Raw genomic sequence first — 114,766 nt, 5'->3', positions numbered from 1 at the left:
GTGGCTAGTCTAATTTTACACGCTGCTTAATTTGGTCTTGCAGCAACGCTGGATTTACAGCTTGGTGGTTGATGTCCAGAATGGGACAGATAGCACTTGTTGCATTATGCTGGCCTGGATCAACTACCAATACTTCACGCTAGAAACACTCGCTGACTTACCAAGCTGATGCGTACACCTACAGGGCATCCCTGCCCCGTACAGGAGCAAGTGGATTGATACTACGGAACAAAAACGTGTGTAACTTCAGAGAGAAACATGAAGCAGAGAGATGCACTAGTATGGAGTAGCTGAAGGTCTGTTTTCAAATAAGCATACACAAGTGGTGTCTATTATCTACAAATATTTATTTTAACACTTGGATGTAACTACAGGAAGCCCTTGGCACTGATAGAAAATATTGATTCACTGTTAGGTTACAAAAATTTATACATAGCAAAATTTAATGCTCTTTACATAAAAATATTAGACTACTTAAACAAAACTTCAAAAACTCCCAGTAATAGCTACACTGAATTAGAAAAGAATTAGGCTTTAAGACACTGCCTCCATTATTACCCTTATGCAAACACTGGGCTAGAACATCACCTGCATTGCTGTAGAAATGTCTCCTTCATGCAACAGGTAAGAACATACACTAGGCTATTTTGTCATATTTGCTCTACATTGATCAACTTTGCCCCTTTTTTGAAACTGTCAAATTAGACTCCAATATTTAACAAAAAAATTATATTTGAAATTAATACCCCCCAAAATGCCTTTTCTCTTAATACTGACTTGAAGAAATTTGTGCTTCCTTTGATTTATATTCAGCAAACAGTCAAAACTATCAAATCACACATCAGCTTAACATGGGTATGACTTAAATATTTAATTTTTTTAAATGACTGATGCATTTTACTTTTTCCCCCCAACATTTATATATATATATATATATATCATATAGAACAAACACCAAATATACCATCACTAATACTCAAGATATCACTGAATGCTTCTGAAAAAAAACATTAATTAGAAGGCAGACTTCTATGGGAAATGACTTTTAAAATGGCACCAGTTTATTGTTTTTTTTTTTCTGAACACCACGTTTTCTTCATGTGCTAATTAATTTGTAAAAAGGAAAACACATAAGCACTGACTATAAATTTGCTAAGCACCAAGATAGAGAAAGGTGGACATCCTGTATTCTGTTTTATGGCTGTAATTTTTATTGTTTGTGTAAAACTCTGCAAACTTTCTCATCCGCTCATTTGGAATAGTCAGATCAGTGTCATTTTAATAAGGTAACACTTTTCACTTACTTAAAATGTAGGATAATGGTCTCCTGCCACTATATAAATGCTAAGACATTTATAGAAAATAAATATTAAGGCAAAGCTGACATTTATTTTCAAAGAAGGGGATCATTATCCAGATCCAGGGATCTACATTCCATTAAATAGTTAATAAAAAGATTAAAACTCAGGACGTCTGCTCAGCACTCAGGTAAGCACAGGAGTGTGACTGCTTCGTCATAAAAAAGTGTGGCACAAAAGCAGAGTGCTGTTCCTGTGGCCCATGTAAATAGTGTTCAAAGACGGCCCCGTTGCAACTTCAAACTGCTGCAACTGTGCTGTCACGTAAGCACGAGCTGTCAGAAATCCTAGCTGGCCACAGTTTCATTTGGTATATAAACGGAGATACTAAATCACGTGCAGAGATCTACTGCCTGCTGGTTTGGAGCACCTGCCACAGTTTTGTGCAGGACGTCATGCTGTTGAACATGTGAAATATTAAATACCAAAAGTCTCAAAGAGGAATAATTTGGTCACTTATTGTGAAGTGTTGCCTTTTAAAATGCCTGGAATAAACCCTCCATTCTCTCTATGAAAGGATGGAAGATTACCCTTGGGAAGATTTCCCTGTGAAAGCGTTCCAGGAGCTGGAACGTGAAGCTTTTGCACTTCTCTCTAATTTTGTTTGGTAGACACACATCTGTACTGCAGAGCAGTTATTTGTTGATTTGTCAGAGCTACAGAATTCTTCTGCTGAATTACTGTGGCATACATTTATGTGTAAGAATTGAGTTGCTCTTTTGACCGAGACTGGATATCCTGAAGCTCCTGCTCTTCTTTTGCTTTGATATCTTGGTAGGCCTGCATTTTGCTTGCATCCTTTAAGTAGGCCCAGTTAGAAGACAGTATCATGAGGAAGTGGATCTGGAAGAGAAGGGTGAGCATGATGGCTAGTGAGCATGTCAAGAGGCAAAGCAAGCTGCTAGTTAGATTAATAGACGCTCTTTAAAATAACGACCAAAAAAAAAAGTTATTCTACGTTAATAAGCATTCTGTTATTAAAACAAGCACAGAGGCTATTTTCAAAGATCTCTAGAATTTGGCATGCTAATACTTCAGTCGGTTATTCACAATTTAGAGAAAGTTAGTATAACAGTAATAAAATGAGCTACAGAGTTGTACAGATCAATTAAAATGCAGAATGGGGGGAAAGCAGGAAAAAAGTTTTGTACATGGCGATATACATAATTGTAAACTACGAGGTGCTCAGAAGAACCGCTTTCTACGGTTGTGGTGTTTATGCATATCCAAGCCCAGGTCCTGGTAAGTCTTTTCCCCCAACAAGCAGATGAGAATTCCACCCCACCCCCCACCCCCAAAAAACCTGAAACTGTAAACAGTTTTATTTACGTGAACAAGGCTACATTAACATATTGAAAAATTAAACAGCAAAACATGAGTCCAAAACTAAGCAAAAGCATGCAATCTCTGGGTTAAGAAGTATATTTTTATAACTACATTTTAAACTTCCATTGTCCAACATCAGGTGAAGAGTTTTATATCATGTAGCAACTTGCTCATTTTTATTATTATTATTATTATTATTATGTGGATTTTTTCTAGTTTGTGCATTCATCTCTTCCCAACTTCTTTTCACCATACTTCTTGCAAAAAAAAAAATCTACATCTGAAAACACTGATTCACTTCTCTTTGTTTTTAATCCCAACAGTGTAAAAAGGTCTCTAGGATCTATGCATGGTTTTGCTTCCCGTGCAGTCATACTTACAGTTTTGAGATCTGGCTACTGAGAAATCAGTTACTAAAGTGCAAGCCATACAAGAACAGAAGCTGTTTATACGCTGTTTCTTACTAGTTCAGGGTCCAAAAGAAAGAATGTGATTGTTTTACGCAGAGCTAATACAAGGATCTATTTCCTTCCAGAGAGAGCGTGATTTGGCAATTGCGTAAAAATGAAGTAAAAGAAAATAATCAACTTTATCACATCAGTGCACTGGATATACAAGCCAACTAATTCATAATACCTGGGCTTCTGATTTCTGCCGAAAGAGACTGGCACTACTTCACTATTGCTTTTTTTTTGTATCATATATATTTTGTACTCGGGGGGGTGGGGGGGTGGTTGTATTTGGTGTTCAGGATGAAGAATAGATAAGTAATTCTGACCCTGAACCGTTCCAGTATTTGTTTTAGAGATGACTGTTAGAAAGCAAATGGAGACTTCAAATGGAAACACCCCATCTTCAGAAGGATCCTTTACAAATACCCCTACAGTAACTGAATCCTCTCGACATGAAAAAATAGCCAGATCTCATCCACATCATAGTTCATATACACGAAGTCATTTTATTAATCTGATAAGCTAAATGATGCTTACTGAAGCTATTTACAATTACTGTAACAAAATTCAGAAAGCTAGACTTTTAGCCTAGGGTGTCAGTGGTATTTCAAGCTACGCAATGCAGCTCTTTACTGGGCTTATACAATTTAGAATTTAGTGCAGCAATCTTCCCGACTCTTAAACTTCAAAACAGCATAGTTATATGTAGTAGCCATCATGTAGATCAGCTGGTGGAAGAGAACAAAATACAGGACAGTAAGATACAACAAGGTGACAGCTCAAGCCCATTTGGGCAACTGTCGATACTTTTACAACAGACGTTATTCTGAGCTTCTTCCAGGGTGAAGATGCAAGATAAATAACTGGCCATTTATCTGGAGAGGTAATCTACATACAGACTTAAGGCTATTTCGTCAACAAATAGCGACTGTTACACCTGGATTTGGCTGACATGAAGTTAGAAGCTGGCAGCTAGAGGAAGCGTTAAGACATACGAAGCAAGTCATCTTGTTAACATCCCTTTTTCCAACTGCTACCTGTAATTGGCATTGCAGAGTTGGACTAGTCAAACGGCCTGGGTCCAGACAAAAAAACCCAAGAGGTTACAAGCCATTGATCAAATAAACTACAAAAATGAAAAGAAATAGTGGACATAAAAACAGAAATAGTGGGTAGAAGTAGGATTTTCAAAGGACATGCAAAGAATTTTTTTTCTAAAGATGGAGGAGGTGGGTTAAGATGACTTCTTAAAGCAAAAGTTCGGGACCTGCTGACTTGCAATGACCAAACCATAGCAGCAAATAATGGTGATTACAGCTTGCCCTCCTTAATGTCTACTATCACTATTTTTAAGATACACAAAATTTAATCTTAAAGCATCTTAAGCCTGAAAGGAACATGTTGCACAATAAAACAACAAAAAATGCTACCCACCAATGCTATGACAGTGGCACCAGCTCCAGCACAAGCCACAATGAACAGGTGGTAAGACATGTAGAACTAAAGAAAAAACAAGTTAAAAACATTGAGGCAATTGAGGATAGTATAAAATGCATTTCAACTGTTCTAGAGAATAAGGATAGTAAAACCAACTTTGTAGCAAGGTATTCAAAGCTTCAGAAAATAAAAACGTTCTGAAGTAACTTCCATTTTCTGCGTGACCTAACACAATTTCAGTGTTGGGTTTAAATCAATCTCTTTATACTACTAGTATTGATTTTCTTTAAAAACTTTCATCAAGTTATTTATTACATGGTGCCCAAGTGACTTGTAGGCAAAAGCTGCACACAGGTTACGTGTCTGTACCTCATTCGTGTTGCAGATGTTCTCTAAAATCGGACCACAGGCTTTGCCAGGTACAGCATTCCAAGGGATAATACCTGAAATACCACAGCAAAAGAAACCACTAATTTTAGCAATCAACACATGCTTTCTGTTCCCCTCTCATCTTTTCTGCCCACTTGCCAGTTGTGTTCCCGTTCTGGCATCCACACGTTGACCAGTACAGCTTTGAGTTGGTGGGAGGAATTAAAACAACTCGCTCGAGTTGTGCTTTCTCCTTATACCGAGGCTTGCTGCCAAGGCGTGTTCTCAGATGCGGTTTTCCCATATGGCAGCCAAATGGTTGGTTGGGTTTTTGCACTTCAGGTCCAGTCACATACTGCCTACTCCCCCACTCAGCACTGAAAGGGATAATCTGCATCTCGGAGGTACTTGGCACCTTTCAGGATAGCACTTACGAGATTAAGTTCTACTTGAACAAGTAACTACTGTAGAAGAGTGTGAATATGGAGCTAGAGGGAAGAATTACAGAAGGACTTATTCTGTTCTAGTTCCAATAGGTACAAAAGCATTAAGTGAACACTGCTACAAGAAAACTTGGTCTGCCGTACCTCATGTACTCCCTATTACTTACACGATTGAAAAATCTGAAAAGTCGACAGGACCTAGAAAGTTTAAAATAACCTCAACTTTCAGGCCCGTAACAGATGTAAAGCTTAAGCAAAACCCATTTGAAACGAGAAAACCAGTTTGTCTCCTCCATACTACTCGCATTTCAAACTCAGCTGGTTGGATTTAGCAACTCTGTAAAGGGCAGGTCATTGAAACTATCTCGGGATGGTATGGTTTGCAAAAAGATTTCTTAGGATTTACTTTAAAGCCAGCTTCTTCTCTGCAACTGCAATACACACTTGAAGCCTTTTAGCTACAGCTTCCACCCAAAAATGTGAGGACAGTTCAGTGACGCAAATTGCCTGTTAAGGAGCTGCTCTCTCCCATCACTCATTGAAACCCAAATGATTTTACTGATCAGAGGAACGGCACAGCCCTACACATACAGCTGCAAAACAACCAGGAGAAGCAGAAAGGTGGAGGACCGCATCTTCTCCCTGCACTCCTAAACTCTGCTGCTGAAGAAAACATCTTCCCAGCCTCTTGCTGTCAGTTGCTAAAATAGGATGCAAACATTTAACTGATTTGGGACTTTCTGCTTTTAAAATTAGTATATCTTATCTTCTACTGGATTTATGGCCCAGATAAGGAAAGCAAAACCAAGCTTTCTTACTTTTGCAATTCTGAATTTGTTTTTTCAGCTTTGAATGACTTAGTCCAAAGAAAGAAACATTACTAGAAAATGCTAGCTAAAATGAAGCCAGAAGTAATGGTGACAAAAGCTCTTCTGCACAAGGGAAGCTGAAAAGATAAACTTCAGGAAAATTCACCTGAAGGAATGAAAAGCCTGACCCTATTTTAAGGCATTTTCCCACTCCTCTGCTACCTGCACCCCCCTTGGATTTCTGTGTGTCATCAGAAAGCAGTATTAATTCATTAATAGTTAAGGCAGACTCTTGAATGCAGGTTTTTGGTCTTTTAACTGAAAGTAATTGTTAGAGCAAAGTTTGGGTGTCAACTTCATATTTAAATGTAAAAACAGCTTCTTGAAAGGAAAGCATATATGCATATGGGTTCAAAAACCAGAATCTGGTTATCCATTTCTCAGTCCTGTTTCTAAGCAGTTTATTTTGAGGCTGATCTATTTTTAAATCTAATATTATAGTACTGGAAACCAATACAAAATCATTTTAGATAAATGACTTGCCAGTTCAGTTAAATTGATTGCATCCGGAAAGAGATCAGTGTAATCTGAATTAATTAGAAAAGTAATAGCACATTCAGAGACACAAGATACTTTTGCATTTGGTTCATTTGATAAGGCTGAGACAAAACTACTGAAGACAGACCAAGGAGAAAGGATAAAGCATTTAATCAGGATTAAAATGAGTACCGTATTGCCTGATATCCACGCAGATCTGGTCCCCTGGAACTGTCACATTTGTCTGAAGAGATTTGATGACTTCGCAAGTTGACCATATGTTATAGAACATAAAGACAGGCACAGCAGAGAAGCCAAAGACCCCAAGCCAGGCCACTCCAAGCACATAGGTGAGGAAAACAAACTGGACAGAGAAAACACACGCACTTGAGGTTTATTCTTTGAGAAGAATACTTCAATTTTCCTTAAAAATACTTCAAAATAATCTTTAAGCATACTTTCAAGAAATCAAGTAATAGAACATTTGATTTCCAAGCACAAATAAAATCAGTATTCTCATTAGCTTATAAATACTTCGGTAGTTTAAGTGCTACTGAGAAAATAATTCAGACTTTTCCTTTTTCATCAGCCTGCTTGAGTAAACAGCTTGACCTCCTGAAAGAACAGTCCATTAATTTCTCAAGATTCTCACTAAGCAGGGATGCTGGTTGTAAGCTAAAAGCAATAAAATTCCAACAAAAATCAATTTAAGGACTTTTTTTAATTAACTGTAACATACTAGCATTTCTATGCAACTTGCAAATCAAAACAATAGAGTGAATCAATGTTCACAGAGCTCTCCCATACTCCCTGATTTATTGAAATCAATTTTGAATGTAACATTTCAGAATACCTGTTTTTGAAAACATACCACAACCATTACAGCACATCAGAAAGATTTGATTGATCTAATACACATTGCCAAGAAGAAAATTAGTTACTTTACTTTAGAGAATTGTGGATTTTCCATTGAAATTTGCTGGTTTGGGTTTGCTCTTTTAAAAAAAAAAAAAAAAAAAGTGTTGTCTTTGATGAGATTATAAGGTATGGCACTCATTGCTTTGGAAATCTCCAGCTTCCCCCTCCCACTGGACCTCCTTCCCTTTTCTCTCCTTCTAAGTTTTATGGTGAAACAGTAGCTCTGGCATCAGTCCTAGCTCCCTCCTCCTAGGGAGACCAGGATTTGGATCCTACTTGGAAAGCAGGGGAATGCTGTTACATCTTGTGTGTTCCCTTTTCTCCGTTATTTAACCGTCGGTGGCCTGGAAAGGCTTTACTTCCAGTAAAGCACTGATGCCGTACTATCTCACTTGACACTTGTGTGCCACAGAAGAACAGCAAGGGTGGGAAAGGCTCTGGGAGGGCAGGTTGTCTCAGCCTGACCCAAAACTGATGGACTGAACTAACGCTGCAGTGGTGGAAGTTTGCACCCTCGTAGGTTTTCGTCCAGACGTGCTGAGCAACACCGCAAACGTTACAGCAAAGGCTGAGCAATTGGTTAGGTTTTACGGTCAACAAAGGTTGTACGTGCGAGGAGGTGGGAGTGCTTGCAAAACTAAGGCCCATGAAAAACCCAGCTAGCCTTTAATTTATACACAACTGAACTGAAATACCCTATTTCGTATTAGATAGTGCCATACACCAGACCTGTATGTTTTATGCGAGAATTGAGAATTCTCTCTTTGGATTTTGGTAAGGACCAAGTGGACCAGTGTAAAGGATTTCTACAGATAGACTATACATAAAATGTGGGTTTGCATATGTGTATGTGGAAGTGTGCACGAGAGGAAGTACACAAAGCCTTTAACTCCTAAAATAGCCAGGAAAAAAACACACTCGCTCTCATTTAATGCGGTAACTGTGGGAAATGGCTATTCTGCATCACCACAGCCCACAGAAATAATTTAGGAAAGTTGGGAGTCTGTCTTCTCTAATAACCTTATGCAAGATGGAAGGGACTGCCTTTCAGGACCTTGCTTGGTAATGTAATGGAGGAAGAAGTAGAGGAGCTCTTAATCAAAGAGGCAAAAAAAACCTTAAAAAAAAAAAAAAAATCACCGTATATCCAAAAGCTTGCTGTCCAAAACCCAGCTGCATCCACCAGTCTGCTAAGGTATATCGCCTCACAAACCTTGTTCCAACCCTGATGTTTTAAGCAGCTCTACCACTACACAGCAGCATACAGGCATTTACGCCATGACTGTCACCAGTGAATACTGATGCATCTTACCAGAGCTCCAAGCCATTACTCAGCTGCTAAATTCTCTCCTTCATTGTGTGGACAAATATGGGCAAACATGAAAACACATTTTGCTGTCTTATTTCCATGTGTCACACTGGTATTTGTATAAGCAACCGACAATCATGTGCCTGCAACTACTCAACTGCACAAGCAATTGTCTGCACTGAAGAAACGCATGTATGTGTATGTTTCTACTGTATTTTGGATCTTTGGAAAACACTGCTTTGGATCTAATTTTGCTCCTCACTGAAGATCATACTTGCTAGAAAAAGAGCAAGCGAATAGCTGCTTAACTGGAAAATGATCGGATGTCTTATTTTTATTAGCTCTTCAAAAATTCAGTAAGTATCCAACAACACAGTGGAAAATTGTTAATCCTCTTGAAAATAAACATGCATCTCTGGTATTTAACCAGCTAAAAGTACATATTTTTTGAGTACAGGATATAGATTGTATATTAAAATGCAACAATCACATCAAAAGCCTCTTCTCTTTTCACCCACACTTTCCCGTGGGCGATCTGTCATACTGCTTAGCTTCCTCCATAACTATGAGCTTTGAATTCAGATTTTCAGAAATAGCTTTGAAATCCTGTCTCAGAAACATAGTTATGTTTCTGTTCTTGCAGAGTGCGCCCTAGGGGGCAACGTGGGTGAGAATCTGAAGTTTTATTTTTAGTTAAACTTTGTTTAAAATTTTGTTCTAATACAGAAGTACACTGAAGGGAAGATGGCTTGTGACTTTAAGGCTTTAAGTGTTTCAGCTTTGCAAAAAAGACTCACTATTATATCTGTATGCCTTTTGCCATCTGCAAACCCAAGACAGCAATACTTGATTCAAGTGCAAAGATGTTGTGAAGCTTCATTCATTACTGTTTGTCTGAAGGTTCCAGACATCCTTAAGCAGAATTGACTATGGAAGTCAGAGGCATTACAGTTTGTTATTTAAACAGCTCTGCAAAGCACAGCCATTTCACAGTCTGCCTTTAAGCATCACTAGTGTGCTCCATGTTTAAAAACACAAATTTCATTTTGTCTTGCATTGAGTGTTTTAAAATTAGCAGTCTCCATCAACTTAGTTCAGACCAGTGGGTTCAGCTTTATAATAAGGGAGGCCACGGTAGCACCCCAACAGTCCATCGGCAGAATTTGGATTTGACCAAGCATCCGCGAAGATCAAAGACGGACCAGCAACAGGGATTGACTCTGACCACCCATAAGGAGTTAAACAAAGGCGGCAGCAAAATATTGTTGTTCAAAAACACAGGAGTCTAACCAAGCCCAAGAGGTTTTAGCAAGCAAAGACTACTATTCCCATTTCTGATGCTACTTACCATTCCACTGATGCAGCGGCCACAGGCTGTCGTTTTGAACTCTCCATGCAGCTCCTTCACAGCACTTGTTGTATAAAAACCTTCTGCCAAAAGGATTATTCCATATAAGAAGAAAAATGATGCAATCCCATAAATTACATACTGCATTAGCTGTATTCTAAAATGGAAAAGAAAAAAAGATGTAATTAGATTTCAGCCCTATAAAAACAAAGCCAGTCCTCCCAAATCATAATAGGTATGAGATAACTCCTTTTCTAGAAATACAGTTCAAGGCTCCTTAATGCATTTTAAGCAAGCAGGCTTCAGGAGAGCACCAGTACGACTATCCCGCTTCTACAGTTAAGCAATACTGATGTGCATTAGTCTTGCATCTGCTCGAGCATCCCCTGTTTGTGCTGCCGTTCTTACTCTGACTGGTATTAGTCACCAGCTTGAAGCCACAATTTCATGTCTCCACTATGGAGATTTTTTAGGTTTTTTTCCTGTTATGAATCCTGACACCTAACTCAGGGAATGTCTGACAGGAGCAACACAGGGCTTTGAAATGGCAAAGGCTGGAGCTAAACTACTGGCTGAACTACCAGGCTCTGTGGTGATTCCTTTGGCTTTGGGAAAGGAAGCAGCCCCTGAAATTCACCGTTTCCACCTGTAAAATCCAGTTAATGTACATTTACAAAAGTCTGTAAATTCAGTGATACTTGTCTGATACAAAACTCAGGAAACGTGCAGTGATTTCTCCTGAGGAGGAAGGGTTTGCTCTGCAGCCTAGGATGGTACTTCCAAGTGAGCTGGTAGTTTCAGTGCCTTAAGTCATGGCAGTGTTGAGCTCCCCAAAGTGTAATTAAATTTTTAAAAAATAAAAGAAATATTTAGGAAATGCTTTCATTTGAGGTACTATGGAACCATCCACAGGAAGATGATCTCAGCGCACATGGTATAAGCACTCCCCTCGGATATTATTTGAGAAAGTTCTCGATTCCTTAAAAATCTACCATCTGCAATGACACTTATATGGTATTTTTACTCTGGCTAAAATACGTAAATGGAAAGAATAATTTCTCAATACTATCAATCAGATTCAGTATCTGAAGCTAATTGTTTCGGAAGACCAGAATGCCAGATCTTCCATACAATACTTCTTCTGGTCTCCAAAAGTCATACTTCGTTATTAGCACAACTTCTCCAGAAATTATGCCTTCTTAAAAATAGTTTGATTGTTGAGATTATATTTTGGATGAAGCTATTCACAGAACAGAGAGGTTAATTTTATACATCCATACTGCCAGTTTTCTAAGGATAAATATATTTTTCCTCAGATGTTTTTTTCAATTCTTACCAGTCTCCACTAAGTAGCTGCTAGCAGAGATCGCTAAGGAGAATCTGCATGTTCTAGCTTAATTTAAAGAAAACTGATGACTACCATCGATACAGTTAAATGTTATCCAGACAGTAGCATGTCCCTTGTATCAAAATACAATATTGCTCATTTAAAATTTGATGTGGGAAGTGTTATGTTTGTTTTCCAAACTGATTAAAAATAACAGGATCAATCTGTTGCACCTGTGCTGTGAAGCACAAAAAAATTAAGTCAGGATTTGAGAGAGTATAGAATAATTCATTTCACCATCATTAATAGCCTAGGAGAGACTCAATGCATGTTACCAGAAAACAGTAATACGAAACCCGGTTAAAAAAAATCTGTTCCAAACGGTGCCTTACTAGCATATTTTTCATTTAATGTCTCTGTGGCCTTAAATTATTTTGCCCCTTTCTAGCACCTCTTCTCCCTTGCCTTTCTTGTTTGGCCTCCACAGAGTCTGAGATCTCAGCTGCTTTGGTAGGAATTATGCGTTTCCCCAGCTGCTGATGCTGACTTGACAAGAAACGTTGTCAACAATTCTCCAAAATTTAAAACTTGCTGCTTGTTACAGCTGCTTTGGCAATTTCTTCTGTTTTCCTCAAACGAAGACTGACAGAAGAACAGGGTGTTTTTGTTACTCAGCTGCTGAAGAATAGCCGCTCACAGTTTCTCGCTAAATCCTGTGGCTAACTGCAGGGTCCTCGTGGCTCGTGCGCGGGAGCTGGGGACGCCGTGCCGAGCCGCAGCCGGGGTGCGACGGTGGGCGGCCCTGGGGTGGGGGACCCTGGTGGGGGGCAGACCCACAGCCATGCGGCAGGTCTGGGCACAGAGGATCCTGAAACGGGGCAGAAGCCCTGAAACGGGGCAGCAGGACCGACATCCGCGATCCCTGGGGATGGGAAGGGGTCAGCTGCGCACGTGAACTGGCAGGTCTGTGTCTGCAAGCCCATAAAGGGAGGCAGTGAGGAAAGAAAAGAAAAAACGGGAGGGTTTCGGCTGCCCTTCCTCACGCCACCCCCGGGATGGAGACGTCTCCAGGGGCCGGCCCTGCGCTGCGACGAGCAACGGGCGAGAGGCCGAACCCAGACCCGGTCGGCATCCCGACGCGGGTGTGCCGTCGTTGTGCATCACAGCTCCCGCAAAATTCCTCGCTGCTGCCGGACACAAGCCTTTTCAAAGGCTGGCAGTTCAGCTGGAGGGGCTGCGTGATGCCCAGCGTGCTCAGAGCAGCAGCACAGAGCCTGGGACCCGCGCGTCCCGCAGCGCCAAGGGGAACGCGAGGCTCACGCCGGTGCGGCTGGGCGCCGAGCCCGGGACCTGATGCAGGCCTTCAGGCCTTCCTCTGTTTTCATGGAGAAGCCTCCGGAACACAAAAGCCCCAAGTATTTCACCGGTGGTTATTTCCAAAGGCTACGGTTGCAGGGACAAACATTTAGGCTCTTTTCCAGTCTTTTCTCTCTCTTTTTTCCCGTTTGTACTACACCGGTCCACCTTCTTCTGAGGCAGGGATGGAAAGAACAACACTTCCCTGTTATTCCTGTCATCCTTCAAACTCTGTGTCACCAACAAACACTAAATCTACCCTCTTTCAGATTAAAACAGTTGCCCCTTGTTCTGTCACTACAGGCCCCGGTAAAAAGTCTCTCTCGACCTTTCTTTTAAGCCCCCTTTAGGTACTGGAAGGCTGCAGTAAGGTCTCCCCGGAGCCTTCTCTTCTCCAGGCTGAACAACCCCAACTCTCTCAGCCTGTCTTCACAGGAGAGGTGTTCCAGCCCTCTGATCACTTTTGTGTCCCTCCTCTGGACCCCCTCTAACAGGTCCATGTCTTTCCTGTGCTGAGGACCCCAGAGCTGGATGCAGAACTGCAGGTGGGCTCTCACCAGAACAGAGTAAACGGGCAGAACCACCTCCCTCGACCTGCTGGCCACGCTTCTTGTGATGCAGCCCAGGATACAGTTGGCTTTCTGGGCTGTGAGCGCACATTGCCAGCTCATGTCCAGTTTTTCATCCACCAGTACCCCCAAGTCCTTCTCTGCAGGGCTGCTCTCAATCCCTTCAGCCCCCAGCCTGTATTGATACCGGGGATTGCCCCGACCCAGGCGCAGGACCTGGCACTTGGCCTTATTGAACCTCATGAGGTTTGCAGGGGCCCACTCCTCAAAGCTGTAAGGTCCCTCTGGGTCGCGTCCCTTCCCTCAAGTGAACTGACTGCATCACTCAGCTTGGTGTCATCTGCGAACCTGCTGAGGGTTCATTCAGTCCCGCTGTCAATGGCACTGATGAAGATATTAAATAGTATCACAACATAAACAGGTTAAGCAGGATACACACTCTGGCTCTTTGTGCGTGAACACCAAAAAAACCACTGAGTGCTGTTGGACAAACAAGCAACCTAATACTCAGGATGGAGACTGAGGTTTTAATCCACCTCTACTCATTTAGCATGAGGGTGTTACGAGGATTAATGGAAATCGGAGGCATACTTACACTTCACTCAGCAAAGCATGGTCACTGGCAGTCGTGGAGAAGTGCTGCTCGAGGATAGTCACGGTTCCCGTGAGCGCCACGTGGCCACAGCCACAAAACAACGCTACCCCCGAGAAGCAGAGAATGGTTGCCACGAGCGAAGCATATGGCACTCCTCCTAGGCACTTAATGCAACATTCAAAGCAACCTAAGCAGAAGAGAGAAAGCAAAAGAAACATTATGAGCAAAAAGCAAATTATGAGGAAAAGAATATCTGTCCTCCACTTGGTAAAAGCCACAGGGACTAAAATGCCCAGGCATTGACATGCTAAGCAAAAATCTATAAGTAGTGCAAGACAGCATCACCCTCTAAAGCAGTGACCTACAGATCTGTTGGTATGGACTCAAAGCCCAGAAAGTGGGCTGAGTGCTCCTATCTTTACAGGATCAAGAGGAGATCAATGAGACAGCCTATGAAATGGAAAAAGAAAAAAAAATCACTCGTCTAAAGTGATTCATTGCGATTCAGCTGCTCATACAGAGCTAACCATGTTTCAGCATTACTAACAGCAGGAGCACCAGCTACGCTGGCACCATTCGGGAAGCCAGAGAAGCAAATACTCAAGACAATGAAGCCTTTTGGAAAAGTAAGAGATACTTTGTACTTTCATTGGAAGAGGGACACATTCAGGTCTGCAAAACTTAACTACCCTATGCTCTCCCATGGCTCCTGAGTATCTTTTTGTATAAATCCATATGAGGTTATAGGGATACAGATATTTTAACAACAGAAAACCTGAACGGGGGCCAAAGAGCAGCAATTTTGATCAAGAGCAGTGAGATGAAGCTGTACTACACAGACAATACGTTTCCAGTTTTATAGGATACACTGGATTTACAGTGATCCCTGAATACAGTCTGCAGTAGCATAATCAGTTTTAATGAAATGTATTGTTTAAGCAGTCTGAGTTAACAAAACACCCCCCCCAAACTGCTGTTCTACAAACACTGTAATAAAGGAGGTTGCAGCTGAATTGCCAGGTTCCTCCCAACCGCGTGGCCTGAAAACCCATCTGCTTGCAGAGCTGGGAAATGTAAATCGGCAACAAACACAGCTTTTAACTGCGCTATAATGGTAATAGCAATCCATACCAATTCATTACTTCAGGGTGATGGCATTAAGCTGTCTCCATTAATGTGCATTTCATACAACTGCGCAAAACACAAGCCATTAAGACAACGCTTAATGGAGCAACCAGCGTTGGATGTCGCAGGAACAGCCCGCTGCTTCTACAGGAAGGTGCTAAAGGGACAAAGCGTTTGAAGGCAGGGAGACAGCTGGCAAGTACGTACATCACATCGCATCTTCGCACCCCCAACATTCCTCTCAAAGATCAGCAAGTCTCCATCCGCCACACAAGGCAAGTTTATTTTTATCCCCCTCCCTTTCCCGCTGATGAATGAGTTGCAGAGCAGGCACTTCCATGAAGCACTGGGGAATAATACGCATCTGATAATTGAAACCCTTCCCATTTCATAAGTGGGAAACTCTTGTTTTAGAGAGTCACTAGCAAGTGTCCTAGTCAGGTTTAAGCAGCTATCACCACTGAAATGACTTATGAAACACCACTTTGCTAACTGCAGACAAGATTTAATTGTACAGAAACAAGCCTGGGAAGCTTTTACAGTCAAGCCCACAGCTGGAGTCTACTCGGTAGGAACTACCTTCATGACAAGAACACTGCCGAAGGAACAAACACCGCAGCTTAGCAGTGACAGGCCAAACAAAATCCAAATTCACGCTATCAGAGGAAATCATCTCTGGTTTTCGTCTTAACACAGAGGTCAGGAGTCAAGTTCAGACACCAGACCTTGCAGAGCGATCCTCTGCTTCGGGGAATCTGCCTGAACGCAGCTCACAAGCCGCACACCGGGCGCGATGGCAGTTGTACATGTGAGGCTGGCTCGCCTCTGCAGCATCTGCTCCCGGGTCAGGCCCAAACCTCCGCGAGTTAATCCAAGAAACGCTTGCACCTGGTGCAGGATTTGCAGTGAAGGATTATCCAAGAGTAACCACGCTCTGATCCAGCAGGCAACGCTCAACACACATGCGGTCACAGCCACATAAAACAAACAGCCTTTCGGGCTGCACTCCTAAAGGGGAAGGTGACTTAACGCTAGATCATTGCTTGGTGTGGAGCAGGTTGATCACCTAATCGTGCTGATCCACAGATTGCTTCGCAGAAGGATCCCATCAAAGCTAGGAAATAAAAACAGCTGGAAGCAAAGCCTATGGACTGACGAGGTCCAAAAGAAAAGCTGCTGGTTTCAGAAAATGGGAGCAGCCTGCTTGACAAAACTAAAAATTGGCGTATACCCGGGACTGACGATTAACACCCCCGAACCAGGCACTTGTCCTCCCAGTACCCCACACTGCACAGCCGGCTTTCCAGGCCACTGGCGGAACATTCGCCCTGGAGTTTGTCAGATCTCTTACCCGAACACATGACAATATCTGCCACTAATCCACAGACACTAGAACACAAGCCAACCCCCTCTCACCTCCCAGCGACTGGCAGCTGCACGTAGCATCTTTTACGTCTTCCTCTACAGCCCAAGAAAAAGGCATCACAATATTTGGGTGGCCTTCACTTTATCAGTGCAGACCACGGCCAAGATACGCCCTAAGAGGTGTCTAAAGCAACCGCGCTATTTTGAACGAGACAGAGAAATCTGCCCGAATGTGGAACTGCAGAAACTACTCACCTTCACGGCAAGACTAAAGCAGGGAGCAGAGAGACTTCAATGCGCAGGGAAATAGCGCGCTGCCAACTTGCAAGTGCAGGAAGCATCCCAAACCAGCACGTTTCCGAGAGACAGCACCCTTCCATACATAGTCATTCTGCACCCAAATTGACAGCAGAGCTGCACAGCCTCCTGCCAGAGGGTAACTAACTGCGGGACACAACCTCATCACAGTGCTGGGGCTGCCAGACCCCCCACAGATCCCACTGTGAACACTCTTTATGAGCAGCTTAAATCCATGCCTAGCCTGAGCAATATAGCCGGTTTTATAATTTTGTTTTAAAGCAAGCCTAAAACACTACTGCCAAGAGCAGCTTTCAAAACCAGCTAAAATTTGAAGCTCATCAAGCACTAAGATACGCTTACCAATCTTCCCAAACAAGAACTGAAACAAATCAGAGGATTTCTGAAAAAAATGAAAGCTTTCCAGGAAACCTGCTTTATGGTCTCTCTCTGTAACCCCAAGTCAGCAAGTATCTTCATACAGTACAACTGAAACACCATGATGATGTTTGCCTAGTTCATGTTCACAAAATAACGTGCTAACGCAGTGATGACAACTGCAGGCTGAAGGCCTGCGAACTCAGGCTGACAAAAATAAGTAGTATTAAAATAAGTTTAGTTCCAATTTTCTGCTAGTTTTACTTTCCATATGGCCGACACACTGAACTTCTCAGCTGTATATCCCACTTCCAACACAACAGTGTAAAATGATTTAAATATGAAACTGTACAGCACAAACACACATCACTGCATCTCCCCTTTCAATGGCCATTTTGTGCAAGGCATCACTAGAACCTTTTGTGCAACTCAGCAGAATAAAAACATTTTTTGTCCTCAGGCTGGCGAGCAGCAGTTGCCATGGAGGCAGGTTAATAACAGCCCAATGATTTGCCCAGAGCTGCCTCTGATCTTGGCTACAGATTTAACACACTCTCAGAAGGAGGCCAGCTAAAACAAGGACTGAGATTATTCTCTAGGGAATGAATGCTATTAAAAACACACACACACACAAATATTCTTGCTAAAGGACAAAAATAAAGAGAAGAGAAAAAACAGGAACCGGCTATTCTTTTAATCTCCTGGAAACTATCAGTCACAGGAAATTGGTAAAGGATGAACCTACATATGTACATAAATTGGCAATTGGTTGCTTAATGTATGAAGAACAATTATACAATTTACCCAGCAGTGTACAAGCTATTGCATATATGCAGGAGCTTAGCCATTCAATTTCCCATGTCAAATGGCAATTGTGTGGCTAAATCTTCTTTGGGACTTTAAGTATGGCTTTAAGATTTAAACTTAGAAAAGCAAGGTAATGCAGAATTAATGGAAAGCAGTCTTTAACAAAAAAAAAACCAAACCCAACAAAAAAAAAGGCAATTCTCAGACTCTAACTCATCCTACTAAGGTCAAGATGGAGTGGAATGACAAAATCTGTGCTTTGGAAATGACAAAAGACAATGCAATGGGATCAGGTAGCTGTCTTGAATGCTCCTAGGGCTTGCTCTAAGAAGTTTACACATCAGCTCTTGAAGCCCAGACTTGAAAAGCTGACACAAACACATCCCTCAAAATGAAGCACTGAAAACATGATGTAAGGAAAGAGTGTCCACACCTCCTGGACAGAAAACCAGCCTGTCCTCTAATGTCCCAAACTCCTCCTAGGTTGAATTTGTGCCTCCATGTATCTCGGGTACGAACCATTGATCTCATAGTCAAGGTCAGTATGGAACAAAAAACAAAGGAACAAAGAAAACCTGAAAGGAGGTTTGAAAAGCTCTCCATTTCAGGGAGATAAACCTCCAGGCTCCCATGGCTGTTTTCTGAGTTAGTTCCCACTCTCTTTTCCTTAGAAGTTTCGTTTCTTCCCCTCCCATAAATCTGTCTTGCTGTTCTGAAAGATGAAGCAATGGGCACCATTTTTTTCTCATCACTTACTTCCTGTAATTGTGTAATGCATTTTTAGAAATCCTGGCATGTTGGACACCTGTCTAGTTAATATGTGGTAGAAATTACACTGCATGTTCAACCACAGAACCACTATCTCCATTGGCTTCAGCACCACAGCTCAGGGAGCATGTGTGGAGGAATTGTTTTAACAAAAAGAAGGTTGCAAGAGACCCAAGGAAAGAAAAAGCACTAGGTAACATCTTAAATGCAGCCATTGTATGTAAATCAGGCTCATTATTACACATACTTGGGAGCCTGGTGTTGGCAGCACTATTCCCAATTCACAAATAAATGTACGAGGAGAACTCAATACTTTACATTCAGCCCGCTTCCGCAGTACTGAAGATTACCCAATACCAAGTGTGCATAATACCATCAGAGTCCTAAACCACCATGGATTTTTGTCAGAAAAAGAACTTTATGTCAATGGAAGCAAATGCCAATTTTACTTTCTGCCACCTAATGTATTTTTAAAAATCTCCATTCTGAATAGCTTATGCATGCTAGGATGTACATTTTCATATGTTACAGCATGACTGACAGCTAGGGGGAAGCAGTGAGGAATGCAGGAATACATTAATACCTCAGAAGCAAAAATGGAATTTACCTCCTTCTTCCTTCTGTGAGAATAAGCCAGTGAGAATAAGTCTTATTCTTACAGTAAGATAACTTTACTTCTCACATCTATCACCCACACCAGCAGCCAAGGGTCAGTGGCAACAGTACAATAAGATAAAACATTTAATCTTACAAGGGTAAGTCTGAAGCATGTGACGAATTTCTCTCCATACTTTAATAGAAGCACTAAAATAAAAAGGCTGTGTGTTAAATCACTTGGAAGTCTTCGTTGAAGCTCTATCCTTACCTATTCCTGTTCATCTTAAATTTTGCTAATTTACAAAACATGACACAAAGCTAAAACCTCTGTCATGAATTACAATAAATGCTCACACTTTTGGATTAAGTGCATTAAACAGACTAAGTAAGTGATGAGCTCAAATAGAGAAAATCCTTTATTTTCCTCCCACAAACCTCTTAAAGCTCTTCCACAGAAAACTTCCTTTCAGGTTCAACCTTCCTTCATTTTGCCTTTTTGTCCTCTCCAAATCAGTAGTTGTGAAATTAACTTATACTGAAAATGAACTTGTCATGAGAGCAAGAAAACTTCATGTGAGGGTACTTTAGTCTAGCCAGATCAGTAACCTCCTCCCCTGCATTCGCATCCCCCTCTCCCAGAGTTGTAGATCAATAAATAAGCCTTCTTAGCCAGCGTAGTATCTGTGATGGAGAAGACGTGACCTTTGGAGACCACAGCCATCAGGGCTGCCAGAAAGGATGAGACCTGAAATCCAGCAAGATCACTGCGCTCATCCTTCACAGCGGCTAGCATGAGAGGCTTCAAGTGAAATGCAGTGAGATCTGGGGTACTCTGATTCATTCAGTAAATCTCACCCAACCTCTACTATTTAAGAGCTACTCAAAGAACAAGTAGCTCCTTTCTGAAGGTTATCAGCATTCATTACAACTTCTCCAGATACTCGATACATATATAAGATACTTGGTTTCAGCACTGCCATACAGCCAATTCCCCGCTTCTGAGAAGGTATTTATTGTCCATTATCAGTTTTAAGCCTGCCATCTTTAAACTTCATTAGATGCTTCCATATTCTTGTGTAGCATAGAACTACAAGTCCTTGCTCATGCTTCCTGTGCTGGAACAGGCGCAGAGAGAGCAGGAGAACTGGTACGCGCTAAGAACAAGCATCTCACAGCCTAGGAGCACCATTAGCAGACCCCTTTTTAAATCCACAAAGCACCAAGTATCTCTGTGGTACTGTATGAGTAACGATAATAAGCTGCTCCTAATACTCCAGCAAAAAACCAGTAAGCATAAGTTTAAAATCAAGCACATTTTCTTCTAGCACGATTAACAAAAAAAAAAAAAAACCCTTGCAGAGGTTACCAACGTTCATCAACAGAAACAGTAAATTTTTTCCTTTCACTAAAGAAAACATAACGTTCAAATTGGAGAAAAGGCTATTTTACCAAGGCAAGGTTTCTCTTTTCCGGATGCTGTTAAGTGACAGAGAGAAGACTCTAAGAACAGACAGCAGTAAACACAACCCCCTTTTTTCTTCAAATCTCAGGCCCAAACTGGCACTCCTTGTAGAAGAAAAAATTAGCATTCCCACTGCAGGAATCATACCTGTTTCATGCGAGGACAGATGATCCCAATGGTCTTTTACAGGCCTTATCTAACTTACCTTCTTCAAATTTACTGAAATACACACACTACCCATCTATATCATTCCCAGCCTCTGCAAGGCTCATTAAGCTCACGGGTGTTCTGAAGGCGTCTTTTTCAGACAGTGCAATCTATGAAATACGAATCACTACATCCATGCTTATTGCAAGCGCCCACCTCAGGGGGTTGCTGTGTGAGAGCAAGGAGTCAGACCTGCATGGGAAGAACACCGCTGCCCCATCAGACAGTGGGATGACAGAATCGCTCTTGTCCAGCTTTTATTGCTTTTGGACAATGGTCAGGGAAAAGTTTGTTTATTTTAATTCATGTCTTCTCTGTTTTACTTTTGGCCCACGAAACAGGGGAAACTGCAGCAGAAGAAAAATACCCAATTTATACTTTGGAAAAGACCTTACTTTGAACAGGTTTATATGGGAATCCTTCATGATGCATATTTTTTAACTGTAAGCTGCTTCTACAGAAAAAAAATTAAGTAGGTGATTTAAAAAGAGACTTCTCGCATAAGGAATAGCTAAGCAGTATTGATATAAGCTTTGGCATTATTCCTCCTGGAGACTTGTTCTTGTGTTTTACTATCCAAAATAACCCTTGGGACTTTTGCACAGCCCAAGCATGTGGAAGGGCTCATTGACACGCAGAGCTCAAAAGTGCAAACACGCTGCACCAGCAAGGGCAGCCTCTGGTCCAAACCGCAGCTTTAACTCTCAGCTGACGTATCAACAACTCACTGCTCAACGTGCCTGAAGACATTCCTCCTTTTTGCTCTCACCCTGACCTCCCTCCCCTTGCTTCACCTATTTTTGCCGCCTTGGAGAAACACTCAGTAGGGTCAACATGCAAGAGTTGCTGCTCCAGTAGGTGCCAGCTCAGGTGATTATTTCAGACAAACTCAAGCCAAAGAGGTAAAACAGAAGAACTGATGGGCAGACTGCCAAAGATATTAAAATACCTGAAGGTCCAGACAGGCTCCCTGGGGGAGGTCCAAAAGCACCTAAGCACTTCAGTCCCGTGGGCTACTGCAGCAGTTCTGTGAAACCTTCTGTAAGGACACCTGGGCTTCCTAGATTCAACCATCCTCCAGACCCACCTGTATTTGGCTGATACCATTTTTAAAGCTGATTTTATTTTAATCAAGGGCAAATATCTTACCTGGAAGACTGGAGTTGAGACTCTTAGCTCCACCCTTCTGGCGGCTGTAACTCACCTCACTCTCCATCAGCCTTCAGCACTCATCGGGAGAGCAAGACTTTTGCCACACTGGATTTCAGCCACCGCTACCGATTGCTTCCCCAGTTGACTCCTCCCTAGCTACAAAGAAGCAAACAGAAACACAACCTCTCTCCCTAGAGCTGAGGGCCAAAAACAGTGAGCGTGGGGATTTCAGCCTGGCAGATCTAAGATTCAGAAGGTAAATTCTCCATTTCAAAGATAACTGAAGCTGCCAAGATCTTCCCAGACATTTACCCAACTATGAAACTAGAGGAGCGGTAAGAAACGTGAAACACAACTGCACAAGTCCTTTGCCCTGCAGCAGCTTTCATGCAGGTTATTTCCCCAGTTGAGTCCCCACCACACCATTTTCAAAACTTAAGCTTGCTTCAGTAAGGGAGCAGGCTGTTTCAGTGAGATACTCCGCATTCGCAGGCCCTCATGCACTCACAAAACAGCTGAAACACCTCCCAGCATCTGGGGGAAGCACGTTAAGGAAAAAAAAAAAAAAAAAAAAAAAAGACTCCCATAAAGCAAACAACGCCCACCCAGCCTGGAAGAGTGCCTACAGCTAAGCTCATGTTAAACAACCATTGCTAAGTTTCTCTTACTAAAGAAAAAGATGGTACTTTTGCTTCCTGGGAAAAAAATTGTTTTAGGCGTTTTGAAAGGCTCATTAATCTTGCAGGTGTTCTGGGGATGTCTTGGCTCCAGCACCACAGTGAATATCCCACGCTGACTCTTCCCTTGTTGCTCAAGTGCCAGATTAAAGCTTAAAATGGGGAACGGAGATCATGTCGTACACGGAGACCCTGGGAGAAGAGGTGGATGCCACAAGGACTGCCACAGAGGTGCTCTCCTAGTGATGTCCATTCGGACACTGACAGAGGAGGCAAAGTAGAAATACCCGTACTGCAAAGGCACCCAAGAAATGACGTGGCTTGTCAAAGAAACAGAGAGTTTATGTCAGCTCAGTAGCCAATGCCACCCAGCAGCGGGGAGCTGCATGCCAGTACTGAAGGGAGACGCGTTACAGCTGAGACTCGTGCTGTGACTGAAGTGACATTTTCCCTCCAATCTAAAGGAAAGGAGCAAAGACCAGTATTTTCACTGTGGCTAATCCATCACTGGCAGATTGATCTTACCCAAGACCTGTTCAGAGCAGTTTCACTGCTGCCTAAAACCCTTTTAATTTCTTGAAGTGCAGCCGTTTAAAGCACCTTCCCTTGAATTGGCATAGTTGGGCTTTGTTGGTGGGGTTTTTTTTACCCCCATCAGCAAGAACCCATTCATCTTCAGCTCCTCCACGACAGGCACCACATTCACCTGCATGTTATTTCAGGAAGATTCCCAAGGCAGCCTGAACAGGGTTCAGTTGCCTAAACAAGGGTTTCTAGCACCATTTTAGGTGCCAGACTCCCAGCTGCTGCGACAGAAGGCTGTGTGTCTCCTCTGCTCATCTGTGCCAGCACATACGGATGTGTCTCATCACTGGGGACAGCTGAAGGGGCACAAGACCCTGAAACTGGGCACCTGGCCTGCTCCCCCCATGTCCTGCACAGCCCAGGAAGGCAGCATTCGTAATCTGCTGTTCTTTCCTGAAGCATTTCTCTGGTGTATAAAATATCCCATGTGCACTGATCTGAAGTTTGGGAACGTCTTCTAGAAGCACCGAGTCTGTCACCCAGGTCATTTATCATAAAATATGGCCAAAATGAATACTGATATTGAAGACAGAAATCACGATTTGCAACTTAAGTATTTGCAAAAAAAAAACCAAAAAAAAAAATCCCAAACAACCCAAAACCAAAAAACCACCCCATTCTGAAATACATAAACATTTGAATCCTAAAGAACAAACGTGTGCAAATATAATGGAAAAGGGAAGGATTAAGCAGCAAGCTTTGGTCAATATTTCCCTGCAGTTGCTGTTAAAGTCTCTGATGCGGAGGCAGGCATCTCCAGCAAACAAGCTGTCAAGCAGGCTTCAGTCAATCAGCTCCATAAAGAGAAGAGGATTGCTGGATAGAGCTAGCTGCAAATGGTATCTCTGAGCATTTATATCCTTTGCTGTGCTAACCCTCAGTCAGACTGGAATTTTCCAATGCAATCAATCGGGTGCTTGATTTCAGGTGCCTCTCTGAGATGCTTCAAAACAAAATCCCCCCAAACTCTTAAAATGAAGCTTCAGGAAAATAAAATAGGATCTTTTGAGGACTCGAGCCAGATATCAAAAGGACAGGCATGTGGAATCACCAAAGAATCTTTAAAGCCTCAGCTGAAATCCTCCTTTAGGCTCTGACATATGCACTTACTGCTTCTAGCAAGAGAAAAATCCAACAAAACCACGGAACATTATCTAGGAAGCATATTGTAGGAGACCAGTGAATCAGATGTGCTGTCACTGCTTTAGTGTCAATTACTGCATTTGTGGCTGATCAGTTTGATAGATTCCACCTGCATACAAACCCCATACTATGCCATCTCATCTGTAAACAGTTTTGAAGCAATCGGGCAGCACAGTTAAAAGGGAGGTGTTCCTCACCATACATTATTGTCTTTCAAGCAGTAGCAATGAAATTTAAATTTATATTCATATGCAAGAACTAGACTCCTTACATCCTTAACAAACAAAACAAGAAAAATAGAAGAACATTTATCTTAAATTGTTAGGACTAGTGCAAAGCATTAGGTTTATGCTACTACCATTTCTGAACTCTCCATTTCCCTTTCACCCAGCCCTTTATTTACCTTGAATCCCCAAAGGACTAATATTGCCTCTCAATGCTGGCACATGATGGTACCGGTGTGGCCTTGAACTCCTGTACATCCAGTGGTACCTGCCAATTTCCATTTCTGGTCTGGTGATCACTGCCAATTTTAGGTGGTAAAAAGTCAGTGTCACCAGCAAGTTTTAGTTCAGTACTTTCAGTCATTTAACTTTAAAAATAAGAGCCCAGAAAAACACGCTCTAGTTTCAGAAACAATATAACCTTATAAACCAAGGGAGGGGGTGGAAAGGACTATGGACAGGGAAATGCTCACACAGGTGTTAAGAATGGTTGAATAGCTAAAACTCCACCTAGGATCTGAATTAAACACGTAAGGAAGGACTCCCTATTCCTCCCCGCCCACCCACTCTCACGTCTCTCTTTATCCATGGCAAAGAGCTCTACTCCAGAAGTAAAGGAAGACAAAGTCATGGAAAACCACATTACCTGTTTTTTTTAAAAGACCCTTAATCTGTCAAAGAAAATGGTTATTGTCATGTGTAGAGGTAGGGCAAACAGGAGTTTGCTCCATTACTTTCTTACATAAAAAAACAACAAAAAAATTCATGGGCTTTAATGCACATAGGCTCTGCTCACGTATGATGAAACAGACTTGTCCCAGGTGTACAATGAAGGTGAGCAGTTATCCTTCTCCTAATCTTTTCAGAGGACAGACGAAGCTCAGCAATGAGACCCCACATGCTGTAACACACTTGATCCACTCGCACACTCATTGCACACTCATCGGCACAGGCTTCCGAGCTCCCTGAAAGAGGCCAATGGCAAAACGTCAAACTACTTTTGAACCTACATGCTCTCCCTCGGCACTGCTATGGCTTTGTTAGGCTGTCAGAGCAAGACAGACAGACAAAAAAAGTAATCGTCATCTCCAGCCAAAATAAATCCAACTCAGCAGCATTTCGCCAGGCAGAGGAAGTGAAGGTTACAATGCTGAAAACCCATCTGCTGTAGACTTGGTCAGAGACGAATTTTGGGGGGCAGGGGGAGTAGGAATGCCATAAATTTCTGGCTGGTGAGGGGCTAGGAAGGTCCTGGACCTCATCCCTCTCTCATGGTTTTGCTGCTGGTGCAATGAGGAGTCTGACACAGCTACATTTACGTACGTCAAGAAGAGAAAACACCTTGGCCTCAAATCTAAATGTTGGATGTAGAGATTTGAAACAATAATTTGTTCGTCTCCTACACCAGCAAATGAATTCCAACACTAAAACAGTCTTTTGGGTTCGGGATGCAAACTTAGTATCAATGGCTCCCTAAAGCATGCCTGTGGCTTGGTATTTCTCCCGTCTCTGCTACTCACGCACAAACCAGCAAGCAGGTATCAGGTAGTATATTTTTCCTAAAAGACATTATTCTGTTTTGTATGCTTTACCCTTCCTTTTAGGAAAGGCAAATTCCACTTCTTATGAGCATAACCAAATTCAAAATGTGTTGAAAATGTTGTTCCAAAATGACTGTACATGCTCAGGATGGTATCATCTCCTTCTGCTTACACAGGAACAGCCCGGTTTATGAGGTCAAAAGGAACGCCATAATAATTGAACTGGATACAAAATGGAAAACAACAGAATTCCTTGCTAGTTCTGCATACTGTCTCCCCCCTCCATCCCAACTCTCTGCTCCCTGCTTTTTTGAAGCTACTTACTGGACATCGGTAACAGATTCAGATTTAAAAATAAATAAATTAAAAAACAACCAGCTGCAAAGACTTCCAGAAAGAAAAAGAGTCTTCATTTGCACTGCAGCATCTAGACCAAACCCTTGACACCAAAAGGATTTTATCCTACCAGGCCTGAACCCACAATTTGAGATTTCTCCTGCAGTGGCTATGAAACCAGAGCAGCAGCACCGGCAGCTGGCTTTCTCCCTTAGCTGGGGGGGGGCACCGGTGAAGTCACCGCGCTCTGCTGTGGGACCAACATCAAACCCTGAAACGTGGAGACAGCATGTAAACTTTGCAGCATCATTTCTGTAAGTGAAAATATTCTATGAAGTTGGGGTTTTTTAATTAGCAATTTCTGGTTTTGCAGTAACAGGGCTCCCCTCTTTAGGAGCCGGTTCAAACTCCATAAGGGATCTCAGTTTTTCCACTGCTCTGCAAAGAGCCACTTAGCAATGGCTGTTTGGGAGCCCTTACTGCACGCCTGGCATGACCTCTGAAGTTGAAGAGCATCTTCTGGCGATTTCGCTGGGACCCACCCAGGCCCACTCATGCAAAATCATCACCAGGACAAAAACCCCACAGGCTTCAGTGGCATAACAACTACCGCACACAGTACATATGAATTAGAGTTTAACTCTGTACCCTGAATAGTTAGGAAAAACAGCTTCAAATTACTTATTTATCTTTTGCTTTTTGAGGAACTAGCTACACTAATTGCATTCCCAGGTCTAGGTCACAACCCAGCTCACGCATCTCGAGGCTGAAGCAGGTTGTGCTCGACCCTGCACAGACGCACCAGCTACAGAACCGACGTTTTCATGTCACGCCACGCGGGCACACCGATGGCGACCGTGGGGTTCAATAGTTATTGGGAAGAATCATCTTGCACACCTGTAATAAAATCCCCAGTGCCCAACACCCTCGTGCTTGCTGCCTTTAGCGTATGGTTTTAGAGGAAACAGTTAGGACATTCATCTGTCGCAGCTGACGAAGCGGGAGCAAAGAGAGGGTTGTCCTTTGGTCATTTATGATCTGGCGATGAATACTGCATTAGGAGCAATGCTGGCCAGAAAATGGGGAAGGGTCAGAGAAACCAAAGGGGACTTCCCCAGCCCTCCTCGCTCCCCTCTTTAGCCCCTTTGATCCCACTGCAGAGTCCACTGTGTACATGCAGTGCCATCTGGGCTGCCCCCCCCCGTTACCGTATCCAGCGGCACATATGTCTAGGTTTTCTGCTTTCATGAGGTCATTCAGACCAGTATGAGTACGTTCGCCGAGTGTTTTTCAACCCCCTCCTATTTAGAAACCAAATCCTATTCATTAAAACCTAAATCACTAAGCCTGCCAAATTATTATCCCCAGAATATCGCATGTCCCAGATTCTCCCTGGGCTGGACCTCTCTTTCTACAGTCGTATTCTTCAGGGACTTATACTTAAAGCAGTTGCTGTTTTCAGGGGATCTAAAACACCAATGAACTGCTTGAAACAGGAAAAAATATGCAGCATACTAAAATCTTTAAACGGCTTGACAGCTCTGATATCACTGTATGAGCCTAACCTTAAGGGGGTACATTTTGGTTAATAACTGTAACACATACATAAAAAAAGTCATTTTTTTCAATTTGCTGTAACAAAAAATACATCTGTGATGCATCAAAATGTCGTAAGCTCACTGTGTAAAAAGAACTTCACTAAAAGTGAAATAAACTGCTCATTAATTCACTCCTTTCTTACACTGCACTTTAGCAGCTTCACTTACACTACCGCACACAGTTGTACAGTTGTCTTGAGAAGTATTTTCTTTCTATTTTTGACTAGCATATATTTGTCTATTTAGAGTTTAAAAGCGGAAAGATTGCTTCATATACGATGAAAATAATAAAGCTCACAACCATTCCTGAGCACGAGGTTTTCTTTCATCGAGAGCTCATTAGTAGGGAAGAGCCAATTAAAAGGAACCTTTGGTACAGCTGGTCAGGCTGGCTTTCATTATTCGTCAGCACAGCATATGCAATTTGAACATCATATGCATTCATACAAGGAACCTATATCCTAGTGTAATGGCGTTCTTCCATCCTCCCATGTGTAACTGGTGAATTCACCATGGTCATCCACAGTTGGGTTTTATTTTGTCTTTTGAATTTGCAACTTGGTAGTATTTCTCATAGTTAAATTAAAAGGGAAACTTCTTGTCTCTGTTAATGTATATCAGGATCTATATCCTTCACTGCTGATGCAAAATGGCATTTCATTTTTCTTATTTATTCCACCTCAGTAAATCTGCCTGCCCAGTCCTCACATTTTGATTTAATTTAATGGCTGCAAGATAAACCCTGTCATTTGTAATAATTTGTAAACCTTCATCTTTAAAATGCATCCAATCTGTCCTGCAGCCCTGTAAAGTATCTGTTAAACATTTTGCTTCAGCTTGCTCATGGTGTTCTCCTCTGATAAGGGCTGCTGATACGCAGTATAAAGCTGACTTATTTCTTATCTGCATCAACATGGGTGTTGTTCCATTTCCAATTAAAAAAACTGGGGCAGCAGCCACTCATCTGGGTGCAGAGAAACAAATGTCTGATAAACACTGAATCCATCAGCTGGGTAATATCACTGCCTGAATCAGGCAGGGGATTCATGAAAATAATTACTAAAATATAAAACTGGAATTCATATACAATTTAGCAAACTTTAAAAATCTAAGTAAGTTCAATGATTTTCATTTATCAATCAGTAATTAGTTATCAAGCACATTAGCTTGCGTAAATTGTCTCAGCTACACTGCAATCCAAAATAGCTGGCCATCCACATTTGCCACAGGGATGGGAAACATAAACCAGTACCTATGTGACACCACTGTTCAGATCTGACTGTATGAAGTGCTCGAACTGAAAATAGATCTCGCTGCTCATTCCAAGTGCTTGAGCAGTACTGCTCTCCAGCATTCTCCCGAGTACAGGGAGCCCTGTATATAGGCAGCATGTAGTCCCAACCCAACTTCCTCCAAGTATTTATTCTATACAATTACAGTACATCCTTGAGGAGGTCCTTGCATTCAAAAACACAACCCAGAAACCTGTAGTTTAAAATTCTGGTAAAGGGAAAAACCCTCTTAGCTTAAAAGTATGATTTGCTATTATTTAAATGCAGATACTTTCCCCAGAACTCAGCAGTGCAAAGCATACTGTGTGTGAACCTGAATACCCAAAGTGAAATGCTCAGGATCTTCTCTTGCTCAGTCTTAGCAATAGTGACATCCCCCAAACTCCTTCAGATGTCGTTTTATCTCCTTAGAGTTTGCAATTCATTTCTGGGAGGAAGAGTTAAAAGACTTTGTGATAACACTTCGATTGCTTCAAGCTGTGGCAGTTGCCTTGCAATCACTGGGTCTAGGGCATCTCATCAAGGATGCCCGTTACACTAAGTCCAGGCGGGATCTTAGAGGAAGAAGCAAATGCTGCAAGCCTGGCAAGCATGTAAAGCACAGCAAGCAAGAGATCCGGTCCAGACAGTAAATGGACACATTTTTAAAGGGGTCAGCTTCTGTTTTGTACCCCAAAATGAAGCAGCAGCATTTTCCTGGAAGTTCTTCACGCAGAGAAAAAGCTCATTTTCCTCCATGAGAACTGCTGGTGAAAGAGCCCTTTTGAAAAATCCTGCCATTTCAGAGGTACCTGATGCCTGCTGAGCCCATCTAAAAACCCGACTAGGCTCAACAGTCTTAGCACTTTGGAAAATCTGTCCCCCTCAAACCGAACCACCGCTTCATGGCAGTAACTTTGCAGGGGGATTTGGGCTATTTATTTTGCTATTGAAACTAGGAGTAGGGCTGCTTCAGCTTTCTGCATTTTAATTTGCTGTGAAACATATTGGGAATTTAAGTGAATAGAAATAAAGAGCATAATGTGAGAGACCATGTGTTGCTTTCAGAAATTAGGAAACTGGCAAGAACAAAGGCTTGAAGTGTTACATACACATACCTATGTAACAGATCCACAGTATAAAATTATCACAGAAAAACTAGGAAAGGGTGGTAAAATTAAGATAGAAGTTCCCCTGCTTGCATCCTATGAAAGCAACAGATCAACCACCTTGACTTAGTAACAGATTCACTGTTCTACATGTTGTGCTTTCATCCTTGCCAAAATAAAAGGGAAACCATAAACTCATCATGAACACATTCAGCAACACATTTCGTTTTGCACAGCTGCTAATGCATACAGATAACTTTCTTTGGTGTTTATGGTACATGAGTTCTATCAGTTTAAAAGAAACTCATCAGTCAGAAGAAAAAACTGCTGTAATTTTTGAAGAATGATCTATGAGTTCAAGGTGGGTTTATAGTCAAGGTATTTAGGACATTTTGTACATTAATTACTCAAAATCTGCAGTGAGGTGGGTTATTGTCCACATACACTAATGGCTTTCAGAGTTTAATCTCTCATCAGTGGACCTCCTTCTGTGAAATCCCTAGGGGATTATGTAGTACTATGTCTAATCACTTGACAAATTTCATTTACTTGAAACTGAAGCTAGGTTTGAATTATAAAAAGTGTGTAGGAGGAATCAGATTCAAAGTAGGAAAACAAAATCTGGTACTGGACAGTACTGGGGTTTATCATTACATTCATATCTGAACTGTTTAACAATAAATGAAACCGAATTGGTTTATGTATTAGTAAAGCAAAATGTATTAGTTGTGTATCAGCTGCTTATGCCTGTGAGATACTCAGATTGGTTATATATGACACACAACAGGTTCAAAAGTATAATATGACTCATGTAAAAGGGCAGTGGAAATTGTAATGGTTTTGTTACTGCTGTATCATTTAGCAAAAAGATCTTGCTATGATTAGTGCAGTAGTCTGCTACACTGAAGAGGGACATTTATTTGGCACAAATTATATGATGCAGAAAAAACCCATCCTTTGCTAGTTCAGTTTACCCTCTGAAGTTCAGCACTCCAGACCAAATAAATCACCTGTAAGGCTGGGTGGATGAAGCACCTCTCCTTCTGCGCTGCTGTCTCCCTACCGCAGAACCACTACCATGGAATTGTTCTCTCCAAAAAGCAGCAATTCTCGGTGATTAACACATCCTGAAATCTAATGTTGTGAAACTCATTGCATTATTCCCCACTATCATAGCGCAGGCAGACGTCTACAAAAGCAAAATTTGCCAGACAACACCACAGAAAAGGAAAAGGAATTTAAAAATAAGAGTAGCATTTGGCATCAAGCTAAATACACGAAGGTTGTGTGGTATTATAATCTATTACATGTTATTATAACCTAGGTCTCCCACACTGCATTGCAAAGCCTTGCTACATGGCTAGTCTCGATGAAAACAACAGATTACGGCTCTGAAAATGACATGCAAACACACAGGCACACGCTACCTCTGTAAACCAAATTATCCAAAATCCGTCAAAGACGCAGCAATTACAAGACTTCTTTCGCAAACATAATTTTGGGCAGGGTTAGGACAGATTCAGAGCAAATACAGACGCAGGCAGAAAGATTGTTGCTCTATTAATTTGTTGTCAAGCCATGCAGGAAAGGACGGCTGAAAGCCCGAAGATGCAGTAAGGATTGTTTAAGAGCTATTCGAAAAAGTGACAAAACTGGCCTAAACCTCTTTAAGCCCCCTGAATGAAAAGATTTAAACAGGCTATTGTTAGACCCCTGGGTACCTTTTTTCTCTTGGCTTTGTTCTGCATTTTCCTCCGCTGCAGTTTCCATGGCTGGCTTCATACCATCCACCAAAAATGCCGCCCCCCCCTCCCCCCCCAGCAAGCACTTTTTCTCTTCGCCTCCTTTCTCACTCCCTTCCGTCTCCTATTTACGGCGGCGGTGATTGAGTGGCTCTGTTCTCCCCTACAGTAGATTACAGTCCTTTCCAAAATGCCAGAAAAGTCTTGTCAGCTTCAATTTCGCTCCGCTGACTGGTCCACGAGGAGCCGTGCCAGCGAGCGCTCAGCCATACGTCACCGCGGTCCCCAGCTATAAAATAGCCATCCTGCGCCCGACCGTGCCCCGGCTCGCCGCGTCGCGGGGACCAGCATCACCAGCTCGCACCCCCTTCCCCTCGCCCTCCGCTCTCCCCCTCTTTCCCCCAGTCTCCCGAGGCTCCCGATGAATGTTAATCAATTCTCTTGGCGGTGAATGGATTGGCGACGTTGGGAGGGGAGATGCGGGCGAGAAAGAAAGGAGCCCCCCCGGCCGCCGTGGGGCGAGCCCCCCGGCCGCCGTCTCTAAGGGGAGTGCACGCCGGCACACAATCGCAAGGCTGCCTTTCCCATGGGATCTTGTTATTATGCTTCGCATTTTGATTTATTCCACATGCCCTCTGCTCTTTCAAGGGGCGGGGGGCGATGGGTCTGTTCTCTCTGTTTGCTTTCTTTGCCGAGTAAGTTCCGCTCACCCACGGCAAAAGACTGCGTGAGAGAAGCATAAAAGCAAAAGTGGGCATACGTATACGTACGTGGAAAATTTAAATTCTTTCTCTGACTGGCAATTGCAACGGAAAAAAATGCACAAAAAAATCCAAGCAAGCAGAAAGGAAGCAAGCTCAAGGGACCTAAAATGCACATGCAATACTTTAAAGGATAAGATGTTTAAGAAAACACAACTTGGGTTTTAAAAGGATGTCTGCCGTTGGAGACCTAAAGCCACGCTTAGAAGCAAGTGCAGAGCTGCTGTTAAGCACATGTTTGATCGCTCCCCTAAATCCAGGCGGACTGCAGCACGACCTAACGAGCTGTACTAACGTGGCTCCGGGAGCAACAAAACCAGGACATGTCTATGTTCCACTGCGTGAGGTGACTTTAAGTGTCCCCAGGCCGCTCTGAGCAGCCCCACGCTCACCACATAGGGGTATTATACACCTTCCAAACCCCAAGATAACTGACATATTTAAGGCTGTACTGTTCTGCAGCTAATTAACCTTGCTTATCACTTTCCTTGTCTGAATGGCCTCGCAGTACGCCACACTGCACAGGGCAGACATGCCCAAAGGCACCCCTTTTTGTGCGCAGGGTGATGGAGCAACCATGGAGTAACGGCCTTTGTGGTCTGGCAGGCTTCGCTGGTCCAGCCGCCGCAGCCGATTCTGCAGGCTGCAAAGACTCCTAGCAGATTCAGCAAACGCTGGGGATGTTAAAACCTACACGCTGCATGTTCCATATAACAGATTCAACCGGGAGAGTGGGAAGAGGGAAGCAGTCCAAAGATTTGTAGCTGCAGTTCAGTCTCTTCTGGTTAAAGTTACTACACCCACAATTTTACTGTGCATTTTTATTTCTATAGATGCCTAGTGAAAAGCACAAAAAACCTCAGACCCAACCTTTAGAGAAAGTTCCCTTCTCTTGCAAGAAATCAGAGCACAAATCCTCTTCTCTCACCATGGTCACCACCATTGTTACTTTGCTTTAGCATTACTGCTCAGACACGTGCTTCAGCCCAGCTGCCAAGAGGTCTTGGACTTATCCTAAGATTTCATATCATAGCATCAAAACTTGATGTCAAGCATTTCCCTAAAAAGCTTTCTTGGAGTCCAGGAAAAGTCCGCAGTTGAAGCTCCCACCTCAGCAGACCTTTTTATAAGCAGGATGAAGTTAATTTGTAGAGGAGATGAAGTATCCTCAGGAACCAACATGAGGCAATGGGGTTGGGTTCCTGAAGGTAATCAAATCAGCAGGTCCAGCAGATATCTCAACCCAGGTGCAAGGCGTATTTCTCCAATCTCCCTCTCCAATGCCCACACAGCACTCCATACACATACTGGAATCCTGCCCAGCAAGACCATGTACTGCAAACGCACTCCCTTGAGGAAGCAGCTGAAAGGTGAAACCACAGGTGCTGTTTGCTGTATTCTTTTAACCATTACTAAAAGTTGTTCAAATCCCACAGTCAAGAAAGGACAGACAACTTCTTTATATTTGGGATAATGATCTACAAAGAGTGTTTTTTTCCCCATTTAGCATCAGTAAGATTGAAAATCCATAGCAAATACACCCTGCTTGCTGAAAGTCACACTAATTTTAGTCATTGGTCAAAACAGTTGATTGTCTCTGACATTAAAATTCCCTTCTTGGAACTTCTCATTGTTCAGTCGGTACTACCGCTTGCTGCTGTCACAGTCTACATCTCCATTTCTTCATGACCTTTGTTTACTTTGGAAGGTTTAAAAGGTTGAAACCTCTCTTCTGACTACCCCGAGTTACAGAAGGCCGGTTCAAAAACTAATTCAGGTGGTATAATATTAATGCACTTATCAGTATAAATACACAGAAAATACAAACGTCATCTGGAATTTCCTTTTTTTAAACAGCAAATTTATTAGACAAAACCTATGGTTACAGACTGTCCCCGGAGCAAATGCACTAACGAAGCCCTCCTGTCTGCATCAGGGAGGCCTGCTCCTTCAAACAGCTGCATGCTTTCCTGCTGGCAAGCAGATTTTGTTAGGCAGGCTCAGGACTTCAGAGCAGATGTTTCACGAACACAAAACTAACAGGCTCGGAGACTATTCCCCTACTTTCTCCCAGGATAACCCCTTCCCCAAACAAGCAACAAAAAAGTCAGGGCACAATATCAGAATCAACTCCACAAGAGCTTGAAGTGAAGACTTCAGAAGCCATCAATCCCAACTATTCAAAAGCATTAATTCTACCCTACTAAATCATCCTCTAAAAGCTTCGAGTGATGCATGAGTGTAAAGTTCTCCCCCCCGCCCCCTTCTTACTGCATTCCAGATTGATGTAATATATGATGGGGTTTAAGCACTTATCATCTTAAGTAATTTCTTAATCTTCAAACCTCTGTCCCATCATTGATAAACACAGCAGATAAACTATATGCTTTTCCTCCAGTGCTAACATGGGTGCTGATCTTGTGCTTTGAGCATTAATCTCAGCCAGCAAATTGTCTCATCCAATGCTCTCTCCCTTAATCAGATACATCCTTTTCATAATACATGATGAGACTGGGAGACATCAAGCCTATGCCTATGACAGCACGGCAAAAGACAAAGCCACAAAGGCAGAAATTACAAAAGATTCTTTGAAGACTGATACTCAGCAAACCCTGCTGTACAGACCAGGCTGATTTAGATAACCAGCAACCAGGGAAGGTGGCTAGTTACATTTCAGGAGTTCAGCCCAGCATTTTATCTGTAGACCAAAATGAAAACGAAAATGAGGAGGGGGGCTGAGCAGTAAGGGCTTCTGCTGCTAAAGCACAGCTCTGAGTCTACAGCCAAACCTCAAGATGAATAGCAGTGGAGCAAAGTATGTGAAGACACTGCAGACTAAGACACGTTTGCTGCAAAATAGTTTTAAAAAAAGAGGTTTTAATCTATTTTATCTAGGTTTTCATAAAACATTTAATCATTTTGCTCAGTCAAGTAAAATAGCACAATCGCACAAGTTAAAAAAGGTATTAAAAACCCAACTCTGTTAGTGTGCCAATTCCTTTTGAACATCTATCTTTAATGTCACTGAATCTAGTTTACATTCCTGAAGGCTGAGGAGCTCTATCATAACCTACAGCAAATTCTTCACAAGCTTTCAGGAGATGAATACACACTTGCCACTTCTACAAAGGCTTCACAGAGCTGTAATACAGAGTGTTCTCACATACTTCCAGAGCAATTTGAGATTAGCCTATGAGATCCAAGACTCAGAAGTTAAAATACAGAGACTGTCCCTCAAACAAAACTGACATGTATTCCAAACAACTAATTTTAAAGACAACTTGTAGGATACTTTTTTTTTTTTAAGGATATATGCAAAAATATTCAAGAGAAAGAACAAACAAACATGCAGTCACTTGGTGTGTGTCTCAACATAATTGCTTGTGTTCAGACCAGCTTTAGACCAGTTACCTAAGACTTGAGTATAAACCCCAATCTGAATGCTTATGCAAAAGCAGGCAAATTTTCCATGTGGATAAAATCAAAGCATGACAACAAGCTTTTAGTTGTGCAGCAGTCATGTACCTGGCAAGTACTTTAAAAAAAAATGTGGGGCCTGTTCTTTCAGACATACTAAATTACTAAGAAAATTAAATCCAAATTAATGAACAAATAACAGTGGAAAAACCCTGCACTTTTACCACAGTACAAAATACCGTATAAAATACTAAAAACCATGAGTCTGCACTGCACTTCGGGATCTCAGTGTTGGATTTCTGTAGAAATGGCAAAACTAAAGGCTTAAGCGTGGACAGTGGTTATCTTTGCAACGAAAGAAAATCACCGAGTTAACTGATGCAGGTAAATCCAAGAGTGTGAGCAGACCTCAAGAGTGTGAAGGTGCCAGTCCTGTGACCCCCTTAGTAAAGCCACAAGAAGATGGCAATAACTGCTGCCAATCTAAATGCCTGGCAGCAAGCAGGCAGGCAAAGTAGATGTCGTTCAGTTGTTGGGTTTCATACATTTCTCTGGCCAGCCTGCGAGCTTCCAGCTGGACCACTGCTTTAGTCCACTGCAGTAACAGTCACCGGTGAGAATCAAAGGCAATAAACAGGCTAAATCCAGAACATACGTGGATGGCTAACCTTTATCTGGAACATAAAGGGGAAAAAAAAAAAAAAAAATCCCTTAAAGACTGAATAGATGGTTCTGTACGGCTTTTCCAGTAGCTAAGTCTCATCAAGTCCTAGTCTCAAAGACGACTCAAATGGCAGAGATGTGAAAGCTACCAAAGAAAAGAGCCTGAAGAGCTATAATCAAAGTCAAAACGAAAGCAAAAGTTGGTGGTGTTCTTAAGCAGCTGGGAGGTCCATTTCTGCTTATGAAAGGCAGTGAACAGCACAGAAGTAATTAAAAAAAAATGCTGTTATTTCTTCATCCTAACTAATGGCTTTAGTAAGGTTTTCTTGGGTGTAAGAAACTTGTATTTAAAAAACAGGCCGGGGGAAATAATTCAGAACCCTGACAGACAGAACACGGCAACCTCAAGCATGCCAAGGACTTTTGAGGAAAAGCAATAAAAGTGAAAACAAAATAGGCTACATTTGAAACTGAGCTGGAAGCAACATCACCTCCTGCACCCTTCTCCTGCGAGGTTGTCTGGAGTAGCACCACACTCTTGGCAAGCCAGAAAGAAATATGCTGACAATATGGAGCCCATTTATACTACAGCTGAAAGCACAGAAATATAGGAAACAAAAGAAAAGACATCCTAGCATCTCCCCCAGAAGTAGCTTTCATTCAGCAAGCGACATTTTAGAGCACCAGCCCCGATGGTCGTCTTCGGCTTCTACTCCAGCTCAACAATTTTATGGCAATATGTATAGTTTCCTACAAGTGTAATGCATGGTAAGTTTCAAATACTTTAAATTTAAAACTAGGCAGTGCAGCAGAAAGACGACATGCTCAGCTCTTTTGTCTTCATTCCCTTAATTCTGCGCCTTGAAGACAAGCCAACCTACTTAGCTTTTGCTATGAACCCTCTTCTCCAATATTGTTGCCAAAGCCTACTGCCATCTCAGAAGACTAACAAAAGTTCCTAAATACTCGGACGTACTGAAATAGTATCCTAGATATTTATGTCGAACTTCCTAGCACTTAAGTAGAAGTGCCTCTGGTACGTGTAGAAGAGCTATTCCTGCCAGAGTTTCAGAAGGCAGCAAAGGTATCATTATAATACACTCCTGCTAATACAGCTGCTTAGTCTCAAAACACATGAGAGTTTGAGACAGGATTGGTATTGGGAGGCTACCTGTTGAATTTTTTTTCTCTATCTATCTATAAATAAATCTAAACTTCACTGAGTTCAGCCTTGACACAAACTTATTCTTCTGCTCCACAAAGTCAGATTTAATCAGACAATCCTGTGTTAACTTCACATCCAGTTCTGATTTTCAAAATTGCCCTCCCACTCTTCGCATAGACTTCAGCATCCCACCTACAATCTCTCATCTATTCAGTGCTCGTTTTGTTCTTCAGTCTTGGCCTCAGTCCAGTCTTTTCACAAAGCATGGAAAAAAGCAGGGAAATATAAAGAAGTACAAAACCCTACAGCTCCCCAAAAAGAAACCAGGGGCACTCGTTATAAAAAAGTACCCCACAGTGGAGTGGCATGGGGAGAGACAGGGATGAAGACTCATCCTGAATTTCATAAGGGATTCCATGCATAAATCGTAAGTAGAGATATGTGTGTGTATACATACATACATAAAGAAAACATATGCATATGATTATATACATATTTTTATGGAGCAGAAAACTTTATCGGCATCATCAGAACCACAACGAGGAATGCAAACTAATGTAGAGAGTCACACAACAGGTATTAAGTTTGATAGCGAATGCACAACTAAGCACCATCGCAGTGCTACAGCTTCCTCCAGCTCAAGATTTCAGGGCCAAGAACCAAGTTACCCAGTGTCAGACTGGAGTTTGTGGCAGAGCTAATCCACGCAGCGAGAGCACCATTTCTTAGGCACCATTATCCGCTCACCTCAGTATCGTGGGTTGAAAGGCTGGCCCCACCAACGCTAGGCTCAGCCTTATGTTGCTCCAAGACCCACTCATAGATTACTGGGCAGTTGTGTGTCAATGTTTTGAAAAGCCCATGTAATTCAGCAGTCAAAATGTTGACATAAAAGAAACCATCAAAATAATGATTGGTACAAGGTACTGAAATTAATTGTTTAAAGTTTCAGCACCCTGTAAGTCACCATTTTTGTAGCTGTTTCCCCGATACTGAAAATTCCCATTCCAGTGTAATTAAACTGTACTTTGGGAAAGATCCTGGACAGGTTCTGTCATGCAGCCCTGGACCGCCTGTTGAATTGCAAATATAGTTTCTGTTCACACACAAGACACTAGTCATGAAATCCTCAGTTAAGACACTAACGAAAGGGTCCCCAATTAATCATTGTATTCTTTGCAAGAGCAGATATCCTCATTAGGAAAGCGGCAGGACATTAACAAGTTCCACTTTGAGGGTATCCAATTAACTCATCGGCTAAATATGTGCCAGGCAACTTCGACCGGCCCAGCTTTTCCAATCCCCCCTTTCTAGCTGCATCAATTGGGATCCCAGTCATGTATAAAGTAGCGGTTCTTTCTGCGCTTTACAATGCCTTTGAGAACACCGCCGGTGGACAACAAACAACGGCCGCTGAAGTGTTTAACAGGTCTTTCACTTGCGCCCATAAAAAGTTAAGTGTGCACTTGGAGAGTTCAGCGCAATTAAAAAAAAAAAACCACCACCCTCTACCTTATAAACAGGGAATGACTTAACCTGCCAACAACAAGCACGGTTGGAGCTCCGTCTGGATCATGTCACGCCTCGATTTTTGCCGAACCTCAGCAGTGGGTGATCCTGCATACAAAGCGAGCTCCAAGACAAAAGCGCTATAGGGTGAGTTAAGGACAAAGTAGCTGCTTTCAGCCTAGATTCCCAGATAGGCTGTCAAGTAAAATCCCTTGCCAGGACAGGATTATTCCCTAGAGTATACATTTCCAACACTTTGTCTCGCCTAATTTTTTAAGTGTCTCGAGCTTGGAGCCTTTCAGTCGTTTCGCGGGAAGAGCCATTCTGCCGCCCGGCAGGTTTTGAGGCTCGGCACAAAGGAGGGTTTGCACAATGGCCAGGCCCCCGCCGCAGTCAATGCAGAAGGAGCAGCTTCTCCAGGAGCAGGATCCCAGCCTCCCAAATGGCCTCCAGTCCCGCTGCCGGAAAACCACCCAGAATCCAGACTCTCTTTTGAGCAATCCCTCCCTGACGCTGCCTAGTTACATCCCCATTTCTCTGCTTCTTTCCAAACATGACGTTCACTTGTTTTAAATGGCTGAAAGGCATCATTTCTGCACTTTGTCATGAGTCAGACTAAAATTAATTTTGCATCTACTGCTTCTTCATCTGTTCCTTGTACCATTCCCATCCCATTTTATTTCTGCTCTCTGGGTTTCAGCACATTTGTAACCATCTCCCTTGCACTCAGTGCTTCCCAAGTGTAAACACTAAGCATTATCATTATGTGTTTGCTCTGGAGACCCTCACATTCATTATTCAAAATGGCACTGGGCATTTCTGCTCTCAGTGGTACTACAGACACATCTTGTATATGTATCACCACTACCAATTCCTGAAGTACCATCATCTGCTCCACCCTTCTGCACCATTTGGAGAGAAAAAGAAAGGAGCTAAGGAACCAGGAAAAGGGAGGAGGAATGGATATATTGGAAAAAAAAAGCCCCAACAACAAAACAATGGAGAAAAGCACAAGGCAAAAACAACATCCAAGCCTCTGGCTAAGGTTCTTTCTTTGGTCCACACAGGAGCTGTGTCTCTGTATCAAAAAAGCTGTACTACGTCAAGTGTGTGCTCACCGTCCTGGAGGTGACCGAAAGCATGTTGCTCAACATGTGATAGAGCTCCTCTCATTGCAGATCAGAGACTTGCCCACAGGTTGCAGAAAAAGATCGCAGCTTCTCACGCCCAGCCAAAATCAGCCAGCCTGATTTGCCTGTTCACAAGTTTATTAGTACAGGGAAGAAACTGAAGACCAACCACAGCTTTAAAAGTATTTCCAAGCACTTAATTCCAGCTATGGGCCTCAGAAATATTTAAACTAATTGTGTGTTTGAGCGTAGCACATACTTCTATCGCAGACAGAACATCACCAGATTGCAAATGCAATCAAAAGCCCATTTTCCTAGTTTAATTTGCCATTACTACACTGCAGGTTTATAGAGCCAAACAAACAACTACAACTAAATTCTCATTGCCATTTCAAACAGTTTCCAAGCAAATATCATAGCAACATTATCAGAACCTCAAGTTCATTTAATTCCAAATACTCTACAATAAAACAGTACTAGCACCTGTTAAGAAGAAAACAGAAAATGTAGTCCTCCTGGGTAAACCAAGCACCTCCCCAGCTCCAGACCAACAGGGTCAGACTCCTGAGACAAAATCTGCCATTTAAAGATCTTTTCGGGACTTTAAGAAAGAGAAGAAAAAACCAAAACCCTAGGTTTTTATGTATGTCATGCAGCATTTAAAGAATAGCACTTACAGATTGTTCATGCATACCACTTACGAATGTATTTATTTCAACCTAAAACACAATCATATAAATGAGTGGTAACAGACTAAGTAGCATTTCACAGATTCCCTCCTGTTTCATAACTGTGAAGAAAAAGACCAGCCCGATTGCGGCAGCACCCTTTTCCTGGGCTGAAGACGCCTCTTTACCGAGGGAGCTCAGCATCACGCAGCCAGCGAGCACCGCTGCCCTGCAAGCACCAGCAACTCAGAAAGGAAGCGACGGAGGCCTTGTCAGAAAAAAAATTAGTTATTTCAGCTTGAACTGCACTTAAAGTCAACAGAAAGCAGCTGTCCGCGTTACCCAGAAGGAAAAACCGGGTTATAGGGCTGCAGGACGGGTGACGGCAGCCCCTCCGCTCCCGTCCTGGCCGACGCGAGGGGAGCCCCCGAAGACCCCTGCCCTGGCGGCAGTGGCAGGGGGTCCCGGTGGGGCCGGCACCCATGGGAACCTGCGTGGCCCCGGGGCCACGGGGCTTCACGGGTGACCGGGCTCGTCAGCTCTATTCAGCCCCGCTCCCTGCGCACAATAAGCAGCAGCCGCGCTCCCATAATACGGGCCTCCCCCTTCTCCCCGCTTTTATCATCCTTCATATCTCAACGATGACAGGACTGAAAGGGCTTCTGATGGGAAATGTGCTTCGAATTAGCATATTTCCCCCTGCGTACAATGGAGGCATTAAGCTGCTGTGTTTTGAAAGTCCAAACAAAAGCAGCCCAGGCTGTTTTTAGCAGTGCTGTTTGAAGTTTTATTCCCCCTCTCTCTCTCTCCCGAGTTGCAAGCATATTTAACAAATTTTCACTCTTTCTGAAAAGATGGAACCGTGACCAATAAAATCTTTTTAGTAAATTATATATTATTCGATATGTTTCAGACTTTAAAAGAAAAAAAAAAGCCATTCTTTCAACGTGGCAAAGAGCAACATGGTGTCTGTGCAGTGTTTCCACTGAACCGCAGGCTCCGGGTCCATCCCCCAGTGAGCTCGTCTGGCTGCCCCCAGCACTCGCATGGACCATGTCATCGAGGATTTTGGAACCCAAATAAATTCACAGTAACCCAATATAAAGGCACCTGTACCCACAGCTCAATTTTCCCCCGTACCAGGGGCACACTGCTGAAAATACGTTTTCAATGAGCAACTAAACCGCTGTGCTGCAAGGAAAAACAAACCAACCCCCCCCACACTGCTGGGATTATCCTTTCGTTTAACTTGAGGGTTATGAACAGGAGAGATGAACCTCCAAAGTACAACCTTTATGAGATGGCTTCAAATTAGAAAGTGAATAGCTATTTACCAGGGAAAGGAGGACGGGAGGAAGGAGATGGAAATGACACTAGTTCAACACAGGAGGAAAGGAGAAAAAAAAAGACTCCTGTATCAAAACATCTCTGGGCAACAACTGCTAGGAGAACAAAACTACCTCAGCTCAGTGTGTTGGTCTGTAATTGCTCATTAGCACAGCTGGACCATTAGGAAGCCAGTTTGTGACTTTCTTGGTAAAGAGGCATGCCTGCCTTCCTCCTATGTTAAACAGAATTTTCTCTGAGAGGAAGACATAAGATTACACAGTCAAAATGTTTCTCAGAGGAAAGGTTTGGTGGTTTTTTGGTGGTTTTTTTTTCCTTCTTCTTCTTCTTCCCCCTCCCAAGATTTCCAGGGTATTTATGTAATCTTCTATATGAGGCACAGCTAAGAACAAAAATCACACTCCTTAACAACATGAGATTACAGCAGAAAAGCAGAATGCCAATGAGATCCCAGGCAGGCAGCTTGCCAGTGAGGTGGATATAAAAACTGTTCAGAAAAAAAGCCCAGGATGCAGACTGCAGAAGGAGTCTTGTAGGAGAAATGTCTGCTTTGTTCAGACTCTTCTGTTTCAGGAAATTTTCCTGAGGATCAGGTTCCATCTCCACTCCTTGATTTCTTTAGCAGCAATGCTCAAGATACTCAACAGTCTCTGCTGTGCACGAGCTCTTTGCTCTCAACCATCCGCTTTTACTCTGCCACGTGCCAAGCAGCCCACACAGCACCGTGCTCCCTCCCATAGAGTGCCAACCCACTGGTTTTTGCAGATCTACATGACCCAGCAGGAGAGGCATTTCACTTACTGACTTCCACCAGAACCAAAGAGCTCCCGGCGCTGATGCGGTATGGTGTCCATACGGCAACTGCACAGCAGTGACTGAGGTCTAACCACAGACATATTCCTCCCTCTGGCAGATGTTCTCACACCCTTCTCACCAAAACATCCTCTGCACCATCAAACGCCTACAGCACAAGGGTCTGTCTGCTAATGACTCGCACTCTCCCCTGATGCACCAGCTCAGCCAGTAACAAGTCAACTTTCCCCCCAGAAAAGCTTTTTCACAGTCTCCAATAGCCACATATTTGCTTTACTTGGGGCCACACATGACTGGATGGCGACTTTCTGACCAAAAGGGGCTAAAGAAATCTGGTTGGAGAGTAGTATGCACTATTCGGCAGTATTTCTCTACCACTACCTGTAAATTGCCTTTAAAGGCCGGACATGCATTTTACGATGCTCTGAGGCACTTCACAACTTGGTACCAAAACAGTGGACAAGACCTCCACATGTTACCACAGAAAGGTCTCACGTCAAAGCAAAAGGAGGAAGGACTTATGATGCTTTTCAGAGGCCTTCATTCAGTCATTAACAGATGGATGAGAGCAATAAAGCAGTCTAGGCAGGAGACAGAGGAATTAAAGACCAAAATGGAGATCGGTTTTCTTACTCATACTAGGATGAGCAGAACTTCACTTTGTAAGGACATCTTCTGAGATGAGTCCTTTGGAAGTGTTGTTCAATGAACCGCCATGACAGCTTGGCACAGAAAATGAAATAAAACAGATTTCATCTTCATTTACAAACAGATGTACTTGCACCAATGCAGTTCTTATAGGTCACAAATCATAGAATCATAGAATCGTTTAGGTTGGAAAAGACCTTTAAGATCAAGTCCAACCGTCAACCACGCCCACTAATCCATGTCCCGGAGTGCCTTGTCTATGCGCTTTTTGAATACCTCCAGGGATGGTGACTCAACCACTTCCCTGGGCAGCCTGTTCCAATGCCTGACAACCCTTTCAGTAAAGAAATTTTTCCTAATATCCAACCTAAACCTCCCCTGCCGCAACTTGAGGCCGTTTCCTCTTGTCCTATTGCTCGTTACTTGGGAGAAGAGACCGACCCCCACCTCGCTACACCCTCCTTTCAGGCAGTTGTAGAGAGCGATAAGGTCTCCCCTCAGCCTCCTTTTCTCCAGGGTAAACAACCCCAGTTCCCTCAGCCGCTCCTCATAAGACTTGTGCTCCAGACCCCTCACCAGCTTCGTTGCCCTTCTCTGGACACGCTCCAGCCCCTCCATGTCTTTCCTGTAGTGAGGGGCCCAAAACTGAACACAGGACTCGAGGTGAGGCCTCACCAGTGCCCAGTACAGGGGGACGATCACCTCCCTGCTCCTGCTGGCCACACGATTTCCGATACAGGCCAGGATGCCGTTGGCCTTCTTGGCCACCTGGGCACACTGCTGGCTCATCTTCAGCCGGCTGTCGACCAGCACCCCCAGGTCCTGTTCCACCGGGCAGCTTTCCAGACACTCTTCCCCAAGCCTGTGGCGCTCCATGGGGTTTGCTGTGACCCAAGTGCAGGACCCGGCACTTGGCCTTGTTGAACCTTGTACAATTGGCCTCGTCCCATCGATCCAGCCTGTCCAGATCTCTTTGTAGAGCCTTCCTACCCTCCAGCAGATCAACACTCCCTCCCATCTGCAAACTTACCGAGGGTGCACTTGATCCCCTTGTCCAGATCATGGATAAAGATATTAAACAGAACGGGCCCCAGTACTGAGCCCTGGGGAACACCACTTGTGACCCGCCACCAACTGGATTTCACCCCATTCACCACAACCCTCTGGGCTCATCCATCCAGCCAGTTTTTTACCCAGCGAAGAGTACACCCGTCCAAGCCATGAGACGCCAGCTTCTCAAGGACTATGCCATGAGAGACAGCGTCAAAGGCCTTGCTGAAGTCGAGGTAGACAACATCCACAGCCTTCCCCTCATCCACTAGGTGGGTCACCTGGTTGTGCATTGGGTTTGTGTGGCAAGGTTTTGGTAGCGGGGAGAGCTACAGGGGTGGCTTCTCTGAGAAGCACTGAAGAAGGAGGGGGAGGAGATGCTCCAGGCGCTGGAGCAGATTCCCCTGCAGCCCGTGGGGAAGACCACGGTGAGGCAGGCTGTCCCCCTGCAGCCCAGGGAGGTCCACGGTGGAGCAGATCTCCACCTGCAGCCCATGGAGGACCCCACGCCGGAGCAGGTGGGTGCCCAAAGGAGGCTGTGACCCCGTGGGAAGCCCGTGCTGGAGCAGGCTCCTGGCAGGACCTGTGGCCCCGTGGAGAGAGGAGCCCACGCTGGAGCAGGTTTGCTGGCAGGACTCGTGACCCCACGGGGGACCCACGCTGGAGCAGTCTGTGCCTGAAGGACTGCAGCCCGTGGGAAGGACCCAGGTTGGAGAAGTTGGTGGAGGACTGTCTCCCACGGTAGACACCCCACGGCGGAGCCAGGGCCGAGTGCAGAATCCTCCTCCCCCTGAGGAGGAAGGAGCAGCAGAGACCAGGTATGGCGGACTGACCCCATCCCCTGTTCCCCGTTGAGGCGGGAAGGAGGGAGGGCTGGGGGAAGGTGTTCTAAGGTTTGGTTTTATTTCTCAGTATCCTACTCTGATTTGATTGGTAATAAATGAAACTAATTTCCCCAAGTCGAGTCTATTTTGCCCATGATAGTAATTGCTGAGTGATCTCTCCCTGTCCTTATCTCAACCCATCAGCTTTTCATTGTATTTTCTCTCCCCTGTCCAGTTGAGGAGGAGAGTGATAAAGAGGCTTTGGTGGGCACCTGGCCTCCAGCCAGGGTCAACCCACCACAGGTGGTATGAGAAATGCCAACTAAAAAGGTCCAGTAAACTCAGCAATGAGATTTTAGGCTTCTTGGGGATGGGATCTATCAACAGAAACTTCAAGTAAAATAGTATGATAACTTTGAATTTAGATCAAGAAAAGAGAAGGCTGAGAAAAAAAGCCCTCCACTGATTAGGAGATATTAAGTCTCACCTGTGGAATATCTCTTGATGGTTAGGGTGTGGAGAAGAAAGGAAGTGAAAGAAGTCAGAGCAGGGTAAAGCAGTGCCTTTCATTTTGCTTATGCCTCAAAGGGACCTTGCCACAGTACTTTACCAATCAAGGAAATATTCTGAAATTCCAGTTATTCTTCAGATTCACTGGATTCAGACCAATGATGAATACACAGCACATGCTGCCATCCACTGTGGCATTCTGGCACAGGGCAGCACCCTACCAACAATGGCACCACTCTTCCTTTCAAAAAGCCCCAGAAAGAGCACTCTGTATTCTCATGCAATGAGATGGGCTTTTACAACTTGGATCACTACAGGGTATTGAACACTGACAGTATTCCTAACAAAGGTTCACTTGCTTTTTCTTAGATCTCAACAGGTATGTATGATATCTAAGCTAAAATAAGCCATCCTCATTACATTCATTTTGGCATCATGAGTCACTATCTTGCTGAAACAGAACTATCTTCTCACGTCCACATTGAGTAAGTGCTATTAACTTTTCCAGTATCCCACCTACTGCTATTTTCTTCTGTGCAAGTGCACAACATAGTTCTATCTCAGAATATGCTTCATGCTACAGCTTTCAGTGAGAAGAGAAAGCCACAGAATATGTTAAGGACATACTATGCCTGCTCCTGCAGGCAGAAATAGCTTCTGGCCTTCTATATTAATCTCATGAAAAAACAAACCCCAAAACTACCGGCACTCAAACAGAGATTGATTTGCTATGAAGCGGGACAAGTCCCTCAGGTCTCCTTTCCTGTCCTTTTAACTCAGTCTAACAAAATTGACTTCCTGGATCATTACTATTTTTACTACTTTCTAAACACTGCCCTGACTTGGGGAATCTGGCTGAAGGTATCAAATTAAGGCAGAGGTGATTTTCGGTCTTTGCAGGGTATGGTAGAAATTCACTAGTCTAGTATTTCTGCTCTAAATGTGAGAGCCCCAGCACTCGTTCAGACACACAAACACAAAAGTTAAAGAAAAAAAGCATCCTAGGCTCTCAAGGCTGCCCTGGGACAGAGGAACAGGGCCCCATAAAATAGAAAACTCCTTTCAAGCCAAAGCTGGAGAGCTGGGAACACCAAATACTGGAGGTGGGCCACTGGCCACATCATGACCAAGATCAGGAGAGCGATGCAAGTAGGCACAGAGCAGGGAGATGAGAAGGAAGTGCTTCCTCACATTTCATCCTACGCACCCTACTCCATCCTAGTTGGAGTGCGGTGCCTGGACAGAGCCCATCATTCACAGCACTGAAGATCCTTCATGGGATGGATCCTTCATGGGTCCATAGGTATCCTTCAGGTCCCAGGCATGCTGCACAAGCTGATCCCAGACTGGGGTGGAATATCTTGGGTCCTGCTACAGAGGGGCTTCCTCATGGAGATGTACCTCTGAAGCGTAACAACTTGAGAAACACTCAAGTGCCTGCATGCTTAAAAACATACAAACAAACATACAATCCCTTCTCTCCATGAAAGCCACACTCCTCTCTCCTTTCTACCTATGCTATACCTGCAATATAGCATCACCACAGGTGTTGACAAAATTTCATCTCTCTCCTAAATATTTCAAAGAGAAAGGGTTTAGAGCTTCATACAACCCCCCCAATTAATGCAAGATGTAGCAGCCAAGTATGTGAGATGCCCTATAGAAGTCAAATGTAATTTTCCCACAGTTTTGAATCATCTGATGTAGTGTTAGACATGCTGGTCCATCCTGATAACTATTGTTTGAGATTTTTCCTCAGGACACAAAATACCTACTAACAATACATAGAGGGTCCCACTTTCCACCCCTACAAGTTGAAGCACTGTTATGAATATGCTGTGCAAATAAGCCCTGTGCAATCTCATGGAAAAAAGAAATCGCACACCTAAAGCTGAGCGGATATTCACAACTGCAACAGAGAGGGAAGACATAAAAGCAGCTATTTCCATCTTAAAATATTTGTAATTTCTACTACACAACTTGTCATTTTCTTTTCAAAAAGCCTTTGCAATGGTGTAAACCCTAAATTTAGAGACACGTGAAAAGAATTTCTATTCCTCTACAGTAAGCATTATAGAAGGAGTTTCTGCCTCCACCTCTCCTTTGGACCACATTTCAGCCTGAATTTAACCTTTCTTTGCTATACAGAATAGTTGATGTGCATGTAAGTGAATGAGATTAGAGGGGAAAGAGTGGTTTTGCTTGGAAACATGCCATTACAACACAGTGTTGGAGAACGAAGTACATAAACCAAATAGATGGTCCTTTTGTGTTTGCAGAGATACTTCACAAATGTAGGACAGGTGTATTATCCTTTTTAATGCATAAACTAGGCCAGAAAAATTGCTTTCACAAACACTAAAATCACTTTATTGATCTTTCACAGTATGTGCCTAGATTTCCAGATGGACTCTAAACTACAGGGGTCAATTAAATACAACAGATATCTTTAAACATACCAAATTATCCGAACGGAAAATGTTAACAAACAAAATAGGTTACCATTCATGCGTGCTACATCCTTCAGATGCAGGAAAGCTACTTTCAAGTTATCCCCAAGGAACGGTTCAGTAATACTTCTCTGAATTTTTAGCTAAGCTATTTCCTTCTTTCACGTACCATTTTTGAAACTTTACAGAAGTTTCCTAAACTCTTCATGCTAATTAGATTCTAATCCAATTCACTAGATGTGGGCAGTCATCAGTACTCTTTGCATTAAGGACTTGTGATTCCAAAAAAAAAAAAACCAAACCAAAACCTCCCCAAAAAAACAAAAACGAAGTTGCTTCAGTTCCTCCTTGGCAAGGGAGCGCTCTGCAGCATTTTGCTCTGACAAAAGTATCAGCCAGGGACTGAAGTGAGCATCACAGGTTACATTTCTACCTTATACCGAGTTTCTCCTCTCAACAGCTTTCGTATCATTTACCACTTACTTATGCTTTTGCCTAAATGCAACATCAAAAGCATGAACTGTTTTCAGCTGCAACAGCAGTATTTTGCCTCTTACCAATTTATTTGACAATGTTCCTTTTTAGAGAGGATTTTACAGAGTCAGAGGCAAATGGAAATGAAGTTTTAAAACTGAGATGGTTAAGACTTATACTGTACTTAGGAAATATCGATGCAGCAGGGACAATAACTAGCAACTATGACATTACATTTAAACACTGGTACCCAATACTTACTCATTAGTGTCCTTCTGGAATTCTGCTCCTTTTAAGAAGTTTCGTTCTTTTGCCTTCAGAATAGCTATGATTTGCTAATACATGATATGCCTTAAACCCCCTCTGACAAGCTCTACTGACACAGTCATATTTTTCCCACATCATTTGAATGCATGCATTGTCAGCCTCCTCTGCCTCCACCTCTCCTTTCCCACATTATGTGCAGCACCCATTTGTTTCAGATTATAAAAAGCACTAGTGGATTCTGAAGCCACTAAAAAGAAGTAGCCAGCATATGGGATCTGTGGGAAATCTGATCTGGTAAGTGAAATAAGACTCAACTTTAGAATTAACTGATAAATAGGAGAGAAGTTTCAAATATTATTACTATTGGATGGGTTGCATTTTCCTTTTAAAGTTATACAGAAGAACTGTGGCCACTGCCCTTGCAGAAAACTGGAAAAAAAAAAAAAGGTCGGGTTGTTTTTTTTTTTTAGGAATGAGGCAGATGGCCCTGGCTTCAAATATAGAAGGCCTTCCTACACAGAACAGAGGTGCTGGCACATGATACATGGGTAGGATTTTTCTGGGTACTTTCCCGGGAATATGTGCACCCAAGAGGTGAAATAGCAGGATAAGAGAGAAAAGAGGGGAAAAAAACCAAAGCTGAGAAGGAAGGGGGAAGAAGGAAGCACCAAAGCAGCAGGCTCAGAAGGCACGGTGACATCATGTTTGTGACAGAGGAAAATGCAAAAAGCATAGCTTTCTGAGCAGATGGGGAGTGCAAGCGTACCTTTACATGGGGATTCAGATTACCATGTTGATCGTTATTCCTGAACGACTAAAGGGGACTTGAGATGGTGAGCAAAGAAATTACTTCAGTTCAGAAGCAGGAGGTGGCAGGGCTCTGTCAGGCTCCATCCACCTCCCACATGAGTGGGAAAGCAGTGCTTCCAGTCCCGCAAGCAGGCAGGGTCGTGTCCAACCCACGGTGGGTTTCCCCATCACTGGACCACTTCGGGAACCCAAACTGGAGACTCTCCCATCCAAGCAGCAACTACGAGCAGTCGTCATCTCGCTCACGATCTTCCTCCCGTCGCCTGCCATGGCCACGGACTCGCTTTCTTTGTCTCCCTCCCAAATAACTCCTCCTGCTTTCAGCCTGTCCTTAATCCTCCAGGAAACCTCACTCTCCCGAGAAGAAGAGTGCTTCTGTACGTAATCTCCAGACAGCAGCTGTGACCCCGGCACCCAGAAAGGGGATCATTGTGCAGAACCGTGGTATCAGGGATGAACTTCCCCTCTCCCCCCGCCCGCCACCATTTATTTAAGGGCCGCTGGAAGCGCAGTTAGTTTATGCGCACACACTGCCAGCTGCGATTTTCGCCAGCAGCTGTGGGGTGCTTGTCCCTTTGCCCTCGTTGCAGGCTACCCTCAGAATCCGCACAACCATCTACTTTATTATTTTTAATTTCGCGTTTTAAGGGATAGAACTTCCCACCTGCCAACAGAAGGAGGACTTGTTTTTTGTATTCGGTCCTCAAGGCTACAACAGTATTACTGAAAAGTCACTTTGTCCATTTTTAATATCCAGAAATACTGAACAGCTGTGGTTTCTCGTAGTCCTTTTGTGTAAGAGTGGCTCAGAGACAATACTAAATTCAAGGCTGCCAAGGCTCAGACCTGAAGTGCCTGAAAAAAATGCCTTTTTTTTTTTTCTTTTTTTCTCTTTTCACACTTTATACTAGTTCTCAAGACATACTATCCTACCAGCACCAGTCAGTAAAGCAACAGGTGTTATTTTCAGGCAGAAGAATTTGAACAACGTAATTCTTCATGGCAGGTTTATCAACCTTTTAGCACACTCAGCTTTTATTATTCTGACACGAGATAAACTTATGTAACAGCACAGAACGTACTAATTTACGGGCTAACATGAATGTCGAGTTCGGGACGCTGCACTTTTGTTTCAGACTGTGGATATTTCCCATACTGCTAAGAGAGGCATATGCTGCGCAAACACTTTTAAAAGCATCCAAGTGGAATTCAATATATTGAAAGAAGCTAAAGTACTCTGGAGTGATTAACAAATGTGTTTCAGCAGAATGGCACAGAAGGATGATTAAGGACTAAATGCACAGAGATAACTGAGACAACTAAAATCTCTCCAATTTCTTCTGCAATTGATCAGAAAAGCCCGCTTGCCCATTGATGGTGTACAGGTGGATGTAAAAGTGGTTCCAGATCACTGCAAGTAACTACAAACCTTCCCATGTTCTAATGCAAATCATCACTTCTAGAGGATTTAAGTGCTCCTGTTTGGAGACAGTGAGGATTTATGTGGCCATGAAGCTGAACAATACCCCTTCTCTGCCTCCTTCCTTGGCTAATGTTTCTCCCTCACGTGCAGAAGAGCGCTGGAAGCCATCCACCCAAGAGCTAGTCTCTGGCAGAATAAGAGTCAGAGCAAAAATGGTATTAGAAAGACAAAATTGTCTGAAATGGCAAAGATGCCGGGGGAAAAAAATTGCCAAGACTTCTTAGTTTTCCAAAATTAGCCTGTTGGACCTATCCTTCATCCCAGAGGACGAATACAAAACACCTCAAGGACAAAGAAGTACCTTTTTTCCTCCAGCTCAAGAAAGGTTTTCCAGACTCTGCCTATGCAATCCAAGGCATCATCTCCACACTGAAACAATGCAACTCCGGTGAAAGGTAAATGGTCACGATTCATCTTACCGAACTATTACCGAACTACCGAAAACTATTTTCTTTGCTCTGGTCCTTCCCAAAGTCTCCTATTCACTCCTTGAACTACTGTTGATATCAAAGTCCTCAAGCAGAAAAGAAAAACAACCAAAAAGCACTCACAGTACTTTCTCGAAGGCTGAGACAGATTTCCAGAAGGGATTTTATACTGAGCTACTATTTGCCCATCATTAAAACACACCTTCCCTTCCCTCCTTGGAGGGAATTATACTTAAAAAAAGGTACATACATGTACACATTCCTGCTAGCTTTGGCACACATCTTCATGATTTGTGGACCTGGTGATGAAAGACGCTTTGCTAGCATGGGCTGGAGAAAAGCTCCCAGCTGTAACTCCGTGTCTGGTTTAACCCCAGCCAGCAACTAAGCACCACACGGCCACTCACTCACCCCCAACCAGTGGGATGGGGGAGAGAATCATGAAAAAAGTGAAACTCACGGGTTGAGATAAAGACAGTTTAATAGCACAGAAAGGAAGAAAAAAAAAAATAATACAATAGCAACAATAATAAAGTAAGGATTGGAATATACAAAACAAGTGATGCACAATGTAATTGCTCACCACTCACTGACCAATGCCCAGTTAGTCCCCGGGGCAGCAATCTGCACCCACCCAGGCCAACTCCCCCCAGTTTATATACTGGGCATGACATCCCATGGTGTGGAATATCCCTTTGGCCAGTTTGGGTCAGCTGTCCTGGCTGTGTCCCCTCCCAACTCCTTGTGCCCCTCCAGCCTTCTTGCTGGCTGGGCATGAGAAGCTGAAAGATCCTTCACTTAGTCTAAACACTACTTAGGAACAACTGAAAACGCCAGTGGTTATCAACACTATTCTCATACTAAATCCAAAATATAACACTATACCAGCTGTTAGAAATAAAATTAACTCTAACCCAGCTGAAACCAGGACACTGCACATAGGTGAGCCCTTCCCACTCACGTCTGCTCCCTTCTCTCTTGAAAGAGAAGCACTTGCTTATACACTTTCTGCATGCTAACGCTGCATACATAGGCTGCTCTGAGTAGCCAAGCATTTATGCAACGATCCAGCCCTTGTACAGATGAGGTGCCTCCAACCAGTCAACAGGCTGAGGACCCCATCCCACAGTGACAAAACGCTGCAGGCAGCCATGAATATTCATATATTGCTATATTTGTTCATGTATCATCAGTGAGCATCAGTGCTACTTCAGGTGGTTGGCACCAGCACCGCCTTCCTCATCAAGTGCTTTGCAGTGAGTAAGCAGCTCTGAGGCAGATATGTAATCACTGCAGATGCTGTTTGCCTGTCTTCACCGTGTCTACATGAGTGAACATACGGCCTGCTAGCACAAGGCCAGCTTATACAGTCATTAATTAGATATCATTTCAGCCTGTTCAACATGTCAGATACAAAAATCTGTCCTCTGGCAGGAATAGCCCCTGTACTGTAGAAACTTTATCTCTTTGTGAATCGCCTCATCTGATGAGGAAGAGTTAATTCCTTTGCCTGTGAGCAGATAAATTTCTGTTTATTACAAATGCAGGTACAGCAGTGTAAACACACCTGAACTTGCCAGTGGGTTTCTTCTCACTTTTTCTACTTCTCACCACAAGCAGAAGACGGGTGGTCCCCCCTGTCCCTCCAGCATGCGATACCCAAGATATTCTCCAAAAGCACCATCACAGCCCAGCAAGGCATTATGATGCCAGCAATTCAGTCCTGCTGCCAGGCTTGGAGAGCTAGTCACCAAACTCAAGGACAGCTCGTGGAAGTAATCATCCCATAGGTAGACATACCTCATGCCTCTATATCGCAAAGTGGACTTAGTGAACTGTTGGAGTTTGCTTGTTTTTGAATAATCAGAAAGAGGATTAATTAAGGCTGAAGACTCAGAGAAGTTGGTATGTAAAATACATTTTCAGTAAAAGAAGGTAAAATTTTGCTCAGATTGTTTCTCACTGTTTCATTTTCTCACACAGCAACACTAAACAGCAGAAGGCACATACACAGCCCCAGACTGAGCTGCTACTCAGAAGTAAGCAGAGCTCATGAGAACCTCACTGGGGTTTCCTCATCAACCCACGTGTGAAAGAGGACTTTAAGTCATGCTCTCTTCCTTCATCCCTCACAGCACCATGCAGAAGTTTGCAATAGAGCACCGTTTGCAGGAAAGCACAGCAAATTCATGGAGTTTGTGAGAATTTCCTAAGATCAGATGAGGTGCAAACTGCCAGTTTATAAGGTGAAAGACCTGGCCTACAGGCACAGCCTGGAGTTAGTGGGGGAGAGGACCTTCCATGTGAAATGTGGGGAGTTTTCAGCAAAGCAAAGCAGGTATTTTACAGAAAGGAGTGAGGATTTAACAGCAACAACAAAAAAGGCATTTGAGGAATAGCATCCAATTCAACTACTCTTCTTTGATGGTACTGAACTATTCCTGAATTACTATAAAATAATTTTTTAACTTCTCTTAGTAGCTCTTGATTAGAGACCAGTTACAGAATAAAGAGACACCAACAATAGTGGCCCTTCAAAATAGTGATGGGTAGAGGTGCTTTTCTGTAGAAACAGATGGGCAACAAAATCTTCCCTTTAGAAGCTATCTGGTTCACTGGTTTCCCCTTGAACCCTGTAATGTTTGCATATGCTTATTTTTAGCTGAACAAATAAACTGCCTTGAAAGTGCATTGAACCTCTCTTTCATGTGAACCTTGCCAGCTTTACTGAATTGTTTTGCTAGAGATACAAGTCTCTCAGACCTGAGTAGTCACAAATTACATACATCTACTGATTATAATGAGAGGAAACTAATTCTAACGTCTTTGTTGTGTTTCATTGCAATGGATTATTTTTTAAGACTGACTTCCAACAGATTCTCAGTGTTAGTAGAAGAGTTATATTTTAAATACCTATGGTATATGAATAATGCTGTGCTAATGTAGTAAATTCATCCTTTCTCAATTCCTGCTTTCCAACTGATTAGGATTTACTTAGTAGTCACTATTTTAATATAATTCTTCACCATCAACTTTTGAAGTTGGGAATCACTGCCAGCTGATCACTGTTGGCAAGCATAGGCATCTTCCTCATGCCTCTCTCCAGATGAGGCATCTTCAAGCAGGAACAAGGCAGGACTTAGTGGTCTATGTACATACAATATAGGATTCCTTATTATTAGTTATTTTTACATCCATAGACTATATCAAGATCTCTACAAACTGAGGAGTTCAAGGTTTGTTTGACATCTTTGCCATCTCTATCCCTTTCTGAAAAGAAAGTTGCAAAGAGTGATGACAACAAGCTGGCAATGAAGAATCGCTGAACATAGTTGATATTCACGTAGAAGGCTCTAGAGAAAGATTTGGCACCTGGAGATCTCAGTCTGCCAGCTAATAGGCTGGAGACAAATCACTGAACTGGCCCGATAGCTGGTGATAAAGTCTATAGTAGGTCAGGGTGTCGCAAGACAGGTAGGGGGACAAGACTGACTGCAACATCAGAAGATAACTTTCTCATTGGCACTTAATTGGAGGTAATACGTACCACATAGAGACTTGCCAAGCTAGACAGAATCTGGTACTCCTAAAACCTACAGGACATACGCTTAAATGGTACTGCAGAGTAGTGAAGAAAATGAAGAGAAAAGATTCAGAGGGTGAGAGATTTCAGTTTCCCTCTCAACATTTGCATGGTCTACATTTTGCAGCTCAAAGCATGTGCACCTGCCATGAGAGGAGCAGAGTCCTTAGGAGGTCGGGTTTGGGAAAAGGGGACACCTGAATCAGCATGAGGTCAGCACCCATTCGGGTGTAAAGGATGATGACATTCAGCTCTGACAGTGGTGAAAGGGCACTAGCCCCAAACTGGCACAGCCTAAGCAAAGAGAAGAAAGGCTTGCTGGACAACAGGAATATAAAAGCAGACAAATTTTCCATCTATAACCTTGGTGAGTCCAGCAGAAGCTATTCTCAAGCAGTGATGCGTACAGCTTCAAACAAGTCAGAACTGTCAACAGAAAATATTACATGATTTAGTAAGCTGCTTCTGAAAGTTTCCCGAAAAGTGGAACTTAACTGCACTTAAACGCCTCCAAGATCTAGTCTTGCCCATTTTTCTCCACAGGGCACTGATCTGGATTTCTGTTCTGTATTTTCTTTCGTTTCCTCTGATGCCCAAACAAATGCTCTGCTAAAACAGATTATAATGTGCATCATCCATTCCTGTGGTGAAAAGGCTACGAAGCAAGCCCACATCTCCTTCCACTGCCAAAACCACTTAGACATTTTGGCAATGTTGGACACATTCTTTATGTTAACTGGCAGCTACCGTCTGACAGCTGTTCAGCAGCCTATCTGAAAAAAAACTGATGGCCTCACTCCAGTTCCTGACAGACTTATTCCAGATACAAAGCTTCCAGATTATTATAGCCCACAAGACTTCATCCAGCAAGTCCTCCATCATCTAACTGTCTTCTACCTTTGCTACAAAGCTCTACCATTTCTTCTGGAGAAAGACAGCTAATCTGATGTCTTTAAAGACTTGGCCAGATGGGGAACCTACCAAATTTATGGCTTAGTTCTTTCATAAATGAATCATCAGCACAATAAAGAGTATTACTTATTAGTAGCATGCATTTTGTGTTCCAACTTCCAGACATCGAATCTTGTTATGCCATTGCCTTATGAATCAAATCTCTGTCCACTCATAGAAGTATTCTCCCACATAGAGACTGAGCTGGCAACATCTTAACCTTCTCTTGGATCAAAGCAAAAGCTCACTCCCTCACAGCTTTTCTAGACTTACTCTTCTCCTTGCAACTCTTGTGAATCAAACTCTGTCACACAGTACTGAATCTTCACCACTCCTGTAACCAGGGATCACCTGCGTTCCTTTATTGAGCACTCTACACTGAGACCTCATGTTCTGTTATCCATCACAAACCGTACGTGCCTCTCCAACTGCAGTCCTTACCCCTCTTGGATTGTGACCTACATTTGGTTTCTAGATACAATCTCTTTTTCAACTGTATCAATACCCCCTGTTCATCAATAGTCTGTCTTCATCACCTATGGCTAGTTGAATTAATTAAAAAAAAGATTTACCTCTAAACCTAAATGATCACCCCTAAACCTAACACTAAACCTAACCCTAACCAAGATTTTCTTATGCATTTTTCTTTCTTTATTGGTTAAGAAGAATGTAACAGTCACCCTTAAATAGACTTGTTGCAGGTCAGGTACTCCAGGGACAGCTAACATTAAATTAATTACTTTTCCACTTCTAGGAGTGATGGGAGGGAGGAAAAAAAATCAAGGTATTGCTTTCTGAGTCACAGCTACAAAGATTTTCATCTCAGCTCAGAAGTGTGACAGTTTTAAATGACTTCTGCAACTTTGCGCAGTATAGAAGATACATCTCAACACTACTTGGCTGAGTCCTTCCCAGACAAAAAATGACTCTTCAGAAGCATCTCAAAACAAGAGACTTTGTTTTTCAGTGAATATCACCTAGTGCTTCCTAAGGCCCGTACTCTTCCTCAAGTCACCTACCACTTTAAAAAAATAAGTGTAAGGACACCAATATGCACAATGTAACAGGAAACCAAATTCTCTTACCTATCTCCTTCCAGCCTGGACCACACACCCACCTCATTTAGAGGTTCTTTTGACGCTGATGGGCCAGAATTTCTATGGACCCTCAACAGGATAGTACTGACACATCTGTGTTAAAAACTAAGATATCTGAATTAATTAGTTACTTCAGAACAGCAAGAAAGGAAACATCTAGAATAGAAAGCACAACATTTTCTGGAAGCCATATTTATTTTCTGCTGAAACATTTAAAGTTAGTTAATGCCAAGGAATTTTCTCTTTCTGACCTGTTGGGTTGGAAAGCATCTACAATACCATGTCTTTTCGCTCATCTTGAATCCCTCTGGCAACACGCAATCAATATCCTCTCCAATAACCATAAAGTAAATCAAAAGGCTTACAGAGGATTAGAACTGGATATCCCTGCTACTTTATGTGTTTAGTTTAAGCCATGTGAAAATTTAACATTGAAACATGTTTTGAAACAAGTGCTTACTTGGAAAAAGTCCTGGAGTTTTGCTGGGAGGAGACAGGTGTTTGAAATCACTGCTATTTGTTTTTCTCAGCATTCAGGGACTAGTGCTCTGAGACTGGATTCTTCTAAACTGGTCCTGGCAAAGGGTCTATACTAGGGAAAGTAAAGCTATACAGTACTTTAAACTTACTATTTTCATTCACCAACACGTTTTTACGCACATAATGAAAATCAATCCTGGGCATGCCTCTTCACAGCTACTTACAGCATGACAATCCTCAGACAGTTGCCAAGAAGTAACGTACACACACCCTCCACCATTCCATGGCTGCAGGATGATATCCTGAACGTGCAGCAGCTTGCTGCACTGGACTCCTGGCCTCCGGCTGCTCACTGACTAGTTGCTGCTGTAGGCTGCTGACCTCTACCAAGACCACCCCCCCTCCATTTCTTGGCAGTTGTCACCAATCATACAGAAAAAACAATCATATAATAGAAGAACAAACTCATGCAATACCATAGATATTGCACATACAGTGAAGATTAATTTCACAGAATCATAGAATAATTCAGGTTGGGAGGGATTCATGGTGGTTTCTAGTTCAACATCCTGGCCAAAGCAGGGTCAGTTAAAGCAGATCGCTCATGGCTTTGTCTAGTTCCATACTGAGTATCTCCAAGGATGGAGTGTCCACAGCCTCCCTGGGCAACCTCTTCCAGTGCTGAACCACCCTTACAGGGAAAAAAAGATTTCCTTGGATCTCATTGGAAATTCCTGTGTTCCAGCTTGAGGACACGGTTTCTCATCCTAATACCACGCACCTTCAAGATAAGCCTGGCTTCTCCAAACCTTTCCATTAGGGCATGAAAGACTACCCACCATAAAAAAAAAAAACCAAAACCCCCCAAAAAACCCCTTGCTTTCTTTCCCGCACGTAAAACATTTTAGCCAAATACAAAACTGATACAGTCTTCAAAGCATTTTGCAATCACACTATTTTTATGGAGGAGCTGAAAATATTTGTAAAAAAAATACACTTTGAGAGGATGCTTCAGAAAGAGCCCCGTTTAAGACCTTATTCTGCGCATTCACCAATTTCAAAAGAAAACTGACTACTCAGTATTAAAGAAAAAGCAGAGAAGAGGGAGAAAAATTTCCTTTGTTAGTGCCAAAATCTTCAACTCTTTCAAAAAAAAAAAGGAAATCACATCCTGTAGTTCTAAAAGCTGCTGCAAGAACCAACATGGTATTTTTTTCTTCCAGGAAGAAGAAAGTTAGTTTCCCATCAGGCGATCAGGGCTGAAACAATTCATCTGCATTGTGATTAAATGAAACTTTTAAAATGTACTCAAAAGCTACATTCATTCCTGTAAGGAAGAATGACCTCCCTCATAATGAACTCTGAGGCTGGCAGCCAGCTTACAGAGGTTTTATAATGACCAATTTTGGCTTCAGAGTAGCTGGTAGCTTCATTTTGCATGTAGCATAGCAGATTTGGGGGCCTGCTGAGACACTGAAGAACTGGACTCAAAAGTTTACAATTGGGGCTTGAAAATGCTATTTTTATGTTAAAGTAATATAATATAAACCTCAAATTTAGCTTTTATTTTAATTTCACATCTTCAGATAGGCACTAGAACTTGATTACTTAAGGCAATCTCAAACACTATATTTTAAACTAAGTGTGACATGAGAAGAAAGCTCCTTACATACTAACGAACATGAGTTGGATCAAGGGATGGACAACATTCCTGAATGCAGTTTGCCTCCTAAACTCCTGATCCACGTAAGAGCCAAAAGACTTTCTACCTGCACCACAGCAAAAGGTTACCTGCGAAGGAAAGCTGAGGAAAAACTAAGGCGACGGACAAGACCAAAGGGTTGCACAGATCTCCTGCAAAACGGACGCGCTATGCAAGGAGCACAGCGGGGTCCCTCTGCACCCCACCGCTGGGCACCTCTACTCCCAGCACTGCCTTGCTGCTGGTAACACAACAAATTGAACAAGGAAAGATGTATAGATGCTGTACGCGGCTAACAGCTGCAGTTGGTCCATCCTGGCCTAGACAAAGCAGCGGGACAACTTTTAGGTACCTGGCTGGATTTCAGTACTTTGGGCTAGGCAGTGAGGCTCTGCAGAAGACGGCTGTTGCATGCAGGCTGGCAGCCAGGCTGGGACCCAGAAGCATGGTCACACTGCATGACAAGAAAAGAAACTCTGCTCTAAGCTTTTTCGGATCTCAGGCGAGGACTTCTGCACACTCCAGACCCAGGTGCAGAAAACTCTGGCCAAGGAAAACTTCTTGAGAGCCTCCCTTCCAAAACCTGCTGGCCATGTGGAACAAAGGCAGTGGCTGGGGTGACAGCAGTGGGAGCCATTATGTACAAAGCAAGAACACACGCATCCGTGTGAGAGTACGGTCCATGTCTGGAGCTCTTCTGCATCCCTCCGTGCCTTTGGTACAACATAGCTCAGGACTAGGAGGAGGGACTGAGCTTGCCCAGAGCTCCAGGTTTAAACAGAAGAAAACTCCCTTGGTTTCCCTGCACAAAGATGGGGTCCCACAAGTTTTCTGAATTTAATCGGGAAGGGATTTTCACATTTGTAAACTCAGCATTAGGTAGCTGAAGCCTATTGTGGTGTGGCGTTGGGCCTGAAGTTAGTGTACCTTACAATAATACTGCTACAGAACCAGTCTTTGTTTCAGATTCAATGTATCAGACACATTATCGCTGCATAAAATCTAAATAGAACATACAGAGCTCAGACACGTGCCTGCAAATACAATTAAATGCTAAGAGTCCAATAACCATCCTACAGATGGATGCACAATTGGCAAAGTTGGGAAAGCAATTTGCTAGTGAAAGACCTCCCTGAACCTAACCTCTGTTCCTTTGGGGTCAACATCAAACCTACAGTCCTATTCCAGAGACCCTTTTAAAAGGATATGCCTGTTTAATCTTAATTATCAAGAGGGCATTCCATTCATTCAAAAAGGATCAAAACCAAAAAAGCTTTGTTTGCATTCTAATACTCAATGCCTATGTTTGTGGGACTCCTGGCTAGAATAATATAACCAAGCTAAGAATATAACAGGAGTAAACTGGGAGGGGGATCGACTGGAAGAATTCATATTGACCCACACAGTTTTCATACATTTTTCTCCAGCACACGTTATTGTCAGAGGCACAATGGTAGCATAGGAAGACAGGCCCAAATTAGCTTCTCTCTAGCTAGCATAGTTATTAACCAAAAGTATCCTGGTTTCAGCTGGGACAGAGTTAATTTTCTTCCTAGGAGCTGATACAGTGTTACGTTTTGGATTTAGTATGAGAGTAATGCTGATAACACACTGGTGTTTTCAGTTGTTCCTAAGTAGTGTTTAGACTAAGTCAAGGATCTTTCAGCTTCTCATGCGCAGCCAGCAAGAAGGCTGGAGGGGCACAAGGAGTTGGGAGGGGACAGAGCCAGGGCAGCTGACCCAAACTGGCCAAAGGGATATTCCATACCATGGGATGTCATGCCCAGTATACAAACTGGGGGGAGTTGGCTGCAGGGTGCAGATTGCTGTTTGGGAACTAACTGGGCATCGGTCAGTGAGCAATTGCATTGTGCCTCACTTGTTTTGTATATTCCAATTCTTTTATTGTTATTGTCATTTTATTATTGTTATTATTATCATTATTATTTTCTTCCTTTCTGTCCTATTAAACTGTTCTTACCTTGACCCATGTGTTTTACCTTTTTTTATCCCTGATTCTCTCCCCCATCCCACTGGGTGGGGGGGAAGTGAGTGAGCAGCTGCATGGTGCTTAGTTGCTGGCTGGGGTTAAACCACGACAACAAGCCAAGTCATAAGGAAAGAGATGCAAGGACAAGCTGTATGAATTCAAGTACACGGGCATTTCATCTGAAACAAAGGGCAAAACACCACGATTTCACTGCAGCCCCCATGAAACCAAATCTACTTTGACAAGTCTGACTGGACGCCCCTCAGTCTTGCCTGCACTTTCTCTACAGCCATATCCAGCAACAGGGATGGCCACAGCCCTGCAGGCACGCGGTCCTTTCCTCCACTGCCCTGTATGTGTTACTAGTAATAGAGATAAGCAACATATAGGCCATTTTCTTTCCTCTGTAATTTAAATCTACTTTTGGGCTGCAGCAGCCAGTATATGTTACACACTTAAGCACCTAAGACTTAGGCACAATGAACTCAAGGGAAGAATGGTATCCTGCACTAGCGCAAAGTACAGTATGCAATTATGATGACTACAAATATTTTATGCAGAAGGTTTACTGGCAAACCTCCACAGGGCCTGTAATCCCTAGCACAATTTCCTGTTCTCTTATTAAAGGAAGGTAACCTTTAGGCAATTGTTTTTTATAAGACGACAGTAATTGCTCACGATAAGGAGCTTAATTAGCGAAAGATAAAGTATTTAATTGAAGAAAATGACAGCAAACTACATTCTGTATAATTCTCAATTTTTCTAATACTTGATAAAATGAAAAAAAGTCTTAAATTTAGCACAAGAAAATATTTTAGAAACATAGGATGGGGATTGGAAAACACTTCCCAGCCAGCTGCAGATAGCTGGACAACAGTGTACACATATTCGACTTTCCCATGGGTCGTTTGTGGGTTTCTTCTTGGAAATGGAAGTAACTGTGATATACACAGACTTCTAATGAAATGTTGTAATGGAATCCTTTGTTACCATGTGACTGAGACACTGCATGACCGCATGCTTCATTATACTCAGAAACGAAGCCTGAGGAATTTTAATCAAACACAAACGCAACACAACACGCAGTGTGGCCAAAAGTAACCTAAGACATCTTGTCTTAGACAAATGCCATCCTAAAAAGTTAGCAGTTTCTAGCCTTGAAAAAAAGAACCCCCAAACCCTACAACACACAATAAACAGAGAGGCATAGAAATATGAGGATTATGAAGCATGAAGGCAAGGATAGCCAACAACCGCTCCGTGCCCGTAGGTGCTCAGCGTTGCCACAGCAACAAGAGATGGGCTGGAGGAGGCAGGAAGCAGCGAGGAGATGTCTAGGACCACATTGCTCACACCCTCCCATCCCGCCGCTCGTACACACCACCAAGCGTTAGCAGTTCCGAGACATCTCAGCTGCAGAGGAAAGACCACCAGGAAATATGCAGACAGACCAAAAAATCATCCACCAAATATTAAGTGGACTTTGCACTGGCTTGACCTCTGTAAATACCAGCTCCTGGATCGATTTCTAGACACTTCCACCCACCAAAAGCAAAACATAGAAACAGGGCACTGAACAGCACACCTCAGCCAGCAGTTACACGTGGATCCCAGCTCTGTGTCAGGCTGAGCTTTTCCTACCAAACCACACCAGTTTGCATATAGGTGCCGGCAGGAGCACACTCGCACAGAGCACCGTGAAGGGTGAGAAGTTGCACCGGAGCGACATCCTAAGCTCTCCCTCAACGAGGAAGACCAAGACGGATGCTTTGAACATAAACATCTACTGGGCAGCCAGTGAAGTGACAGAACACAAACAAGTCACAGCTCACCATGTCCTACCCTGCCCCTTAATTACATGTAGACAGCACACGCTAATGAAACACTTCGGGCTCAATGCCTTTTCAGGTAGAAGCAACTGCTGCTCCAGGGCAATGAAACAGAGTAAAGCCAATCCATGTCTGGAAGCAGAAGCCCTAGGATTAAACAGAAACAAGCAAAGGAACCACGTTGTGCATTTGGCTGTAGGGAAAATGTTAAAAACTCCCTTCAAAGCAAGAAAGGAAAGTCAGGAACAGCAAAAGGTTAACTTGTCCCAGAAGAGGAGATGACATGCACAAGAGATCCTCACAGCTGATGACTACCTGCAGGGCTGGCAAAGGGAGCGAAACCAGCCTGACATGGGAAAGCACCAAACTTCAGGGAAGTGAAGTCAAAATTATGCAGCTGAGATCTGTTTTTCATTATTTAGATCTTGAATTGGAAAGGTGTGAAAGCACAAGAACAGACCTTAGACACTTTGGACACTTAGGTCAGGCATGTGCATAGGCCTCATCAGCAAGGTAATTTATGCAGCAATTTATACAATACTCAGTCACCAATAGAAATACCACCACGTTCACTATGTATCACTTAACTGGTGGTCTGGAAAATTAATCTTAGGCACACCTAGAGGTAACAGAAGATGCAGACAAACGTCCCTTCTTGGTCCGGCTACAAAGACGTGCTTGCCCTGAAGCGCTCACCACCCCGTGTCTAAGCAGGAGGGGTGCTGCTCCCCCAGGTCTGCCACTGCAAACCCCGCGGGAGCCAGGGGCTCTCAGACGAGACGCTGAGCAGACTGCGACGAACATCCGCGTGCTGGTACGTGGCTTGTGTGCAGGGTCCACGTCTGCCTCTGCCCAAAGGGAATAAACATTTCATGGAAGCATTTTCTCCAGATGTAAAAGTAGTTTCAAAAGCTAAAGAGAAGCCGGCAACATATCGCTTTGCTGGGCCTGGCCTCAGAGCCTCATGCGAGACACTCATGGCAAACCCGGGCTCACGCCAGCAGTTCGAACACAGAGCTTTCTCCTCCTTTCCACAGCAATCAGCTTGAGAGGTTTACATTCGCGATCCTAAGCATGCAGGGATACAAAAAAAAGGAATGAGGAAACTAACCTTTAGGACAGTTATGAAAGGTGGCAGAAAGAATTGGCATCTCATCCGTCCTCCTGCACAGAGTCACCAGGTCTCCGAGAAAGCAAACTGATCATCTAAGGCAACATGCAAGCCTTGAGACAACATGCATTTCGAGCACAGGTACAGGAACAACACTTTCAAAGGACCAAATCCAAGCCCTGTTGAAGCCCAGGTGAGTCCTGTAAGGCTACTAACAGCTAAGTGTGCACACCTGTGAACATCTCCAAGCTCTAGCAAGACTTCGATCTACAACAAATAGAAGAAATCCTGCTCGCCTCTGTGTGAAGTTTATCAGTAAGGGCAGGCAGTCATATAAAGGACAATATTGCGTATGTGTCCAGCTAGTTTTCATTCAGCTGCTTTCTTCTAACTAAATACATTTTGTGTTCATTGGCAACTATCCAGGACACAGGTCATAGATAAGCACTGTTACTAGAAACCACAAGAACGAGACACTTTTGAAATACAGGATAAACATTTCAAGGCCCTGTTATAGCACATGTGCATGCACATGTACACAGATATGAAGAAATTATTTGTTTAGGGACTAATCAGAGGTAGTAAATAACATCTACACAGCACTCAGCTGGACCAAGTGCTTTCCAATTCCCCTCTTTTCCTCCCCTCCAGTCAAGAATCTGTTCAGAGCAATTCACTGAGAGGGATCCCAGTTGAAAAAGCTCTCTCCTCTTTGTAGTGCATCCTTAAGTGCTACCCTTGAATCACGCTCGCTGAAATGCTTTGCCAGCTCAGAGGCATACCAGCCAAGCACAGGACAGCAACATCCTCAGTCTGCATGTGGCACTCTGTACATCAGCTGGGTAACATATGGCCCAAACGTGAAAAGCCAGTAGTGCAGAAACTACCTGCACCATCTCCTACGCACCTGAAGAATTTGCAAGTTGGGCTCCTGTGAATGCACCGAAAGCTACAGGAGGTCACAGAGACAGTTTCACAAGACCCCACTTGCCTAATTGGAAACAGAAGCATATTTTTCTTATCAACTGACATCTCATGAGACTCACTGCTTTCTGAAATACAAAGCATGTGTGCAGGGAAATACGAGGTCTGTCATATGACCTTTATGTCTTTCATAATCATTTTGGGAAAAAAAATGCGTCAGCACTTGGCACATCAGGTGTCCTTTTTCTGACTAAAATGTGATGTCTGTTTTGCTTGCTTCTAACAACTGAAAATCATCTTTACAAGCAACTGGTGGCATAATCAATTGCACAAAGTGTCCTTGTTGCCTGTATCTTAAGTCTCTACAGAGATAAAGCAATGGCAGGTAAGTCTACGGAAGTATTAAATCCATTACTATCCCCAACCCAAACCAGTTGATTTCATTTATACTTGCACTGAGCTTGGCTCTCCTCCTCAAAAAAATTAAACCAGCCTTTTAAATTATTAATTCTCACAATTTATACCGTGCTATTTGTCACAAGCACTACCAGATACCTTTTGAAACACTACCCTGCAAAGTGCAAGTGGTTGAATGAAGTATTTCACTTGCATACAGCCCTGTCTTAGATTAAAACTTAATGGCCATACTCCTCCACTGTTCATATACTGTGTGCTGAGGCAATGCCTATCATAAAATGGCCCACGCATAAGACAAAGGGCAAATAAAATAGCCATAAATATAAATGATGTTCTAACTGCACAATTTAAGATGGGTTGTTTATGAGCCTTCACTGAAGAAACAGGCCATTGTTTTAAACACTGAAAAAACCAGATCTGCTTAAGAAACATATTTCCCTTATTTTAAGGTGTATTGGGTTTGTGTGACAAGCTGCTGGAAGCTCCCCCGGCTCGGAGCCGGACCCGCCTCTGGCCCAGGCCGAGCCCGTCAGTGACAGTGGAAACACCTGTGGGAGAGCAGATTTAAGAGGGGAAACCTGCAGGGAGTGGGGGGACTGGGGTGGGAGAGGAACCCCTCTGTGGGTACTGAGGTCAGGGAGGAAGGCAGGAGGGGATGCCCCCGCAGCCCGCGGTGAGGCGGCAGGCTGTCCCCCCAGCCATGGAGGGGAGCGGAGGCCGCCCAAGATGGCCGGGACTCTGTGGGGAAGCCCGCGCTGGAGCAGGCTGTGCCTGAAGGACTGCAGCCCGCGGGAAGGACCCACGCTGGAGCAGTTGGTGGAGGACCGTCTCCCGCGGGAGACACCCCACGGCGGAGCAGGAGCGAGTGCGGAGGAGTCCTCCTCCCCCTGAGGAGGAAGGAGCGGCAGAGACCAGGTATGGCGGACTGACCCCATCCCCTGTTCCCCGTTGAGGCGGGAAGGAGGGAGGGCTGGGGGGAGGGTGTTCTAAGGTTTGGTCTTACTTCCTAATATACTTGTTTTGATTTGATTGGTAGCAAATGAAATTGATTTTGTTTCTTCCCCCAGTTGAGCCTGTCTTTTGCCTGTGCCCATAAGTGGGGAGCGATCCCTCTGGGAGGAGTGAGCAAGTGGCTTCGTGGTGCTTTGTTACCAGCTGGGCCTAAACCATGACATAAGGTCAGCTTTTAAACATCTGCATCTGATAAACATTTTATTTCCACAATATGGCATACAAAACACTAACAACAGATCTAGTTGCTATTTTAGTTCAGGGCTTTAAAATATGGCCCTATTTTGATACAATAATACATACTCATGTTTGTTAGGAAGATCATTAGCAATGCTAAGGGAGCATTTCTATAGCTCTAAAGCAAGCGTTGAAGCTCTTCAAAGCAGGTAGAACATGTAATATACTGGGCTGTTCATCTTTACATCAGCAAGTAATATTTTTCAGTAGGCTACCATACAACTTAACCACCATCCATCCTCAGTTTAATCCTGTAGAGGACAAAAAACTTTTGAACTTCTTGATACTGGTATCAAACTTTTCACTTTGGCCACCATGATCTATTGCCCTCATCACTGTAATTTTACATCTGAGTGATGTAAAGATGAACAGCCAGTACATACATCTGTGGGAACCAAAACACCGTGGCATGCCTGTACTGGGCACCTGCTTGTTGAAACCGTAAGGAAGACATGCCACTGTTCAGCTGTTTGTTCATCAAGTTAAGAGAGGAGGAGGTGAGCTATCTTCACTTTCCTTACATTAACTTAGCACTTTCATAATGCAGCAAGTCAATACAGGACACAGAACATTACCATGTGCAAATGTGGCTCACACTGTTGAGTAATACCGCTATTTTAAACGCTCTGCTGCTAAGCAACACTGACAGTACAGTTAGAACATTTTGGAAATACCGAATGCTTCAGTTCTTACCCCCACACACATGTACAAAAGCTGCTCCTGCATTGTACATATATCCAGAAGCTATTCAAAGACAGGGCTTCGTTTTTTATCGGGCTAGCTCTCCATAGCATTGCCAGGACACTGGTCATATTTGCGCAGAAGCAGACCCTTAAGAGATGTACAGACGTGGCCCTTTGATTTGTATTTAAGCGTCCCAAAGGCACCATTCCCAAAAAGGCTTGGTAGTCAGCTGCTCGTGTTGGACATTCACAGCTAGCAAAGAAACAAAAAAATGTTCAGTCCCCTTAATTCGAGAACAACACAGGCTGGGATCACCTCCAAATATCGTGCTTACCTGAACTGTCCAAAAAAGGGCAGTTTATGTCCCTTCTTTTAAGAGCCAGAAGGGTATCTGTGACCAGCACTACAACCCAAAGTGTAATCACTGACTGCTAACATGAAAAATTTCCAATGCTTGCAGAGCAACAGGGACAGAAGAGAGCATGGGGAAAGTACAACATTTAATGTTTTAGGAGGCAGCCAAGATGTGGGAAGACTTTGGTGAAACTGCACTTACTACACTGAAGAACACTTACTTTAAACCTCTCTATTTACCTACACTTCAGTAGGAGAAGGGGTGGAACTGAGCTTGGGGGGCTCTAGCCCTGGGGCTGCCAGCAGTTAGTCCCTTTAAACTGGTCTCACTGGCATGGAGGACTTTTGCACTCCTCTCTTTACCAAGCAACCGGCGTGAAATGGCCTGGCGCCCATTAACTCGGTTTCCTCTTGGATGGACTGATTCACAAGGCTTGTCCGTGTTCGCTCAGGCAGAAGTGTACCTCTGAGATACGCCCGATTAAGAAATGTTGCCCAATTTTGACAGAACATACTTCAAACTTTTCATATGCTTACTCCTCTCATTGTTATTCTAATTTATTCAAGAGTACTTTGTTTTGCCACAGACATTACCGAGGTTACAAATATTCATGTCTCTCAAACTATTAATTTTATGGCATCTTCCACTTCATTGTGTATTTACCCATCTATTAACTTACATGGATGATTTCATTGCTAATCATTTCTACTAACACCCTTTTAGACGTTTGTGACTTCAATACTGAAGATGTAGGTGGCTGCAAAGACTTGTTTGTCTTCCTCCTCCCTCCTGCGATCTAAAATTAAAATGATGTGACCAGGACAGCGTGCCTCACACATCCTATACTACTTTGACAGATAGCACAGGTCTAGACCCAATTTCCACGCAAAAAGTGAATCACTGAAGAATGGCAAGGCAAAGCTTCTCGTAAGTAGGCACGCTACAGCCTCCTGGGGAGAAAGCAACATTAGATAGACATAGAACCCAAATTTAGGTATCATAAAGGTACCATTAAGTAAGATGCTTTGAATAAAAATTGTGTTTATCTGCCGATTGACTGATTTTTACTGGAACAGACCCTAATTTGGTCAGATGAGAACTATAGTATTATATCATTATGCTGTAGTTGAAAAAGGTCTTCCTACCTACAGAAAATGCATTTAAGATAGCGTCTCTTTGAACCCTTCTCTGCTTATTCCAAAATAAGGTCCAGCAGTCCACTTTCCATAATTAACAGAACCTGGTAATCCTAATCCCATCACATATGTCTCCCTGATCTGCAACACTACTATCTCGATGATCAACTGCTATAGAAGACAACATCATTCAAGCACAGCGGCCTTCAGCCTGCAGTATTTAAAAACCCTCTTCAGCTATCAAAAGGCAACTCTTTTCTCTCTTTTCATCACGACACACTGCAAAACATGAGACTACAGCATGACTAATGAATCCCTGAATTCCCATCTGCCAACACAAGCCAGCCAGTGTTTCACCCGCTCGCCCCCAACTACTTAGCACTCCGAAGCGCCTGTTGAGCACTGCACCTGATCCACCTCAAAATGGGATGGCTGAGAACCACAGCACACGCCATGCAAGCACAGCACTGGACACCTCTCGCTTGCTTATGCTGTTAGACAAAAGGGTATTTTTGATAGCTTTCTCTTCTTTTCTTCCACCATCAAGTTTCATTGGCTGTAAATCACACAAAGACCACAAAGAGAGTTCATTTTCATTTCCACATCCAGTATCAAGGTTTACCTTCACAACTGCTGGAGTACGAGACAGGCACAAATCAATATCTAGTATGTAATTTAATGATTTGCTTGCAAATTTTCTGTTCTCATTAGAAGCCTCTTTTTTATGTTAAAACCCTCAATGTCAAAGAAATTAAAATGCTTCTTTCTGGAGCATTTCCTGCCGAGTTTAAACATCGGGATGAAAAATTGAGCAATTAATTTAGATATGCTTAAAACAGTGTACCTTCAAGGTCCAAACTATTGAAAGGGGGAGACAGAGTGGAAGCAAGGGAGCTCATTCTCCTCTGCCTACTTCAGTTGTCACTCAGTGAACTGGTTTGCGAGCCCAGTAAGTCAAAATGATCCTAATCTCCTCTGTTCTCTCTTCCTTTTCCTCAGTCTACCGACAGTGGGTCCCACTAAATCTGAAATCAAACACCGCTACAACTTTGCTGACAGGTAAAACCTAGACCACAGATACTCAGTAACAGCAGAATAAGAATCAACTAAAGGTAGCATGGAGAGGAATCCACAGCCATTTTGATGCAAGTTTGCTCCACGTGGTGAAATGCAGAAATGCAACCGACCTGCTGAGGGTACCTTGCCCACCCTGCAGCCCTGTTGTCTGAGGGTATTCCTGTTCTGCTGAAAAACAACCATATGCTGTAAGCCGTCACAATCAGCAAAAGTATTACTGCATTAGCACCTACAAGGCTCAATTAGGGAGAAGGCTCCTGCTGTGCTAGGCATGTCAGAAACGAAGCAAGCAGACTGCTGTAATCCTAGACTGAATTCTCTATGTAGACAAGTTGCAGGAGCTGAACAAAAGAAACAGATGGTAGGGAATATCCCTCGACTAAAAGGATAAAGCAATAGCGAAATCAGGGCACATTTTATCAAAATCTGAGACTTCAATCAGATGTTTGAGATCATGGCCAGCCTGATACCAGGCGCACTCGAAAGGAATGTTTAGCTAAGCATCACTTTTCTAGGCAGGGAGCTCTTTCCACATGCACCCAGCAGCACTATGAAGAACCAGAAAGTGCATGCAAAAAAATGCACGATGAAAGACAACAAAGTTGTTTGAGTAAGGATTCATATCCAGACCAAGCTGGTGTCAGAATACCTTGTTTGTTCACACGCATAAAAAAGGAAAAATTATTTAATCAATTTTTGAGCTTTTGGGAACATACTTAGTAAGAATCCAGCAGCAGATTAGCTCAGAGCAGGCAAAAGTCGGCATTGTACCACCATATATCATGACAAAATCCCACTAGTGTATGCATAGGATACTGCAATTACAAAAGGGGTTGTTTTTTCCCCTCATCGCTTCTTGTTCACAAGGATGCAAAGGTCAAATGTGGCTTAAATAAGTAGCGACTGCTCAATGTTGTCAGAGAAAAAGTCAATGGGAACACACTAGTCATACTGTCATGAAGATGCAAAGGATGGGGGAAAGACAATGGCAGTCATTCATTTTTTAAAATGATGTGTTGCAGCAAGACTTTTGGGCAGCACTTCCCTTAACAGAAAGCAGCAAATATGATAGAATACCCATCCCCCCCTTCTTTCACTTGATTTTCCAAATAGAACAAACAACACATGTTAAGTAGCATCACCCATCCTTTACTCCTCCAAACACTCTTCCAAGAGCACCTGGTTATAGAGAACGATGCCTGGCCTCTCAATTTCTGATGCATCATAACTAAAGCTGTCACAGAAAAAGAAAGTATTCTTCCTATGAAACTGGGAACAATTTGTTTCCATGACAGCAAGGACACTGATAAGCAGCTCTGGCAAATAGCTTGAGAATTATTAGGACTACAACGTGGATCAGATGATTTACATACAACATAAATAGTGCAGGAGATGACAAGAGCAAGCAATAGCCTTTGAAGTATAAGAATGATAGAGCCAATCATCAGATCTAGACTTTTGTCTTTCCCTTTCATCCCTGTGCAGTCAGAAGAAAACTGTCAGCGCAGATGGATAAACAGCGCTGGAGGAGATACAATGGCATCTCTGAATCATAACGCTGTAATCCCAAAGTGGGCTTGCAACAGCCGACATCTGTGTGAAAACTGCAGTAATGTTATTAATTTTCAAAGTGAGCTGTAAACTTTGTTTAATCTACTCTCTGCAACACTGTCAACTGTTACCTGAAACAGTCTAACAGACACTGTACTACTGGTTTGTGGAAGTTGCACATCTAAAAGAACATCCACTCAAAACTCATTTTCATCAGTGAATTGAGTGTTATCCATCCTCAGCTTTGAGGAGACTGACACATAAATTTGAGGTGTTCACGAACCCATGAGGAGAAGCCAAGTCAGGCTCCCAATCATCTGTCCTGAGCACAGGATTTCACTCCCCCCCTCCACCTGTTTGTCCATAAATGCCCTAAGTTATTAGAGGATCCCACCTTAATATTGTTGTGTCTCGGCTCTTTAAAACCTTGAACTAGAATTTTGGTTCCAAAACTAACTGAACTAGACACATTGATAGCCAACCAGCTGCAACAGTTTCTGAAACAGGACATTTGCTAAAAAAACCAAATTCCATCACTTTTAAAATACAAAAAGTTGCACATCAGCTAAACGTTTCTACACTGTGATAGAAGATCAAACTCCCTGTAAAGTTTTTCTACGTGGATTCACTTCATTTTATTAATACTGAAGACTGCTAGTAGGTGCATTTTGAGAGCAATATTGCTAATGCCGTTATGACACTGCAACCTTGAAGGCACCTTGAAGACTGAGTAGCATAGCAGCTATGCCAAAGCTAATCCACTTAAGAAAATCAAGATGAAAATTCTCACTTGACATTTCTGAGAACAAGGTGACAAAGTTTTAACAAACCTAGCATTGAAGGTACTCTGTATAAGACAACTCAGAAAGTTTTCATGGAGATTATATCGAGTCTGCAGTATAGATTATATCCTTATAGCTTGATGCAAATACCTAACTGAAAAAATTAGGTGGAGCAATTGGGTGGAGAAAATTTTCTTCTTCTATGTGGAGCAAAAAAACATTCTGCTGTCCCCTTCAGGTTCCTCAGCCCCACATCACACAAGAAGAAACCTCCTCTCAACTAAGGAGAAGTGTGCCAGAGACAAGCTTTGAAAGAAGCTAGACCTGACATCTTCCTGTTCGGGGAATTATCTTTTGCAGCCATCAACTAGTCTTGAAATAATAGCATGGGAAGATAAGCACTATGAGAGTGCATCCATCCCCCAGGAAATAAACACATCCATATGTATACACAGAGAAAAAACATCTATAACATGATATTTGTGGGAACAGGAATTTCACATTGCTTAAAAATATAAGTAATGATGCCCAGCTGTGTCAGTGCAATAATGATCTAGCCCAGAATTCTGACTCAGAGAATGACAAAAGCAGATGCCATTTAGAAAGATCATGTGAGTCTGGCCATTTTTTGCAGCTCTTTCCCCTCATGCTCCCTGAGGATTTGGAATTGCTATATTAAAGAAGCTAGTGGGTACTTGGAACTTACCACTGAAATTTTCCCTGAAATCCTGAATCCTTTCCTACCTGTAAATTACAGCCTTCCAAAATTAACCCTCACTGTTTGATCAACAGCAGTGCACAGATTTCAGTTGACACAAAAAAGCCTCAAAACAAGACACAGGCAGGTATCTGCAACTCAGCATCTATAAGGATTTTTCCTTTTATTAGCTGTGTATTTCAAAGGGAGAAAAGTCCTTCTTTAAGTTAGTTCAATTCCTATTTTTTCATTTGGGAGCACTTAAAGTTGAATTCTCTTAAAAATTACTGAAGCCAAGCCAATGCGCACTGGGGATCCTGGCAGATGAACGTAGGTGCTGCCTTTTTCCTTTCTAAATGGCATGAAGGCCCTTTCTAGGAAAGAGTATTTTTACATTTCAATGCTCTATTTTAACCCACCATTTTTGTAATTGTTCCTCCTGCGTTCACACTCTTAGACCACATTTCATTGCTTCCACAGTATTACAGCACTACGAGGGACCAAGAGGCCACCACCACATCATGCAAAGTCAAGCTCAGTCACCTGAGTTTACCGTAGCTCTGAAGCAGCTGCTACCACCGCACTTCGCCTCAGTCAAGAGCCAATAACAAACCCCAGGCCTTATTCTCATGAACACATTTGCATGAAGACTGTTGATTTCTATGCAAAAAAGTCACATACTAAAGTTAAATTCCCACCCTTGCAGTCCATGGAGAAGGTTGCCCACACAGCAAAGCAAGCTCTTTAAAAGCTAATCCCTGTGCCAGTTTGGTTTACTGTCTAGCCAGGAAATGCTTCTGCCTTCCCCTGCTCAAAGGGCATGAGTGTTATTCAAGTTCAGCGAGAGCAACCATTATTCCGTCTGAAAGCAACAAAACATCACCCTTTGAGTACACTAACTGCAGGAAAGCTTTGGGGTGAGAAGAAAAGCCCAGGGGAAAAACAAGTACGCAAAGGGTGTAGTTACCCTTCAATCCACAAAGAAAGATCTTGCTTGGGACTGGATCCCAGTTAAAGGGCTGCATAAGTATTCTGACACCTCTTTTAAGCTCGATATGGAAGCATTGTGGTGTTACTACGATAAGCAAGCGACATGTGACATCGGCTTCACAGAAACCTCTTCTGGCAGCAAGTGTTAGCTGAGTTTTGATGTACCCGGCAAGCCCAAGGAGGCCGGGTCTTAAACATTTCAAATCTCAAACACTGAAACACAAGCTTATAAAGCACTGCCTGAATTAGCCTGACGTAGCGTACTTGCTCCAGATCAAGGATACCCCCACACCCACTGGCAATGCCCTCCTCCACAGCATGCCTGAAGAGGCTCAGGCTAAAAGCTAAGCAGAGAAGCAGCCAGAAAGAGTTGAAGGATCTCTTGAACTTGTCAGGGCAAGCTCCCTGGCTGCTGTTAGGCCAACGATGCCCTTCTGGTTGAAACGGGCTGGATTAAATTGAAGCGCATCAGTCAAGAGGCCAGTCCCTTCAGGCTCCCTCGACAGCCAGCACTGCCAGGGCATGCCTGACTCCGGCTGCTGTCTCCAAAGGGCTCTTCTGTGAGCTCCCTCCTGCCACCAGCATGGTTAGGTAGAGAAAGTCTCCTCAGCTACAAGGCTAAAGTTAGCTGGTAACATAGAAACGTGTTCTCACTACCCACATCTCCAGATGTCAGATTAATTTAAGCATATTTAACCATATTCAAAAATCTATGCATTGCCAGGAAAACAAGTGCACTAATTTGTGCCTGTGAGAACTTCAGCTAGCAAATCCAGAAGCAACACAGAAGTGATAAACAGGTTAGGTAGTGGAAATAATCGTGCATTTAGTCTTGGCTGTAATTTGTCAATATAGGGCTTTTAGCAAGCAAAAAGCATTTGCACAGAGACCTAGAAAATGAAGCACTGCCAAAAAGATCAGCTGCTAGAAGCAACACTGCCATCTCATGATTTTATTTCAAGTCTCATGATATTCAGTGCTTTTATCAGGGCTTCAGCTTCTCAACTGTTAAACCTCGGATGTAAGCTGTTTAAAAACCAAACCAAAACAAAACCAAATTTTCCAGCCTCCATGTTTTCTGAGAAAAAGCCTAAGAACATAACCTTTAACAATTCACCAACAGTCAAAATCGATGAACCCAAAGCACACAATTTAAAAACAAACCGGGTGATTTTGGGTCATGACTTTCCAACAGCCTGACCCTCTGCATCAGGCCGCCGTCCTCACGAGCTAGGTAAGCGTAGCTGGAAACCCACCAGATGAGTTCACAGACCGATATGAGAAGGTCTGACCCACCTGATGGACGAACCACCCACACATCCCCTCTCCCCCAGTGACAATTTACTGGCAAAAGGGTTTTACAAACAGGCCATGGTTTGGTGTTCACAAGCACGTGAAGAGTCATTTAAACCTGAACCAAGAAGGCCTTTTGCTGTTCAGAGCAATGCCTCGCTCTTCAGCTGAAAAGGATGGAGGCACAACCTAGACACCGACTCCTCTCCATGACATCTCTCACCCCAGCTCCAGCTTCTCCGCACCATGCAAACACTCTCCATGCTCTCCCTGGCATGCAAACCCGCTGACCTGCTTTCTCTGGAGCCCCTGCTACCTACATCAATTCAAAGCATCCTCTCAGTGATAAACACGAGGCTTCTCACTAACAGCTCAAGGCCTCTCTTGATTTTAACCATTTTATTTCATCCGTGACAGCTGGACGGCTTCTACATAGCTTTAACTACTTGTGGGACTGAATTATTCTGGAAGGGCAGGAAGAGGTTAAGCCAGACTGCAGACACCCCCGAACTGAAGCAAGCAAGCCTCATCAAGGAGAACATGGGGCACAGCACCCCAGGTACGCCCGGCTGCCCGACCCCAACCAGCTGCAGCTGCAACCCAGAGCCAACGCCAGCAGGAGCTGCGGTGTGCTTTGAGGCGCAGGATGAGTTTCTTCCAGGCCACATCTGCTCATGGAGGCAACTAAACCGTAATGCTCAGCAGCTTTGAGAGCTATACTCTTGGTGGTAGGTCTTGATTTGAAGGGCTCCCCACAACAGCAGATGCCCTAGAAGGGCTTTTTTTCATTCTTCCCCTCCCCCCCACAACTTCACTTACAAAGCAGAGATTTTCTGGACTATTAGGATTCCGAAGGAGCAAACTTGAATGGCAGAGCTCGTGATTCCTTTCCTTTGCAGAGGAGCACCAGTAGAGGCCACCCAAACCCAACTGAGCAGGTTTTCAGTTGCACAGGCAGGTGCGTGGGTTCACCCACACTGAAGGGAAAAGGGACTGGAGATGGGATCAGGGCTTCAGCTGTGTCTCGACCAGTGTTTGAACAAGGCATCAAAGCAAGTCTCATCACTGGCAGCCATCAGAAGCTCTTCGTGTATTATCCACAGTTTTGTTTTTATTCCCCTCTTCAGTTTGAAGCTCATTATTACACTCAGAAGAGCGCAAGTGAAAAAATGGTAAATAATACAACAGTATTTCCTGAGCATCATGCAAAGTGCTGTGGCATTCAGCAAGGAAAATCCCAATGAATCTTCACTAAGAGAGGCTGGGGTTAAGCTGTCATCCCTATATCCTCTTGTGCTTCACAATAAAGCCTCATCTACTGATGTCAAATCCCGTTTCTGCTAGGAGAAGCTAATACAGGCAGCTGTTTTTCTTCTCAGTTTCCTCCCCAGTTAAGTCATCACCTCAAACTCCCATATATATGAAGGCCTTATACCCCCCCTCTTTCTCAGGAACAGCTACCAGCCAAACAAAATACACAGAGAACATAAAAGGTTGCTTCAATTTAACAGTTATAAATTGCCACTGGACTAACAAATGTAGTGTGACCAGGCCAGCTCAAGCCAAGACTTGTTTCAGAGCTCGTACACACCAACACAAGCTCCAGTCTGAAATGCAAGCTAATTTTGCATGGTCACCAAGCGTACATTTTCTGTAGGTGAGGAGTTGTGGAAGGGAGATACATCCATTGAGTGTATTTTTGGCTGATGTTCTTGAAGGAAGACAACTGGAGTTAAGGGCAGGGTGACTTAAAAATTACTAAAAGGTTAACTAACTAGCTACAAACAAGGTGATCTGGTCCTTGTTATTATTGAAATACTTCAGCAATATTGCAATTTCAAATACTGCAGCAATCTTCCAACTCTCCCTTTTCTACCTATGTGCACTTCCATGTTGTGGCTTGAGGGTGGATCAGCAGATGAGCAGTATGCCTGTAAGTTTACAGAGACCATTTATTTTACCACAACACTTGAATACGAGTCCTTTTTTCTTACTGCTTTTCCATAACATTCCTCATGGAAAACCCCTCCCTTCTTAGTAGTATTTTTTATTTCCATTATACTATTGACTATAGATCCCAAATAAGATAAAGCTACATGCTGATTATTGCACATATGGTCATTATTTACAAGACACATCTCAGCTGTAGGTGTCAAGGTGAGGAGAAGTCCCAGTAATAGTTCAGAGACTGTTTCCTGGGAGTCTTCCTCAGCATCCATCAGCCCACAGTAACCAAACGACATTGAGAGCAGGGGATCACTTCCTCCCACAGCCAGAAGTTTTAGCACCTAGCAATTCCTGGACTAGCACAGCCCCGAGACGGGTCACACACAACACCTTCAAGTCGCTTGCTACTGTGGACCAGTAAATAGAAACCCCTAAAATCGTGTGTTTTCTGACTTGTGCTAGAAAGCATCATCCAGCAACCTCTTCTAAAACGTATGCAAGTTTATTTTAAAGGTGTGCGTAAAAAAGAAGAGTAAAAATACAACAGTATAAAACTGTTGAAATTCCAGCCATGCGGCTTTACACAATCAGTGGCAGATTCTGCAAAGACACTGCACAGAAAGCATTCTCCAGCGGATGCACATCTATGAGCTCATCAGGCTTGAAGAGGGAAGCTTAAGAATATCTTAAGCTCTTGCTTGATCAAAAAGCTTTCGTTAAAAAGCCGTTTTTTATTTCCTGAACAGGAATGCTTTCAGGCAATGCCATCTAGAACTTCTGTAAGCAGAGTGCACAGTTCACCTCATTAATATACTTTTAAAAGAAACCATAAAGCCACAAACCCTCAAACATGGCTCTCCAGCACCGCTTCTGGATCTTGGATGGGGGCATTTACCGGCACCAGCAGGCCCTCTGGAACCAAAACAGGAGAAAAGCCTCTCTTTGCCCTTTGCACTCCATAAAAAGGAGAACAGCAGCCTTCAAGGGAGGCCAGATTAAAATCCCCCGCTCCGGCTCAAGCAGAGGGGTGTTTCCTCACGGATTCTGTGGAGACTGACCCAGGCATCAAGAGGTGCCTGGGTCCGGGCTGGGCGCACATCAGAGAGTCGCAAAACCCAGCTATGGCAAAGCAAGCCCACGTTTCCAGTTCACCCACAGGCAGTGCTTGGACCCGAGCGGCAAGAATAAACCAGTAACTGTAGCTAACTACTGCTGCCAGCTAGTTCTAAGTAATTCTTCACTGTCTAGTTATGTGTTATTGAGCATTACAGGTCATTAATTGAGCATTAGGGGTTAAAGCCACCTAAATCAAGGTTAGAGTGATAAACAGGAAGAAAGTGTACATGTACTTTCTCCCAACTGCTTCTGCTACGTATTTCCTACAGAACACACCCATGGGTTCGCAGATATCTTTATTTTTTAGACTCAGATAGACCTCCATCTGTCACTAGATCAATAGTCTATAAAGAAAAGAAGGAAGCATGACAAAAGATTTAAACATCTGAAAGGTTTCCGCAAAGAGGATGAGAGCGTATCATCCTCCCTATTCACCGGGGACAGACAGTACAGTTGGCTTAAAACGATGATAAAAAGAAATTTAGACTGGTTATTAGGAAACTGTGGGGAGGCGGTGGTTGAGGGAAGAGGAACAATGGAAAAAAACAAAGACAAACCCCCACCCCAGGTGTAAGGACCAGGACAGGTCACCTAGAGCTGCCCACAGCATCAGTCCCTGGAGGCTTTTCAGAACAGGCGAGACAAATGTGTGCTGGGAATTGCACGAAGACTTCGAGGAGCTGGGGTAGAACCAACAGGATGATAGATATAAGTGTGCTTTCTTACAGTGTCATGATTACCAGACTTAATTCACTTTCTTTTTGTCTGAAAAGTCCTTTCACCAACAGCCACGTATCTATTAGATAGCTGACAGGAGATTACCACTTAGAGAAAACGCACTCACCAGAGGTGAACAGCAATCTAAGACTTTTTAAAAGGTCTGAAGAGAGGAGGAGAAGCTCTTACCTTCAACAATTCACACTGCCCCGTCTTATGACTTTGAACTACCCCCTTGACAACACCTCCTGCATTTCAAAGCAATGCAAAGACCCATCCGAGGGGATTTGACAGGTTTTTAGGAACAGGGACACTGCAATTTCCTTTTTGATCCAAGGAGTGAGAGGCAATAAAGTTTATTTCACCAATTTCAGCTACCCAGTTATCTTTTACTACATGGTACGTGACAGAAAAGAATAATTCCTCTGGTATTTTGTTGTTCAGTCATAAAGATCAATATTTTGAAAGCTTAACAATTATTTCTCCAGGTCAGTAAAAGAAGGTTGATCACGCTGGGTTTTTTATTGACTCAAGGACAGTACAACTAAGCTCTTTTCTTCCCTCTTCATGTTCATATATATTAATCCTTTAAAATGAAATTTTGAAGAAGCTGCTTTTCTTTGTTTAACTGTGTAGTGAAATAAATGGTACTGTAATGCTATGGATAATGCATAACAGCTTTTATCCACAGATTTTTGGCATCTGTGTCCTTAACTCTGTCACAGAAAGCAATAGAAAATTTAAAAACAGTACCAGGAATTTCTGAAAATCTTTTATAGTTCATTACTGACCAGATCTTTCCAGTATCTCCTAAGGCTTATGCAATTCTTTCCACACATTGGTATTGGCTGCACTCCACAAACGTAACTACTCAACATATGTATTTGCTCTGTTTGGCCATCAGCTTTTTAGAAGCAATTTTTCCATTCAGGAAAAGCCCGGTTATGAACCTACAATACAATAACCTTAACCACATAACAATGATAAGTTTTGATGACAGTTTGCCTAAAAAACACCAGATATATTTTCAACTCATTTTTACAAGGAGGTAAAACCCATTATCAATGGTTCAAAACATTCAATAGCTCTCTTCAATGTCAGAAAACACTTAAATGAGTGTCTAAGGAAACACTTCAAAAATCTGTACTGCTTTTAGTTCAATAACACAGAATAATAATTTCAAACATCTTACGCATGCTTATAATCTGTTACGTTCACACTCGCACTCGTACGTAGAAGTAGTTGTAGAGTTGGGTAATTCTATGGTGACACACAGAAGATCCACGGAGGGCAGAGGACCGAGGGGCACCCACAGCTCCCTGGTTTCTCCCCTTACTAGTTACCTAATGTGCTTAATGAGAGAATGGTGGCACCGAGAACCAAGGCGCTGACAATTGTGATGTAAGGGAGCATGGTCCTGTTACCATTGACCCTTGATACACTGAGAATACACAAATAAGTGTGTGATTGAGCAGAGCTAACAAGTTCTTAGCTCCCAACCACATTTCTTGACTTCCGAACAGCATTGTAGTAGGCATCCTGCTTGTTTTGTTTGGGTTTTTTTCTTTTTGTTTTTAACTGAAACACAAGAGTCACTGATTATTCGAAGTGGCAGAAAATAAAAATCCCTTAGCTTAAATACAGTATTTCTTCAAGCTGGGGAAAATGCCTAAAACTGGCTGTACTATTTTTTCTGGCTTCTTAAAATGGTGATCTGATCTTTGAGCAAAGATAGTAACAGGCGAACCAACTAACTGGACTAGCTAATGTAGAGAGAGGCAATTAAAATTTCATCAATCCTTTAAAATAAATGTTTGCTACTTCAAGGTGAAAATGGAAAATTGTCTTGTGTTGACTGATGCCACTTCTATCTTCCATCTAAGGTTGCCCAGTCTTTGCGTTATGCAGCGATCACATAGTCAACCATAAATTGTCATAAAATGGCCTGCTTAAACAACAGGCACTCATACTAAATCTTCCATTAATGAAGTATTCAGAAGGTGTTAGCCATCAACAAAAAATAGTAATAGGCTATAAGACTACATCATAAGGGTGGAGGAGAGGACAAATGTGTATTAAATGAGAGCTGAAACTTGACCTCATTGCAGAGTCTTCACCCCACAGCAGAACATTCCAAAAAGTTATGTACTACACTACCTGGTCACATACAGTTGCTGAGAGTTACAGGAACACATTCCCACTGATATTTAGTATCTATTTAAAATTTGACTTGGGTCTTTTTAAACAAGAAAGTAGTGACAAATCACAGATGAATTAAGTTTCCTTGTAAAGTTTGGCAGTCATTTGAAAGACCAGTTGTCTGACAGGACCTTCTCAAGTAACTCAGATAACAAGCATACAAACTCTTTCTCATGTCAGGGATTTCTCTCCTACAGTTATGTATCCATATTTCCCTGGAGGAGTGTAGGAGAAATGAGTGAAGAGACAGGACCATACACACCCCACAAAGGCGTCTTATGAACTGTGTAAGTTAAGCCAGAGCCATTTGGAAGGGATCTCGGGAGGTGAACTAGTCCAACCTCCTGCTTATAAAAGGGCTAGTTTCCAAGTTAGACCAGGTTGCTCAGGGCCTTGGCCAGCTGAGTTCTGAAAATCTCCAAGGTCAGAGTTTCCACAACCTCTCTGAGTGACTTCCAGCACTTAACCTCTCTCACTGCAGTTTTTTCTCCTTATGTCCAATTAAAAAAATCTCTCTTATTCCAACAATTGCCCCCTGTCCTTTTGGCATGCACATCTGAGAAGTATTTATCTCCACCTTCTCTGCTACACCTGCATTACGATTTGGGGATTAGACCTGCCCCTCAACCCCAGCCTTCTTCCTTCCCTCAGCCTCTTTTCTCATATGCTCCAGTCCCCTAAACGTTTCACTGGGTTTCTGCTGGACTTCCCTCTCTGACCTCACAATCCAAGATAAAGCAGTTACAAAGAAGTGGCAGCTCAAGGAGCAACAAGTCACTATTAATCTGCTTTGAACATTTTGGTGGTTCTTACACTGACAGGACATGAAAAGAAGCACCAACAAATCCTTTTCTGAACAAGCAGTGACCATAACAAAGTACCCAAAAGGCATGCTCTTCTTTTCCTGCAACAGTTAGGTTGGTCAACAACTTCAGTCTCATTGACCTCTTGCTAAGAGCCACCACCCTCGTCAAAAGTATTCTACCATAACAGACAAAAAAAAAAATAAATCTAATTGCACTGTAAAAATAATCATGATACATCAAGACAACATTTGGATAAAAACCAAACTTGCTGGACAGTAAGAGGTTACTACTTTTAATTAAGAGCTGTAACAGGTACCTAGCAAGTTCAACAGGAATTTTCATAAAATATTCCAGCAAATTAACATAAGCATTTCATTCTAAGAGAAGAGAGAGGGATTACAATACTAGATAAATACTCTGCCCATGTAGAAAAGGTTTTTTATATTTATATGTGTATACATATGTGTGTGTGCACATAGGTGCATTAAGTACTTTCACTGGCTTACAGGAAGGAAAACCCAAAGAAGTCTGTGTTCCGACTGATTGTATAGAAGCAGTAGTCTCCTGCAAACAAATACAATTTAACAGTCCAAGCCCCAACACAGCTCCATAAAGCAATCTGAGAAACAGCATTCTGCCTCCCTCCCAGTAAACAAAACATGACCTTCCACACTGGTGTAGCATCTTTTCAGCTCAAAACAAAAAAGAAATTTCTCGATAAGTGCTTCTCTTCACATGAACCACCTCCCCATCAGAAGCCTGCAAAAAGCATGCAGCTTCAAGCTGATTTACACCAAGTGGAAAACATGTAGTAGTCATTTACGGGGGTTTTTTTAAGAGTGAAATACCTTTGAGGGATTTATTTAGAAAGTGCATTTTAATCATTTTAAGTTAGCAGTTTGCTAACTTAGTTAGCTAAATTAAGTTAGCAAAGAGAAAACAGGTAAGTGTATAATGCTAAAAATACCATAGTGAATGCACTCATGTTGTTTTGAGGCAGAGGGAAAATGCCTGCACAACAGAAATAACTTTTACGCTGGTATGAAGTTTGCCAAGAGATTACTGTGCACAGCGATACATGTCCAGCGAGGAATTCAAGTACATAGCTTCTTCCATATACTGATCAGTTTTTCTTATGGGGGTACAAAGCAAGCACATCTGTGTTTCCACTTCAACTATCCATCTTCCCAATGGTATAACCAATAAACAACTAGATGGCTTCCTCTTTGCTGGAACTGGATGATGTATTTTTCAAAGTCATTTTAGAAAGCAGAATAAAATGGAGAGGGTTTTTAGATAAGACTATAGATAAATGGCAGCATGTTCTCCTCCTGCATCCCAAGCAAAAAGCAGCAATACTGTGCAACAATTCAGGTCAGGTGATAAACAGCAAGTTATCATCACCCACACTTCCCATGCTCTCTCTGTCTAATACTTAGCATCGGTTTTGACTGGTCCTGGTAACACCACTTCTTTTCTGCATAGTAACCCAAGAACTGCTAAAGCAGCAAACTGATAATTACAAGGAAACAACTTGCGCCAGCTGGTTCTAGCAACAAAACAGGTAGGAAACGACTGGGGGGAGGTGGGACAAAAAGCATTCTTAACCAGTCAACTGAGAATCGAAGAAGGAAAAGAAGTCCAACAACTCACTGTAAAAGACATTTTGTACCTTAATCCTAGAACATTCATACCTCCACAATACAGTGCTCCAGTTCTTTGCTCAAATTTAATGAAAAAATGATACTTCCCTCCTATGATGATTTAAAACCAAATTAATACGGGTCAATCATTACTAAAGAAAAACAAAGTAGCCTGATCCTCTTAGAAACTGCAAGTAGTAAAACAGGTACAGCCTCATCATCCTCACTCAGAACAGATGAAAGATGCAAAGACACTACCAATGACAAGGTCAAAAGCTGAGCAGAGTCAAAAATGCAACCGTGGCAAAAAGGCACCCTCCATTTCTCCTTCTTTGCTTATTGCTTAGAAAGAAATATCAACATCTGAGCCTGCAAGGGAGAACAAGTACTTTCAGTTTATTATGGAAAGTCTTGAAAATTGAGCTTTGCTAAATCTGAGCATCACTGAGACCTGTGCCAGATCAGTAATTATCTTCACACACACCCCCTGGAAAACGGCCTTCCTAATCAAAACACATTCAAGTGCAATTCTACGGGGGGGGGGGGGGGGGGAATCTAATTTTGCTTGCCCAGAATCAATTTCTGGCTCTCCAAGACTGTGAAAGCCCCTTTTCCTAGTTTTATTTCAAAGAGTACTGAAACAGATTACAAAAACATTCCTCAAGTGCAGGACAGACAAGTTGCTGGTACTCATCTGCAAAAGTTCAATTTTTCATTCTTCTCAGTTTCTACAACTGCCAAAAGGTACGCAATTTAAATTTCTATTTCAGTTTACTGCTTTAATTATACAGTCCATATCTTCAGCTTACGTAATAATTATATACTTAGCAAGCAGATGCAAAAACTAACACACAAGTTGCAGGATGTCAGACTCCAGGCGAGTTGTGGAAGAAGAGAAAGAAACATATCAAGATACAGAATATTCCCATAAATCATTTTCACAAAGCAGTCACAAAGAAAGCATTTATCTGAAACTGAATAATTTAGTGTTGCACTGGTCTGCTTTCCAGCTGCAAATTAAACTCTAGCACTGAAAGGAATGTACTAAACCTGTTCCAAAATGACCAGATGTGCACACTCAAACACCATTCACACCACTCTGGTGAACAGCTGGAGCCAAGTTTTGACAAGGGCAATACTGCAGTTTAGTACTGGCAAACAGTACCATCTGAATTATAACCAAGTGATATGCTCCAGCCAAAAATGAACCAGAAAAACAACAAAAAAAAAAGCTAGGGACATTGCAGGAACACATTCAATAGCCAGGGAACATTAATGCTGAATTGAACAGGCAAAATCAGCACTGTCCTCTTACAAAAACACACAGGGATTGAACAGCTAGGGAGCATCTATATTGCAAAACCCTAAAAATTAGTTTTTAGATGAAATGACAAGTGCACTTCTGACACAAATCTCCCAGTCATCCCCCCCCTTACCATACCTTGTCCAACATTGCAGTGTAGTCTCAGAGCACACAAACTGGCTTTCTTTTTAATGAAACTAAACCAAAACGAATGCTCCAAAGCACACTTAATGTGCCCCAACTGTGTAAATGCACTCAGTTTCCAGGCTCAGACCAGAGCTAATTTGACATGACCTTCCACCCTCCAGTAACATGTTCAGCAAGGACACTGGGGCCTCATCAACAGCGGTTTCACCCTACGCATCCAACCCTAACGAGCTGCACTACTTGCTCGCATATGACACAGCCACCTCAGGCTGCGTCTACCTGTTGTGCAGAGCCTCCCCCCCGTAAGGACCTGGACCTGGCGCAGGAGAGCCACAGCCCTCATCAGACCCAGCAAGAGATGCGGGTTTCACCTACTGGGCTGCAACAAGCTGTGGTACGTGTCCAGTTTGACTAAAAATATTCAAGTATTTCCTTCGATATTCTTCCTGAACAAGCTCTCTAGAAGCTCAGAAGTTGTGCTACAGCCTATTCAACACCACTGTTTTAGCATCACTTATCTTCCTTCTTCCTGAAGTCTGCTCTGTCAAACCTAAACACAATTTAGAGAGAGAACTACAGAAACTAATACAAATCAAAAAAAGCATCACACAGCTAAAAGCCAATGTGAAATAAATCACAGTAACTTCACCCCCTTGTGGCACACCTTTTACCTTCTGACTTTTCATACTGCCCGTGCACCATTTCCTTGGCACAGACACCACTCTGAACCACGGTCCGCTATCCAAGCACGGCTGGGGAGCTGTGTGCTGGGTGGGGAGGGATGTACCACAGAAGCAAATCAAAAGCACACCGCCATACTGCGTTAGACAGCCCAAGTACAAGTCGTCTCACCTCACCGGCCCCGCAGCAGGCAGCCAGGAGACAAGGTGAGGCCATGCCTGCCCCTGCCCTGGTACCCACAGCCCACCTGCGCTGCAGAAAGGAGAGAGGCAGAGACGGCACGGAGGGTGGACAAGCACGAGCTCCCCAGCTCCCCCACCTCCACAGGAGGGCTCCCCAACTCTCCGGCTTCCCTCAGACCCCTACCTTCTCATAAAGACTTGTGTCAAAACAAGCGTGGATCGCTGGCAGCTTGTCAGAGATCGCATGCAGGTTTAAAATCCAGCACACACGTAGTCAAGAGTGATCAGATGCAACCACTTCTGCTTACTAGCTACACATACACATGCCCTTCTAAGGCAGGTTTGGTATACAGCTTTATTTAACCTTTGTATTGGGTTTGCACAGCAAGGTTTTGGTAGCAGGGGGGCTACAGGGCTGGCTTTCTGTGAGAAGCTGCTAGAAGCTTCCCCTGTGTCCAACAGACCAATGCCAGCCAGCTCCAAGCCGGACCTGCCGGTGGCCAAGGCCGAGCCCATCAGTGATGGTGGCAGTGCCTCTGGGAGAACAGATTTAAGAAGGGGGAAAAGTTGCTGCACAACAGCAACTGTAGCGGGAGAGAGGAGTGAGAATACCTGGGAGAAACAGCCCTACAGACCCCCAGGTCAGTGCAGAAGGAGGGGGAGGAGATGCTCCAGGCGCTGGAGCAGATTCCCCTACAGCCCATGGGGAAGACCACGGTGAGGCAGGCTGTCCCCCTGCAGCCCAGGGAGGTCCACAGGGGAGCAGATCTCCACCTGCAGCCCGGGGAGGACCCCACGCCGGAGCAGGTGGGTGCCCGAAGGAGGCTGTGACCCCGTGGGAAGCCCACGCTGGAGCAGGCTCCTGGCAGGACCTGTGGCCCCGTGGAGAGAGGAGCCCACGCTGGAGCAGGTTTGCTGGCAGGACTCGTGACCCCACGGGGGACCCACGCTGGAGCAGTCTGTGCCTGAAGGACGGCAGCCCGTGGGAAGGACCCACGCTGGAGCAGTTCATGAAGAACTGCAGCCCGTGGGAAGGACCCACGTTGGAGAAGTTCGTGGAGGACTGTCTCCCATGGGAGGGACCCCACGGCAGAACAGGGGACAAGTGGGGAGTCCTCCTCCCCCTGAGGAGGAAGGAGCAGCAGAGACAAGGTGTGAGGAACCGACCCCAGCCCCCATTCCCCGTCCCCCTGCGCCGCCGGGGGTAGGAGGGAGAGAGAACCGGGAGTGGGGCTGAGTGGGAAGGAGGGAGGGCTGCGGGGAAGGTGTTCGGAGGTTGGGTTTTACTTCTCATTATCCTACTCTGATTGGATTAGTAATAAATTAAATTAACTTTGCCCAAGTCAAGTCTGTTTTGCCCATGATGGTGATCGAGTGATCTCTCCCTGTTCTTATCTCGACCCACGAGCCTTTCATTGTATTTTCTCTCCCCTGTCCAGTTGAGGAAGAGAGTGGGCACCCAGCCTCCAGGCAGGGTCAACCCACCACAACCTTGTTTTAGTCAACTAATAAATACTGAAGGTGTTGGGAGTGCATTAAAGGGATGTGCTCTTCATTCAAAGTGTGACTTATTAAATCAGCAAACTGATTTGTTTAAAAACAGTCATCCTCCATCTTCTAATAAATTAAAAAACTCCAATTATGTATCATCTTAAAAGACCTGCATATTGTATGCATGACAAAACCACGTGCAAATTTATCACAAAGGCTATCTATAGCTCAGTCAACATGTTTTAAGCAGTCACTGGAGAGCCAACTGAGAAATAAATTTGCAAAGCCACAGCAGCAGACTTGCAGGGCGAATGGTTGCTGCTGAGCTCTCAGTACCCACAGAACATGCACTTCCAGAGGAGAAGTGACTTCAAGCCAGCCAGATCCCATGAACTGAGCAACCCTCAGTGGTGGAAACTTTCCAGGTGCCCTCCTGGAGGGCACGTTTCAGTCCAGTTTCATCCAAAAGGAACCCAGGTTGTGGACTCCAGGACTGCTCTGAGATTCGAAGCAAAGCACAGTGTAAAAGGATAAATGAGATTTGCTTCAGAGCCTCATCCCTGGGTCAAAAATAAAACACAAATGCAGAAACACCCGCCATCTGTTATGGCCGTTTACTTGACGACGGATTTCCCTTCGCTCTCTAAATTGAAAATATTTGAGCTTATACATTCCTCTGGTACAATTTTCACTGTGAAATAATTTTGCCTGCAGTTCAAAAGAATTACAAAAATTCCCTTCAGCTTCACAGCTCTCAATTTTCAGCTTTGCCTGGTGACCCCAGCTCCTACGAGTATAGCACAGCTGGGGAGCACAGAGGGCCGCCGCCTCTGTACTCCCCTCTCTCCTTCCCTCTCTCATTAAAGGGTTAGCTTATTTGCACGCTTATTCACAATTCCTTCCTCTTCAGAACGCAGTACTGGGTGCAGCTGCTGCAGGACAATGAATTTTAGGAATATAACCTCATTTAAATAAAAAATTCTGCTCTGTAGGTAGGCTGAAACAACACACCGCATCAAATGTTGCAGACAAACATTTTTCAGCTGAGCAAAAATGGTACCTTAACGGTGATTTGCAATCAATCACACTGCTTGACCTAACTAAAATGGGGTACCGGGGGGTGGGAAGGAGGTCTTCGCCTACTGTTTCATCAATAAGTTTACAACAATCTTACCAACAGTAGGACAGTACTTTTCTTCACAGGTTACTTTCTTTCAGGTCATGAGATATATTTTCACAGATCTCTTTCAAGGAAAATAATCCTTTGAACTTGACACTTCCATTTATCCTTTGGCAAATTAAAAAAAAGAAATGCAGCACAAACATTAATGTTTAATAAAATACAATCTTAACAGGTACCTTAAAGTCTGTCAAAGCTTTACCTTGCTACTATGCTCAATAATAACCTATACTCCTCACTGCAGTAGATCTCCAATTGCACACACATGAAGAAAAAAGCATGCGTTAGTGTCAAATATTCACATGCTCATGCCTGGGTTCAAAGTCCTGGTAAATGAGCATTCAAATATTCTGCTAAAAATCAAGCTGCATTCTGTACAAAAAGTTGTGTTGCATCTACATTGCACCTAATGTTAAAAAAAAAAATTATACATATGTAATCAGATACTCAGGAGCGTGACTAACTTGAAAATTATGTCCGGCTCTTTTGACAAATTTGACAGCTGTTCTGGAATACATCTTTTCTCCTCTTTTCATCCCTTCTTTCTTCCCCATTTTCACTCTAACAGATGCTTTTATTCTGTTTGGGGTTTTTTTGTTTCTCCTTCTCTCTTCAGTGGCAGCGTCAGGGGGAGGGAAGGAGGAAGCGTAGGGTGCTAGTGCACAAAGCAGCGCTTGTTAAAAACTGAACATATCCAGGCAATTCGCCAAATTTACTTCCAAAGACCCCGCTTGTGATTCGATGCTAAAATGGAATATAGCATTGTTCTATCTGTCTGTAGGACACTGTGTCTTCTATGGAAGAGGGGTTAAAAACAAAAGGACAAAAACCAGTTTGACACTCCCCCCAGCCTCCAAACACACACTCCATTCCAGAAAATACCATATTCATTGGCCTTCAGAGTTGTTAGAAATAAATCAAGCAGCAAAAAAATGGGTTTATCTCACAAACATCGTGAAAAAACATTATTGAAGTTCACAGAGGACACGGTAAGAGCTAAAAAGGGGTCAAATTCTGCTGCTTTCATCAGATCTGCTACATGCAACGTTTGGATTTGGACCTTGTTGCAGTGAAAACTATTCATTAACAAGGGCTATCAGAATCTGGCCTGAAAATACTGTGCCCTGTGTCCTTGAAAAGTGTAAAGTATTGACAAAGCTTCCCAAATTCTTTTGAATTGGACTGCGAATCCTGTATTTATTTCATAAGCAATCGTTACCTGAGGCTAGAGGAGAGGCTGCTCAGGTGAGAAACTGCTGATACATGTAAATTGGTGGCTCTGAAACCAAGACAGATTAGTTTATGAAATGGGGAGGAAGAAAGATAGACTGCTTATGCTTAAAATTGTAATGAGCAATAGTCACACACGCTTTCTCTCCCACAATTTGCCATGTAGCCTGATTTGTCCCAACAGATAATAAACTACTACTCGTAATAATTTAACAGTGGAAAGGAGTACTAAATTGTGAAATGGGCACAACGTGAGTTTAAATTCCAGGTGATTTACGCCACATTCCGTTACTAGCCTTACGTACCCAAAATAAAATGCATATACTGACGACATCCATAGAAGTAATAATACACTAAACTATATACGCAAGTTACATGCAGAGATAAATCGGTATTTGACTGACAGGGTCCCAAGCACAAATTGGAACTCACTTCTCATTAGACCATTTTTTTATTTTTTAACTTCGTGTGCAAGAAGTGGCTCTTTTCCCAAGACTTTCCCCTTTTCCCCCATGTACAGCCTTTCCCACTTCTGCTGCGATTCCCCTGCTCATCGCCTGCTCCCTCTCCTCTTCAACCCAGGTCAGTGTCACCAGTTGAGCAGGGACTGGTGCCTCGTAAGGGCTCACAGCAGATGTTCCTCTTCCCTGCTCCAGCTGTGGGGTCTCTGCCTTCCTCTGAATGACCACTAACAGGGTACAGCTAACTTTACTTGCAGAGTGCAAGGAAAAATTCTTTAAAGATGGGTAGACAAAGCAGGAAGGGACTGCATGTCTCGAGTCCAGGAAAGAATAGAAGAGCTTCTCCATTCAAGAGCCATCAAGCATGCAAACTCTAGGAAATGCGGTTACTCTTCTCAAAACCCTAAACCCTGTCAGCCAGCTCGTTCTCAATCACGTAGCAGAGGCAGAGGTCCCTCCGTCGCCTGGATGACCGTGCAACTCGGCCTTCCCATGTAAACGCAGAAAACAACCACAGGCTGGTTTGCAGCCAGGGCATGCTGCTTATTTCTGAAGCTCCAGAGGTGGCAGAGCCACAGAGAGCTCCAAATCAAAAATCTGAAGTGGCATTGGGCTTTTCCAGGGTTTTTTCTTGCTTAAGTTTTTGAGGTTTGTTTTGTGGAGGTTTTTTTCCCCTCTTAAACGATAAAAAACTCTAAGTCTTTCATATTTGGAGAAACATACATGGAAAGGCAGGGAAGAAAGAATACATGCCAGGAGAGTGTTGGAAGGAAACTGAACTGCAGGAAAAGAACCTGACATTGGTTTCTGAAAGCCAAGGCAATGCCTCTTTCTTCAGCCACAGCCTGCTCCTTCTTCCAGTCTTCTGCGTTATAGTTTCAACAGGTGAAACCAAAGGCACAGGATTTATGAGCCTTTTCGGACATCGCTCTTTTGAAGGGTGCAGACACACACTAGTTGAAAATGTTAAGAAGTATTAATAAAAAAAAAAAACCCTCTCTGTTTTTTCCATAGAGAAACCTCTTCAGCATCACCCTCCCTTTAGGCACCAAAGCATTTAGAAGATAATAATTACCCATTAAGCATCCTGAATACATAAGCAAATGAAAGAGAAGTGAGCTAAAAGAATTCAACTCTTTTGCTCAAAGCCATAAAACCAAGAAACAGGTACAGATATGACTTAAAATTCATGTAAATCACATGATGTTTGCCACTACAGCATATTGGCTTAATGAATAGCTTAGCATTTTCCTCAGTCAATATGCTTGTTCCTGTAAAAAACTCACTTGGGAAGATTCTCAAGAACATTTTCATAAGACGGCACTTTCTGTAGTCAAAAACATAATGCTCTCTCAATAATGTTAATGTGCAAAATTGACATTAAGAAGCAAAAGTGACTGAAAGGGCTGTACAGTAACCCCACAAAGTATTCAATTGCTGCATAAGACTCGTGTTCCTCAATGTTTCAATACACGTAAGATCCACTGATCCCTCTCATTACTGTTTAGGACACCATGCTCTCGACAATTTTAGCTGTTAGGAAAACTTGCATGTTGTCTTCTGAGTCTAGTAAAATTACATTATCCTATTTAGTGTCACATTTAATGAAGTTTAAACATCACAACAAGTGAACTATCTTGCAGCTCTTATGTTCCAAATTCCCACAGACCTGGCCGTTAAGGAACCAAGCTTTCTAGAAATTCAAGAGTTAAGAGACCTGTTGTACACAGTGTTCATTTGGAGAGGACACAAGTTCTGCATCCTCAAGCATTTTCTTAAACACCCCATTTTGTAACAAGGCATTTATTTCCCAACCTGTCACACAAAATAACCTCATAGTTCTTCAGTAACTTTACTGCACTTCTTAAAACAAACTAACTTGTGTAACTTTGATAGGATGCAGCACTCCAAAGTACTTTTTGTGCTGTTGACACAGCACAGGTAGCTTGCAGACTAGCAAATCTGCTGTAATGAACGGAGTCTGAAGATAGACAGCCCTTTCACACATTGCTGACCCAATGTTTTACACAGAGGAAAAACCCAGCAAGACTGGGCCACCATTGCTCATAAACTGTTGGGTTTTTTCTTTTTGCTTTGTGTTCTAACAGTTCCTCTAATCAAAGCACATGACTGTTCTTTGTTTTGCTGATATGACCACATAACTGAAAAACCCTAAAGCAGCTTCTTACTCACACAGGAAAGCAAGGGTTTCATCCTAACCACTTTAATGTTTTAGTCTAATAGCTGCCAGCTCTAATGATGGCTCTGTCTAAAAGTTCAGAGATATATGCAGAGTTGAGCTTGAGTCTTCTCAGGCTCCCTATCTGAACCACAGTGGCCATCAGCCAGATAAAACAAAGAAAAGGTTGGAAGGTCAAAGAATTTAAAGCAGCACACCAAAACGACTTAGCACCTCTGCAGGTAAGCAGTGCCCACCAAAGGACTGAACAAGCCATATGTGGAATTGCAGTCATCAACTGAGTTTAGAGAATTTCCTAGAAGGGCACAGTGTTTGTTACTAGTTGTATCTCCATTTTAGGTTGATTCACTTTTAAGAGAGAAGGCATTCTTTTTGAAACAGTAGCATATCTTAGAGAAAACTTTTTCCCCATTTTCTTCCCCATAACTGCTGCATTATAAAAGGAGCCAGACCATATAATTAGGGTCAGCTTCGGGTCTAACGAGTGATACACAAACCCACAACAGTCCCTGCTTCCAAATACTTACACCCTAAGCTGTTCTACACAGCCACACTCACATACCAAACCTTCTTTCACAAGAATAGTTTAATTGGTGTATCTATATAGCTGTACAAGGTGTGACAGGTAAATGACTTGACAGCAGAAGGTAAGAAAGCCACAGTGGTAGAAGCACAAAGTGACAACTCTTAGCTATTTTTATTTTAAAATCACATAGATGGTAGATATGCAACAGAAGAATCTATTTCTGACCATTTAGACACCTAGAGAATAGATGCCATAAATAAAACAGGAGTTGCTTACTTTTGTCTTCTCAAAGGACACATTTCTGGCAATGCAAAGGTATTGCAAAATTCTTTCTTTTAAAGAAACTGAACAGTCACTACAAAGCAACACTGCCGCATTTATAGTATCGCCTTATTTTAAAAAGGCACAGTTTCTGCCACCTAGCTGCTGCATGTAGGTTTATGTACGCCTATATCTAAAGGAGTTTCAGCATTTCAGAGATCAAATTTTATTCACAATGTAATGCAGTTTTGAAATAGTATATGTATTACAGCATTAGTTTATACCATTAAATGCACATATAAGGGGAGCTATCTATGTAAGAGAAATCACCCAGGAAGGCTGCAGTTAAATTGTTAGCACTTCATTACCGAAACATTAACAGGCATTTGGGGTTGTCTTTGCATTTTTTACAGAAGACTGAAAAATGCAACTCAGAAAGCCCAACCAGCATGTTCCCCTGCAGTCCTGGCAATCAATTCAGCACCTCCCAACACATCTGTGACTCTGTCAGAAGCCCTGTTTTCAATTAAGTATAAGCACGTTTACCATATTTTGCAACTATGAAACAGTATAAACTTTGCAATTATACTTACAATCTCCACCACAGACCAAATTCTTACTTATTACAATGCATTTGATTGCTAGATGGAAAACAGTGGTAACAACAGTTGCAAAAAGCCTTGTGTGGTTCTGGGAAAAAAAGTTCCGAATCAAAGCTTCTATGCATGTTACCCCACTGCTAGCCTGAAACATCTGTTAGAAGCCAGTAATCCTGCTTTCATGTGTTACTTCCCTACGTAAGCTTAATCATTTGAATCCAAGTTGCAGTGTACTTCATTTCCATGAGAGCTATCTCCTACCATGGTAGCGATCTTCAATCACAATTTCCAAGATCGTGCTCATAGCATGAAACACGTTTTGTAGATCTTACTATAATCAAAAGCTGTTTCCTGGATTATCAAATAGCAATGCATATTTCTGTGATTACTCACCTGAAAGATGAAGCTGAGGAAGTATTTCATTTGGTCTTTAATGTAATGTGCCAGCCAAACCAAAATCATTCCAAGTCATGGTTTATGAACAACCCCAAACCATTTTTTTCTTAAGTCTAATACAAAATATGACTTTTCCTGTCTGCTAAAGCAAGCATTTGCAATGGTAATAAAACACTGCTGCAAAGTCTCAAATCAGCTAAATTTTACCTGCTGTGTATAGGTATTTTCCTACGTGTCTTGTTAACACTAACATGCACACACAGACCCTGACCTAGAGACTACTCATATGTTCTACACCAAAGTACGCTCAGTATTGCCTCTTGAGCTCATGAGGCTGCTTGTCGATGCGTCTAGGGATAAGCACATATACTAGTGCATTTCTGAACTGGGACAAAATTTTGGATTAATGAGCATGTGCCACTAACAGACTGCACCCTGAGACACAGTTCCCCTCTGACAGTTATTTAAATAAGCATGCATTTGGTTTCACATTTTAGCCTATTTTTTTCAAACAGGCGCTTCATACTTCCATTTGCACCCACTGTTGCTCTGCAGCTTGCCATGTAATGGGGGAAGCAGGGGCCAACCCTGAGCATTACAAGAGGACAACTAATCCTAGGTCTCCAGAGATGAGCTATCCACTTCAGAGTAATCTTCATTACTTTTAAAACTACTTGTATTTGGAAGTTTCAGGAGAAAGTCATCCACTAACGCAATATTTTGTAGAAAACAATCCTCTAAAAATAATTAATACTTTCAGTTTTTAAGCTCTTCACCCAAAACCAAGTTAACTCTCCTGTTCTTTGCAACATTAAGGCAACATCACCTGGCTCTAGATCCTCCTATTTCTTCCCGTGGAAGATAGTGAATTCCCTCAAAACTTTAAAAAAGAAAATCACCATTTTTTGCTCTTAGGTTCCTTTATAGCAACCTCCAATAAGTATCCAGTAAATCACAGTTAATTTTTAACTTTAAATACAGCACTGACTCAGCTTGCTTTGGCTGAAGGGTTTAATAAACTCCTACTAATTAGAAGTTCAGCTGAACATAAAATCTTCAAATCAAAGACACCTGCAATAAGGCTCTTTTACCACAATGGACTTTTAAAAAATTAAATTGGCCTGCATGAAGCCTTTTGTCAAAAAAAGACCTATATCAAGGCAAACTGAAACTTCTCAGGATAGCCTAACACAGGGTCTACAGTAGAGAATATACAAGCCATTTAGACAAGAAAGTCCAAAGCCTCCAGCATTTCTACCATCATACTAATTACATTTACTGGAGACTGAACAGGTGGCAGCAGTGAGATTTAAAAAAACAGTTTCTTAATGTGAAGTAGCCTAACACCTATGCAGGCTGTACAGGGCGAAAAAAATCTATGCAATTATTTCACAGCACTGTAAATTAATTGCACTTCCAATTTTCGGGACACATTTCTATTGGAATTTTGCACCTTGTTGTAAAAATGCTGCATGAAACGTGAAAGAAAACTCTCCTCTTCCTTCTAACGGGAGTTGGAGGACCATGCACAGATCTTTGTCGACAGTACTGCTTGTACCAGATCACCAAAGCCATGGTGGCAAAATGATGCTCTAACAGCAGCTATAGGCAGCTTCTCTTCCCTCACTGTGGCAACTCCGGAGCTGTTTCAGTAAAGGGCAGATGTTGTGCATGACCCAATTGAATACCCATTTTTATTTTGTTATGGCTTTGGGGAAGGAAGAGAGTGTTGCACGCAGAATTCAGTGTTGATTAAAAAGCACTAACATTTGGCTGAACAAAACCCAATTTAGCCCCCTGGGCCTGTCTGACCCACTAACCACTGCTTCCTAACTGCTCTGCTATGACAAAGTTTGCCTGAAAAATGCAGAGCTTGCAGAGCAAAAAAATATGACACTTACGTCAGGTTTGCAACATTTCCTTAACGACATTACTGTGAAAATCCCCATTCCCCCACCCTCAAATTGATTGTTTTTACATTAAACATTTGTAGCAAAGACAAAACAACTGATGGAGCCTCTTTAGTGACCGAACAGGGAATGCACAGAAGTATCAGATAGACATACTACATCGCTCAAATGTGGAAAATAAATTTATAGCAAGATCTTGTTTCACTACAGGGAAAAGCTGGGGGAAGAACCACAGAGTATTTTGAGAATTTAAAATGTACCATCCCTATGTTACAGGACAACACTTTTCATCCAGGCACTCTAAGTCTAGCCCAATAGGTATCACCCACCAGAAAAAATGATCCCCATTTTGCTTCCACAGTTTTCTTTCTTCCTTAAAACGTAGGTCTTTCATATGTGTTGTAGGCTCAGGGTTTGCCTAGGGTTTGTGCTTTCCCATAGATCTGCAACAGTAAACGCTATACAGAAGAGCATAAAAAGCAGAGGCAGGTAGTGTGGAATATTATTTAGCCTTTTTTTCCCCAAGCAAGAGCAAAGGTACTAGTGTCATGCAGGAAGAGAGGCATGCTAGCTACACTTGAATTGTCTCTTGCAATACCATCACCGAGTTTATCAAGATCTGTTGCCAAACCTAAATCACAGTTCTAAAGTATGCATGAAAAACTGCATCCTTCATTATGGGGGGAAAAAAAAAAAAAAAAGCAGATTTCCATTTATCACCATGGAAGAGGGAAAATTTGAAATAAGTACCAGCCACTAAGTGCTCAGAAACCAAACAGTAAACAAAAGCCTCCAAAATAATAGCAGGTCTTGTGATTTTTTCAGCATTCAAGGATTACAACAGACAATGGCTGGACAGGAGCAGAAACGAAGAGCAAAGATTTTGTGGTGCTCCAGAACGAGACGCCTGCAGCTCTCCAAAGGATGCTGATCCACCTCCTACACAGAAAGTAAGGAGACAGCAGAGAGACCCTCTCTAAAGAACATGGGACATCTTACTGGTAGCGGTGGTTAATGTTATCTTGCAAAAATGTGTTTCTTAGAGAGAAGGGACTGTCACGTTTAGAGATTATCAATGCTTAATCATTTTACAGGACTAAAGAAAATAATGTTTAGTGACTTGTAATTTCTCAGGCTTTCCAAAGATAAATCAGAACTTCAGAAGAAGAAACAGGGAAAATCAGCACAGCCTGAAACACAGCCTCTCTGTACAACTCATACATTTGCTTTCCTTTCCAATCGCTCCCAAGCTGAGGGGATGTCCAATACGAGCCTTCAAACTAAGGTACTGGTTTCATTTCACAGCAGAGACAATTCTTTCGGGGGGAGGGGGGGGGGAAGCAGCATACCACAATGTACATTTCAAACATTTTTTCCACAAAAGACACTTCAATTTCTTATGAGAGAAAGGCCTTTCTAGTATAAGTATCCTGCTTGTCTGGATTAAAAAAAAAAAATTCCTACTGTTTTTTGTTCTTCTGCCAACATCAACTTCTTAAAACACTGTAAAAAGAAACAACAGTGAAAAAAGAAGAATATTCACTCCATCACGAGAGGTCATAGACACGGAGGGCCTTACCACACTGCTGTATGGCCCAGCAGAACAAGGAAGGGGCATCAGGGCATCCAGGCACTATACTGGAAAAGAATTTGGGAAACCATTTCAGCAGCTCCCAGTGGATCCTGTCTGAAAAATGCCTTGGAAAACAAGTTGCATAGCTGTAACATGAGAGACTTTGAAACTAGTGCTCCATAGTTGTGACCTGATGATAAGACAACCTGACGCAAAACACTTCTTTTCAAAAAAGCTTTACTGCATTTTTTTGATGAAAACCTATGTTCACTGTTTACCATCCCCACAAAGAGGGCTTGAAGATACTCTTTTAAATGCTGTCATCTACATATAAAGAAAAAATAGGCACATCATCTAGCTCATGTGAAAGAAAACCATAAGCAAGGGACTCTGAGCCCTCAAATTGACAGAGCTTCCATGGTTTGAGATTAAAATTCCATTGTACCCTTGCTTTTTCCTGAATTTCCCACGCATACAAAAGGCAATGCCCTTAAAGCCCAAAGGACTTGGATTTAATGCAGTAACTCCAAGCAGTCTGATTTTTTTAACTAACTATTTCAGATGCCCATGGGAGGAACAGCATTCAGTACAGTTATGCACGCAATAAAGTTACCTTTTCACTCCCCATTTTCTGGTCCTATAGTCCTGGCTTTCTGGAGATGGGCTAACACGAGACCCTGTCAGCCATCAGCAAGCTCTGCAGCGGGCACCGCACCCCTGACAGTCCCACCTCGACTTGCGGTACGTGTTAGCGAAGCCCTTGTTTTCTGTACAGAGATGAAGGGTCTCACCTAAACAGATACTACCCCAGCAGACGTATCTGAGCTGATGGAGTGGCAAGGGAATGAACGGCATGGAAGGAAATGGAAAAATTTAGCAAAGCCAAAATACTGCTAGAGTTAATAATCATGCCCTAATTCAAACCAGGCTCCTCTAAAGCAGTTCAGGTTCGTTTTAATTACTAGGCAGGTTTTTTCTTGGCATAAGCCAAGGAGGTTCACATCAGAACCGCTGCAACTACTTGGGAGGCAGGAAGCGGCTGTGCTTATCCTATGAGTATCATGACCTGAATTAATTAGTATGTAGTGCTGCACATTTCCTTAAATCATCTCCCGCGCATACATTCCTGGTCTCACATCCAGGGTCACCATAGCTATGAGGGAAACAAAAGACAGTGGTGAAGCTTGCTGGCACTGCTGCCCTGCCTCTTCCACGCGCCTCCGCAGGGGCACAGCTGCCAGGGATAACATTTGGGAAGGTATTTCCTCGTGCAAACTCCTACCGTGCGTGCTACAGGTAAGCCCACACACAGCTTCATGAAAAGAGACAGCAGGAGACGGAGCTCCCAAGCAAAGCTGGAAATGAAAAAGTCTGCATGCTAAAGTGTGAGACAGCGAGTTAATAGCCAATTTAAAGCCATGCCAACAGAAGCAAGTTTGGGTTACTATACAAACCTTGATAGGAAAGAAGCTATACGGCCCAGACAGAACACTACCAGACATCCCCACTGAGCAATTTTTGCCCTAGTGCATACAGGGGCTTTGTGATTACCCTCAGATGCAAAGCCATGTAGTCCACTGGGCTGCTTATAAATGAAGCATATGTCAGTAGTATACACAAACACAAGGAAGACCCTTTTATGCAATATTACTTTTACATCTGCAAAAAGTCTTTTTTATTGCATCCATTGCATTCCATAAACAACAACAAAAAGACAAACAAACAAAAAAAAACAACCAAAAAAAGGCAGACACAAGGGGAAAAAAGAAAAAAAAAGAAAAAAGAAAGCTTGCCTTGTTTCACACTAAGCCCAGAAAGGCCGTAGGAGCACCATCCTCAAAAACCCCTTGTGGAAAGGATCGCAGGTGCCCAAGTCATGCCTTCCACTTTGTCCTGCAGCCACAAAAGCCCCGATCATCCTGCTCTCCCACACAAGGGACGCTGGCAGTGGGTACGCAGCGAAGAGCAGCTATAATCCTGCTCTCCTCCTCTCAAGCTTCATGTTTTGTATCATTAACTTCAGCGCTTAAGAGAAACACAGCTGTCTTGGCAGGTCATGCTCAGGGAAGAAAGGCCGTTTCTGAGATAATAAGTGCAAAAGCTCCTTAAAAGCCGCAGTGACCTAGGGGAAGGATTTTAAATTAATTGCCAGTATCTCCTAGCAGGAAGCACTGGCATGGTACATCCTGAGTGCTGCAGGAGGCCTGGGATGCAGGCTGTCACCGAGGTGCTCTTCCCAGCTGTCCCCTTCAAGACAAAGCGGGGCACGCAGCAGCTGCCAAGCCTGAAGACTTTCAGCATCACAGCTCCAGCCACGTCTGCCACCAAAGAGCGAAGGCTCCTGCTGCAAGTCCACTCGTGACTATGGAAGTCATCCAAGTGCCCAAGAGGGAAAGCCTGAATGTCTCTGGGACCACGCGGAGCAGCTCGGGATCAATTCAGTTTTGAGATACTGCTGTGATGTCAGTGATTCAGCCTGACACAAGAAAATACTATTAAAATGGCAAATAAGTGCAAGTTCAACAAGGCCAAGGCCATGTTCCTGCACATGGGTTGGGGCAATCCCAAGCACAAGTACAGGCTGGGCGATGAGTGGATTGAGAGCAGTCCTGAGGAGGAGGACTTGGTGGTACCGGTGGATGAAAAACTGTATATAAGCCAGCAATGTGCACTCACAGCCCAGAAAGCCAATTGTATCCTGGGCCGCTCGAGGGAGGCGATTCTCCCCCTCTACTCCGCTCTCGTGAGACCCCACCTGCAGTACTGCATTCAGCTCTGGGGCTTCCCACATAAGAAGGACATGGACCTGTTAGAGCGAGTCCAGAGGAGAGCCACGAAGATGATCAGAGGGCTGGAGCACCTCTCCTGTGAAGACAGGCTGAGAGGGTTGGGGTTGTTCAGCCAGAGAAGAGAAGGTTCCAGGGAGACCTTATAGCAGCCTTCCAGTACCTAAAGGGGTTCTACAAGAAATGGGGGGGGGGGCTTTTTACAAGGGCATGTAGTGATAGGACAAGGAGTAATGGCTTTAAACTGAGAGATGGTAGATTTAGATGAGATGTAAGGAAGAAGTTCTTCACTGTGAGGGTGGTGAGGCACTGGAACAGGTTGCCCAGAGAGGCTGTGGATGCCCCATCCCTGGAGGCGTTCAAGGCCAGGCTGGATGGGGCTTTGAGCAACCTGGTCTGGTGGAAGGTGTCCCTGCCCATGGCAGGGTGGTTGGAACTAGGTGATCTTGAAGGTCCCTTCCAACCCAAACCATTCTATGATTCTATGATTTCTCTCCTGTGTTTAAACCTGGGTAAGGAGAAGAAATCTCTCTCCGCAGAGATCTAATAACCAGATGCAAATGCAAAGCACAAGTGTCGGAGCAACGAAGCATATGCAGCGAAAAGCTTGACATATTTTCTGAGTAAGGCAACAGAAAACACTTACTTTATTTACAAGGTACAGGAGCTAACATAAGGGACGTTTCACACATGCAGAAGAAGACAGACTACTGCCCATGTGGGAAGTGGGCACAGCAGTCACGCTCGCTAACGCATATGGAAGGAAAAAGGCATGCTTCCCTCCTACTAATCCTAGCATCCTCTTCCATAAAAACCAAAGGGTTAAGGATCAAGTATTTTAAGAAGGATTACAGTAGATGAGAACTTAAGCAAGCATGATGGCATTTTTTGAATCCATAAACCTGCCTTATACCACAGGAAAGAGAAAGGAATGCTTTGGAAACTCACATTTTGGCTGGATAACTGCTTCTCCCCTTCTGTCTCATCTTACGAAGTTCATAGAAGACTCTCCTCAGGAGTCCTGCACAGGGACCCATTTAGCATGCCAGAGGAATAACTGATGAACAGAGATACCACCTTTCCAAGTAGCTGGTGGGGTTTCTTTGTTTTTTTAGCAGAAACTCAGGTATCGTTTCCATTCTCATCCTTCAGTTAAACTCTAACAACCGTGTTGCAAACAAGGAATATTCTTAATTCTCTAATCCATTTGAACAGAATTCTAAGAGGGTAGGTGGACTTCAGAAAGTAGATTGCCATCCTACAGCCAGCATACTGAACAATTTGGCAAGTACCTCTACATACAAAAAATAGCAATGCTATCTAAAATCAACTAATCAAGCATGAAACAAAATAGTTTCATCAACTAAATGCATTTTGTAAGGGGAAGAAGTAGCTAGCGCTGACTGTAACTACACTGATATTTTCCTGAATTTTTTTCTTTGCATGTTCTTATAAGAAAAAAAAAAAATTCAGTGTGCAGTAATTAACACATTTATATGTGAGGTTTTAACAGCAGCTGGGACATTCCCATTAGCCTTGGCAACAACATTTAATATTCCACGTGTGCCGTGCCCTTCTGTTACTGTGGGAACAGAAAGCCAAGCCTCCAACTTCCCTCCAGTAAAGCACTTTGCTTTAAGAGAGTGTCTCCTGACTTTGTTTATTTTAAAGCTGTTTCTCCCAATGTCCCCACTGTTTTCTATCTCTAGGAGGGGTACACCACTCACTTTGAAACAGACAAAAGCCAGCAGCTATCACAGACAGACATGGTCTATGGAAAACACACCTGCACATGCCCAGTGCACCATCGGATGGTGTCACAGCCACGCTCCTCTACCACACACGAATCGCACGCACGCAAAACCTGCAAGCGTTCTTGGCCACCATTTTGGGGAGAAAGCCTTCAATGGAGGATCCAATGCCAACAGGAATAAGGGGGGGCAAGGAACTATCTACCCCCACGCATCCCCTGCCCACAAAACCCGGTAGAAAACAGCCTAGAGGAAGGGAAGGACGAGGTTCAACCATGAGGTCCAGCAGTTCCTCTCTGCGAGGATGATGGAAAGAGCCTAAACCGTGCCAGGGTGTGCTGGGGAGCTGACCGTAATGGGGAAAACAGTCAGCAGTTTTAATGACGACAGCCATGGGAAACCTAAGAAAATGCAGAAATAAAGTTTTACAGGAAAATAAAATCATTTTAATGAAATCTGCAGACTGTTTAAGGCTAAAATCATTTGAGTCTTGACTCATGCTGCTACCTCATTTGTGTTTTGTTTCAGTTCCACCCACTCCCCAAATACTTACCTTCAATCTGCCATGGCTACCTTAAATTAGCATTTTCAAGAGGTTTTTTTACTCCTTCCTGGTTCTTTTCTGCCTCCCTGAGGTTTCCACTGAGGAATAAGAAGAATTTAATAGGTGGTAGATAACAACAATTTCTCAAACACAGCATTGCAAGCATATTAGTGGCCGATAAGATGAAAAACCTCAAGGAATTTCAGGAGGAGGTTAAGGATTAAGTACCTATTATATGCCACTCATAGCTCAAGTTTGAGGAGAATAACAGGTATTTTCAGACTGTTTAAAAATAATTTAAAGGGAGGGACTAAAAATTACAGGCTATAAAAAGCAAAATGACTTAACTGGCTATTTTTCATTCCATGTCATTATTTCTTTAAGTTTCCACGCATTATCTGAAATGGAGGATTTTCATCAGACAATTATCAAGCATGAGAAATTGCCACTTTAATTTCAGCACAGAATGGGAGAAACATCTATGAAGTGAAGGTATACACTGCATGAGGGAAATAATGACTAACACGGGCTACATCAGTCACACACAGCCAAGCCCCCTCTGCATTGCATTCCTTGTATTTGCTTACGTAAAACTCTGGCTCAACGAAAGAGTTATCAGCTTTAGTACCTAATAACTTCACTGGCTGGGGAGCAGGCAATAATAGATGATGCACTAGATTCTGTTATAGTCCCCTGACATGGTATGACAAATATCTCAGAGATTTCAAGGCTTTTGTACCAGCGCCCATCACAGAGCCTAAGCAGATGTTGCATGAAGTGTTATTGTTCGTTACACCTTGCAAGTCATTAGCTCTTGACAGATGTTTTGGTGCAAGCACAGGGATCTGCTCCAGAAGTTCTCAGCTCCAAATATTCCCACTAGTCATCTCTCTTTCCTCCTGACTTTTTTTTTTTTTGTAACACATGCCTAAGCAGCTCAAGAAAAGTGTTTAATTTCCCACAAGGGAAGTTCCATGGGGCAAACTTATTTTCAGCTGTGTGCCTAACAAATACAACAACTCATTTTATACTTTTGTTTGGGAAAGTGCATGACATTTACGTTAACACAGTTCTGGTAACAGAAGTGTAAGGTTACACACAAACAGCAATCATTTAACACCTTCGAAAAGTTATTCCTTAACAAAAACCTAGCCCAAAACCAAGATAAAGAAAACACAACCAACAAGAAAATGAAAATTACTTTAAGTAGAGAAGTTAGGAAAAAGTACTTAAGATCCAGCCAGAGCTCTGCACTAATTCAGACTTGTATGGCATTTGTCAGCCCAGTGCATGCCCAGGACTTCATTCCAACAAATCCTGACAGAGGTTCCCAGAACCTAGACTTAAGAAGCTTTAAAAAGATGTCTTCAGTTGATGAAAGCACTCTCTTATGTCATGAAACACTTGTGTCCCACCAGAAAGCAAAACACATATAAGCCCCAAGATTTAAAAAAAAAAAAAAAAGACCAGCGGGAAATCTCTCCTGAAGAGATACTAAGACGCAACAGGAGCCGCTCTCCTGAGCGGGCTCACAAAGGGTGCAGGCAACCAACGCTCACCTTCACCCAGCTGCTTCACCCATGCACACTCAGCCTTAGGACTGAAAAGACTCAATGAATTTTCTAGCATGCAAGCTGACAAAACCTTAGACTAAAAGGCAAAGCGAAAACCAGACATCGGAGAGTCCCAGTTAGCTGTGCCTTGCTGGCAACACGAGGGAGTTGGATTCCTCCTCCGTTAGCCATCAGCGGCAGGCTCCACGGCTCCAGCTCAGCAAAACTGCCAATAAGCCCAGATGTACGCTTCCAATGTTAAAAAAAAAACAGCGCACTTCTCAAAACGTAATCCTCTCCTGGCCGAACTCCCATCATTTACTCTGTTTTTTGGATCTCCAGACCGGCTGCATTGTTAACACAAGGTGTCCTTTCTGCCTGCCAGCCCACAAACCAGCACCTGGAAGGCAAGCCAGCTGCTTCCTTACTGCTTCCTTACTCCCGAGCCACTAACGGAGCAAGTTTTGCCCTGTTTGCCTTCAGTGCAATCCCACTCTCCAATTTAGACCGGGACAATTCTTATATTTTCATTGGCATTGAAGGAAGCATACAAAGACAAAGTTTTAGGCTGCAATATGCAATGATTATTCTTAATAAAACAGTAAAAAACCCCCACAAAATTATGAAGGCTTTATCTTATGATGGATACTCCAAATCAGTTCCTAACTTCAAGAAGTCCAGTCTTCTTCATGACCCTGGTCCCAGCTATCTTTGAACCACAGTCCTTTTCAACATTCTCAGCCCCAGGCAAAAAAAAAACCCAAACACTAAGTACAAACACATTCCTGAAAGTCGTTTTCTGTACATATAACTTTAGGCTAAAACTTCAAGTGTCACACACACTGAAGTATCAAAGCATAAAACGAACACACACAAAACTGACACACAGCAAAGCACGGAGCTTTGTACCACGCGATAGCTCTGCATCAGGCACATCTTTCTATTAATGAAACATAAGCTCCATTCACATTTTGAAATTGCTGCTAGTCAAACAGCTCCCAAACCAGGGAGAACAAAAGATGTCGAATTCTCATAGTTCTTTGTGTTGCTTGTAAATGTTTCCCAAGCCACAACTCCGCATGCAAGCTTTTGAGCCTAAAACCCAAGAGACAAATAATTAAGGGGAGGGAGACTGCCAAAGCACCAAGACAGAGCAGCAATAGAAAGTAACAAACAGCTGAGGACTAAGTGGTACGTACATACGATGCTATCTATTTGTTATGCTGCATGGTAAAATCTCCTCCACTGTTCCCTGTGTTTACAGGGGAGGGGTGACGAGGAATTTTGATAGGCACAGCCATCCCGGCACCCCAGCTGTCAGAGGTTCATGCCTGCCTGCAGAAGAAAAGTTGCGAGAGGATAGGAGATGTGGATTCCTCCCCCAGTACTGTCACGCTGAGCTTGCCTCCTCCAGGCTACAGGCTACGTTGCTCACGACCTGGAAGAAGCCACCTTACAAGATGGATGCGATGGACAAGAGCCACCACGGCTCTGTTTCATCCTTTGCCCATTGTGGGTATTGACGCAGTAACCCTCCCAGCACAGGCTTCTGCATCTGTACAGAGCCTTGCAGGCTCAGCTGAGACCCATATTACTTTAATACAACCACCTTTGATGTCCCTCCCACATGGAGACTAAACTACCTTTCCTTACGTTTGCTCACCACAACTCAAACCCAGAGGCACTTGTACCCAAACAGATTTTAAAGAACCAGCCATGAGAACAGAAAGGATTTTGATTTCCCTGGATGGCTCAAACCAATCCGGCCACAAGCATGCCGAGGTGAACTCTGGAGAAGGACCCCCCAAATGTGCCACCACACACCCCACCAGACCGGCACCCCGGCAAGATGCCACACGCTCCATCGGGAGCGAGCCTCCACCCCATGCTCCAGGGTAAAAAGCACCTATGTTAAAAGTACACTAGAAGCAAATACATACGTCCTCCGCAGCGTTAACACTGTGGTGCCACGAAAGGTTCAAATTTTTTGCGGGTGGACCTGAGCAACTCGTGGGAAGGCAGCTCCCACGGCTCCGTGCAAGCTCTCCATCCCCCAGCAGGAACGGCCCAAGGAGCTGCATGGAGGAGCAGGGAGATGCGCAGCCCGGGCAGGTGCTGGGGACGCATTCACGGGGACCAGTACACGCGTGTGTGTCTGAGGAGGGGTGAAGGGCACACACAGCTGGGGTGCACATGGGGGAGGTCAAAAAGAAGAGAAATCCAGGAGCTTTCAGTGGGAAGAACAGCCATCGTGGGGAGTGTGGTAACGTAACAACCCACAGCAGCTCCCTCTGCAAATGCTTTACCCCAGTGAAATTTCACCGGATGCAACGCGCTCGCGCTTCTAGAAAGATAACAATGCATTTACGTCCAAATACCATCAGTGGAAGTACAATACATGCAGTGATTCTGCATCTGGCTGTACCAGCTGTATATCTCAGGGAAAACAAAATCCCTGCTACAAGAATGCACACCCACTCAGGGACGACACGATGCCGCTGCACGAAGAATAAAAAAGATACCAAGAAGCAGACTTCACTGGGTTTCTTTTATTTTAACCTTATCCCGAAATGGACTTTGGACTTATTTTTTAGAGTAGTGACTTTAGGTATTACTAAATATTGCTCAGAGAAGTTGTAGATGCCCCATCCCTAGACGCTCCATCCCTGGAAGTGTTCAAGGTCACGCTGGATGGGGCTTTGAGCAAGGGAAAAGATGTCCCTGCCCATGGCAGGGGGGTTGGACCAGATAACCTTCAAAGGACCCTTCCAACCCAAACCATTCTGTGATTGGATAGCAATAATCTTGAAAAACAAAGGCTATAGAAAAAATACCATATAAAAAAACCCAATGCTTACAACACGACTACTGCTGGAATAACAACACATGGAAGCAAACTTTAAAAAACGAGATCTGGCTTGAGAAAAATAAAGTCCTTTAAACACTGAAAGTGACCTGCAGATTTCAATTGGTTTAAGAAATTACAAAAACACTCTGAAAAAGACAGATAATCGGGCACTGCCACAGCTCAGTCCTCCCAGGGATATAATCTATAATCCAGTATGTTCTTCCGAAATGTAACATTTCAAGATCTATCAGACATACCATAATTCACACAGGGGACAGCAGATTTCCTATATTACTGAACCACACATTTAGAAAGAGAGCAAGAGGGAGAATCTGTAAATGTGGTAAAGCCACAAATTGTTTAGGATACTGGGAAATATCTGAAATGCACAACATTTTCTCCTCCGCCTCCTTCTCAGACAAGAAGGATTACAGTGAGAAGGCAAAATTAAGTACTTTTTAATAGCCTAAGCAGGTGGTGTGGAGAGAGAGGGAGGGCAGCAGTATAAAATTTTGTATTTCACAGGTTTTAAGAGAAGATAAACTTAATATTAGTTTCTTTTCTTACAGGAACAAGGTTAAATATATTTAAGAGGTGCAAGATCTAACATAATATGGACTACACCACTTGGCAATTGAAATCCAGCCACCCTTGATGACAGATGCTAATCGGATTTTACTATTACTGTGACACACAAAAGATTTCAGCTCCCGCCTGAACAAAGTGTATAGCTGAATAGAGAGAAAGAGGACTGACTCTCTTTCAGGATTTGCCCCCAGCTGTTTCTATGAAGAAAGCCTGGTTTAGGGAATATTTGAACCTACTTTGGACACATTTCACATAAAAGCGAGGAGCATTTCTATGGGTGGTAGAAGCCCCTAAGGTGGAACTCCTGAGGTTACTGCCTATGAGGAAGGGATGGTTTGCTCTGGGATGCAGGAGCAAGTACTGGTGGGGGAGCTGGATGTGCTGCAGAAGGCATGAAGGACAGGGAATGGCCCCAGGGCGGCACAGCGTGATGCCCCTGGGAACTCCTGCGTTTGCAGGTTCTGCGAGGCAGCAGTTCCTGCACAGGGACCGCACGGGGATGGCATGCAAACCCACGTGAAGACGGGCATCATTTCACCCCGTTTGTCCACAGTGTTCTCCTCAGTATCACTTTTTTAAAAAGCCAACCAACCAAAACATAATACACGGACCCACTCCGCTCCAACCACTTTTCTTATCTGAAAGCAACAGTTTGGGGAATACAAAGAAGAAAAGGTGTAAAATTATGAAAACACACAGTTCCCAAGAGATGACACTCTATCAGGCTTTTCAAACTTTTAGGAACAAAAACCTTTTGCATTTTTTGTTCCACTCTGTAAAATAACAGCCCCCTCCCCACCTCCTGGACAAGACGCTATGTTTGGGAGAGTGTGAGCCACGAGGCAAGACACCAACGGGTGGGTCTTCTCACACCAGTTGCACCAGGCACTGCGCTGGTTATTATTGACGACCCTCCAGCCGACACAAACCCTCACTGGTGTTGAGCACAACATGCCCGACTTTCAGGATCACTGAGGGAGACAAAAGACCGATGAACATCAACGGCCGCAGTGGGCTCTCAGCACCTCCGGAAAGAAAAAAAAAAAAAACAAAACGAAAAAACAACCAACAGCCTCAGCAGGCCAGTCCTATGCAAAAGTTTTGCGTGAGCAAGGACAACTCAAACAGTCCTAATGAGAACCAGTCAAATACATCCTTGCCACTGGATCAGGAAGCTCAATACAGCACCAGGGCTCCAAACAAGTCCTGGTTAGATGGTCACATCAGCCTCAGCCTACCTAATGCCAAGGCAGCAGTTATGCAATGGCAGAAACAAAACGGCGTATTCATGAGGGACTGGATCCCCAGCTGACAAAAGCTTCTTTCTGTGACTTCTTTTTGAAGTATTTCATCTGAAATTGGTGCTAGAAGTTCCCTCTCCTGACTGACCACGCCGCCATTACCCAGTCAGGCACAGCTTGATCATCCAACAACACTTCTAAGCAAAGAAGCCAACAGACCTTGGAGTTTTGTGCTATCGTCATCATTATTAGCAAAACGCTCAAGAAAACGTTTTCTTCTCTCCACTCCCCTTTTCCCAACTGTTACATTTAGGACAAGACATTCTATACAGACATAAAACACGCATTTCACACACTGTTGCAGACCCACAACTTGCGAGACTAACTTTAGTGTTTTTCCAAGATTTTTAGGACTAAAATAAAGATTTGCTTCTCCTCAAGATGAATCACCCACAAAGATTTCAAACAACTTTTTGATTTCAAACCCCTAGCAACTTAATTTACTGAAGGAAAATCAATTCCCTAGACTTAGCAGCAAAGACACTTAAAAACAATCTTACATACGTTATCTAATAAACTTTATTCCCCCCCAAAATAAGATGTTGCAATCCAAAGATACACTTCTCTTAATAAGACACTGGAAAACATGCTGTTCTCTCCTTCCCTCTTCCATCCCCATTCCAAGATTTATTTGACATCAATCCATGGCAGTAAAGTGTATGTTAAGAGGATACCAAGATGTAGACATGGGAGAGGCTGTCAACTTCACGGTTTCATTCAATATCAGAAGTTCACATAGGGAAAGCACAGTCCAAAGAGTGAGTATCAGAATATGCACGCAAAAAAACAGTGCCGGTAATACAGCCAGTGTGTTTCAGCCTTCAGCGCTGCAGAGGCAGTAGGAATCCATACTTTTAACGTGCCTTGAAAGGGGCGTTGGGAACTTCAAAAAAGCTTAGTAAAAAGACTGTAATACTACAGGAGCCTGATCTTCACTAAGCTAGGGAACAAACCAGTTAATAAGCATTTAGAAATTAAGGAATTAGGTGATGCGAATTAATTTAACAAAGTAGCAACCATAGGAATTCTGTCAGCTTCCTTTGGCTTTGGCTGAGTAATTAATTCTTTTTTTTTTTTTTTTTCCTCCTTCTTAATTAAAACCAGAGACAGTGCCAGCATCAGCATGTGCATATTAACACACGGGCACGCACCGATAGCTCTGCTTTAGCAGCTGCAACCTCCAAGCAGTAACACACCACTGGCAAGCCGGACCAAAGATACAGCTGTATTTTTCTATCCTTTTTTTTTTTTTTTTTTCCCCTTTTTTCCCCCCCCAAACCTCATAACTTTCATTACTGCTTAATTCATGCGGGTCCATTGTTGGTTGAAAGCAAAGCTCGCAGGAAAGCAGCCCAGCCTAAAAGACCCCGAAGGCTGAACGCGTGCGGTGACTACCGAGCGACCCGTGCGGGCGACGAACCCCCCCCCCCCCCAACACCTCCCACCTCCACAGGGCACCTCCGCTCTCCCCCCCGGACCACTCTTCACCCCCCCCGGGGACCCGTTTTTGGCGCAAAGGGGCTGACCGGGACCCCCCCCCCCCCCCAAACGCGAGTCGCTCCGGGCGCCGGCCCCGAGCCCCCACCGGGGCGCGGGGACGGGACCCCCGCGGCCGCCCCCGCCCCGGGCTCAGCCCGCCGGCCGCACCGCTTCCCCGGCTTCGGCGGCACCGGGGGGGGGGGGGGAGGGGGGCTGCGTACAACCGCCGCCCAGAAACTACAGCCCCCGGACCCCGCAGTAGTAGTCTTAGTAGCAAATGATCTGGTTCCTGAAGGAAGGGAGCGCTCTGCGGCTGCCGAGGTGCCGCCGCTCTCCCCGCCACGCCACGCCGCTCGGGAAGAGAGGCCGGACCGGGGCCGGGGCCGCCGCGACCCCCGGGGCTGCCCCGCACCTGCCCGCCCGCCCGCCCTCCCTCCCCGCAGCCGCGGCCCCGGAGGGAACGAGGGCTCCGCCGCAGCCCGGCTGGCTTACCCATGGCTGGTGCTCGTCGCCCGGGCGGTGCGGTGGGGGGGGGGGGGGGGCTCGCTCTGCCGTGCCTCGCTGGGCTGGGCGGGAGGCGCGGCGGCGGCGGCGGCTCCTCTCACACTGGCGGGCTCGGCTCGGGCTCGCCTCAGGCGGCTGCGGCGCGGCGATGAGGGGCGGGGACGGCCCCGCCCGGCCCGGCCCGGCCCGGCCTGGCCCGGCCCGGCCCGGCCCGCCGCGGGGCAGGGGTGGCGGAGCGCCGCCCCGCGGCCCGGCGGGGGGGAACCCCGGAGGCGGGAAAGCCCGCGGCGGCCTCGTTCGCCTCAGCCCCGCCGCGGGGCCGCGGCGTCCCCCCGAAAGCAGGGCTCGCCTTCTGACCGCGGCCCCTGGTTCCCTGCCGGGGTTTTTTTTTTTTACCCTTCGTCCTCAGGCGGCTTCCAGGAGGGAGCAGCCCGGGGCGGGCAGGAGCCCTGTCCCCCGCCGCCTCAGGTGCTGCTCGCCTGGGATGGACGGCCATAAGGGCACCCTTGACCTTCAGAGGCACCTGCTTGGTGAGGTTCTTCGTGGCAGCGGCAAGGGCGCCGCGTGCCCAAACGCGACGTTGTCCCGTTAATATTCTGTCTTCGTGTTGGACGACGCCGTTCCTACCATCCGCAGCCTCTCCTCAACCTGCGGACGCCGCTCCACGGCAGCAGCCGCCGCTTGAGGGATGTTCCCGCCACGCAGCCTGGCGCTCGCGCGCTCGCAGCGGCTTTCTCATTTCTTTTAAAGCCTGTGAGAAACGCGCCTTAGCTTTTGGGGAAAACCAGCGAAGGGGACCCCTAAGTAAGAGGCTGGGTGGTCTGGGGACATAGCGGTGGCTTCTGCACCAGGAGCTTACCGGTAAAACCCCTCCGTGCCTGGACGTGTTGGAGGCAAAAATAATGGCGTCGCACAGGAGCGAGCCCTCACAGACGCGGGCGATGGGTGTGGAAGAGAGTAGCAAAGTCAGCTTTTTTGGTGCAGTTTTCTAAGTTGGACTTTTACCATCAGAGTGATTTGACTGCTTGAGGCGCAAAGGCCAGCTCTTTAGTCAGAATAAATGCATCTACAGTGACTAGTATCAGTCAGATTGTGCCGGTTTACATTAATGGGGTACTTGGCATGCACTTCCTTCACCTTTGTCACAATAATAGTATCCTAATTTTCTGTTATTTACGTGAAGTATAAGGATACATTTCATCTTCTCCCATGATTATTAACAAATTGATCTATTAAATTATGTAACCGTATTATTCCCCTCTAAATGAGATCGATTGCTTAAGAACATATTAATAAAACACGAAGGCAAAGGAGTGACGAAAGTGTGAACACTAATGTTCAGGGAATTTAGTTCGTACTTTGCGATTTCAGGCCTCTGCTCCCACAGCAGTGCGTGTCTGCGCTCACCTATAAAGTTACAATGTTAAAGCTGTGGTTTGTTTTCCATTCAAAGAAAAATCCCAGTCTCTCAGGCCAAAATCATCTGAGGCTTTTGCATTGATTAAGGAACGCAGACGTTTTTCCAGTAAGGACTACGGGCCCAACACCATGCAAGCACCATGGGATCAGGGAGTAAATGCCTCTTCTCTCAGAGGTAGTAAGTGGATTGATTAAGGCATTTTGCAAAGATAGGGGAAAAAAATCATACCGAAGCTGATCCAGCAAGCTGCTTCCAGTGCCCACTGTGAATTAAATCAGATGAGCTATGCACCTTTGAAAAATGAGATTAATTACGGAAATAGCACATGACCCTTAACTAGAGTGGCACTAAATAGCACTGAAATTATGGCGGGAACTGAAGGCAAATGGGAAGAGCGCCCCGCTGTGTGCAGCACTATGTGCTGGCGAGGGTATAAATTAATTATATTTTTTAAAATGAATTCTTTAGTTAAATTTATATTCTGTGATGCTCTTGCAGCATACTGCTTGACTAATATTAGGATCAGCTGAAAAATATGTCCCTGATTCTGACTGTGCTTGCACTTACGGGTAA

At 43.5% G+C, this 114,766-nt stretch overlaps 1 protein-coding gene across 8 annotated transcripts; it reads right to left on the bottom strand.

The window, feature by feature from the left end:
* Window positions 1–328: 328 nt before the first annotated feature.
* GPM6B (glycoprotein M6B) lies at window positions 329–112,904 on the bottom strand. Of its 8 annotated transcripts, none has more exons than XM_052773810.1 (8): window positions 112,762–112,780; window positions 25,120–25,239; window positions 14,154–14,340; window positions 10,307–10,463; window positions 6,924–7,095; window positions 4,943–5,016; window positions 4,571–4,636; window positions 329–2,201 (listed from the first exon to the last, which is right to left on the bottom strand). In XM_052773810.1, the coding sequence occupies exons 1-8, from the start codon at window positions 112,763–112,765 to the stop codon at window positions 2,052–2,054; spliced, it is 930 nt and encodes a 309-aa protein (XP_052629770.1). In that variant the 5' UTR covers window positions 112,766–112,780; the 3' UTR covers window positions 329–2,051. The 8 variants fall into 8 exon arrangements, with proteins under 8 accessions (XP_052629770.1, XP_052629771.1, XP_052629769.1 ...); XM_052773811.1 differs by lacking the exon at window positions 112,762–112,780 and adding an exon at window positions 32,517–32,806 and having other exon boundaries at window positions 329–3,864; XM_052773809.1 differs by lacking the exon at window positions 112,762–112,780 and adding an exon at window positions 32,517–32,802.
* Window positions 112,905–114,766: the final 1,862 nt, after the last annotated feature.

Source organism: Harpia harpyja, chromosome 22 (assembly GCF_026419915.1).
Source record: "Harpia harpyja isolate bHarHar1 chromosome 22, bHarHar1 primary haplotype, whole genome shotgun sequence".
Classification (NCBI taxonomy): Eukaryota; Metazoa; Chordata; class Aves; order Accipitriformes; family Accipitridae; genus Harpia; species Harpia harpyja.
This window is presented reverse-complemented; position numbering and strand designations above follow the sequence as displayed.

Excerpts from the sequence above, each read along its gene's own strand:
- GPM6B (XM_052773809.1), bottom strand. The coding sequence starts at position 32,577 with ATGAAGCCAGCCATGGAAACTGCAGCGGAGGAAAATGCAGAACAAAGC. Across the intron at positions 25,240-32,516 it reads ACAAAGCCAAGAGAAAAAAG|TGATCACCAGACCAGAAATG; the intron begins GTACCCAGGGGT and ends TAAAATTGGCAG. Across the intron at positions 7,096-10,306 it reads GCCGCTGCATCAGTGGAATG|TTTGTTTTCCTCACCTATGT; the intron begins GTAAGTAGCATC and ends TTCTCTGTCCAG.